Source organism: Antedon mediterranea, chromosome 7 (assembly GCF_964355755.1).
Source record: "Antedon mediterranea chromosome 7, ecAntMedi1.1, whole genome shotgun sequence".
Lineage (NCBI taxonomy): Eukaryota > Metazoa > Echinodermata > Crinoidea > Comatulida > Antedonidae > Antedon > Antedon mediterranea.
The window spans coordinates 19189731-19313807 of NC_092676.1; the positions used below are offsets into that span (position 1 = coordinate 19189731).

At 33.7% G+C, this 124077-nt stretch overlaps 4 protein-coding genes across 4 annotated transcripts; 1 reads left to right on the forward strand and 3 right to left on the reverse strand.

The window, feature by feature from the left end:
• Window positions 1-11790: 11790 nt before the first annotated feature.
• On the reverse strand, window positions 11791-16764 carry LOC140054500 (COMM domain-containing protein 9-like). Its single transcript, XM_072099507.1, has 7 exons — window positions 16694-16764; window positions 15978-16109; window positions 15540-15624; window positions 15050-15104; window positions 14472-14506; window positions 14019-14122; window positions 11791-12661 (listed from the first exon to the last, which is right to left on the reverse strand). The coding sequence occupies exons 1-7, from the start codon at window positions 16733-16735 to the stop codon at window positions 12518-12520; spliced, it is 597 nt and encodes a 198-aa protein (XP_071955608.1). The 5' UTR covers window positions 16736-16764; the 3' UTR covers window positions 11791-12517.
• Window positions 16765-17013: 249 nt separating this feature from the next.
• Window positions 17014-27033, reverse strand: LOC140054142 (prostaglandin reductase-3-like). Its single transcript, XM_072099026.1, has 13 exons — window positions 26972-27033; window positions 26168-26310; window positions 25943-26030; window positions 25622-25720; window positions 24974-25072; window positions 24700-24739; window positions 24268-24296; window positions 23098-23172; window positions 22766-22837; window positions 22208-22269; window positions 21405-21504; window positions 18408-18593; window positions 17014-17760 (listed from the first exon to the last, which is right to left on the reverse strand). The coding sequence occupies exons 2-13, from the start codon at window positions 26299-26301 to the stop codon at window positions 17689-17691; spliced, it is 1056 nt and encodes a 351-aa protein (XP_071955127.1). The 5' UTR covers window positions 26302-26310; window positions 26972-27033; the 3' UTR covers window positions 17014-17688.
• Window positions 27034-36423: 9390 nt separating this feature from the next.
• Window positions 36424-42348, forward strand: LOC140053971 (eukaryotic translation initiation factor 3 subunit M-like). The gene is made up of 9 exons (XM_072098752.1): window positions 36424-36531; window positions 37193-37328; window positions 38128-38263; window positions 38629-38752; window positions 39153-39247; window positions 39552-39735; window positions 40058-40139; window positions 40705-40909; window positions 41253-42348. The coding sequence occupies exons 1-9, from the start codon at window positions 36490-36492 to the stop codon at window positions 41392-41394; spliced, it is 1146 nt and encodes a 381-aa protein (XP_071954853.1). The 5' UTR covers window positions 36424-36489; the 3' UTR covers window positions 41395-42348.
• Window positions 42349-48932: 6584 nt separating this feature from the next.
• Window positions 48933-109270, reverse strand: LOC140054745 (myotubularin-related protein 13-like). The gene is made up of 42 exons (XM_072099823.1): window positions 109139-109270; window positions 108384-108469; window positions 98274-98531; window positions 97630-97743; window positions 92283-92388; window positions 91564-91696; window positions 90963-91071; window positions 90375-90488; window positions 89597-89791; window positions 86515-86643; window positions 85802-85900; window positions 79200-79334; window positions 78551-78733; window positions 77743-77892; window positions 77368-77436; window positions 76603-76758; window positions 75954-76213; window positions 75124-75275; window positions 74377-74646; window positions 73494-73627; window positions 72863-73038; window positions 72288-72517; window positions 70739-70804; window positions 68850-68870; window positions 66607-66805; window positions 66049-66254; window positions 65210-65470; window positions 61384-61406; window positions 59944-60156; window positions 59161-59334; window positions 58513-58617; window positions 57868-58053; window positions 57154-57280; window positions 56090-56161; window positions 53468-53631; window positions 52678-52902; window positions 52084-52263; window positions 51437-51566; window positions 50662-50823; window positions 50238-50359; window positions 49566-49703; window positions 48933-49067 (listed from the first exon to the last, which is right to left on the reverse strand). Exons 1-42 carry the CDS (start codon window positions 109191-109193, stop codon window positions 48972-48974), a joined length of 6183 nt encoding a protein of 2060 aa, XP_071955924.1. The 5' UTR covers window positions 109194-109270; the 3' UTR covers window positions 48933-48971.
• Window positions 109271-124077: the final 14807 nt, after the last annotated feature.

The following is a 124077-nucleotide window of genomic DNA, read 5'->3' on the forward strand; positions in this document are numbered from 1 at the left end:
GAATATTTGAATTTCTCCCCTTGTTTTAGCTACAACAGTTGAATACATTGAATTGTAGGCTATAGCTATCGAATCCAATTCCCACTGTGCCCTTTTCACACTAGAGACTAGCATCAGAGGTGATGGTAAATAGGCCTAATATATATGCCTAGTAGATAGTGACGATTTTTGTCACTTTTGTGGAAAAAAAAACAATTCTCAGCTGGCTCGTCTTGAAATCATGTCCATACATATCCTCCATTCCATGGAATACGTTGAAACTCTGTCCACACTATCAAACTAGTAGTGATGTGCCCAAATATTGTAGTGATATGCTTAAATATGGTAGTGATATGACATCATCATTTCTATAAATGGGTACATCACATTTTTCCCACATAAATGTTTGATAGTGTAGACAGAGCTTAAGAAAACACGACCCTTAACATGCCACTAGCAACTATTTTCTTACAACACCATGTACATTGTACTTTCTGATCAATCTTAAAAAATAGAATAACTTAAAACAAGCGTCATTGGACATGTAGGCCTAGGTCTATTTAAATTCTTAACGTCTATCTATAGTTGAAAGTGCTAAATTTAAACCGCATGTGTGCATATAGTAATGGCTTTTTAGAAATCGTTGATGCTTTAAAATAAATCTTGACATCTTTATTTCTCAATTAGTATGCAACTAATTAATGAGCTATATCCACCTTAAGCGATACGTTGGAATGTTCTCAAGGATATGATAACAGAGGAACACATCAAACACTCGCGCATGTTTGCACAGCGCGCTGCGTTAACTATCCATGACGTCATGGCAATAATAAATTCTATAATAAATTCGTAATTCCACTACTTCCGGTGTTACTTTGTAGTGGTCAGTTGGTCAGTTAATTAAAGCATGGAGTAAATAAGTCAATGACCAGCAATATATATTATTAGAAAGCGTGTGTTAATTACTCAGAAACAACGTGGATGACGTGGACGCACTTTAAGAGAAATAGGAAAGTCGTTTACACATACATACAATTATATGAATTTTTATGAAGTCAGCCCTATGTGCAGGAGGGGAGCGGGGTTGTGAGCTTATAGCTGTTATTATTGTACCTTAAACTATAGTGCTTTCACCTAAATAAATTGACTAGCAAAACTCCGGAGATTACACACACACGCGCGGGAGGCGTGAAGCCACCATACCTCGTGAGTAGGTCTGGTATGTTTAAACTTTTTGTATTGAAGACGGTAATTTGTTTACACACTGACCAAGTGGCTAATCAGGCCTGCACAGAGATGCATTTATATATTTATTTCACTTTTGCTCATGAAAACGTGATTTTATTATTATGAATGAATCGACTGATGTTTTACAAATTGTTATTAAAAGAATATCGGGGACACGTTAATTGTTTGACCAATTTCAATTAATAAGGATTTAGGATTTCTTTCTTAAAGCAACTCAAATTTATAATCAATCACGGGTCATGACTCAGATAAGAATGATCAGTAAAAGTTGAGCGGTGGTGCAGCTTGGTGGTTATCAAGCTTGCCCTCCAATTCCAATGTCCGTGGTTCAATCCTAACATTGGTAATGGAGGTCCAGTTTTCCATCCTGACATAGTTCCAGGATTGTAGCCTAACTCACGACTCTTTCTATTACACTCCCTAAACTTTTTATAAGCATTATAAATAATATATTGTTTGAAGGTTTGCATGGCGAAATCAGGAGTGAGGAGGATCAAAGCATATTAATCAAAACGTCGAGGAAATCAACAGTTCTTTCCAGAACTAATATACGTGGTGTACCGCAAACTTTATGTCAGCATGATAAATAAATCATAACATAGTTAAACCACCCTGACGAGTTACTCACTGTTGGATGTGTATGACAAAAAAAAGATTATTAGCTAGGAAAAGATTACTTTAAAACACATATAATTCAGGTCATTGTGATAGAAAACTAAGTTGGCGCTTACGAACTGTTAAGCATCACTACACGCTTCCCTTGGGCATATTTCTAGATCATCAAAAATTAGTTTCCATGCTTTTAAAAATGACATTGATAATGAGAACTGTGACTTTAGGGAACTGAATATTTCCGTATGTAATATATTACTTACTTATTTAGTCCGACGTACATACCCGAACTTACATGACTAGATTCCTCCATAACTTCCTATCTGCCATTTTGACAGCCAGTTCATCTCTCATGCATACCAGTATCCGTATCTGTACATCAATGATGTGAGAGCTGGCCTTTCTTGTTTTGCAAGCCCATGTTTTGGCTACCACAGCAGAACATCTGAAATAATGTCTTTATTTGCGAAACAATGTTCTGAAAATGTTAATTTACTTCTTATTGTTTCTGTTATTGTTGGAACGGCCAAAGAGCCATATAGTACTTTATTCCTAATGTGTTGTTGCCATTTTATGCACGTAGTAGTTTTGAATGACAACCATCAATTGCTTTCCCAAGAATTTTTGTTCTTTCTTAACATAGCATTTAAGTTATGAAGAGGTTTAGTCGGTAAAACGTTCAGAAACAAAGTATCCTACAATTTTTTTTTTCGATAATAAAATAATATAGTATTAAAAAGTAAAAAATTGCTAATGAAAAGAAGAAAAAAATATAACAAAAGTAAAATAATATGTAAACATGGTACATTTAATAATGTGTAACATAAAAATCACTGGTGGTGGCATCGTGGAGGTCCCGTTTCCACGATGTATGACTCTGACGATACTAAACATTATCCGTTCGCTATCTGTATGCGATTTATGCATAATCATAAATATGACCTATTTATTTTACTGAAAATCAGAATATCAAAAAGTAAGATATTAATTAGATGAATATTGAAATCCTATTTTGAACACTTGTATTGATAACGTCAATGGTAAATTTCCGAACACGTTAAAAAAAGTCAATTAAAACTATATTAGAACACAGCAAATGTAGCCCACACTGCTGCCGAAATTGTTTTTATGGTAGAATATTTTTTTTCTGTTTTATTTGTCACTGTTGTTCTTTATTTAACTATAGACAGAGTTTCGTGAAATGTTCATATTTTCCAGATTTTAACAAATTGTTGTTTGTTTGTTTATGTATCGAATATACGAAGTTTTTTGTTTTGTTTTTTTTTATCTATTGTTTACGATAGATTGATTCTGAAACATATAATGTTCTGTCATGTGACCGTGTGGGGCATTATAACTAATCTAAATGTGTCTCGAGACGGGATTAGGTGAACTATTTCTTTTCTGCGAATGCTGCTTGATTTTGGAGGACTATTATACCTAGCCTTGCCCCAAGTCTGTAGGCCTATTTATTTTCTTTTTTATTTTAGTCCACCAGTCGACTTTCGACTTTAAAAACACAAAGTCCATGAGCGCCACATGGGTGGAGGATACCGGCGCTATATAAGTTTTCATTTATTATTATTATTATTATAATATTTATCTTTTTACTAATATTCAAAGTCAAAACTCCGTATGGAACCCAGACTATATTGTACCATGCAATATTTCGAAATCTTCTAGAAGAAAGTTACCAATAACTATCTTGAAAATATTTTAATTCTATTTTAATTAAATGAACTAAAATTATTTTACATATAGCAATCAATGCCATGGTAATAAATCAGTTTCTGTCTAAATCGACCTACCGCTTTTAAACAATTATTATGAACTTGATTGCACCCACTCTAAAGAAATACATTATTTATTTTAGCCCACTATGATATAATAATGAAATGAAAAAAAGTAAATCGCGGAAATAGCTGGAATTAAATTTCACCTATGTGACATTATGACGTGCCCCAAGTGACAAAATTACTCTCAATACACAGTCGACATAAAAAATGTATTAGTAAGTTACGAAAACACTATAAATAATATTTATTTCATTCACAAATTTTGAAATTGATTTTAAAAAGGTGAAAAGGGTAATAGAGTTTTTAATGTAAATACATTCGTAATGACATTTTTTAAAGCGCTATGTCTGCGTGTCTTTCAATGGGAATTAAATACAGTGTGAATAAACCTTTAGTTTAGTGCCAGTGGAGCATAATTATTATGGAATAAGAAACTATGGATAATTAGTATTGAATGAATGAAAAAATACATATTATGGATATTAGATTCTTAGTTTTGACAACTCGACAACTCTCTTTTTTCCTTTCGTAAAAAGTATACCTTTTATCATTGTATATGCATAAGATTTTTCCTTATAAAATGATGCAATGACCATGTTTATTATATTTAATTATTATTATTATATACAAGACAAGTTTTTCTTCATGTAAAATCCACTATTATTGGTATTTTTTTTAGGTTTTATTTTGGGTTTATTTCTGTGAAACGTACAATATCATTATCATTATGGTTGAGCATTATTGGGCCAAAATAAATTATATTGTATTATTATAGCTAACATAGAGGGAATTTCCCAGACGACTAAATTGGCGGTCAACGTGAGGTAAGCGATATCTAAGTACACGGATACAGTTGCTAGTTTTAATGTAACTAATGTAGAAAGATTTACAGTTTATCTTAGGATGTGTGAAGTTACCGGAAATATGCTAATTCATTTAAATGACCTTTGAACTGTTAAAGGTAAAACCAAAATCTGTACAAAACCTAGGCAAAAATACAGTATTAGTATTAACTCATTTGTGATTATCAAAACATGATTTCCCACAAGACAAGAAACAATTTCCTCTCGATTGTGACACTTATTACACGCACAAACACGTAGTGTACATCTAATCTAATAATTACCTAACAAATGTATTGATATTAAACCAATTCAAATTGTAACTGCGTCAAGTTTCTTTGATTTACTCACCATGGATCGAGGAATGGGTACATAATAGTCGACATTTTAGTTATTTTTTGGCAGAATAGCCCAGTCTAAAGTTTCTCCTAAAGTTTTGGAAACAACTCCAGATGACTATACGTGATTCTCCATCTCTCGCTCTCCTTTTAAAGTTTCGGTTCAAATTCCACATTATACTTTTTTATTCATTCACCTTTTGCTTTATCTCTCACTTGTTTGCAATTAATGCTTGTGGTTTGCGTAATAGATATATTGTCTCCTGAAAATGAATGATTAAAACATTGTTTGTTAAATATTTTAATGTCACATAATAGTTATCCACTGAAAAACTATAATTTAAAGCAAAAATATGTTTTTGGTTGTTGAGTTTAACCATTTATTTTGTCATTTTATAAGTTAGGCCTAAAACATTTTTTTTAACGGAAGTGGAACTTTTTTATAACTAAAAATAACCTTTCCAAAGTCTGATTTTATTAATTTTCATGTTTGTGTGGGACAATACATCTTTAAACCTATGAGAAACGGTGTACTAATGCGCTGACAATTGTTCACAATTATTTGTGTTTGATTTGATGGAGGCGTGAATGTGCACATTTGTTTAAAGTATCGCCCATATATTTTCTGAGTAAGGGTGAGAAATAAATCATGTCATTTGAATCATTTGTTTATGGTTAGTCAGTGCTTCTTTCTTAATTTTTATGTTTCGTTTAATCTGTGATGTTGTCATTGTATGTTCCATAACATCGTCAGTGCGTTATGATGACGTCTTTCTCACTTTGTATACCTTTGCAGAGAGATTTCTTTGAAAATCTAATTAAGTTTACTTTATATACTATAACACATCAAACCTTTTGTGCCTAAAAATGTGCTATTGTATGGCACATGTACAAATCATCTTTTGGGAAGTTACATTACACCCTTCGTTCTATATTTTTTTTTCAACATTCAGAAATTACAATTTTGTTTGTGCGCGCGCCATAGCCGTGTTATTTCAGCCATCTCTAATGAGAGATTTTATTCAAACGGGCCACCAGCCCCAAAATACAAGTATTACCATGAACATTAGATACAATTGGCGTGGTCTATATATCTTTAAAGTAACACCGTACTATTATGCTTTTGTTGAATTAAAGGTTTATTGTCCCCAGGAAAAAGAATGTTTACATTTTTTTTTTAATATGCCTTTTTAATGTCACATAGGCCTAATACTTAATAGTTATCTACTTTGACCAAAAAATTAGATCTAAACAAAATTTGTTTACCTGAAAAAACTGTAATTTAAAGCAAATGGTCAAATTGGTTGCCAGCAAATGGATTTTAGTTTAATTTAACCATTTATTATGTTGTTTTATAAATGATAACATTTTTTTTGTTTCTACGGAAGTAGTAGTATTAAAACTACAAACTTACCTATTCAAAGTCTGATTTAATTAATATTCATTTTTAATGTTTTTGGGGGTACAATACATCTTAAGTAATGACCTTAGGTACGTTTGAGATACGATGTAGATGATTCGATCTCTTTCATTGGTGTATAAACGGCATATTAAAACAATAATTATTAGTACAGTGCGATTTCCGTCGTTGTAGAATGTATCATAGATCCATAATTATTTGTATATTTAATATGAACTTCACATCATACAGAATGAGCATTAATGTATGGCTGCGTTGAGTCTATTCTTTTTCTATACCAATCGAACAACAGGTAGTTGATCAAGAATAACAGATATATTAGTTATTATATTTGGGTTGTTGTCTTCTGTTTCTTTAATATGATTTAATGACATTTATTTTAAAGATGTAGCCCTAATTCCAAATTTCACAGGCAATAACCTCACTGCAAACGTGTATCCGTCAATCACTGTAGTTGTATTATTTCTGCCACTGGATAGGTATTAACCACAGGTTTGATTATTACGTAAATTTTGTGTTGTTATTGTCGTACAACCGTCATTTTGAATTTTGTGACGTCATTAACGGTTCTCATTAGCTGCTATACAAATTCCTTATTTCCAAATTTACATTTCCGACTACGACTCAATAATGAAAAACAAAATTTGAGTATTAAAAAGGCAATTTATATAGTTTGTTTTGTACTCCTACTTGTACTTCCAATTTTAAACCAATACACATATCTGATTGCTGCTCATTTTCTCAAACGATTTTTAGGGATATTTTAAACATCAATTGTAGTTCGTTGATTGACACTTTTTGCACACAACAAAAAGAGAAACAACAGAAGATTTTATTTATTTTAAAAAACAGACTAATAGAATATACAAAACACCTGTTGTTATAAAAGTAAACCTGCTATAAAAACAGTAAGAGTTCAGTATTATAATGTAGAATTCTTTATAATATGAATATTTCATAATTATTTTAAAATCTTTCCTATTCCTTATTACAAACATCGATGAGTCATTATTACGGTCGTCATAATAATACAGTAATAAGTATAACAAATTGTCAGTCATAATATCTAGAGAATATCTAAAACGTATATTTGTATTTTTCTGCATGGAAAAGTTATAATCTGGGCCTCCGTAGATAAATAACAGCCATGATCCAGGCCTCCGTAGTTTAATACAATGGAATTGAATTAAATGGACCGGTTAGATAGTATATGATATTATCAATATCGTTTTAATCATCAATTATTGTCTTCATACTTTTCTCCTCTTCATTTAAAAGGTCTGTTGACCACCTCAGTGATGATCATTAAACGAGTCAGGAAATTAACGATAAATGCATCATCATTTTACACTTCATTATTCCTCCAACTATAGATGTGAAGAAATGAGACGAATGACGTATTTAACTAATACGATATGATAATAGGAAACAAATCAACTTGCCAACCGATGCTGTAAACAGTCAATTACTTATTTTCTTGTCATTTTTCATATCGTGTAATTACTCCTCCTAATATTATGTATTTTAACAGACACTATGTAATGATTGCGCGGATATAGTATGGCCTATCTGTGTGCTAAACATTGAATAGTTTTACTTGTGAAAAGGGAAGTATATTCCTTATTAACTATTTTATTTGTGTATGTTTGGTGTAGGTCTATGTAATTTTAAAGTTTTATAGTAGGGGAGCCCTTTTAGTAATATTAATAAAAATGTTCTTCTGAGGGCCCTACGACACATTAAAAACACAGTAATTTAAAACTCCTTCAACTAACTAAATATTTCCCTTTATAAAATTGACACGTCATTCAAGCTGAGTGCATTTGAACAACTGATTTGTTTGGGTTGTTAGATAAATCATGTCTGATGCCACCAAACTTTCGCGCTAAAATCAAAATTGTGAGGCATTTGATAAATAGGCAAACTTCCTAAAATACCGTGACATATTTCGAGAATTTTGTTTACATATTTTTTTTTGCTCTGCAAATAACAATATATTGACAATATATATTGATGACAGCAAAAAGCCTTATAATTCAAAATCTCGAGCTATCTGTATCTTCAACATTGGCCAATATATTAAATAGCGCGCCCTCTGTGTGTTTCGGTCAGTTTTTTTTTTATAAAGTTTGGTTTTTTTTGTCTTTTTTTTGTATAAATAATTTGGCCCACTAATTAATTAAGGATTTCTCAGATTATGTTTACCTGTTGCATTACTGATGAAGTTAGGAAAAGCTTGTTTACTCGTTTGTGAAAATTGAATTTTAAATGTAATTGTAAAACTGTTTTTCTAAATGTTTTTCGAAAAATTTAATCCAATAACCTTGAATAATCGGATGTTACTTTTTCTTAATTATTATTTTGAAGTTTAAAATGAAAATGTTCACCGTTGGTAAATTATTAATTGTTTTATTGCATAACTATTTTTTTATCTGACTGTCGGACCTCAATACTTAAGAGAGAAATACTATTTGGGGGAATTGGCAATATCAGCACTGTGGTGATGTTACAAGAGTATATAATATAGATTATCTGATAAAACTCATAGAAAGTAGGAGTTGTGGCTTGGTGGTTATTATGCTACCAATCCAAGGGTCCTGGGTTCAAGTCCTATCATATGGAAAGATTTTTTCTAATGACAAATTACTACTACAACTTTACTCCTAAAGACTTGTAATAAGACTTTGTTTATGTAGAGCATCTTGTGTATGTTTACTTGTGAACAGGATTGCCAACTTTAAGAAGGATAGTGAATGAATTCCTTGGCAATTTGCCTAAACATATAAAAGCAAAGGAAGCCTTTTGCCACTTTTCTTCTGACTAATTAGCGACAAGTACGTTTTATTTTCTATACATTTAGGTAGCATTTAAATACTAGACCATACAGACACTTTATTGGTCTCGCATAAAATATACTTGAAATTAATACGTTGTTGGCTCATGTCGGCTTATACAAAAATCAAAAGAACCTGCTAAGCAGTGACAGTACATGTTTTGTTTTATAACAACTAAAAGTTAGATACTAAAGATAACAAGGCCATATACATGGCTGCAGTTGCGTGCGCAAATTTGAGTTATTGTTTACCGACCGACATTAGTGAGCTATAGAGTCGCGTTGTAAAACGATAATAATGATTCCAAGTGGAGATGAAGTGCATGTTTTGTTTATCAAGATTTCTAAGATGTTTATTAAGTATTAATAGGCCTATTATGTATCAAATATTAAAAAAGCAATATTTAAATTTAATTTATGAACAATTAACAAGTAGAATATACAAATTAAAAAAGAATTTATTAACTGTTGATAAAGTTTTGTTTTTTGTTGCCTATGAATTTATAATTCAATTTATATTTGATTTGATTCGATTTTGAAAATATCAATAAACCCATGTTGTGACGCATTTGGTGTTTTTTTGCAAATTAATATTGGAAATTTAATACACAATTATATATAATTATCTACTATTTTAAATTAATTTCTCAAAAGATTTTTCATTAGTGACCGATTAACTAGGGTAATACAATAAATGGTATATGGTTACTGGTTACTATCCAAGCTATAAATATTCAACTGCCTAATAAAATAACGTTGATTAATTCTAAATAATTAAATTTCTAATCCTATGGTGAATTGTTCTAATTGTTTTAAATGGAGTCGATTGGAAATTTTAATTTTCCCTACGGAATTCATAACGCTTCCGTATGTGTGTCAGAAACATCCCTTAAAGGAAATGGACTGTATACGAATACACACATCTATACGTATAGGAACACAGTACTGCGTCTATGATTGATACGTCACGAATGTAAGTAAGTACAGGGAAAGGGGTAGACATTAAGCACATGTATAACACTCTGACCAATTTGTCCATATCCATTTGTATACTCTAAACACTTTATGGATATAACAGCAGCATCATGTAAGTAATATTAAAACATTTCCTCTAAAAACTGTTCAACGATTTATGGATATATCAGCATCATGTTAGTAAAGGAGTAGACACTGAAACATTTGTAACACACTGAATATTATGGATATAACATCAACATGTTAGCAAACGGGTAGAGGCTATTATGTACGACTCTGAGCAATATATAGATATAACATAATGGAACTAAAGCGTCTGTAACACTCTAAACACTGTATTGATATAACAGCATGTCATGGTAGCAAACGGGTAGGCACTAAACGTTTGTAACACCCTAAACACTATATGTATATAACATCATCATGTTAGCAAACGGGTAGAGACTAAACATTTGTACGTCTATGAGCACTATATAACATCATGTAACTAAAAGGGATAGACACTAACACGTCTGTAACACTCTAAACACTGTATTGATATAACAGCATGTCATGTTAGCAAACGGGTAGAGACTAAACATTTGTACGTCTATGAGCACTATATAACATCATGTAACTAAAAGGGATAGACACTAAAACGTCTGTAACACTCTAAACACTGTATGGATATAACAGCATGTCATGTCATGAAACGGGTAGGCACTAAACATTTGTAACACTCTAAACATTGTATGGAAACGGGTAGGCACTAAAACATTTGTAACACTCTAAACACTGTTTGGAAACGGGTAGACACTAACACGTCTGTAACACTCTAAACACTGTATTGATATAACAGCATGTCATGTTAGCAAACGGGTAGAGACTAAACATTTGTACGTCTATGAGCACTATATAACATCATGTAACTAAAAGGGATAGACACTAAAACGTCTGTAACACTCTAAACACTGTATGGATATAACAGCATGTCATGTCATGAAACGGGTAGGCACTAAACATTTGTAACACTCTAAACATTGTATGGAAACGGGTAGGCACTAAAACATTTGTAACACTCTAAACACTGTTTGGAAACGGGTAGGCACTAAAACATTTGTAACACTCGAAACACTGTATGAATATAGAAGCATGTTAGTAAAGGGTTAGACAATAAAACACTTGTAACCCTCTAAACACTGTATGGATATAACAGCATGTCATGTTAGTAAACAGGTAGGCACTAAACATTTGTAACACTCTAAACACTGTATGGTAACGGGTAGGCACTAAAACATTTGTAACACTCTAAACCCTGTATGGTAACGGGTAGGCACTAAAACATTTGTAACACTCGGAACACTGTATGAATATAACAGCCTGTTAATAAAGGGTTAGACAATAAAACGTTTGTAACACTCTAAACACTGTATGGTAACGGGTAGGCACTAAAACATTTGTAACACTCGGAACACTGTATGAATATAACAGCCTGTTAGTAAAGGGTTAGACACTAAAACGTTTGTAACACTCACTGTATGGATATAACAGCATCGTGTTGATAAAATGTTAGACATTCTACATGATGGAAAGCAGGGTAAAAAACATCACCCTGAACACTCAAATGCATCATGTTAGTAAAAAGGAGGATGGGGTTGGTACAGTACACACTGAAAACAGTAACTCTAATCCATGGATATATTACAACCATGTCATGTAGTACGTGAGAAAATCAAACACAGACACATTTTTACTATAGAAATCTACCGTATCTGATTACCTCTTTAATATGTTCCTCATTTATATTACATAGAATTACCGTACTTTCCAAGAATTCTCAATTTTAAAGCCTTATATTCATTTGCATCCATTACAATATTCGATAAAAAAAGAACCTAAAGACCTGTTACTTTTGGTTTTGAAAAGGCTTGTGTGTTGGCTACTGTATAGAAAACTGGTACGCTTTACCAACGACATAGAGCCAAACGATGGATAGAATTACACTTTTATATACAGATCCTTTAGACATTTGTAAGATCGTTCATGTTAAATTTTCTTTCTTAACCCTGTGTAACAATTATCCCAAACGTTATTTAAACACTTTTTTTTAAATTAACTCATGCAGCCTAAAAGTTAATAACTTCTTTAATGTACAATATGTATTTAAAAAATATTTCTGCTTTATAATGAAATTGAGAACAAATCATTTCTTTTTTTTAATTATACCTTCTTTATAAAAAATATACATGTATATTCATAATGTTTAACTTTTAAATTCAATATAGATTTATTAGTATAGTAATGGATCAGTAATGTTTTAGACATGACAAAATCTTTATTATTCTATCACATTATACAGCTTTTATAGTAACTTAATCGTTGCGATATTCTCCCATAATGCATGTCTCATGCGCACAGGAAGACAGCGATTACAAAAGATACGACCAGTCATTAATTACGTATTAAATCACAGGGAAAAAGATAACGTGTGCGATCTATTTCTTAGTAACAACAGAGTCGAGTTGATCCCGGATTTTTCCTAATGCATCCAACATGGTATCCAATGTCTGTTTGTTTAATTCTAAATCCACAGATGAATCGCAACTAAATTCTTTATCATCTTTTGCGTTCTCACGTGTCTGAAATAAATATAAAATTGAGATTTTAAAGAAAAACATTTAAAGAGAAATTACATATTTAATTAAGAGTAACTTCAAGTAAAAAATTGCTATTAAACACAAAATATATTATTATTAATTATTTTGAACTAGTTTTAAAAGATATTATATAACCAAAATGTCATTGAAATTTGAGATGGGCCTATAAACAAATTCATCATCTTTTAACCATGACAATAATATGTTATACTTCAGTGCGGTCACTAATTGTATTTTTATTTAAGGCTGTGTTTCCGCAGCCCAAAATGAACTAATAATTAACCTGTGGAAATAGGGTTTAACCGATGCCACTCAAGAAAAATTCACTAATAATTATCTCATTCAAATCAGATAATTAACAGATAAATGCAATAATTTTTAACCTTTGACCTGAAGGGCAAATTGTTGCAATGTGATTGGGCATCTGGTTGTTTGGTAATGACTGATAATGCGGCACTTTCTTGCTTAAAAAATTAAACGATAATTTTGTTTTGGCTGCGGAAACACGGCCTTAAACAATATACATTTTAAAATCTGGAGTGGTCCTTTAAAGCAATTATGCGATCAGATCTCTAGTTTTTGTTTTCATGCTTAATGGCAAATATTTTAATTGAGATTACCAAGATAACCACTTAATCCAGAATAAAATGTTTTAAGATTTTATAGTGATAACATTTCAGGTATGTTCATTGAAAAACATAATTTGATGTGTCCAACTGAAACAAATGACTTAATCGCTGCGAAACCGCATTTTCACGCTTAATATGAAGCATAAAGCATTTGATGCTACCTAATCCATGTAAACTTTCTCCATCAAAGTTATAAAAACAGTAATTGTAGTTTGATAAATAAATTAATAAAATAATAATTTCATCTGGTTTCAGTTTGGTAACATATTTACAACCATCTGAGAACGAATGGACACCAAGGCTATCAGAAAACCTTATAGTGGCTGTGGTGGAGTACAGTCGATCTCATACAACATATTAACTGATGAAGTTTAGCAGGTATATTTAGAAAAGTTATTTAGAAGATCTTTTTTTTTTCTCCTTTAGCCATCTCTTTCTTTGGAATTGCTATTGCTAACAGTAGCACACCATTATTACCACTAAACAAAAGTCATTAACATTTTTAATTGAATAGAAATAATTTATTAATTTTAAGTAATTTAAAGGATGGTTCATCAATATTTAAATAAGATTATAAGTGTTTTAATGGTTTAAAAACACTATTGTAGAATGGCCCAGGGAGCCCCTGGGGCACCGGTCCAGTTTAAATCTGTTAAATCTGATCAATTTTATTAAACTTTATTTAATAACAACTTTTTAAATGCAAGTACCTGAAGGTTTAGGAGACACGTTGGTACCGACATTCGAGAAATTGAATCGGAACACGTTTTTACATCCACTCTCCAATCAAAATCTACTAGACGTGGTAAGGACACTGAAACAAAAAAGAATTGTAGAAAATTGTAGAGAATTGAATATACTGTATATCCTTTAGTGTAATATAACTTTGGGGGTGGGACTATACCGTGGGAAAACCCTAGTTCAGGAAAAAATCATTTCTTGAAAAAAAACTGATCTGAACTGGCTAGAGAGAGGTCTACATCCAGACCAAAAGTCAATACTGGGACTATACCTGGGGATATGCATGTTTGTGTTTGTGAAACATAAAGTAGGGGTGGGATTAGACCCAAAGTGGGATTATACCTGAGGATATACGGTAATGCATTTTAGTTATTGATAATACAACAAAAAGCCTAATATTGTATTTAAAAGCGTTAGCATACCTTGGTTATTAATAGAACTTTTTCTCCAAGTTGGTCTGGAAAAAAAATGTTAATTTTTTTTTAAACCAATTAAATAATCAATCATTTGCCATTGATATGAATTATAAAATTGTATAACTGTAGATAGAGGGCAGTATATAGTATCATATTTTACAAACACCAAGTTGACAAAGTTCATAGCATTGGTGTCATCATCATATAATTTATAAGTGTACCCCCAAGATAACAAAAAACAATTCACTCTTCCAATCCCTTTCCAGGGGGGCGGATTCAAGGGGCCCATTTGGCCCAGGCCACCTCTAAATTTCACACATTGTAATGCAGAAGTTAGGACATCAAATAAAGTTCAATACTTCATTTCACTACTTTAGCCCATGAGCCCACCTTCCCCCTATATCAAAATCCTGGATCCGCCACTGCCTCCATTAATTTCTTCATTCAAATTCATTACTTCTGTCTCTCTTACATTTCTTAAATTGCAATTAAAATCATCCTTCCCCACCACCCCTATTTTACTGAACATTCCAATTGTGCGATTTTACAGATCATTATCTGAAATAAAACTCCGAAATACTTACAAATATTCAGCTATTATTTTTGACAATAAGTCTTTTAGACTTTTATGAAAATCACCTGAAATATATAAAAATATTTTATCATCATCACCAAACATTTAGATATTAAATTATCTTTTTTAATATCTAGCTTTAAGAACCAGGTAAATCATTTCTATTGACTATACTATACATTTCAATAATATATAATTTCCTTTCATAATTTTTTAGACAATAAGCACAAACTTAGGGATAGTTCAAATTACCCACTAAAATCCCAATCCATTGTGCACAAAAACGGTGCAATACAGTAGGTATAAATCAAAACACATTAATAAATGAGTGGAGGGATAAATAAAATTACCCACTAAAATCCCAATTCCTTGTGCACAAAAACAGTGTAATCAAGTTATAAATCAAAACACATATTTTATTTATGTATAGGAAACCTAATATTATATCTGAAATTCAAGCCTGTAGCTGAGCTTTAAATGTACTGCAAAAATATCTTTACCAGGAAATATTTCTTTAACAGATGTTACACTTGTACAGCCAATATACAGTGCATATTGAATGAGGGTGGCTAAAGACTGTAAAAGCTGTGAAAACAAAAAAATAAATATGCAATTATGTTTTTATTTTGTTGTGTTACATTTGACACACAGGTAAATTTAGTACCGTAAATTTATAGTACCGTGCAGTATTTTATAGTAGGGATGGAGTTAGGTGTTAGATGTGTTGAGTGGGTGGCATGGCAAAGTAAAAGGCGTTGAGTTTGTGTGTAACACCTTTAAAATAATTTTAGACATTGAAAGTTATATACATACTGTACAATGTAATTTACCTAGAACTTTCACAGGCTTATTTATGGCAATGCTAATTTTTGTGTGGTATCATTAGCTTTATAATTACTAAATGAAAGTACTGTAATGTGAACATGATTTTGGCTCACCTGCAAACTATCAGCTTTGTCAACTTCTAGGGTATTGGAAGTGTTCAAAATTACTTTCTCAGGATAACTCGAAGCATTGCGATAGGTAAATGAATTCTGGCACAATTCTATCACAAGCTCTTTTGCGTTAGCCTAGATGCAGTATGAAAAATAGGTTCAAAATAAGTAGTAGTAAACTTAACTAGACTAGTACTAGTAGGGACCCGTTTGTCTACTAGTAGTAGGGCCTACATACTGTACATGACATGATACAGTAAAGAGTTAGCCTACCACCAAAAGCCTAGTTAGCCTGTGTAGGCCTAAAACTAAATAAATATTAGTTATCTAGGCTAGACTATTTACTGTAACTAGCTAGGCTAGTAGACTAGTAGAAGTAGTAGTATATTATTAGATTAAGTAACATGTTCATACACAAATCCAATTTGTTATATTTCACACACACAAGGAGGCCTGGCCTCGGCCTAGCTTTTCCACGCCTGCCTCATCGCACCTAGTAGAGGTAGGCCTAGCCTAGGCCTACAGTACTATCATTACTCAGCAGGTCAGCATAGCTAGCTAGCTAGTAGGCCGGCCCTTTTAGTAGGCTCGCTATATTATACTTATAGCCTAGGCTAGGTAGGAGTCTTAATTTTGGGCCTAGGCTAGACCTAATAAACTCTCACAACATTAAAACATTATTCTAAACTTTTCTAAATTTATTACGAAGCAAATATCACCTTTAAAAGTAAATTTAAAACTTCAAAATCTGTGTCTGCCATTCTGAAAAATATTTTTGTTTTTCTCGTGATGTCATCATATGTCATATGTTTGTTTTGTTCTCCCACGTGTCGAAACGCGTTTTATTGGCAAATTATTAAACGCATTGAACTTTTTCGTTTTATCGTCACGCAATTACTACAAGTTAGAGATTTTCTATTATACCAAGGGGTATAAGAAATTACTCATCAAAACCATGTAACACAAAAATAAAGTACAGTAAATAAAATTTCCTTTTTTATTATTTTTCTTTGTTTATAAAACTGATTTTATCTATTTTTTCTAATTAATACTGTATAATAAAGATTAACATATGAACTGTTCTGTGTAAACTAATTCACCATCAAATTGTCATTGGGAAGAACGGTTACTCAAATTTGAATAGTACACAAAAACAATTACTAATATATAAATATTACCATTAATATATGTTTATATCTACAATACATAAAAATTCTTATTATTTATCTTTGTACCATAATTGTTTTATCGTATACAGCAGCAGTAAAGTTTATGAATGAATTTAGCATACAGACAACTTTCCCCTCCTTTGGGACATCCCTATTAAAGGGATACTTTGTTGAGGACAACAACAGGACACTGAGCTCGCCTTGTCAATATAGGAACTCATAACAGTCCTTTGATCTTATGTCTGGCTGCGACAAATACCAACAGTGCTGTACTATGTACATATTCTCTGTGGCATGTGGTGATGTGGGACTGATCATGTTGCAGCCACAGATAAACCCTTTGATCTCCAGAGAGCTTAGCATCCTGTTAGATTGCCTTGGTTATACTTTACTATCCAGGACTCACAAATACATGATTTTAATGTAATGAAGAGAGCACTGTAAATTAAAATTAATGATATTTTTTATATTTTTCCTTCTATTAATTTATTTTAATTTCAAAAGACATTTGAACTGAGAACATCTTATTAATAGCAGCCTTTCATTTATAGTTTACTAGAGTCATCTGGATTTAACTCGACAACTATCTTTCCTTCGCTCTTCTTCGAATACAAATACTAAAAGATAAAATTTAATCAAATCTTTGATTATAAAGAAAATAACTATGCATCTCATGGTGAGTTTATGAGGGTGACTAACACCTAGGTATCAACAAAATACTAGTATTATAAAAAAAAGGAATGCTAAATGTGTGCACACCAACTACCGGCTTCTTGTTGCAATGGAACCATTAGTTATAACTTTTACCCTGCAGTAGAACTGATAATGAACAGCATGTGATACTAAATTAACCAATCAAATGTCAAGGAGATTTCCCCTAATAAAAGACCACTTTAAACTAAACTTTTAAAACTAATACATTTTTTGTGTAGTACAGCCATGGACGGACAGACAATCCAACTGGATTACATTTACCTTCACCCTTCGGGGAGCAAGATAAACATTCCGACATAAATAGAATAATTTAAAGACCACTTCTAGTGATGGTCTTTAGTTAGAGGGATTCTAATAAAAGACCACAGCTACTAAAGATCACTAATAAGCTCTGTCTATCAAACTTTATGTGACAAAAAAAAGTGATGTGTCCATATACAGACATGATGACATCATATCATTACCATATTTGGGCACATCACACTTTTTTAGACGGCGCTTTAAACCTGGGTCCCAAAAGTGGAGGTAGACCTGTATACAGTAAACTCACCTTGACAGCGTCGACTACAGACTCAACTCCAACAAATTGTCCAGATGGGTTGTTCTTCCCATTATCCACAAATGCTTTTAGTTTGCCGGTTTCTGACATAGAGACCAAGCGTTTAAAGGATTCTGCATATCTATGGGTGTAATGGAACAACAAAAACCCACTCACACTGGCCGATTTTGATAACAGCTAAAAAAATAACAAGAAAAACATTTTCGCAAGTGAGTGGCTGAGCGGTTAAGATAGTGGAAACATAATTACGTAGCCATAACATCGGCAAGGGTTCGAGGCTCACTCGCTCCATGGGTCTGGTGGTAGTACAAGTCTTCTCAGATAAGGACTATAAAACGTAGGCTGGTCCAGTGTACACATCTAGCTCATGTGCACTTAAAGAACCTAGTACATCTTTGAGACAAGTAGGGGGTTACCCCGATGTACTAGTACAAACAGCCACTAACTAATCATAAATAAAATTGTAATGTAAAAGGCAATACATTTATTTTGGTACAAAATATCTATATCATACACTACGTACTAGAAATTAGTTACTTCTCCTTAAACCTCATGATCAAAAGTTGTGCCGTTTGAGATGGGACACCTTTTAATTCCCTTTTAGCCTTTGGGTTTTTTATTTATTATCTTAATGTAATTGTAACTAGTTTTTAGTGGGCCCTCCTATCACACGCCCCCTTGGTTTTTATTTTTTTTCATCTTCTTCATTTCACTTTGTTCCATTTTTTTTCATGAGATGAATAAAGAAATTGATTTGATTTGATTTGAATGTTAAGACGACAATTTTTTAAACCAAATTCACAATCAGATCGTCATGAGTTCACTAGATGCCGATAGTTCCGGTCATTGGAGAGGGGAATGGCAGTATTAATAATCATATTTTATAAATGTATTTTCCTCACTCAAATATAAAAAATGTGTAGTTACATAAGGTTTCAACAGAAGAAGAGAAGTATAGCAGTGTTCATATGTAATCATTCAAATAACATGCTATCATAATATGAACAGATTAAAGATAATAGTGTTATCCGGCAATATACGACCATAATTACCTTTTGAGAGCTTAGCAACATAATTGTTGGGTCAAATAGATAAAGACGACAACAAAACTGTGACATCATTACTAATCACATTTGGTATTATTGATATAATATTATTATGCTCGCAAAAATACATTCCCTCCAAAGTTGTTTATTAGAACTATTGATGTTTGTTATTGTATGTGTTACATAATATCTGTGTTCATAAACCATAGATAAATTCAGGGCAATTTTTTTATATGCTACAGGTAATAATAATATACTAATAATATACCACATTTATATAGCGCCCTTTTCATAAAAAAAAAACATGCTCAAAGGTATGATAAGTCTATGAAAAACCCACCAGATCCAGAATAGGGAAAGATGTGCGCATGTAGCTGTTAAATTAATTTATGTCCTGCACCCACTTGTTTAAAGTGGACGTGTTTCCAGCGGGTTTAAGGGCCAATTTGCCGGCGCTGGACCAAAACTGTGCCAAAACAGGTGTGAAAGACCCTTTACTAAGATAGGGAGCTCTCGTGTGTGAATACAGTACAACCTTAGGTAACCTTGATATGTACGGTTTTATTTATTTTATTATTATGATACAATTGCATTTGAAATTTATGCTATAGCTTAGTCTTTTATTAGCAAGATTATTTAGAAACTCGTAAAACCAAATGAATCAAATTTATAAAATTTAAGAGGGGAATTCCCTTTTAATATAGAAAGAATGTAGTAATTCTTTTGATTGCCTACAATGACACAAGAACAACATAATTATATATTATTAATGTTTCCAGTTTCGGTTAGCCCTAATACAGCCTGTATTAAGGGGACACCAGGACCCAACAAAATTTCTCCTGAGTAAGGGGTTGCCCATAGTGTTAAAGGTATATTGCCCCTTGTTCGTCTCAATGTAAACTGTATACCTTTATTAGGGGTGTAAGCTGCATAGGGGTTGCCCATAGTGTTAAAGGTATATTGCCTATTGTTCGTCTCAATGTAAACTGTATACCTTTAATAGGGATGTACGCTGCATAGGGGTTGCCCATAGTGTTAAAGGTATATTGCCCCTTGTTCGTCTCAATGTAAACTGTATACCTTTAATAGGGGTGTAAGCTGCATAGGGGTTGCCCATAGTGTTAAAACATACTGCCCCTTGTTCGTATCAATGTAAAATGTATACCCTTAATAGGGGTGTACGCTGCATAGGGGTTGCCCATAGTGTTAAAGGTATATTGCCCCTTGTTCGTCTCAATGTAAACTGTACACCTTTATTAGGGGTGTACGCTGCATAGGGGTTGCCCATAGTGTTAAAGGTATATTGCCCCTTGTTCGTATCAATGTAAACTGTATACCTTTAATAGGGGTGTACGCTGCATAGGGGTTGCCCATAGTGTTAAAGGTATATTGCCCCTTGTTCGTCTCAATTTAAACTGTATACCTTTAATAGGGGTGTACGCTGCATAGGGGTTGCCCATAGTGTTAAAGGTATATTGCCCCTTGTTCGTCTCAATTTAAACTGTATACCTTTATTAGGGGTGTACGCTGCATAGGGGTTGCCCATAGTGTTAAAGGTATATTGCCCCTTGTTCGTATCAATGTAAACTGTATACCTTTAATAGGGGTGTACGCTGCATAGGGGTTGCCCATAGTGTTAAAACATATTGCCCCTTGTTCGTATCAATGTAAACTGTATACCTTTATTAGGGGTGTACAGTATGCTGCATAGTGGTGTCCGCTGCATATTGTTAAAACATCTATTGCTTCTTGTTCTACCGCATTTCTTTATAGGATTATTGACTACTAGAGTATGCATTTGGGAAATTCCCTGTCTCTTGGTTATTTTATATCATTTATAAAATGTTATGTTAATAGAAACAGGCCCTTTAAGCACAAAGTTTTACAACTGTTCATTAGATTATAATTTACTAATAAATTCAGATAAATCTGTCACACTAACCCGTTGTGGAAGAGTATTGATCACGCTGGTAACAAAGCCTTTGTCAGATTCATACCCAGAAATGTAACCTATGACGATTAATCGACCTTTGAACCCAAGCCTGAAAAAAAATAAATCACTTATTTATTTATTTATATCTCTTTATGTCTTTAGGCACAGGTGGATAAGAATTACCAATAGTAACTTAATCACTGTTCTATTAGATAGGTGGTAATCCCCCTGATACTAAGGCTATTTTGTGAACCAGTTCACCAGGGTAACTCTACTGTACTATAGTTAAAATAAATTGAAATCTAGTGTCTGCCTCAGACATATTGGCTCATGCCTTTCCTCTGGTCAAGGTGAACACTACACAAGCCCTTGGTCAATGAAAGGACAAATCAAGGTGCTTTAAACAGTCCCGGTTTAGGCTGTGTTCGGACGTAAAATCAGTTACATGTGTAACTTTTCATGTGTAATCAGTGATCATTCGGACGATGAACAATTTACACGTGTAAAACTAACAAAAAATACCCAGCAGGGTCATATTTCATGCATCTCTTTACACTATTAAGGTCAAATTGCTCCTTATCTTGCGGTTAATCAGCTTGCGGTTTAAGGTGTAATTGAAAAATCCATCTTATCAGGTGGATTTTTGAAACAGCAAGTTTATCTCAAAATTTACACCACACACGACCATTACACGTGTAAATTGTTTCCGTCCGAACGGGCTCTTAGTTTCATCCACCATTCAGATGGATGTCGGCCATAAAAAAAACTGCAGTTCACACAGCACCAGTGTGGTAGTCGTATTATGTACTTACGATTTGATACATGTTTCAAATGTTGAGCCTCCAATTGATTCATAAACAACATCTATACCTCCCTGCAGAAAACAATTTACATAATGAAGTCATTATTGTTAAGCTCTGTTTCCATTGACAAAAAAAGTGTGATGTGCCCAAATTTGGTATGTTAAGCTCTGTTTACACTATCAAACTAGTTTTACAAAAAAAGTTTGATGTGCCCAAATATGGTAGCGATATGACATTATCGTGTCCATAAAGTAAAGTTTGATAGTGTAGATTGCTTTGGCTTTACAAATTTCATTGGATGGTGGTCATGTACCTGATCTAGTCATTTAATTTTCTCAAACTCATATTAAAGATTATTTCCTTTCAATATTTTAATATGTATTTCATTTTCATCAATTAAATATTTACAATTTTGTTGACATTTGACAAATGCATTATGATGTCATGAACTACCGTATGCTTGTGAATGAGATTTTTCACCGCAAACTTTAAATGAAAGTTTGATAGTTGTAATAACTTAATACTTGTGAGTGAGAGTAGAATGTACTCTAGTGTTCTTATACATACTGGATATTCCTGCATCAAAATCTCAGCAAGATTCTCTGTAGTGTAGTTGATAGGCCTGTCACATCCAATCGACTACAAAATAAAAAAAAAGATTTGGGATGTGGGATACACAATGTTTAACCACGGAAATCTAACAACAGGATATTGAGCTTGCTTTGCCAAAATAAGAACTTGTAACAGTCCTTTGATCTTATGTCTGGCTGCGACAAATATCAACAGTACTGTACTATGTACATATTCTACAAGGTGAGCAGTGTCTGTCAAGGGGTGTGGTTTTCTGATCGTGTAGCAGCCACAGATAAACCCTTTGATCTCCAGAGGTTTAACTGTACCTTTAAAAAGTCAACTTTTGATTGAGTGGAACATGTTCCAATCACATGACATCCAGCTGCTTTTGCTAACTGAACCTGTTGAAGTAAGAAAAAAAAGATACACATTTAGTTTCAGCATGTCATCGTATGTCGTACAGGAATTTTGGTTTATTTATTGTCCTATACCCATGATGGCAGAATGTTGTGACAGAAAAGATTAAACAGATTATCGGTACTAATTGGATTGTAAATTAATGTGTTTGTACTTCACACATCTTGCTATTAAATCATTAAATAACGTTCAAAGAGAAAAAAAATGAGTTGTGCATAATATTATATATGTATTTTTAATACTCAGTAAATTAAAGTTGCTCCTATTATTCAATACTTGACGTGCCAAATATTCAATACTTGAAGACTCAAAATCAATTTGAATTCATGTCCCAGATTTGTATTAATATCTCATAATAAATAAAAAATATAATCAGTATTTCCGGTTGATTGAAGAGATTAAAGAACTTATTGCTATTAAGGCTTTAATAGATGAAGAGTTAAGCCCTGATTACATTTCTGCTACACAAATAAATGAAACCAATTACAATAATTTAAGTGAGATCATGATTTGGTAGCTGATCTTTAATCATAAGTCACACATATCTGATGTTGTTTATCTAAAAATGTTACTTAAAAAAATCTTCAAAAAGTGTAAAAATCCATGATGCATTCACCCAATACTGTATCTGCGTATTTATCATAATTGGTTGTTTTTTAGGTTTTTTTAAAGCATAATTCAACAAGAATAGAAAACAATCTTTGTTGTTGGTATGATAATACTTATTGCAGGTCAAACAAAGGTATATTTGGATTGGGTGCCCTGAGTTCTTTAGAGTGCATGTGAGCCATATGGGTACATAGGACCTCTGTCTAAATCGTTATCCGAGAAGACTTGTTCTACCAGAACTATATATGGTCAAAGAGAGCCTTCAACCTGTGCCAATATTACTTTGGTTTGTGGCACATCTACCTTCACCGCTTCACTCGACAATCACTACGTCATGGTTTCTTATTGGAAATGGTTGTGTCGGAAAATTGATGGTGAAGATGCTGAAACTATATCAGTATAGAAATGTTTGTGAGAAAGGCCTATTCAATAGTTTAAAAATAAAGAGTGTACGTTTGTAGGGTACTCACAGCAAACTGTCCTGTACCACCAGCAGCAGCTACATAGGGAATAAAAAAAAAGATTTATACACCTTGGTGGAGAGAGTCAAAGGTAAGTATAGTGTCTTGCCTAAGGATATAAGCAATGCAACAAGAGTTGGATTCAAAATCGCGATAATCTAAAGTCCCTTCCTTGAGCTCAATCAATAATATGCAATCAAGCTCTAAAATAATTTATTCAGTCAGCAAATGAAAATAGGGCATATTTCTAATCGAATCCGAATTTTAGTAAAGCAAGATCACTATGCGATTCCAAGAAGGAAATGGTTTCTATGTGCTAAACTATCCAAGTTTTGGCATACAGTAGCAACAGAAATGTCTAGACATTTTCAACTTTATTTTATTTTCTTTCAACTGTACTGTCATAAAAAAAAATTAACAATATGAAGCATATTACTGTACCTGTAACAAGAACAGTTTCACCAGATTTTAATTTACCAAACTGAAAAAAAGAAAATTTTAAAGAATAGGAGAAGGATGTGGAGTGCACTGTTCTTTTGAAAAGTGATAAAATACTAATCTTTCACTCAAGAAAACCTCTATTAAGGGGACAAAGTTTCTCCTGAATATGTGTTTGCCATATTGTTTAAATATTCGTTTCTTGGTGAAGTGTCCCTTAAATAGGGGCATGTCTCAAATGTTGGTTCTGCTGTATCTGCAAAACAATTTCCCTTACCTCTTCTAAGCTGATGTCTGCTGTCCTGCCACTCACAAGGAATGGGACGTACTCAGCTTTAGCAGCTGGAATAGGAGTTGCAATAGAAGCTGGTACTAGCTATCAAATAAATAACAATATCAAAGATATTCAACAAGTCCTCTCATTATATGTTATGACGTAATCACCACTTGATACACTTGGTAAGGCTAGGTTGATGCACTGGGCTAGGTTTTATTAGTCTAAGGCTATTTCATAACCCAACCTACCTGCTTATAATGTTAAAAAATCTGTTGGTGTTTTAAGCACAAAGGAAGATGTAGGTTAGAGCCCAAAATGTTTTTTACTAGCCAAACGCGTTTTTTTATTAGCCCAAAGTGGTTTTTACTAGTGAAAAGTGGTTTTTACTAGTGCAAAGTGGTTTTTACAAACTCAAAGTGTTTTTTATTAGCCCAAAGTGTTTTTTTACTTGCCCAACATATTTTTTTTTACTATAGCCCAAAGTGGTTTTTATTAGCCCAAAATGGTTTTTACCTGTTCAAAGTGGTTTTTAATAGTGCAAAGTCATTTTTTCTCAGCCCAAAGTGTTTTTTTTACTAGCACGTATTTTTTTACTAGCCCAAAGTGGTTTTTACTAACTGTACAAAGCAATGTTTAAGAATACTTTACCACATATTCTGCAAAAGCACCATTCGTCATATAAGCCACTCCTTGTCCATGCTCAAATTTGTCAACATCAGTACCTACACCAACAACTTCACCCACACCCTAATAGTAAAACATATATATTAATCTTAAAACAGCTGTTTATTACAAACTTTTTCTTCACTTCATTTTGTTTATGTTAAAATAAAGTAAGCTTAGGCTGGCTGTGGAAAATGTTAGGCTGGGTAGCTTTAAAGTATAGATCTTAGGCTGGGTGTGGAAGACTCTCAAGGTGGGTGTTTCCATTGATGGGTATGTCTAGTTAAATTGAAAAGTAATAATGACCTCAAATCCTATGTCAAATGGTGGCTTTGCCGTCGGGTCATATCTGCCAGCAGTGAAGTTGATGTCAGATGCATTAATACCTACAAACCTGGAAAAAGAAGAGAAGAGCTCGTCACGTTCTGTAAATAAAAATTCTCATGTAATTTATATCTTTTTGTTCTTAATTACCTAGAAAGTGAAGCAACGGCTTTTCGGGATTGACATTATGAAAATTGCATAGCCTACCTATTTTTTACAAGAAGATCTTTTGGTCCTGGCTTTAACATTGGTACTGTCTGAAAGCTGGTAGCCTCTTTGAAATTTTGCGTCAGTTTTGTGACTATCATCTTTCTGAAGGTTCTTGGTAAAGCAGATGCCATCTTGAATGTCTATTGGAAATAAAATCATATCTAGGGATTAGGTGATGCAGATTCTCTAAGATTTAATTGATGCAACCCTGCCTTCAACCTGCAGTCACAGTGTGTATTTTGAAGGTGAGAGGTGTCCAATCTTTCACGACCAGCAGGGCAGTAGTATGTGACATTTAGACTCAAAAGTTTCAAATCATCATGAAAACGAAAGGATGCTAATGATACCAGGTAGCCTACAATTGTACATTGTAGAAATGTAGGCCTAGCCTAGTTCGGCAATGGAGTACTAGTAGGCCAGGCCTAGTACTACTAGTGGGTGTTTCTACTAGTCTAGACTCTAGTAGTAAGTACTAGGCATAGACTATATAGTAGGCTATCTCTCTCTCTAGACTAGGCTAGATGGAGTATTTAATGGGCCTACTACTAGCGCCAGACCCGTCCCGAGAGCGAGAAACAGCAGCAGCAGAGGAGAGTAGCTAGCTAGTAGGCCTAGCCTAGCCTAGGACCGAGGCTAGGAAGGTAGGCTAGCCTCGCCTCTACTAGTAGGTAGGCTAGTTAGACCTGGCCCGCTACTGATTATCGCCTGGTTGAGGCAGCCTCCTACGGCCTACTACTAGTCTAGCTTAGACCTACAGGCCTAATATTATACATAATTACAAAACTATTTTAAACTTAAAACCTTTTAAAACTTCCCCTTCTTTACTTGCACATTAACTTAAAATAAACCACAAAAAAATAAAGTCAACAAATCATGCACACGTGAGGGGGCGGGTGATAATTTGGTTTTCATCATCAGACCGTGACGGTTAAATGTGATTGGTCAGTTGTTTACCAGGGGCTGATGACGTTGTCTATTGATAAATGACTAAACAAAAAATATTATTTTTAGAATGAATTTCATTTACTTTAATGACTTTGCAATAATATATAAAACTAGACCATGCAGCACAGCATCGTTTGTCATCGATTGAAGATGTCTTGTGTTTCGTGAAAAAGGCATATATTGGCCTTATATTATACCATTCAAAAGAAGACGGAATTAAGTTCATTTGGCCCCTTAAGTTAATTAAAATAATGTTGACGTTCTATATCTACAAATAAGTAGAGACTGCTTCACTTGCCAAAACGACGATTGGAATATACCTCGGAAATCAGAATAGGCGTCGTACTTTATGTCCTTCAATTATAATTTCCTAATATTAATTAAGAAAAATTAACTATAAAATAAAGGTTATAAAAACCGCTTATGTCAGATTATTTTTCAGAAATGTGTTGCAAGGTATCGGTTTACGAACGCAAACTGAACTGACAATGATGATATTGGTTCAATTATGATAATAATTTATTGGAATCTTCACTTTTACAACAGTGTCACTCTTTGATGATAAAGGTGCGTCCAAAAAAACTTACAATTAAACAAAATAAGTGCAAAAAATTATAATATAAATCATTGCCATTGCCGAGAATAAGAATGTTGATTAAATCTAAATTTTAAAAATAGATAAAAAAGATTAGGCCTAAGTTCCAAAACTTCTAGAGTCATACGAGAAAGTGCATAATGGTTTCTTCTTCATTTCTGTTGCACAATTTACAACAACCATTAGCATCAGGCATTTGACCATTTAGATGGGTTTTTTTTTCAATCGCAGCTTAAATGTTAACGATGCTCCTTCAAAGTCAATTTTATCAAGTTAGATATTTAGTTTATTTTTTATACAGTATAATTCAATTTTTACCGTCTTCAACCTAAATGAGAGAGAGCTCTTTCATAATTGGTATTAAAAGTCCAGTGGGTATCAAAGTTACCATTTGGAATATATCAGAAAATATATCACGTGTACCATCACAATTTAATTAACGTAGTATGCAAAAAAAAATGCGGTTATCAATTCTTCTTCTTCTTCGTATTTGAAGCCAACTTCAGATGTGAAGACTCTGCTCCTCCAACTCTGTTTTGCTAGCTCTACTGTATTTGGTTGTGTGGTATTATTCTATGTATTTATTCTTTTACAGAGAGAAACTGACTCTCTGGTCATATTATTTAGGGGGCTCCATAGGGCGGCCTATATCATTCGGATCTTTCACAAAGATCGAACCAAAGGAAGTGTTTCTTAAATGTTGGTGTCTTGACGCAACGCAAAGAACGCAACGAACGCCGGCGGCGGTCGCAAGATTTTGGCAGTGGATCCTAGCGTTGCTCAGTAAGTTTGTTTGTGTAGTGATTATTTAGACCTGTTACGTTAAAGATGTATTGTCCGACTTTTATAGGCAATTTTTCTTTTTTTGAAGTTAGTCACTTCTGTGACACCAAATAAAAAAAACCAAAAAACAAACAAAATAATCATTTTACTTATAAAAAGACAAAGTAAACGATTAATTTTAACCCAAAACTCATTGTCTGACAGACAATTCATTGTTTTTTTAAACTTTAAATTACATTTTTTCAGGTAAATAATTTATTATGTGACATTAAAATGCAGGCCCGTATCCAGGGGGGGTGCGTTGGGTGCAGACGCACCCCCCCCCCCCCCAAGTCCCAAAAGGTCCACTATTTCCTCGGTTGGTATTTTTTCTTGTCTTGTTTAACTGAAGACAATATCATTATATATATACAAAATTTACATTATCAATGGTATACAAACAAAAATATGCTAATATAAAATGAAAAAATACCGGTAATTAAATTACGGAATCTGAACTGACTACAAACTCGATGTAAAACATGCGCAGTCGATCATGTGACGACAACCAATAGCTTAGCGCTTCATGTACGCGGTACGCGGTACAGTGTTTGCTGGAGAAATACAGACAACTTAACCGGCGGTAAAGACGTGTCTGGAATACAGACACTATCGAATACGGCGCCTAAACAAGGCAGGGCCGTAACCAGGTTTGACGGCGGGGTGGATCGTTAAGTTGTTTAGTGGAACCCCAGGCCCGTATCCAGGGGGGGTGCGTTGGGTGCAGACGCACCCCCCCAAGTCCCAAAAGGTCCACTATTTCCTCGGTTGGTATTTTTTCTTGTCTTGTTTAACTAAAGACAATATCATTATATATATACAAAATTTACATTATCAATGGTATACAAACAAAAATATGCTAATATAAAATGAAAAAATACCGGTAATTAAATTACGGAATCTGAACTGACTACAAACTCGATGTAAAACATGCGCAGTCGATCATGTGACGACAAGCAATAGCTTAGCGCTTCATGTACGCGGTACGCGGTAAAGTGTTTGCTGGAGAAATACAGACAACTTAACCGGCGGTAAAGACGTGTCTGGAAATACAGACACTATCGAATACGGCGCCTAAACAAGGGAAGGCCAACTCAGACAGCGTCGTCGGGGAGCCTAGCCCCGTTCGCGTTCACTTCATATAGCTTCAGCGCCTAGAAAACCACGACGTTCTATTGACCGTGAGAGTACGTCAGAGGGCTAATATGCACTTTTATGCATTCATTATTGCCAGCGATCTAACTTACTACTAAACATTAGCTAGGTACGCACTTGTCTGGCGGTATCCCTTTGTACGAATCGTTCAACGTTGGGTCGAGACGCGTGATATCAAGTTTCATCCAGGGACCAAAATGTGTAATGTAGTTATTTTCCAGACGAAGTTTACCGACGGTTACCGAAGGGAACACGTGTACTTTTTGTCGGGGAATATAATATACAGTAAAAAGCGTTCGCGTTCACTTCGTAGCTAGCTTCAGCGCCTAGAAAACCGCGACGTTTCATTGACCGTGAGAGTACGTCAGAGTGATATTATGCACTTTATATGCATTCATTATTGCCAGCGATCTAACTTACTACTAAACAATAGCTAGGTACGCACTTGTCTGGCGGTATCCCTTTGTACGAATCGTTCAACGTTGGGTCGAGACGCGTGATATCAAGTTTCATCCAGGGACCAAAATGTGTAATGTGTTATTTTCCAGGCGAAGTTTACCGACGGTTACGTCGTGTACTGCGTCGACGTACGCTACACTACAGCAAAAACGAATTATTGGTTATCCGCACTTGGCGGATAACCTCTTGTTATTGTCAGGATCTTTTTTTTTTTTTTCGATATTCTTCTTTCTTTCCACGAATTTTGTTCGCAGCGTATCTCTAATTCTAGCCAACATATGATTCTATAACTTTGTTATAAGATTGGCCTGTAGCTGTAGATGTGCAGGACATTTTTTTTTTCGAATTTTGAGTCGCGCAGCGTAAGTTACGCGCGATTTTATGAATTTCAATGATTGATCATAGATTAAAAACTAAAAGTCATTTTGTATTGAAACTCGGTGAAAATTTAAGTCATATCTTGCGCAAACTTTCTATGGATTAAAAATGGCATGTTTCAAATAAAGTTACGCGCGCACGTGCGTTTAAAATTTCAAAATGCGAAAAATTAATTTCTAATCAACTTTCTACGCGTTTCAGGTCATTTTGAACATTTCAAAAATTCCCACACGTGCGCAATTTTTTTACGCGCGCGTGCGCACTTAGCGCAAAAACATCTTTTTTTTGCTTGATTTTTGTTTTTTCAGCCTTTTCTAGTAAATTTACCAATTTTCAATCAATTTCGACTTAAAATCACGTCATACGAGCACGTAGAATTGAACAATTTGCGCGCGTTTTTGATGAAAAAGTTCAAAAATTCGTCAAAATTATACCTTTTTTAAAACAGTCATAGATTCTAAACTCCGTGGTGAACTTTTTTAAAATTTCAGATTCTGGAAGTAGATGAGTTGTAAATATCAAATCATGCATCGATATGGCTAACCGGACATTGTGACGTCATTGTATGGCCACTCGAATATAAAATATAGGATTTTTGTCTCTTTCGCATAGCTCATCACATTTAATAGAGCGCATCGCCACTTATCCGTATTCCATTTCCCCCCATTTTGTTATATTGTCTAGGCCAATCAATTATCTTTCACATAATCTACCATTTTTTAAATTGTGATGACGTCATCATGTGCAAAAGCGTCAATAACTTGGGTCCCTTATTTTCACCTATTCTGCACTGTATGTAGTACGTATACAGAATATAGTGTATACCGTATATATTTTGACGTGACACAAAATAGAGAGCGTACTAACATTATTTCAATGGCATAATCGTTTTTCTGCGCGCAATATTCTAACGTACGACGTGCACGTGGCCTTTGCGCTGCGGATAACCTAACTCGTCCGAAGTGACGAGTTCAAATCTAGTGTTAATTGTTCTTTTGTTCACCAATTTTTTAATTTACAAGTAACCTTCTGTACCGTGGGGCATCTAAAATAAATTTTTCATCCATTACTAAACAAAAAAACATGCCATTTTAGCTTAGCCAACATTATAGCTATAGTTATTACATTTTCACTATCCTGTATGCCATGAATTTCTCACCACTCGGAAGTCCAGATGGTACGCATGCATACACCTGGGAGGAATAAACTTTTTTCCCCGACTGAAAAAGGTCTACGCTTGCGTTTTTTAAGCCTCTAGGCCTGATGTTTCCAAAGTATAAAATGCAATTTTTTGAAGACCTGCAGCTCTAGTTTTAAACATTTTCTTAGCTCAGCCCCAACAATAAAGCTGGTCATATTTCGAAGAACAAGAAGTACATTTTCCGGGACCTAACATCTCTATTTTTCAAACATTTCTTAGCTCAGTCACAACCCATGATAGGGACTTATATATTTTTTTTCATGTTTTGAGGTATAATAAGTCCAATTTCCGGGATCTCCAACTTTATTTTTCTAAATTTTCTTTGAACTTTTATTTTTTAAATTGAAAAATATGGATTGAAACAGTCATCGCGCATCGTTTTTTTTGCACGCAGTATTTTATTTATGCATTATAAAAAATGGAAAAAATGGCTACCCTAAAAATCTGATTAAAAAGACCTCAAATGACGCTAGAACGCGTTGCTTCCGGGGGCTTCGCCCCCTGGACCCCTACCGGGAGCCCTTGGCGGCCCCTGGCCCTCAGCCTAGTGATGCTCGCTTCGCTCGCATATCCCCCTCGTTGGGGAATGTAGCCCCCGCGTCGGGAAGATCCTGGCGCCACCCCTGCTGAGTTGGCCTCATCATGAAAGCGTTAAGTTCTGGTGTCCATCGTTCAACTAGCCCAAGCCACAACAGAGAGTCTTACATCAGTCTTTAGAACGTCAAATAACGCCAATTTTTCCAGGGCCTTCGGCCCCTGACCGGGGGCCCTTGGCGGCCCCCTGGCCCCCAGCCATTGTTGCTCGCTTCGCTCGCACCCCCCCATTATAAATGCTGCATACGGGCCTGAACCCAGGGGCGGATCCAGGATATTGAAATAGGGGTGGCGTAGCTTTGCGAGCGAAGCGAGCAAACATTGGCTGGGGGCCAGGGGGCCGCCAAGGGCCCCCGGTCGGGATCCAGGGGCCTACGGCCCCTGGAAATTTTTGGCGTTCTAGCGCATTGTAAGTCGTTTAAAAACGATTTACAAACATCTCATAATGTCATTTACCAAACACTCTAAAGCTCGCAAATTACGACATGTGGAATATGCAGCTGATACTTACCTAGGGTACCAAAAGCAAGCTAACAACTTGCCTGTACTTTACATCTAAATTTTTACAACGCGACGATGTTTTTCACCGTATATTTATAAACTTGTCCTAGCCTAGGCCGGTATTATTTTTTTACACGCGCGCCAGGTCGATCGCGGTCACTATACTTCGCATGCAGCTAAAGTAAAATGACGTCACGTTAAAGCAGGTCGTCACAGAGTCTCATGCATATTAATGAAGCAAACTTGCTGAGAGTGTTTTCACCACGCAACACATGCGACGCGAGATTTATCGAAACTCCGAGCCATCGACTGACGGTTATGTTTTTGACAATTAAAATAACGGCATATTCAACGACCTGGTTTAAACGATCGTTTAAAAAATAGCGGTCGGCTCGATTACATTTTTTTTTTAGTGATTTGAAAAAAACAAAACACCTCTTTTGTCATATGATGTCATCGCGATGTGTTAATGAGAATCATCGACGGGAAAGCAAATAAAACAACAAGGGTCATGAAATGCTGCAGCATTGTTAATATTTTAATAGTAATACGTTTTAATAAAATTGAGCCCTAACGGGATAATTTTCATAGGCATACAGTCCTAGCCTTTGTTTTTATTGTACTTAATAAATGGGCGCGTAGTATAGTAGCACTGACCATGTGGCTTCATCAACTCTATTGATCGTCTGAGGTACCGCTACTCTACAATACGGGAGTGACAATCACAAAGGATGCCGACCTGCTTAGTGGAACGCGACCAAGCTCGCCACGTGGCTTTTATCAACTTGCTCCTTTTACACTTATTCATATTCATATTCATTTATTATCCAGAAAAAATAATACAAAAACAATACAAAAAGCATATATAACATAGAACAACAACAAGCAGAGAAAAAGCGCAGAACACTATCCTGGCGGATTGTCAAAAAGCAAAAAAATATCGCTATAAAAGACTCTCCTGATAGTGCTGGTGGCAAAATAACATTAACAAGGATAAACATTTAACAACCCGGTAACATAGAATCTATATAAAACAGAATAAAAATTGCAATCATTATAAATAAACATGTCTGTTATATATACCGGAATCTCATCCCACATCCGTGGAAATGAAATAAAAACAGAATAAAAAAAAGCATTAGTACGAGACTTCTCATGTCTGAAAACAAGTTTCTCACTTCTACGTTCAACAGGTTTAGGTAGCAAAGCACCATCAATTAGGAAATCTGTACAGAGGCACTTCACAACAAATTTAACACGGATGAATTTAAGTCTATTATAAATCGTGGGTAATTTTAGAGTCCGTAACCTTCGTTCGTATGACGGCCGCATGTCATAATCCATGTGAAAAAAACGTGGGAAGCATGATCGTGTAAAGCGTCTCTGAACAGATTCAATCTGATTGATGGTGCTTTGCAGAAATGGAAACCAGACAGGTGAAGCGTATTCAATTACAGGCCTAATGATAGACTTAAATAATTTAGGAAAAACGGTCTGATCATTGGTTCTAACACACCTCTTAATAAATCCTACAAGTTTATTGCATTTACCAGTAGTCAGAGAGATGTGTTTATTCCACTTCAAATCTGAAGACAAGGTAACACCAAGATACTTGTATTCTGTTACACTTTCTAGTACTTTATTATCAATTTCATAATGAAAATACTGTTTTACTTTCGATCTAGAGATCGACATAACCTTACATTTACTGTTATTTAGAGACATATAATTATCATTGCCCCATAGGGATATGGCAGTTAGATCGTCTTGAAGCTTCAAACAATCATCTTGATTATTTATTACTCTGAACAACACAGTATCATCTGCATATAATGCAATATTTGAGTTAACTACTGATGGGAGCTCACATGTATACAAATTAAAAAGAATAGGTCCCAACACGGAACCTTGAGGTACCCCCGATAATACATCTTTCCAATCTGAAAGTGAACCTTTGAATAACACTGCTTGGCTACGGTTAATCAGAAAAGATTGTAACCAACTCATGAGCTTACCGGCAAAGCCATATTTTTGTAGCTTATTAATGAGAAGTGAATGACAAACCTTGTCAAAAGCCTTGGACCAATCTAAAAACACAGCATCAACTCTTGGCGGTTTGTTTACATCTAAACATTTAGCCCATTGGTGGTAAATTGTGGCAAGCTGTGTTACACACGATCTTTTGTTACAGAAACCATGTTGTGTGGAAGGCAAAAGGCCAAGGCCATTCTTAGCTCAGTCACAACTCATGATAGGGACTTATATATTTTTTTTCATGTTTTGAAGTATAATAAGTTCAATTTCCGGGACCTCCAACTCTATTTTTCTAAATTTTCTTTGAACTTTTATTTTTTAAATTGAAAAATATGGATTGAAACAGTCATCGCGCATCGTTTTTTTGCACGCAGTATTTTATTTATGCATTATAACAAATGGAAAAAATGGCTACCCTAAATCTGATTAAAAAGACCTCAAATGACGCTAGAACGCGTTGCTTCCGGGGGCTTCGCCCCCCTGGACCCCCACCGGGGGCCCTTGGCGGCCCCTGGCCCTCAGCCTAGTGATGCTCGCTTCGCTCGTCGCATAGCCCCCTCGTCGGGCAATGTAGCCCCCACGTCGGGAAGATCCTGGCGCCACCCCTGCTGAGTTGGCCTCATCATGAAAGCGTTAGTTCTGGTGTCCATCGTTCAACTAGCCCAAGCCACAACAGAGAGTCTTACATCAGTCTTTAGAACGTCAAATAACGCAAATTTTTCCAGGGCCTTCGGCCCCTGGACCCTGACCGGGGGCCCTTGGCGGCCCCCTGGCCCCCAGCCATTGTTGCTCGCTTCGCTCGCACCCCCCCATTATAAATGCTGCATACGGGCCTGAAATGACATATTCAACAAAAAAATTGTAAAAATATATTTCATGGCGACAATATATTTTAGTTGATTATGTATGGCTACTATTTTATCGTTCCGTTCGTCGGATCGGAATGTTTATTGGTTATGTCTAAGGCAATGGATACCCGTGAGGTGTGGCCCTAAATTCCTGTGTCAGAAGTAAGAAGAATTAATTCTAAACATAATTTCTGGGATATCATATTATTAGATAATGAAATGTTTCTGAGAATAGAACATATCCGATCCGTTCGGCGAACAGTTTGCAATCCCATTAATAACGTTGATTTTTTTAATTTTTAGGCCTAGTGAATATTTAGATCATCAATTATTTATTAAATAAAAGTAAACTACTTGTTTGAGGACGGGAAAGTGATCGGTAATTTTGCTATCCATATTAATAAATATTAGGCCTACTCGTGTGAGGACGATTTTTTGCCCTTAATCTGGCTCTATTTGTAAGTACCAGTGACACTGGTACCTTATTTATTAATATTACCATTTAGGCCTATTTTTATTTTAATATTAAATTTTATTTCATTTTACCACCAGAATTTTGTAGTGCCAGTTTTACGACCGCACGCATTGCTTTAAGCCCCTGCCATTCACACCCTAAGCTGTGAAAAAATAATTCGAAAGTACTGTAGTAGTCTTGTATGTCCAGCAGGCAAGTGATCGAATATCCATTTTGGTATGCCGAGTACAACTCGTTTTTCCGCCGCATGGTGTGTTGGGGTCGAATTTTGCGATCAAATAAAGTTAAAGTTGTAGCAGAAAAACCGCTGATATGAGTTTACCAGCTTTTATAAATGTTCCAGTAAATGAACAGGTGGGTTTAACTATAATTTCTGATTATTAATATCTAGGATCTCCAATATCTAAGCAAATACATAGTTCTGATTCCATATGTTGGTCATACATTCTGTGTAGGCTAGGCCACGTAGCAAAAGTAAGTCTTCAAACCTTGCCATACTAGGCCTAGGTGGGAACAGACGATCTTGACCGTGGTCATGGATGGTCGGACCGGCCTAGGCCTAAACATAAAAGTTTGAATGATTTGTGATTGTGTGACAGACACATATGTCGTGTTGCAGTTTGTGTTTGCTCTCATTTTCTTTGTGTTGGTTTTGATTTTTTCTTTTCTCACCGTGTGACCATCCTATGATATATTATATAGTTATAATATTATTTTATAATTGATTGAATTGCCTAGATTCGTACGTAGTAGTGGAGACGTTTTGAGGGCCAGCAAAGGCCTGATCTCCTCAATGCCAGAGCAAAAGATACGGTACTGTATCGCTAGCCATGGCATAAAAATAATAATATTAATACTTTCTTTTTTGACATAATATTAATAATAATCTTAATCTTATATTATAGATTAGCAGCACCACTTTATTGCACAAAATTTGTTTGGATCAAACACATATAGAAACGTTAAGCAATTGTGTCTAATCTTGACTTTTTAATATCTTAAACGTACATTTCAGTTAAGTGAGTTATGTGTGTACGTAAATACAAAAGGTGCTGAGCTTCCAGTAGAAGTGACGCAAGCAAACCAGTCTGATATTCTTGTACGAGTTATCAGTGATATTGATAAAGTATGGAAAGGAACTGATGACAATGGTATGTGGTATCTTAAGCTCTGTCTATTCTATCAAACTTTATGTGACAAAAAAATGTTATTTATGGACATGATGATGTCATACCACTTCCATATTTAAGCATATATCGCTAGCATATATATGCACATCACATTTTTTGTCATATAAAGTTTGATAGTGTAGACAGAGGCTTAAGCTCTGCTGTACACTATCAAACTAGTTTGACAAAAAGGTGTGATGCGCCCAAATATGACAGTGATATGCCCAAATATGGTAGTGATATGCCCAAATATGACAGTGATATGCCCAAATATGATAGTGATATGCCCAAATATGACAGTGATATGCCCAAATATGATAGTGATATGCCCAAATATGACAGTGATATGCCCAAATATGATAGTGATATGCCCAAATATGACAGTGATATGCCCAAATATGATAGTGATATGCCCAAATATGATAGTGATATGCCCAAATATGACAGTGATATGCCCAAATATGACAGTGATATGCCCAAATATGATAGTGATATGCCCAAATATGATAGTGATAATATATGATGATTGTCATTGTGTCAATATATAGGCACATCACATTTCATTATAGACAGAGCTTTAGAGTTGTTCCTTCAGCTCACTATCAAACTAGTTCTTTTATTTTGTGATCCTGTCTTCCTTTTTTGGGAAAGGAGGGCAATCTTTTTTATCAATCTTTTTATTATCCTTTTTTGTTTTTGTAATTTTTACATACTGTAATATGGCAATGAAAATTGAGTTTTTTTTTTTAAATTCACCTTTTTGCTGCTTTTTTCCTCACAGATGTAGAGTATGTGTTTAACAGTGTGTTTTCATTGGTACTTTATGAATCACCTGAGGTGATTAAACGTCTGGTTGAACTGCTTACCGAAAAATTAGTCATTGGTAATGGAGAGAGGGCAGCAATACGACTAAGAATGTAAGAGATTAATAATCCATAATTTATTTTATAAATATTAACAAGATTCACCCCACCCTTAAAACAATCATAAGCACTCCAATGTGGAGCTGTAGCTTGGTGGTTAACATGCCAAAGTCTAGGGTTCAATCCTGACCTAGTGCCAGGGTTGTAACTCACAATTCACCCGCTAAGCCTCAAATGAGACTTAGTTTATAAGCGCAATCAATTATTAAATAGTTTATCGATCCTGTAATTTGTGATGCTATTGGATGCGTATAAAATAAAGTGAAAATTTAACAAATATTTTAAGATAACCTTAACATTAAGTTTGATATTTATGAGCTTGAACTTTAACCTTACTGTTCTGTCTATTTACTTTCTAGTCTTTATAACCTTTTTAATGGTGTTGAACCTGAAAAACGACTGGCGTTTGTAGTCTACTGCGGTATGCTTAAACTTGCTTGCAAGACCAAGAACTGTGACCAGATTCCTACAGATTTAGATATGGTTTGTACAAAGATATACATATAGATATTGCCCCTTGAACAAATAATTTTACAAAATATTTTGTTGAATATGCCATTTTAATTTCACTTTGAGAACTAATTTGGATGTGGTTAAAAATAAAAATAATAATTTAAATACCAAAATAGTCAACAGGAAGGTTTAGGTTAACAATTTATTTTGTACTTTTTATAAGTGAATTCATTAATTTTGAATGTAAATAATTTTATCAAAATGGCTTATTAAAGATTGTATTTATTTGTTTCATGTTCTGGCGACATAATTTGTATATGAGTGCAATAACACTTGACTTTTCAATGTAATAAGAATACTGTTTTAATTTTCTTAATCTAGTTTTGTTTAACTTTTGTGTATATTTTACACTCATCTTTGTATTTGTTAGGTGCGAAAATGGTCTGGATTGTGGAAGCTAACTAAAGATGAGACACATCATGTATTAAAACTGCTGTATGATGCTCTGCAGGAGTGTAAACACAGGTATTTAAAAACTTATATGTGGTTTGAACACATTATGATGGGTTCCCACCGGGATGCAATGCAATAACATCAGCGCAATGCAATTAATTTGACCAATCACGAGGTAATGACAGATATTCAATCACATCATTGAATTGCATCCTAGTGTGAACCAAGCTTTAGCACTAAAAGATATTCTATCACATCATTGTTGCGTTGCATCCTAGTGTGAACCAAGCTTTAGCACTGAAAGATAATCACATTGTTGCTTTGCGTCCTAGTGGGAACCAAGCTTTAGCACTTTAAATATTTTTTCTTTACCCAGTGAGGCATCAAGTAAAGTGATGATTGAATTGCTTGGAACATACACAACAGACAATGCTTCTAAGGCCAGGGATGATGCACACAGGTGTATAGTGAACACTTTAGCCGATCCTAACATTTATCTCATGGATCACTTAATTGCCCTACGACCTGTCAAGTTCTTAGAAGGCGAGCTTATTCACGACGTAGGTCAACATTTGAATATATTGTGGTTTACAGTAGTTTGTTTGATTTATGAATCCTACAAGAATATTGCTGGTGCCGGGATTTTCACATGTAGGTTTTGGTTAAAACCCATATAGCTAGTGGTGTTCAAATGAATCCCCTTTTTCCTAAAGTGCCTTTTTCAAACTAGGGAGTGAAAATGAGGTTAAATAATGATGATTTTTGGCTCTTTTGAGGAAAAAAGAACTCCCCTGTAAAAATTCTGGCTAAACGTTCATTTTGGTTATACCTTGCTGTGTGTGTGTAGCTGTGATAATAAATTACATTCATGTTTTTTTCCAGCTTCTAACTATATTTGTATCTGGGAAGCTCATAGATTACATGGAGTTTCAGAAAGCCAACACAGACTTTGTTAAATCGCTTGGTAGGTTGTTACTTAATTTTAATCAGAGTCTTCTTGACTGTAGTTAGACTGGTGGTATCCTCAGATAAGATTTAATTCATATATTGGGGAAAATTATAAAAAGAGTTTCAGTAAAATAATTAATGGGATCACAAGTTAATATCTGGCATTAAATCACCTTGTTGCTCAATGATATTCAAGTAATCTTACAAATCTCAATAAGAAGCCCATATTCTATTTTTAAAAGGAAGGCCAGCGGGCTTGATTTCGAGATGGGTTTACTTTTGCAGACCAAAGACAGGGCTTCTTTTTAAGATTATTTTATTTTCGAAAAAAAGTCAAGGGAGATTATGGTGGATATATATATATATATACTAATAATAGTCCGTAGTTTTATTTTAGCCCTGATATTCCAATCATGGCAGTGAAACCATTATATTTGCAAGCATGTTACTCTATAATATTATAACACTGTATTAATAAAGTGGCAGTTGTTTTTATTCACTCGTACTTAACGAAGACGTGATAATGTAGGATGATTAACGTCACTAAACGCGATAATCAAATTAGTTTCATTTAAACATAGGTTTGTCACACGAGGAAAACATAGCCAAGATGAGAACATTGACATTGATGAGCATGGCCGTTGACAACAAGGATTTGCCCTTTGACCTTGTGATTAAAGAAATGCAGATGTCGGAAGATGAAGTGGAAGGCTTTATTATTGACGTGGTCAGGACAAAAATGGTACGAGCCAAAATTGACCAATTGCAAAGGAAAGTTGTTGTCAGGTAAGAATAAAAAGAAATCCAATTTGAAATATTAAATACCTTTTTACTTGAATTCATTCCATTATATATATATCTACTATATGTTTTGTAGATAGTTACCTTTTTGTAAATGTGTAATAATGTAAATTACTGTGTCTACGGAACCACTTTGGAAATCAATGCTTTAGCACTGAAAGCATTGATAAAGACTGAATTAATAAAACAAAGAATAATGATAAATGTTTTTATGATTCATATTTTAATAATACAATTTATTTACTGGTAAACCCACTACCCCTCAGACTTTTAGCCTTAGGAAGTACAGTATAAACTCAATATTGAATTTTAATCTTTTTTATTTCAGTTTTTCAACCCATCGGACATTTGGAAAACAACAGTGGATGTTGTTACGAGAACGGCTTGAACAGTGGGAGCGAAACCTCGGACAAGTAACAAAAGGATTGGAATCATTAAACACTGCCATTTCACAACAGACAGCACAGTGAACACTAGGTCACAGTGAACACTAGGTCAACATAGACGTTAAGAACAGTAACTCAAAAAGCGACTGATTGCGTTCATTAGTTATAATATTCATCTATTCTATATCATTAGAATAAAACATGGATTGGTGAAATTAGTTGTGCGAATCCAACGTTTTCACAGAGAAAAAATCATGCTCTGATGCTTGTCTTGCACAAGAACGCATAATAACTAATTTCCTGTGCTCTGATTGGTTGCGAAATTAAGCAGAAATGTATTTGGAAGATGAAAACATAATGCTTTTGATTTCCACGAATAAAATCTCCTAGTGCAAGATTGATATTAAAATCTTTATCTTTAGAACCATTCACGAAAATCAGATTTTAGGAGTCGGTTCACATGTTTTGGTAATCATATTTTGAGATTTTAATTAATTGTGGGGTTCGCTGAAATTGATAAAGTAGCGGAAGAAACGGTACACACTAGGTGCCAGATCCACCAATCGTACTTACGTGAAATATTTTCATTGGATATGGAGTATTTTACTTAAGTCAATAAATATTTACTAATTTCCCTATGCGGTATTCACTGTAAAACAGAACTTTTTTTAGCCACTTGTGGAGGTTTACGGACAGAAAAAGGAGAATTGTACACAAGCAAATTGATACAATCTCAATCAAATGTACCTTTCATTTAATCAAATGAGAAGGTGTTTAATATAATAAATACAAATAATGAATGTTTTGTATACGTTAGATGGTGGAGAATATTTCAGTCAACACATGAAATATTCTCCACCATCCAACTCATAAACATTCATTATTTTTATAACAATTTAGTTTGAATATTGTAATATTTAGTTTCTTTTTTTTTTAATATCATAACAAATGTTGCCCTCTGTACCTTGTAGTACTTTTATCATTAGTTCAATTCTTACCAACTTCATTGCTTATACAATAAAGTTCACAGACGACAGATCGGGCTTTACATGTTTTTGTATTTTTACATTTTACTTTTTTTACTTTAGTGTTTTGACCAAATTTCGAACTTTATATATTGATTTTGTTTATTTCCATATGATAGAGATTTAAATTGAGGTAATATGCGCAGAATCTTTTTTTTTCATGGCCAATATATATTTTTTTTTAATATCTAGGCCTATTGAGGTAACATGAGCATTATCTGATATTTTTTTTGAAAAAGTGCTATGTTTCATAAAATGTATTGAGGTAACAAGCAAAGAACACATTAAACAGGCAAAAATATTGATTTTTATAATATCGTGATATAGTAACCAGTTACGACAAAAAATAAAAGAGTCCAAGTTTTGCCATTATTCGAAAATGCCGAAAAATATTCAAAATATGTTGAGGTAACATGCGCAGAACACATTGTGATTTAAAATGGCCAAAATACTTATAGTACAGGGAATTTTTCGAAAAATGCTATGCTATATGTGTGCGTATATTGCTTTGCATCAACATCAAGGTCGAAAATTGGCAATTTTTTGAAAAAATCCCTATACTGTAGTACAGGGAAATTTTCGAAAAATAGCCAATTTTCGACCCTTTTATTTTTTGACATAAATGGTTACTATTGCATAATAAACATGCGCAGAGATGAATAATGGGTTCTGTGCATGTCTATTGTGCTACAGTAACCAGTTTTGACATAAATGGTTACTATAGCATAATAAACATGCGCAGAGGCGAATAATGGGTTCTGCGCATGTCAATTGTGCTATAGTAACCAGTTTTATCGAAAAATATAAAGGTCGAAAATTTTCCATTTTTTGGAAAAAAATCCCTGTACTATAGTACAGGGAAATTTTCGAAAAATTGCCGATTTTCGACCCTTTTATGTCAATTTTGCTACAGTAACCAGTTTTGACATAAATGGTTACTATAGCATAATAAACATGCGCAGAGGCAACTAGTGGGTTCTGCGCATGTTTATTATGCTATAGTAACCATTTATGTCAAAAGTAACCACTTTTGACATAAATGGTTACTATTGCATAATAAACATGTGCAGAGTCGAATAATGGGTTCTGCGCATGTCAATTGTGCTATCATAACCATAACCATAGTTAAAGTGGTTACTTTTGACATAAATGGTTACTATAGCATAATAAACATGCGCAGAGTCGACTAATGGGTTCTGCGCATGTTAATTGTGCTATAGTAACCAGTTTTATCGAAAAATAAAAAGGTCGAAAATTGGCCATTTTTTGAAAAAATCCCTGTACAGGGAAATTTTCTAAAAATGGCCGATTTTCGACTCTTTTATTTTTTGACATAAATGTACTATTGCATAATAAACATGCGCATTTATGTCAAAAATTATTACTATAGCAAATAAACATGCGCAGAAGCGACTAATAGGTTCTGCGCATGTTAATTGTGCTATAGTAACCAGTTTTATCGAGAAAAAAAAGGTCGAAAATTTGTCATTTTTTTGAAAAATGGCCGATTTTCGACCCTTTTATTTTTTGACATAAATGGTTACTATTGCATAATAAACATCCGCAGAGTCGACTAATGGGTTCTGCGCATGTTAATTGTGCTATAGTAACCAGTTTTATCGAAAAATAGAAAGATTGAAAATCGATTTTCGACCCATTTATTTTTTGACATAAATGGTTACTATTCCATAATAAACATGCGCAGAGACGAATAATGGGTTCTGCGCATGTCAATTCTGCTATAGTAAGCAGTTTTACATAAATGGTTACTATAGCATAATAATCATGCGCAGAGGCAACTAATGGGTTCTGCGCATGTTAATTGTGCTATAGTAACCAGTTTTATCGAAGAATAAAAAGGTCGAAAATTTGCCATTTTTTGAAAAATCCCTGTACTATAGTACAGAGAAATTTTCCAAAATTGTTTTTCATGTTTCTTGTATTTTTACTTTAGTTTTAAGTATTAATTTAAGAGGGAGAATATTCAATAATAATATCATTACGGTTTTCACATAGTCTCTCTCTAAATATTCCAGAAATAAAATTAATACTCTAATGATAACTAAACAAGTTTAAGTGAGTATTGAATAAAATAACTATTGACAATTATTCGTAGGGCAGTACCAAATTATTTTATGTTTAAAACAACAACATTACACAGCTTGCTGTGCAATTAACACCATTGTTGTGCACTTGAATGGGTTTCCTATGATAATAGGTGTTAATAATATGTCATTTGAGTGAGTCTTTCATGGCATTTGTAGTTGAGTTAGTCTTTGGTGACAATAGTAACACACACTTGTAATTGAGTGGTATTTTGATTTTTAAATTTCATATTTCTAGTTAAAATTTTGAATATCTGAATATACCACAAAGGTGTATCATTCCCTAAATAGCCCAAAAAGCTAAAAAAAGTGATTTTTGAAAAATGTGTCAGTTGAGTCGTTCTTTCATGACAGGGCAGTATAGTACAGGGATTGTTTCCAAAAATGCCCAAAATATCGACTTTTTAGAATTCAATTCTTATGCGATTATATTGCTATATGTGCGCATATATTGCTTTGAATCAACTTAAAGAGCCATATTACACAGTTTTGTCGAAAAATAAAAGAGTTTCAATTTGGGCATATTCTGAAAAAATACCCATGCATATTCAATAGAGGGATTTTTTTAACAGGGATTTAAAATACTTAAAAAAACACATTGGTTGTGAATGCATATTATGAACATAATGTATACTCACTGTAAAAAAAAAGATATCAAAAAACCACAAATTTAATTTCCCATGATAAAACAGATGGAATAATTTATTGTAATAATAAAAGATATAATAACATTAGCAGTCTATGCTGTATGAATCCGCAATACATGAATTCAACAAAATATAAAAATGAGAATGACCGATTAACAATATTTTCTCAAACAAAATTTGCATTAATGTTAACTAAAATGATATTATGACTAAATACATAGTGAAGGCATGACGTCCAGTCACAAGCAATTCATTTAAACCCCCTTATAACCACACACACACACAAGAAATTAAATTATTACTAACATATAAATAAAAAAAAAGTGTAAATTTCATAACATTGATTGCACTAACGAATATATACAGAGTCATTGCTTCACATAATGACCGAAATCTGGTTTACGAACTGGAACTTAAAATAATAAGGATTGCAAATAATTTGTTTACATCTGAATCAAAAGTTTAATATCTCCTATTCTTACATAGAAATCGATGAAGTGATATTAAAGTCTATATGCACTACAATGTATAAAAAGGAAGGAACTCTACTTACAATAACTTACAATAACTTTCGACACTTATTTATTATAAAACTTTTATAATTATGAGAAAACAAAACAAAAAGATTTGAACATACTAGATTGTGTTAGGAAAAGCTCAATGCAATAAAACATATATGTAGCCTATACTGTATATATAAACTTAACATAGTACAAGTTTATGTATATATATATATTTATATAGTATACATTGACAGAAACAATACATTTGTATGATAATAATTTTATAAAATGGTATATTACCCTAAATGAAAAACAAAACATGATGTGCACTAGTAGTACTAATTGATAAATGAGCATAATAATTGATATAATTAGTACACTGTGTCATGTGTCAATACATTTGGTGCAAAATGGATACATTAATACATTGTGTACACATATTGTTATATTAGTACATTGTGTGTACCATGCAACTGGTAATAGTGCATTTACTATTTACTATAGTGTAATATAAATATTGATGTAGTACATAGTATGCAGGTATTATTGAAATGATAATAAATAAGTATTTATTGACAGCCATGTAATATTACTTATTGTTAAATTTACACTATGAAAGAACATATCATTTTGTGAGGTTAAATACTCCTAATTGCATAATCTTATACTTATACTTAACAAAATTGTAAATAAAATGAATAAAACAAATTTTAAAGCATACAGATAATATTGCATGCAATATAACAAATACAGTTATTTACTTTAAATAAAATGATTTTTTAAATATAATGTTGATTGAAGATTATTTGTCAGATTATACCAAAAATTAAATGTCATAAAAATGACACAATAAAGTAGTTTTGATACAACTTCTGTGAAATAAAATGTTTTCCTTTTTTGCTTGGTTCTCACGTGGACGAAACGAAAGAACGTAACACGTAACTAACTTGACCAATCACGGCGTGATGGATTGTCCAAACTGTCAATTGTGATTGGTCAACTCACTTATGTTGCACTTTACGTACTTGCATTGCATCCTAGTGGAAACCAAGCTTTAGTGACGTTTCAAAAGTGTCAATTTAAAAAAACCCCATTCTATGAATTTTAGTGCCCTATCTTTCAACATTCATATTACTAAATACATATCTGATGATGAGACTGAAATAAAATAATTGTAAACTTAAAAAACCAATAATATTCAACATTATATTTATTATTTATAATTAAAAAAATACTAATTAGTCATAATTATACAATGGTGGTTATAAAAGCATTAATATCATAATAAAATAATATGGTAAACACACACATACTGGTCTACTCTTAGGATGAAAAAACAAATGTGCCTGTTTTAAAATGTATATGTAGTGCGATGATTTATTCTCATAATTGAATTATAATTTTATACATAATAATTTTTAATGCGATGTTATTACCAAATCTCTTGGGTCATATTTCACCTATTCTGTTCATTTCCTGTATTTCTTAAACATGATGATCGCAAACAAAACCCTAAAGTGCACAAGCATCAGAACAAAGTGTTGGGACAACTTTCAACTGCGTATGTGGCTACCTCAAATAAAAAACTTGCTGTAGTCACAGACCAATGAGAAACATTCGCAAAGTTAATGTTTTGACATGGATCTTAAACCAATAACTTTACTTTATAAAAAATGTGATGTGCACATATATGGACACGATGATGTCATATCACAACCATATTTGGGGACCTCACTCATTTTCATAGAATCTGCAACTACACAGAATTCAGAATTAATAAAATCAAAGAAAAGCGGGTGAAAAAACACATACAACTCTGGTATGGATCTTATATAAACTAAAAATTCAATATTATCATATCATGACACCATTCTCTCATCTTAATATTCTTGTACATCTTTATGTAAAATTTTATATTAATAATTTACAGTTAATTATATCAATCAATACATTATATAATTTTTACTACAACTATTTATTTTATACATGCTGGAATGGAACGATTAAATAAAACAAGATAGCATATTTGCCCATTACTAAATCATTAATATTTTCCTCATTGCCTCTGATTAATTTATCTGGTATAAATTAATGTCTTCTTCAATATTAACAAAGCAATACACATCATAAATATAATTATATAATACAGAGCGATTGATTATAGGTTGAGTGCTGCTGTGGAAATATTATTTTAATTTCCAAAATTTGGTAAACTATTTATGATTTCATATAAAATATTTTACGATTTACTAAAATATATTTCTTGTGTGTACAATTAACAATATTTAACGGTCAATTTTAAAAAATAATTTTAAATTTGCAAATATTTTTGTATGTGGTCTAAAACAAACAACCAAAATGATACAATATTAAAAATTGTTAAAAAATATTTTACCGGTTATATTACCGATTCCAGCCATATATAAAATGTAAAATTTATTAATTTAAGAATATTCCTGCGAACAAATTAGTATTTGTAACATATCGAAACATGAACAATAGACTTTAGTAGACCAATTATATTTCTTATTCAATGTACTTAAATATCTGTTCATACTGTTTGCCATCAGTGTATTGTGAATCATCTTGATTATGCGTGTGTGAACAGCCTTTAAAGTTATACACCAATTATTGTGATATACTACATTTATTCTATTTATTACTTTAAAATGGGAATTACTATATTAAAAGTGAAGAATGTTGTAATTGTGAGTAACACCAGATTCTAAATGATATCAAAACATTATTACTTATAAATACAAGCACACATTATCAATAAGGGAATTTATCCCGCTTAACAACAACAGTGTTCCGTCTCTATGACGATGACCTCGCTATAGTGCAATCAACTATGAATCTACACACTTTTACAACATAGTTCTCTTATAAACAATATACACAATACGTATGCATGTTATTGCTATTCAAATAGATTGCAATCATAGGTTATTCTTTTTCACTTTAATAAATACATGTACCGACGATTGTCTCCACCAAACTAGCAATTCACAATGTGGTAAAGCAACAACCTAAACAAATAATGTTATTAGTGTGATGAACTATGAACTGTAACCTTTGAACCCATTCAAGACTGTGACATAGATGAGAAATTGCCAGCATCATTTATACTTTGTTTAGATTTGACCCTGTTTAGTTGATTACAAGTTGTAACCTTCATATTGATGTTGTCATGTCATCTTATTGACGATGTCATCACACATCATCTTTACAGATGTCATTTTATCATCGTCATTAACATCAATGACATTAGATGACTTCTTCTTGTTATTTGATATTTTAAAGGTCAAACATTTTTTTGTGACATACTGTGTGATGCAATTGTCACCAGATGTCTCTTTGTCCCCAATATGTCCATCTGTTTTAATTTGTGATGCAGTCTTGAATCTTGTTAATCCATTCGTCAGCTTCTTTTTTATTATTGGCAAGAAAATGGTAATATCTTGTACTTGTCTTCATCTGTAATAAAACCAATATAAAGCATGAATTATTATACAGGCCCCCTATAAATATCCATACATACAATGTGCCAGTGTTACCATGCTTACATACCTTAAAACCACAAACTGGCGAATTGGTTACATCGGCCATTTTTGCGACATAAAACATTCACAAATTAAAAAAATACAAGTAATTACTGCAACAATATCGTGTATGCTCGACCTTTGTGTTATAAAGACACTAATACATAAGCTATTGTATACAGTAGTAGGCCTACAGTACTCGCGAAAGTTTAGTGCTGGCGAAAGTTTCTGGTTTTACAGTATGCAAGCATGGTAACAGAGGAATTACATACATATCAATGAATTACATTATAGACAGAATACTTAAATATAATGGATGAATTAGTTCCATATTTATACAGATCACTTCCATATACAAGTAAATTAGTTCATATATGGGTGAACTTGATCCATATATAAGCAGATTACCTCCATATATGGATGTATTACTTACATATATGAAAGAATTGTCATCTAGCTTAGGAACACCTGGCAAGTTGCTGGAGTAATTGTCATGTTTTACAGTTTCTACTTCTTTTAGGTCGATTGTCCCTTTACAAGTTTCCTCGTCTTCTGGGTCATAGTAACGAAGCTATAATGAAACAAGTAGTAAAGCACGTCTATAAACAATTGCCTTATAATTGATTTTGAACAGTTGCTACTTCTTGTGCGTTACATTGTTACATTGTATTTAAAAAATCCTTTTTAAAGTTTTTATGTTTTACTGCATATGTAAAGAATCATTCTATTTGTATGTCAAATATGAACAGTAGAACTTGTAATGGGACACATTTAGGACCAAAAAGCCTCCCCTTAAAGGCCAGACGAGCGGTAATGGTAATAAAAATATAGAATCTAAGTTATCCCTTATGACCACCATTTACACGTAGAGCGGACAGATGGTTTCCGTTAAGAATAGATAGATTCAACATGGGACAAGCTAAGCGGTTTGTCTAAGCGTCTGTGTATATTGGCCTTAATAGAGTGTCCCCTCTGAACAGGTGTTGGCAATAGTGTTGAAACATATATTGCCTCTTGTTCATTTCATGGGAAAGTGTTATCTTTATAAAGGAGGGGGTACTGTTTTCTTTATTGTGAAAAAATGTGATACAAAAATAAGGCATACCTGGTGCTTGTTGGGATCTAACTTGAAGTACCTTTGTTTCCATTGACGTAACCTAGCGCCTCGCTTGTATAAATAACCTTTATGACTAACAATTTCAACAGCTTTAGCAGAAAAATACGTGGCTAGAAAAACAGACAAATAAATGCATTAATCTTGTTAAATTAATGTGAGCAAACTCATGTACAGTATACGCATACGTATCCGTATCAGATATACGAATACGTTATTAAATACGGTATTGATGTCAAGCTACACAGAATGTGTGACTTGGACACAAATTTTACCCATACGTATACGGAGGTTGCCCAAAATTCTGATTATATTACACATAACATAGAGAGAGCTTTGATTTGTGATGACTGATGACCTAGGAAGAACAAAATATAGTAATTTTGACATTAGGAAATAAGTAAAACAAACATACTTTCCGTGTCGTTACTGACTGGTGCGGTGATTTTGTTATCTTCTGTCTGTTTATTACTTTGATTAGTTGGTTCTTTTGATGAACCTCGTCGTAAACATTGCTTTGGTACTGAATTGACACATTTTTCATGACAACTAAAACCACAATCTGCACATATCATCCCTGTAAAAAATTACAAGAAAATGTTATTAGTGTCAAAATTAGGTAATATTCTTACATTTACATTGAAGACACACCATATATTATGTGAGAAAGTTATTGAGAAACATGAATGCCTCATTGTCTAAAGCTCTGTCTACACTATTAAACTTTATGCATGTCAACGACCTACTGGTTCCTTGATAATGATGAATTATATCGATTCACAGTGTTTTGTCTTTTAGAGATCCATACAGTAAAGCACCTGCTATTATTTTTTACCCCAGCTCTGTCTCTTCTCTTCTCTTGAAGTATATTGCTAATTATTTTCAAATCGCTTAATTTATTATTTAATTAATGTATTGTAAAGTTTTCCTTTGTTGCCAAAATTTAACAAATAAAATCTTGAAAAGTATCCAGTTTATAACTGATAAATTATTTAAAATTAATATATATGAACAAAGAAATGCTTATATATGGACATGATGATGTCATATCACTACCATAATTGGGCATATCATTACCATATTTGGGAACATCACACTTTTTTGTCAAACTAGTTTGATAGTGTGAACATAGCTTCAGACAGCTTTTTATAAGTGTACATAGGGAGGGTTTTAAGTGAATGAGTTCTTACCGGATCCCTGAGTCATGTAGTTCCAGATCACCTGGTGGCAAGCATCACAATTGGTGGGTTCCTGGAAGTCATGTGACTCAAATCGGTGGTGGGATGCAAAACCGCGAGGAGACTCTCCTCCACTCTTACCCTTTGAATAAAAAAACAAATATAGTTTAAATGACACTAGTTGTTAAGCTCTATGCTTGTATCTATAGGCAAGACACTTATGTTTACTTATGTTTGCCTCTCTCAACCCAGGTGTAGGGTACCCAGTTTGGTCAAGATACAACTTTGCGCTGATTACTAGGCTGCATCATAGGAGTATGTTTCCACATGTTTGATCTAAAAAATGACGGGAGTAATAATATGAAGCATTTAAAGCATTGTGCTATAAAGCACTATAAGAACAAATATTATCTACACTATCAAACTTTATTTGTCACAGACCAATGAGAAACATTCGCAACGTTGATGTTTTGACATGGATCTTAAACCAATAACTTTACTTTATAAAAAATGTGATGTGCCCATATATGGACACGATAACATATCACTACCATATTTGGGCACATCACACTATTTTTATTAAACTAGTTTGATAGTATAGACATAGCTGTAGGGCATTTCCGAATGAAAAAAAATCAAAATTGGAATGAAGTATTTACCCTGATTAAGATGTCCATGGTTATCCGCTTGTGGATTGACGTTCCATGGGCTTTGGCTTCCTCTGTCACGGGTGATACTAACTTTCCTTTTGATTGCATCGACTCATTAAAACTCTCAATAATTGTCTTCCAGGACGATGGTTTATCGATGCTAAGGTCTGTTTCCAACTGAATTATTTCCTGAAATGGAAAAAACATATTCTGAGCGTAAGACTAAACGACAAATAAGTATTAAGATTAAAGGTAACTTGATTCAACTATATATTCCGTATCTTTATTCAATCATATAAGCATATCCATAAAAAAATACATTTCAGCATAAAACGGTGAATTGTAGTATTTGTATAAAAATAATTAATATTATAGATAAATTAATACACAGATGGTAATGAAGCATACAGTAGCTAACATCTACGCATTTTTATACAGCCATTTGTGTTGTGATAGTTTCCATCTCTTTCACAAAATGTGTATGGTTGTGCAAAATATCTACACATGTTTATAAACCCATTGGTGCATTGTTATAGCTTCCATTCCTTTTACAATCCCCAGATGATTAACATGGGAATCGTACATCTAAAAAGTACAACTTACATTCAACAGCCATCGTTGCATATCTGGATCAGCCTGGGCAACGTTTTGATAGCATGCATTAACAACGCATCTATCTGCAGGCGACAATGGCGCCTCGTTGTCTTCATTTCTTGCGGCATCAAATAACTCACAATCAAATGCAGGTCCGCAGCTAAGGTGCTCCATTAGGTAATAATCCCAGATCTTCAAACTGGATATGTTGGCATATGGTCTTAGAACTCTTGTCTGAAATAATGAAATAGAACAATTTAAACATTTACAATTCTTTTAAATTAAATTCACAATTCAACACATATTTACACATATATGTATATTGGTCTATTTTTTTTCCTCTTTTGTCATTCGTTTTCTTATTTTTTATCGTTCCTGTTGAGGTTCTCATGCATGTCAGCCTCGGATGTTATGAGTCAACCTCATTAAACAAAGTTTAATAAAAAAAAAATTAAGAATTAATTCCTCAAGTTATCAACAAAATCACTTTATGACTCATAGATAACAATAATGGTAAATTTGAATGTTTATTTCATTTGTTTATTCGACCAGCAAACAATAATAAACCATATAACACATAAAAATGAAAGTGAGGGCAGCATAAGCAAAGTACATTGCTGTATCTCAAATGAGCCAGCATTTGTTCTTTGTATTTGTATTTGTTATGTTTTTGTATTATATGTTATTGGTGAATTCCTTTTGCTATTGGTTTGGGTTTTAAAATAAAAATAAAATCAAATTTGTATTAGATATAAAAAAAAAAATTACAATTACAATGTTCTAATAAAAAATAACATACTTGTGCCTCTTCTGAGTAGAAAACGTTGTAGAAGATGGTAGACTTGTTATTTAGTTTATCAACATACTCCCAGAATGACCTTACACTAGGAGTTGTTCCGTTATCATTATCTCCCATCTCATCTATCCTGCTCATCCGTGGCCTGTCATCACTAATTACTTGATCTAAATATTTAAAACAGTTTAGTTATAGTTCATGTTCATCTCATTGGGAAATATGGTCACCTTTATGATCTACATTTTAGTGAAACGTGTGGTTTACAAAAGTGATTTAACTGGTTACAACACAGTGATAAATGACAGGGGTTAAAAATGGAGAAGAACATCAGAGCAAGGTATTCTAACAACAGGATGCTGAGCTTCTGAGATCAAATAGTTTATCTGTGGCTGCGACACAGTTCCATGCCCCTTAACAGAAACCTTATCTTGTTCACTGTGGATAATATGTACATATAGTACAGTACTGTTGGTATTTTTGACAGCCAGACATAAGATCAAAGGACTGTTACAAAGTCCTATCTTGGCAAGGCGAGCTCAGTCCCCTGTTGTTAGATTGCCTTGATCAAAGTAACCAACACTTATTCGGAAATATGTCTTAGGTTCAATTAAGAACACAAAGCTTAAAACTGGTAATTTCAGAAAAACAAGAACTATTGTCAAATAATATCTCAAACCTGTGCTGATATTATGGCTACAATGTGTACACATTTTAAATTTTGTTTTACTAGAAAACAAATAACAGTATATATGAAAAAAATCAAGATCAAATAAGTTAAAACTGCCTCAATATAGATTTATTTTAACGACATGTTTCGGGCATAGCCCATCATCAGGTGAAAAGAATTGTAACAAAGGATAACATATATAAGTCACAAAATTACATAATAAAACAAATCAGCCAATCAAAGATGTTAACAAACAAAAGGCATAGTTATAAAGGCACGCCTCCAAAAGCTATGGAGGCGTGCCTTTATAACTATGCCTCCCGCTTGCTAACATCTTTGACTGGCCGATTTGTTCTATTATGCAATTTTGTGACTTATACATGCCATCCTTTGTTACAACTCCCCTCACCTGATGATGGGCCATGCCCAAAACATGTCGTTAAAATAAATCCATATTGAGGCAGTCCTAACTTATTCGATCTTGATTCCCCTCTACATCCTGCCTATGCAGCTCTTTGACTTATATATATATATATATATATATAAATCAAAGAGCCGCACAGGCAGGATATAGAAAAAAATCAAGATCAAATAAGTTAAAACTGCCTCAATATAGATTCATTTCAACGACATGCTTCGGGCACAGCCCATCATCAGGTGAAAAGAATTGTAACAAAGGACAACATATATAAGTCACAAAACCACATAATAAAACAAATCAGCCAATCAAAGATGTTAACAAACAAAAGGCACAGTTATAAAGGCACGCCTCCAAAAGCTATGGTGTACAAAGCAGGAATGGTTGCTTATAAAGCAGGAAATTTAAAACAAAGTTAAACTGCCTCAATATAGATTTATTTTAACGACATGTTTTATACTGTTATTTGTTTTCTAGTAAAACAAAATTTAAAATGTGTACACATGCCCGAAACATGTCGTTAAAATAAATCTATATTGAGGCAGTTTTAACTTATTTGATCTTGATTTTTTTCTATATCCTGCCTATGCAGCTCTTTGATTTATATATATAACAGTATATATGTATATATATAAATAGTATTTTTCTATTATTTGTGTTGTTTTTATTTAGCACAACAAAAATCAACAAAATTAAATCACAAAAACAAAAGACAAACATGCCGTTAGTATAACAAGCAACAGTACTTACATAATTCTGTTAATTCCAATGTTCACCGAAGTAAAAGATGAAGAGAAGAAAAAAGGAAAATGATGAACGTTACACAAATGAAAGCTAGTAATAAATATATATTATATTAAAAATATGGAATACAGTGTGAAAGCAATGTGCCAGTGATTACGTGAAAGATAAGTGTTCTTCGTATAACAATTAGTTGGTACATCAGGACATTTGTTTTCAAATGATAAATAAATAAAACAATTATTATTTATTTGCAAGTATATTTTTTCTTCAATTTTTTCAATTTCTTCAATGTCATGGCAGTTGATTGGATAAAACCTAATGTACAATGCAACATAGCTCAAGCAACCTCTGAGGTATTACATTTTTTTAATTTATTTACTATTTATCTATCTTATCTTGAATGTCCAAAAGGAAGAGGTATACTAACCATGTATTTAATGAGAAATTGTTTTTATATTTATATATCTTAAAAAACAGAACGTTACATAAATACTGGTTCTTTCAGGTACCCCATTATTTATTTTCACAAAATCAAAATGTAAAAAAAAAAAAACTTTTTGTTGTAGTTAATCAATCTGCTAAAATATCGAAATGAAAATAAAGCTTTAGAAACGGTGAGATGCAGAATATAGCATAGCAAAACAGTGCCAAGCTTATATCATTCAAAACAAATGTAAATGTGTATTTAAATATTAACCAAATAAGAAATGATGAGTGTATGGAATATACAAAACATGCTTGCCAAAAAAGCATGCTATTTTTTTTGCAAGCAAATTTCATGCGAGTGTTAACAAACCTGTATTATCATAATCGGTAACTTGGATGGACACGCCACAATCTCTACTACTATCGTCCACAATCAAACTCTCTAACAACCCCAAAGAGAAGGACGACCAATATATTATTTATTCTTAAGCTCTGTCTACACTATCAAGCTTTATGTGACAAAAAAAATGTGATGTGCCCATATATGGACATGATGATGTCATATCACTACCATGTTTGGGGATATCATTACCATATTTGGGCACATCACTTTTTTGTCAAACTAGTTTAGTTCAGGTTTTTGTTTTTAAATACATGCATATGGTTATTATATAGCAAAGGGTATAGAAAATAAATAAAGTAAATATACAGCAGAACCACCCTATTAAGGGGACACCTTTTGGACCAATCCAAGTAGGGGTGTAATCCAAATAGAGGTTCCTCCCAAATATGAGTTGGGTGTAGTGTTAAAACATATATTCCATCTAATTTCTTTCATTGGAAAGTGTCCCCTTAGAAGGGGTATACCCTGAATAGGAGGGTTCCAAATGAGGGATATAAGGTTTAAGCTTAAATAACCCCCTTCAACCGATTCCTCCACCTATACTTTTGAAAACACCCCAGCCCGCCTAAGTAATTCTATAACACACGCATGCAATATAAGTGGAATAATTCAAAATAGTTTGGATGAAACAAATGCTATAGGATAGAATATAATACTAATAAACACTACTTAGAAAAACTTGTTTGTATGCAATGGTTTTATAGCATGCACATAGTAATTTTAAATATTTCTCCGCCTGTTAATTAAAGCAGCATTTTATTTTATTTATTTTTCCACACTAACGGAAATAGTTTACTAATATTGTATTAATATCTATATATGGTAGTGAAAATAGGAAAAGGCAAAACCTGCAGCTATAATAGTGTAAAGATACCCAAGTGTGAATACAGCTTTAGGTGGATACTCTAGGAAATTTACATTTTTTAAATTAAGTAAAGTAACATCAAGTATTTTATTCAAGTATGAAAATAACAATAAAAGTACAAAATTTGACTTATTTTTATTAGATAAAACAATGGAGTTAGACTTACCGACTTCAAACCGTTCGTACTCGGAATCTAACATGAACGTCTTAAAGCGATTTGATACGTGGTGGTAGGCTAGCATTTGTAAGAAGTGCTGGTTGAATTCAAAGGACAGGGGAAACTGACGATGCACCTATAAGACAAAAAGTCGGTTGTAAGATTTTAAATTGAGCTAGTAAAAAAGTGGTTATTTTTTTCAAAAGAGGACATTATTTTATATTAGTGATAACTAATAAATTACGTTAATGTTCACGACAGTTGAACCGTAATTATGTAGCCATAACATCGGCAAGGGTTCGAGGCTCACTAGCTCCATGGTTTTGGTGGTTGAACGATTCTCGGATAAGGACTATAAACGGGTCCAGTGTACACATCTAACTCATGTGCACTTTAAAGAACCTAGTACATCTTTCGAGACGCGTAGGGGTTAACCCGGTGTACTAGTACACACACAGTCACTAAGTCACTCACAGCCACTGATCATAACTGGGTACTTTGGGAGACCAATCTTTGACTGAAGAGGTTACCAATTATAAATAAATAAAATACCCACATACAAAAATTAGAAAAATAAAAACGTGTGAAAGCGTATTTGTTACATTTGCTTAATTATTATAGCTTATTCAATTTGTATTCTTGGCAGAAAAAATGCTATAATTTACATATAAACATATAGAATATTTAAATATACAAAGATCTGAGCCTGTGAATCTGGTTTACCTGATAAACACAGTCAAGAAACTGTAGGAAAACTGGTGCGAATCCACTAGTTTGATGCTGTAACGTGTGGTTTCCACGATGCGTGAAACGATGACCAAACGCAAGCCATTCCTTCTCAATGAGTACTTTAAAGCCCTCAAAGGTACGGTAGTAAGGATCCATTAGCAACTCTGCTAAAGACACCACCTGTAGAAAGAAATTCAAAATTGGAATTTAAAAGTGGCTAGTCTATCAATTACACATGCACAGTAACAACTTGGGAAATCTTTGAACAAAAAACAGGTGAGTTTTTCTCATGCGATTTCCCACAAAATTGTCTTCACAATATGCAAACCTGGTTACAAATTGTTACAAGTTGTTACTTTTTGCAGATGTGAAAAGCGTATTATATAGTTGCATTGAACTGAAAGTAATGTAATAATGATTTAAATAAATATCGCCTTTTTAAAGAGGTTAACTTTTTACTGTAATGTCTCTTCTATACAAAGATTATCTCTCTATCCATGGATTATCTCTTTTCAATAAGTGATCTTACATGATCAGATTTCTTCTTTCACGGTTCTCTTTACGTAACTACAATAATAATTTGAGAATGGTACCTGGAAAAAACATTTTTCCAAATTTTCGAGCACCATCTAAACTAACCTGTGTTGTGAAATCACATCCATCTTCAAAACTGACCATGACAGAGGAACCTTGAAAATCAATTAGGTCTACCACAGCGCCTGCAAGTTGCATTAATGTTTGAATCTGAACAAAAGAAAATTGAAGACATGTCCCAGGATGTTGATAGAAATAACATATAAATCAACGAAGATTGAGATTTCTGGGTACACTATCAAACTAGTGTAATGTGCCCAAATATGGTGGTGATATGCCTAAATATGGTAGTGATATGACATCATGATGTCCCTATATTGGCACATCAAATTTTTTTGTCACATAAAGTTTGATAGTGTAGACAGTGCTTAAATGGAGATTTCTGGGTATATTCTTTAGTCAGGAAGACTAAAAATAAAATTGCCTATTTTATAGACAGAAATTCCACAAATTAAATTCAAAGGAAGCAAGAAAAACACTTCCCACCAAAAAAACTTAGAAAGAATATGAATATAATATGAAAAACTGGAGGAGCCTGGTCAATGAATTAGGCAGAGCAGGCAGCAGATGTAGCAGAGAATTCTTGGCAAAACAACATTAAATCTGTCATTTAAACAGATCATCTACATTAACATAAAACCTTGAAATAAAGCCCATGGGCTTTCTTTTGAGGTTTTACCGTACATTACGCACCTGTGGCAACCACTCTGAATCTTCGACAAGTTTAAGGAAAGCCATCTCAGGTTCATTGGATGTAGCACTTGGAACACAAGCCTTCATTAACTTCTTATAGCTAGCTTTCATCTGACGTACTTCAGTGAACTCATATGGAATGAACTCACACTTAATTCCTTCAATCTTAAATGTCTGTAATAATTAGTAATAGATGATTATTAAATAATTAGTAATAGATGATTAATAATTACATCATTGTGGTTTTCTTTCCAAAATATTATGATTTTGAGAAAGTTTCTGGTCTTTTTTGTTGACTACAATAGAATCCATATTTCATAGTGTCGGCTTTAAAGGTATATAAGTTAGTTTGAAATGTGCCAAGTAAAATGTTTGTGTGTCTTTATAGTTACTACACTAACATCTGCCAAAGATTAATTGATGGTTTTCTTGACTTTAATAATGACAAAAAAAAACTATTTGCAATATAAAATGGAAAAAAATGTTTTCTCTCGTGTTTATATAATGGACATTTTAAAATAAAATGAAAGACATCGTCTATTCCGCTAAACTACACATTCAAACAACAAGTTTCACAGGAAAGTTTCACCTCAATACGGTGTCTCAAAAAAGGTGTTCTTTTCTATCAAAATATTTTACTTACTTTACTTATGCTTTAGATTTTTCTTACATAACTCTATTTACTGTCTCAAAGATAAATTTGGTGACTGGACTTGTTTTATACCAGACGTACTAATCTATTTTAATTTTGAAACAACTTTGATGAGAGCTTGAGGTACTTACCCTCATCTGTGACTTCTCTCCAAACACATACATAGAAGCTTTCCGTGATTCTTGTGACTTGCTCTGGTCTGCATCTGGAATTCCACCATTGCGGTTCACTGAACGGTGTCCAAGAGTAAGAGATTTAAAAGAGGCTCTTGAGGGCAGTACCAGAGTGTTTGAACGACCGCTTGACCTTAAATTTCCTGAGCAACCAACGAGAGCAAAGCAGAGCTTGAGATTGTGGTGGAAGTATCAGAACCGTTTGATACTTGGACACCAAAGTTGAATTTTAATAAAGCTTTCTTTTTTTGTGATTTTGATTGATTGTGGTGAGTTATATGTTTACCAAGGCAGTGATGATAGTGATGTGATCCTAATAATTTGATTTAAGAAAAAATTCTTTCTTCTATTTTGACTAAAAGAAACATCAAGGTACTTTGTTGCTTATGACTTTCTTCATATATTATATATTCATATATTGTTTTGACAGTACACCGTCTTAAAGTACAGTTGACTAGAACAACTTTCATCTCTACTAAGTGTGCCAAATAGCTACCACCAAACAGTGCTCATTTGTCTGTCCACAAGATGGACCAGCACATCAGGGTTATTCCCCACTCTTTTGAAAAAAGAACTGGGTTTAGAAGAGCACATTATTCCTTATCCAAGAAGACTTGTTCTATCTACTAGAACTATGGTCGTCGAGGTCAGTTTTATGGATAAGGCCTGTTCTAATTTTACATGTACTGAATAAAGGCATTTAATTTGTATGGGTTCTATGGAAATTGGTGTTATATCAAAGCTTAAGCACCTATTCATGACTACATTTGTTCTTTCTAAACAGATTGGTGTGTGGTATAGTTACATACATGTAATAATTAGTTTTTTTTAAATTTAAATTCATTTTTAAATATTATTTTAGTTTCAAAGTGACTCCTAGCTCAAACATATCCGAGGAAGAATGAGCGTATAATTTATCATTTAAAACAAGTAAAAACCATTATCTAGACTTTGAAATACATTTTAGATGGAGAATATATCCCAACAAATTTGCCTTAAAATCATCTTAAATCATCAATATTATAATTTGAATGATTTTAAATGTTGTATATGACCACAAATTTTGGGAAACATATGTGATTATACTTGGATTGTATTAAGTAAGTATTTACCAAAGTCCTGTTTCTGAATTTAGCTTAGGTTAGTCTTTATGTGTTTGTTGTCATAATTGGTCATATTAAACAAATCTCAGTTGTATTATGTGGAAGTGAATATTTGTAATAACACACTGCCCTGTTATGATTTTAAAATGTTGAGAGCTGTAAAAGCAAAAGATGTAAACATTGCAAATACTCTTAAAAAATCAGAATGTTCAAAGCTTCTGATCTATTGAAATAAAGCATGAATATGTGGCATAAAAATTTTAACACTCATTATTTGAACAAAAGCATGAAAAACCAGAGTGAGAGACATTTTATCCACTAAAATTTTTAACTAACTATTTGTGCTTGTTATAAATCCATAATAGGTTATTATTATTCTATAAAGCTATCGTCACCATTATGTGCAGCACCTGGAATACTATTATGCTAATTAGTATCCAACACCTGTTTTTGTGTGTTAAATGATAATTACCCACATATTTATATCTATGCTACCATTTTAACCCTTTTACAACATAAATTGATTATATCCCTTAAGTCTTCACATAAAACAAATAGTTATACAAAATAAAATAGTACTGTTTGTAAAGTGTAAAACATTTATGAGGACATTCCACACTGTAACATCAGACTACAGACAGTCACATCTGCATATAAACTAAACTATAAACTAAATTGGTATGATGGCACTCAAAACAAACACTTTCCAAAAAACACCAGATTCCACAAAAAGTAAACTGTTAGTGTAAATGTACAGAATGTATTGTGCACATTTGAGAGGGATAAAAAACGGTAATATTACAATCTGTCTTGAGTTGATGTGCAATTTGACTGTGCTTAAATTTTTACTACATACACTTGTACAAGATCTCCATTCAATCAACATAAATGCTAAGTAAACTGGGTTCTGTGTAATCAATATAAACTGGCTGAGCAATACAATAAACACAATGTCACCGGACAAGACATGGCACAGCAACACACGATTTTATAATTTGTAAAGCTCTGTCTACACTATCAACTAGTGATATGCCCAAATATGGTAGTGATATGACAAAATATGGTAGTGGTGCAACATCATCATCCATATATGGTAATATCATGTAAAGTTAATAGTGTAGATAGAGCTTAAGGGCAATGCTCTACAAATCCTTAAAATGCACAACACTGAATGTACATAATTTCTATGTAATATTACTACACACAATGCTAAAAACACAGTCACACTCTATATTTCACTATTAATTAGTATACTAGGGAAAAGCACTGCTATGTTTTATACTTACTATACTATTCCTATATAGTTACATAGATATTATTTCACACCACTTCAGAAGGAGGGCAGGGATCACACTAATTGGGGGGGGGGGGGGGGAAGATACATTTATTTATTTATTATTTATACTATTATGACTGGTACTGTCATGACAAATACTGTAAGTATGGGTATGTCTTCAAAAGGATCTTTCAATTGTGTATTCATTGTACTGTATTAATACAGGAATGAATTGTTCTCATTAAAGAAATCTTTTCTACAGCAAGCAACGAATATGCCAGAATATGCTTTATAGTTATAAGATATTTACTGTCGTATTTAGATATTTTTAAGCAAGTATTTTTTAAAGACATTTCTGTCTACTTTCTATCCTACAAAGCATGTTTTGTCTTGTTTTGCTTACAACACAACTGTATCAAAATCAAAATTCAAAATAATTTTACAGTTATGTAAAATTTATGATGTTCAAATAATAAAAAGATGTTAATTAAGATTGTAATTTTTAATAGAAGCTGTTATAAATAATTGAAAGAAGTGTCATATATTAATAATGTATTGAAAGTGTGTTAGTTAGTAATGAGTAGTTATTGTTAATTAGCCATTAAGATATGGTGTCTACTACAATCTATAAAGCAAAGAAGCTCCGGTGCTTGCTCAGTATAAAGGTAAGTAGTGGTCCAAACAAACGGCAACTCAAAATATATATAGAGTGTATAAACAAATAGATATAAAAAAAAATCATAATATAGAGTTTATAGTCAGTAAGTAAATAGCACTTTGGAGATTATTGGTACATAGCTACCTATGGAACAGTGATGGGTAAAAGAATTCAGGTACAGATGTGAGGATAGGCAGTGATGGCAGAGTGCCACAAAGAGGAGAGGTGATGCCACAGGGGTGGTGCCACAGGGGTGGTGCCACAGGGGTGGTGCCACAGGGGTGGTGCCACAGGGGTGGTGTAAGAGTAATTTTGACACTAATCTTTATGTGTACAGATAGAGATTATTTTATACTGTTATAGGTATGAAACTTTTGAAAAATAGAAGTTTTATAATTTTTTTAGTAGCAATACCATTATCTGTATTCTTCTTGCAGGTAAATCATTAAAGCTTTTCCCCACTAGGACGCAATGCAAGGACGTAGACGGAACGCAAGCATGTTGACCTATCACAAGCGTTTGTTCGAATAATCCATTGCTTGTGATTGGTCAAATCACTTACGTTGCATTATGTACTTGCGTCTCTAGTGGGAACCAAGCTTTAATGTTAAAAAATGTGTTTAAAGGTTGTCTACCTCTGGTTTACTAGACCACCTGTTAACTGCAGTATATTTGTTTATGTATACAGTACCAACACACATTCATATATATTATATATATTTGTACCAATAGTCTCCAAAGCTACAACTACTTACTGACGTACATTGTAATAAACTAACTGCATAGTTCATTATATTTTACATATAGTGAAGGAAACAAATAATATTGAAAACAAAAACAATAATAGATTGTAATTTTGGTCGATATATCACGTGCCAAAGAATGCACATGCAAACATAAATACATAAATAAAGCTGTAACTGTTTGCATTTCATTCATTGCTTTATAATATTAATTTAATAAAATAAATAATAATTTATAATAATAGATCGAAACATAAATAATTAAAAACAAATTAATTAATTTCTTTAATTTGATTGGTTGCTAGTTTATGTCAAATACAAATAGAAATTACTAAATCAAAACAAATAATTAACAATTAATATAAATTAAATAGAAACAATTTTTTAAACCATATTAAAAAGAATCCAGTTAATCTACATCAAAAACCAGTTACTAAATAAAATGAATTGAACTACAGTACACACTACACTATATGGATGCTTTGCTATACTATATGTACACTATATGACAAACATCTTATATCTTGTACTGGAAGCTTTAACAAATAAATTAAATATTAAAATAATAGGGATGGTTTTTATGTCTCTATGAAAAAAGTGTTTCCCAGTTTGTCACTATAAGATCTTTGTTATAGTCAATTGAGGAAGAGATATATTGTACCAACAAAATCTGAAATTGATTTATATAGAAATATATACATTTTCCTCAATTGAAAAAAAAACTAAATTTAAAACAACTAATTTTAATACTAATGACAATTATTTGTATTCATAAAAAACATGCTATATGAATTTCAAATATTATTATCTTTATGATTATCTAATTTATATTTCAGTATTATTACTAATAATATATAGCTATCAGAAATTCATATTTAAATTTATCAAATTAAATTTGCTTTCATGTTGTAATGTCTTCACATGGTTTCAATGGTTTTAGCAGAAATCATGTTATGAGTGGACAAAAGCAAATGATAATATGATGATGGAAGTGGAAGTACTATAGATACTATGAAGTTCCATAATGTTCTGTCTACACTATCAAACTTTATGTGACAAAAATGTGATGTGCACAAATATGGTAGTGATATGACATCATCATGTCCATATATGGGCAAATCACTTTTTTTGTGTCACATAAAGTTTGATAGTGTGGACAGAGCTTAGAGGACATTAATAATAGTTCTTTCTTATATCGCAAATAAGCAAGCTCTCAGTGTGCTGTACATAACTTGAATGTAGAACACAAATTTAAAAATTTATAAAATGTTCAATGTTATACATAATTTTTTTAAATTTTTAATTGCTTTTGCATTTGACATATATAAACCAATCATTTTGTTTGTGTATCAATTAATCTGGTAACTTCTCATATCTGGTACTACCACCAATAAGTGAAAGAGCATGGACAGAATAGCTAAATATATAATGATTTATCCCTTACCTTGAATTGGTTTTGGAGGACCACCACTGGAGCGGAGGAAGCCACGTTGCAGAAGTGTTGACCCACTCGACGTGACTTTTTTAGAACCGAGTCTCGGACTTGCTTCTGGGAACTCCAACGAGGTCGTTGCAACTATGTTGTTGAGGCTCACGAGGGAGTCACTAATGTCTTGGCTTGAGAATGGTGTGTTTAGGACAACTGCTGTAAAATACTTTTCTTGTTCCATGCTTTTACTTACACCGCCACTATCTGGAACAGTGACTATCATACAAGACATACAATTATACTTTAGTGATAGCTTACATTGAAGCTTTTAAAAAAAAATAGAAAAAACTCTCCCAAGTTCAGCAAGTGAGAGAAGATTTGGAAATGTCACAGATACAGACTGTACCTGTAATTGTCATAGATGTTTACTTTAAATAGCCAGTATGGTTTTACAATACTTTTTTTTGTCTCCTAAAAAGTAGGACGGCAACATCTAGGAATTTTTTTTTTAAGTTGGTAAACCAGTCATGCTCATGAGGGCATGTGTTGGATGTTGGATTACTGATCGTGAGATCAAACCTAACTCGTGACGCATTGTTTTGTTTCTTTAGGCAAGACACTTTACTTATGTTTGCCTCTCAACCCAGTAATGCCAACACACAACTTTACGCCGATTACTAACTGCATTTATGGGAGTATGTTTCCATACGCGTTTGATCCAAAAAATTACCGGAGTAATAATGTGTTCGCGCTTAGAAGCATTGTGCAATAAGTGCTATATAAGAAATATTATTATTATTTTATTGTTTCCATTAAGGAGCATAAATGAGTAATATGCATGGCAGACAACTAACCATTACTTGACTGCGTTACTTGCGTTGATGACTTGATGATTCCCATCACCCCCTTCCCATGAAAACCCCCAGAACGTAAAAGCAGGGCCTTTGACTTTGGATGCTTCCAGACAATGGCAGGGAACCTGTTGTTCCGATGGCATCTAGAAAGCCTTCGTATACTGTCATCGGTGCATGCAACTGGAACAACAACAAGACCAGGATAGCTGCAAGAAAACCATAGAACGTATGGTAAAATCATGGTAAAGGTGGCGGTACAGGTGGCGGTACAACCTATTTCTTGACCTGTATACAACTTATACAATTTGCTCAAGAGAAACATCAGTTTTAACAATTGAACAATATTCACTTTTTCTTCCACAACACTTTCTCAAACACAGAAACCAATGGAGAGAAGTTAGACATAAAATACATACTGAAAAGTAATTATTTTAACAGGAACAACCAAGTGATTTGAAAAGAGAGAAAATAGGATGAAAAATAAAAGATAACAAATAAAAACAACAAAATGTTTTTGGATCAAAAGTTAGCAAACAACAATGAAGGGAACAGGCTTACCTTCTTGCTACCTCATAGCGTATATTAACATCTGTTAACCTAAATCCATTCCCACCCCGGCCAAACTTGGGTCTTTGAAGCGATTCCAATGTGCCTAGACCTAATCGCTTGTAATCTTTTACATATAACTTATCAACTAGTCTGTCTGGTGACAATGTGTCGGAGGGTTTCAATGTACCTATGTCAGCTTCATCGATCACTACAATGTAAAATAAAAAATTGCATTATTAAATTTGAATATTATTATTTGTAATACTACTTTCACATCCCCTGGAGCAAAACTCCATCGTTTAAACACACCATGTGAAACGAGTATACAAATAAATATGCCCCTTAATATTACAAAATATAACATTAAAGGCCAGTTTACACAGACAAGCAGTAACAGTAATAAAAAATAGAATCTATGTTATTCCTTATGGCTATTTACATAAAATACAGAGCGGAAGGGCCGGTTTTCGCTCAGGATAGATTCTATGTGGGACAAGCAACACAGTTTACCACTTACCATTACCGCTCGTCTGTGTAAATTGGCCTTAATGTTGCAATGGAATAGGAATAATCATATGTAAATTCAATACAGCTACAGTATTTAAAAATATGAAGTACTGTATATAAACACACACAATTAAGAAACACTAATAAATAGGATAACACATTAAAAAATATAACACTAATAAATCTATAAATAATTTGAAAAAACATAAACCATGCATACATAAAAATGTATAGTTAAAGGACCATGAATATCATATTCAGAAATATATTTTTCTTATTTATTAACAAATCTAGCAACAGTATATATAGTAGCTAAATGTATAGTGTTCAGCAAAGTTTTTAAAAAATACTATATCAAAATAGTGAAATATTAAAAACAAAACAAAACACTGCAAAATATGTAACATTCAGAAGCAATGATATACAAAGTAAATATTTTTACATTTAAAACGAAATGTCAGATGACAAGGTCCTTTCCATAAGATAAAAAAAACTAAATAAGTTTCTGATTTTCACTTAAGCAATTCATATCTTGACTTAAGCCAAAAGATGAATGACTGCCTACACAGTATGTCTTCATTAATCATATGCGTGAAATTGCGCTCTACCACTTTCTACCAATTCAAAATCTCGCTTATTGCAACATATATATAGTTGAAGGATTGTGTAAAAGTATGCAGCATGAATATTTATAAAAATTGTAAAAAATAAGATCCCTTTGCACACTTCAAACAAAGAATAAAATACAGCAGAACCCTTATTTAGGGGTGAAGACCTTTGAGAACTAAGGGCCTGTTTCTGCTGCAACTGCTCAAAATACGGTATAAAAATACGGTATAAAATACGGTATTTTTTATACCGTATTTTTTAGTACCCCGTTTCTGCTAACAATACTTCTTGGGTGGTCGTGTTAAATTTCATCTTTTTACCCAAATTGCCATTCATTTATTTGATCGATAATTAAAAGTCGCAATAAAGGAAGTTTTACGTCTCACTTTGAGCTTACTTGCTTTGGAGACAAGTCTATTCCATACTCCTGCTTTATTTTTTTAGAAATGTCTTTATAAATGTGGTTGTTCCTTTTAACACGAATGTTGACCTTTTGCCATGTAAAAAAAAAAATACGGAATTTTTTATTGGCAGCAGAAACGGGTACAAAAAATACGGTATAAATTTGTAAATACCGTATTTTATCCACAAATTTTGTGGGGAAAATACGGTATACAAAATACGGTATATTTTTTATGAGCGCAGTTTCTGCTGCCAAAAATATACCGTATATATACGGTATTCAAAAAATACCGTATAATATACGGTATTTAGTTGGCAGCAGAAACAGGGCCTAAGACAAATTGTCCCTTTAATATAATAAGTTCCCTGAATAGGGATCACCTGTACTGATAAACCTGATAGATTCATAGGAAAGTATCCCTTTGATAGGAGTGTCCCCTGAATAGGTGTTCCCAAAGGAAGGGTTCTACTGTAAATATCAAGAAAGAAGATGTATGTTTCTAAAAATTATATAAATATACCCACACTTCAGAAAAGAAATAAAATTTAAAAACATTTCATGCATTAGGAGCAAAAAATGCAAACAATAAACTTTCCCAAAGACAATTCTGAAAACAGAACTGAAAGAAAAGATACAGGTCATTTACAAATGAAGTTCTACCAAGCGCTTTTTTTTTGCTTTAAAAAAAAAAAAAAACACACAAAAGTTTTAACCCCAAATGTAATATTCATACCTCCAAGAACTGGTGAGAATTCTGTTTAAAATGCAGAAAAGAAAACACAATAATTTATTGTTAATAAATGTAAGATTGTTTTTCTTAATATCTAAAAAACCATTCACAGATTTTATTCAAAATGAATACAGAAAATGTAGTTTTTACAACTAATTTATATGCTATTTAACTTCACACCATGACATGTTATCACTTATCTTTACTTCAATAAAAACAACCTTAAAAAATATTTTTACAAAAAAATGATACTATCCCTAGTAAATAAACCTAATTGAAAGTATTAACATAGTGTATAGTTTTTACATAGAAGGTAAAAGCAAGACTCTTACAGTACAAAATACCACAAAACAAAATACAAATACTATACAACACATCCCTTAATTTGCAGAATAAAGAAACTATAGGCTATAAACACATGTTTGTAACCAGATTAAAGGGCCTTTCACACCTGCTCCGGCACGGTTCCGGTCCGGCGACAGCAAATCCAATCGAACGTCAATGTTTCGTTTTTACGCGGCTACGCGCATATCGATTGGTGCTTGACCGCGTGGAGCGTCGTGAAAACGAAACATTGGCGTTCGATTCGCAGGACCGGAACCGTGCCCGAACAGGTGTGAAAGGCCCTTTAACCATGGAATACATACTGTAATGCATTGCAGAATCGACAAGTCAAGGCTATACCTAGCTTTTCCCCCATCGTACCTAACTTTGAACTTAGAGTTTTGTAGGTATGTACGTCTTAAGGCCAATTCACACAGACGAGTGGCAAACGTTAAGTGGTAATAATAAGCAGAAAACAAACAATCTATGTTATTTCTTATGACCATTTACATGAAACGTGGAGCGGACGGCATTTGAGCAGAAAATCTCTCGGGATAGATACAGATTCTACATATTGGACAAGCTATGCAGTTTTTGCTTACTGTTAGGCCTACCGCTCGTCTGTGTAAATTGACCTTTAGATCTATTAAAAATCTATAAGCCATTGCCTGTGTATTGCAATTAGCTCCTATTTTTATAGGAATTGTTCTACCTTGATGTCGGAACGCAAGACTTATCTTATATGAATATGTAACCATAGTATGAGTTGGTAAATCTTATCTACTATTATTCTACCAGCAAAACAATTTTATTTAGGTACAGCTTACAACTATGACCAGTATTATGATGAATGGCATTGATTTGTTTTGGAGCCAAGGAATACTACTGTATTTGCTATTCTATCTAACTAAATGATTTTGGTGGTTTTTTAAAGATAAAAATGATCAATCAACAAAGAACAACTAAAAAGATAACAAGCAACCTGTGACCATGAATTTCTTATCAACTAATTATTGGTCACATTTTCACTGTCAAGTCAATTTTTAGAACTTTCTATCTGAACAATAAATGATCTTATAACAATTATTTTCTATTTAAACTGTCAAGTACTGTTATATATAATATATATATACAGTATTTGAATCCAAAGGCAAATTACTGAAAAAATGACAATGCTGTGGGTATCAGTGGCTGGATCTCAATGGAGATACAAAATAAAAGCAAAAAGTTAAATCAAAACGAGAAGTAAAACAGCTAGAAAAGGTATTTATACGGTATTTATATATTATTTGTTGATTTGTTCTGGTTGCTATTGCTGGTTCCATTATGACAATTTATTTTTATCTTCAAAATGGATTATCTATATTGTTTTGGAATTATCAATGTTTGTTTTTTTTATTTAATGAAATAAACACATGCATGTCAATTTATTATTGTTAAATACTGTTAGAGTTAGTGTGACGATTATTAAGATGGTACTGAACAAAACTGAAAAAAATGCATGCAAACAAAAAAGGCAAACAAACAAAACATTGATGGGATGATTATAAATGAAATGAAGGATTAACCTGTTGATGTATCCGAGGGAGACCTGTATAAACTTGCTCGTAACGATGCGCTGGCTATATCAATATCTGATGAGGAAAAGCATCGCAATACATCAACCATAATGGTAAACAGCATTTACCATAAAGTACCATCTGGTTAATTCATTAAATACCACATGGTACTTGCATACCAATAACCAATGCAGTGTAATGCATATATTCATGGCAAACATAACACAGATAGTGGGAACCCTGGTACATGATTACCACTCCTACCATAAGTTCACAGAACTGGTACAGTAGTATGTGGTGATGGGCCCTCAGAACCATTCTCCAGGTTCTTGACAACCATTGGTAATGCTATTTATCATTATGCCTACCATGGGTACAGAGCACAGTACATTGTTAAATGAAAAATGTATCTTGGTATTTATGAGCTCTGTGAACCCTGGTATATGATTACCACTCCTACCATAACTTCACAGCACTGGTACAGTGATATGTGGTGATGGTATAGTACCAATGGACCCACAGAACCATTATCCTGGTTCTTGGCAACCATTGGTAAAGCTATTTATCATTACGCCTACCATGAGTAAAGAGCACTGCACACTGTTAATAATGAAAAAATGTAATAGCATATAAAACAGCTGCATGCTGCCTCAGTACGATCCTCATGCACGAGACATGCTTTATAAATGTTATTTAACCAAAATTATACAGTTTGCATTGCAATTTCTGAAATGACTGAAAAAATGGTTGACGCATTAGGTATTAATTTATATATGAACATTAGCATAAGAAAATTAATTATGATTAAAAAGCATGAGAAGTTTTAAAATAAAACAAATCTGTTTCATCCTTAAAATTTGTTATGATTTGACTCGAGATCATAAGAATGTTATAAACTCATGGTCCTGGAATTTTTATCATACTATTTTAAAATGAAAAGATTGAACTGAACTGTTAAAAATAATTGATATTTTATTACAAATTTATGCAGTTGAAATAGCTCATTTTTAAGAATAAATTATTTAGTTGGTCATTTATGAATAATAAACCTGTCCTTGTCCAAACAATATTACTCAATTACTATGTATAAATATATTTACATTAAAATATGATTACTATAAGGTTATTTAAAATCCTGTATTCTTTTTGAATGTGGGAAATGAACTGTTAGGCCAACTATCCTTGTCTACATTATCAAACTTTATTTGACAAAAAAATGTGACATGCCCATATATGAACATGATGATGTCATATCAGTACCCTATTTGGAAATATCACTACCATATTTGGGCACATCACACTTTTTTTTTGTCAAACTAGTTTGATAGTGTAGACAGAGCTTTAGAATATAAACTAGCCACGACATGTAGTAGAGTGACCAGTTCAATTCCACACTACCAGTTCCATTTCAAGCTGCCTTATTCTTCCTAGTATTTTTCAACCAGGTACTCATATAGTAGACTGGGTATTTCTGTATTATAGTCAAGTGTCCGAACCATTTGCTTAACTCCTTGAAAATGTAAAGAACTAAAAAAAAAAATAAACAAGAACAACTTACTGTTTAAGTCATCATCATCAAACATGACACTATTGGGTCTACTACCACTATCAGTAGACAGACTTTCCATACTGTTTGATGCAGTCAACTTGTTGCTTTGCCTCCTGGGTACCAAAGGTTCTACCGGTAATATGTACTTCTGACGGCGGTGCTGTTGTGTACTGGCTGGCTGCGTTCTGCCTAGCGTCAAACCTTTGTTAACTCTTTGAAGCGTTTGTTTGGCAAAATTTCTGAAAGAAAAATTCATGAGGAAATATTATTAATTTAAACCAAGTATTATTAATTATTTCATCTTCATGTTCCACCAAATATATGCTTTGGTAAGTTCTTAAAACTGGGAATTTACACATATGAAATGAGATGCTTCTGGCCAGCCACAAAATTCAGATTAAAATCTGGTGATTAAGGATGAAGATTTTATGGAATTCCTCCACCAGTACTGATGAGATGCATATAATGCATTTCACCTTGAATTATAGCAATCAAAATATGTAGTGAAGCCACATCTGTAGCTAAAGAGGGAGTGAGATGAAGTCAGATCTGGGCTAGAAACAGATGAATATCCATTTACTTACTTGAGGGTTGCATTTTTATTAGTTTGTTTTTGCGTCTGATTGATCTGTAATAACTCTGTTCCTTGGAATGCAAAAGTTTCATAGATAGTTTGCGGAAATCGCATCTTGCCAATAGTCCTCCTAAGCTGCTCAACCTTCTCACTTCCAACCTCTTCATCAAACGCAAACTTGATAAGCTGCAAGAAAGTTTTTAAAAATCGATGTAACACATTTGTTTTTTATAAATAATTATTTTTATATAAATATATATATTTGTATTATTGTTGAGTTTATTGGCTACTAGAAGAAATATCTGGCTCTGAGTGGGTATCTCCCCTGCCCTACTTCAATAGTTTAATATCTTTCCAGTAATATCCTAGTCATCTGATACTCCATTACTCCCCTAAATCAAACAGCAAATCAATTAAGATTGCCTATCCACAATTTTTGGGGTTTTTAACAGATTTCTTGTATAGGGCTAATAGCAATTTAGAAATCATGCAAGCCAGACAGAGCATGGGAAGGAAACTCTACAGTATATAGTTATATCAAAAGCTACATATCCTAAACATGGTAGAATTCTTTTCTAACAAACTATTCTTTGTTGACTTTGTCTAGGCATATACAAATTGTTGATGATAAGATGATTTACCTGAAATGTATTTGAGCGTAATTGAATTCCTTCTGGTAGGTAGTGATCTAAGTGAACCAAGTTACCAACAGAGATCTTCTTCTCTTTAAATAATGATGCTAGCGGAAAACTGCGTATCACTGCAAGCTCACAAGCTAATAATATAAAAAAAGAGTGATAAAAAAATTAAAAACGATTGATGAAAAAACTATTAAAAACTGAAATCGCTAGTCTCTTATGTGCAAACAGGCAGAAGATACCAACTGTGGAACTCCTCCAATGGGACACCACTTTTAAGGGTTTAATAAGGTCCTACTGTATTACATTACTCTCTCAGCTTGAAGCAGACAATTATAATGATCCAATCAAGGTAATCTAACAACAGGACACTGAGCTCGCCTTGCCAAGATAAGAACTCCTAACAACATAGGAACTCCTTGTCTGGCTGCGACAAATACCAACAGTACTATATATGTACACATTCTCTGCGGTGCGCGTTGTCTGTTAAGGGGCGTGAAACGAATCTCAGCATCCTGTTAGATAGCCTTAGTTCAATAGAGTTTGATGTCTTTCAAAAATGAAGAATGAACTAGAGACTAAATGATTGTCTACTGCTGATTGTGGGTAATAAGCATACTATGTTAGTGCCTGTAAAACATTGATCTGTGGGAAGCAGGGAAGCTTGGTGTTTGCTTGTTATTACAAGCGGTCATAGGTTAAAATCTTAGCATCATCACAGTAACATAATTTTTCCCATGGCCAACAAGAGTACCACTGTTTCCAAGGTATATTTCTCATTTTGTACTGAGTAACACAGATGAGTGTAAACAAAATAAAGGTCTTCTACAAAAAGCAACTTTTGCATTGTTGGCATTGAGAAAGAAAATTAAGCCAGTAAACAAACCTTGGATGTCAACCGGATTGCCTTTAAAAATTATCCTGTAATTTGTAACAAACAAAGCGCCCTCTGCTGGTAGAAGTGCTGGTCCGCCGACATGTCCTCCTATACCTTCTTCTCGGCCATCCGCTAACAAGTAGCCGCGGTACCCAGAATAAGTGATCTTTTCACCCGTAAGCAGCACTGGTTTTAGAATCTTCGGTTTTTTGATCGGTGGTAATCGTTTACTTTCTCTATATACAGCCTCTAGCATTTCTATGTGCATTGCCACAATACCTAACAAATTCAAATATTTATTATTAGTTTTTATCATGAAACAACAACATTTTAGTAAATATCATTTCATTCATTTTACTTTTTTTGGATTCACGTCCAGTTACAAAATCAATTGCAGCACAGAAAAAAACAAGTATAATATAAAAACAAATAAAAAGAAACCGGTATCAGATCATCTCATGATCTCCATCATTTTGTAATAATAATAATAATTTTGTAATGAAGCCTGCATAATTTAAATGATGATACCATAATACATTCTATCTATCTAGTATTTTTGCTAGAAGACATTCTCTGTAACAATGAAAAGACAGATTTCCTTAGATACTCTCCAAAAGATGGGCAACATTATAAATAAATATGTCATTAGCACTGCAGTGTCTAGGGAACCTCAACAATAATCGAAGAGCATTCTTCTAACATACCCGTATATCTTTGTCATTAAATTAGCTTTTAAAATGTATCAATGACACTTACCTGGTATCATTGAATGAAGTTTCTTAAGCGGCTCACTTGTCACCCCTGTTTCTGTACAAACTTTGTCAACAAACTTTGACACAAATTTAATTACTGTGGTGTCTGATGACTCATAATTTCCATCGCCTTCAAAGCTGTCACTCCCACCAGCACTGTTGATAAAAAGAAATCGTAACACATAAATTTGCTAGGAATTATAATAAGAACACATAGAAAAAAATGTCAATCTATTCGATTCAAACAATATTAATAGTAAGGCAATATGAGATATCATAAATTGCACCTATTGTAACATGGTTCATGTATGTTACAAGAGGAATGAACACTCTGTCTTAAATTAGAACGACAAATGTAGAGATCTTCAAAGCTTTCAATATATTCCTGATTGTCAATATCTGGATGTTTAGTGATGTAGTGTGAAATGAGTATAAACTCCACTCAGTGGTGTGTAGTTTCCGTGTGTAAGGGGATTAAGGAACACAATACAGTAGAATCCATTCTTTGTGACACAACTGGGAAACCCCTAATAAGGGACACGTTAGAAAAGGGAAATATATGTCTTGAGACTATTTCTAGCACCTATTCAGGGCAGACCTCTTTTAAACGAAGGGAAAAATGTTTTTATACTACGACCAACCCCTTTTCTAGGAACTCTTTATTGTTTCCTGAAGGTGTCTTTGTACTAGGGGTTCTACTGTGCTATGTATTTACATATGAGAATATGCTTTAAACGCCTTGGGTTTAATTATTCCAAAACTGTTAAGAATCAAAGGACAAAATAAGCATCACAATATAAACAATATTTATGAAATGCAGCAAGCTAAACTTACCTGCTTGTTAAATTGCTACTACCGCAACTCTCGCCTTCCATACTTATAGAATTCACCAGCCTCTTCCTTGTGTCCAGTGGCACCCTCATACATACCATGTGGTTAGCAAAGTGGATAGCTTGGCTATACACAATGCCCTCTTCATTTGACATCAGTGTCTTTTTGACGTCGTCACTGATGTCAGGCCAAATCTTGAGACGTTCGGCAGACACTTCTAAAGGAGACGCTCGACTTATGATCTCATTTGAGTTCAATCCATTCTGTAAGGTTAACAGTTAAATAAAAATGTATTTCTTTAATAATTCAAACTACACACATACAATGTTATAATCAATAATTAAAATAAAAGTGTATAGCATGATTTAAATGTAGATCTCGGGACCAGCAGTAAAGATAATAAGTATCCATCAATTACGGCCATGTGTCTTCAGAAGAAGACGGCTAAAAGTACAGTAACAACATTACTTCTTATTCTCTTGAACTGTTAACATGTGTAAAGTTTCAGAAAAATACAAATGTTGTTTTTGGTTTTATTAGTAAATAGGAGGCAGTGTTCAAACACAGGGAAAACAAACGTGTATCCGATAAAAACCTTCATAATTAACATCATAAATTCATTTGTCTTATTCAATAATACATGTACACTTACATTTGTCTTGTTATCTGTAGATGCTGATAGGTAGAGTTCTGTAACACCCTTCTCTACTTCAGCATAAAATGCATTCTCCCAGAAGCTAATGGTTGCCCACACTGGGTGATCTTGCACACAACTGTAAGCAAACTGTATTATACCTGTACATAATTTCTGAAAAAGAGACAAAATAAGATATTTAACCTTTATTGCAAAAAATAAATCATCATATAATGTAAAATAGCCTGAAGGTTAAACAACAACATTTACATAATTAAATTACACAAACCAATAGTGGTGTTGGTAGTCTATGAGTGATAGCTTACAGTACCTGGATGAACCGACATAGGCCTTTTCCCCTTCAAGGGGAGAACATAACCGAAAATTCATGAACTACCCTCCAAGACAGTGGTATCGCCCATGCACCATACCCTCAGGTGGGCGGCAACGCCCATGCATACCTCACCATTTCTTCTTTTTGGTTATGTTCTCCCCTTGAAGGGGAAAAGGTCTATGTCGGTTCATCCAGGTAAGCTAGTCACGTAATAGACTATTAAAATGCATTATAAATTTTTTATTATAAAAGGCTTATGTTGTATATCATTATTATTAAAATTCAATATATATTAATAAAATCTTATGTGGTATAGTGACGTCACTCAGGCAAGCTGTCTCTACAGAATGGCAGTCAAGAAACAATACGGATCCGCAGACATTGAAAAGAGTGCAAATGAGTTGTATTCCTACTGTTAGAAAACTGAACTAATCAATATACCCACTCACCCTGCAGAATGCTACTGATAATGGCAACATCCGCCTAGCTAATGTAAATTCTTCTGTTGATGAGTCCTCCTGAAAAGGTAATATAAAAATTTCATAAATTACTCTATAAAATAACATGTTTAATGTTTTCCTGATGACCTAAAAACTATGCAGACGCTATCTCAAGACGACCCACCTCGTGGGGATTCAACTGACGATCACTATCTGAGTTGGCCTCCAAAATCGACACTTTAGGTGTTTGCACTATTGGGTGGACAGTTGATTTTTAATTAATTTAGGTACTTCCTACGTAGCCTGCTAGCTTATGACTGTGGTTATAACTATAAAACTGTCCATGTGTGAATTACTATTATTAGACACCTTAAACTAATTTACCTGCAAAGAACAATTAATAAGCTTGACAACCATATCAAACTGCTGCATTTCTAACATTGCACGGTTTTCTTGCACATGAAGTGCCAACTCCTTCGCTAAAACTTCTCGAACTATCCTGCTTTTTAATGACCTTAGTACGGTGGGAAACATCTGTTGAGAAAGCAAAAAATATATAGAAACACTGGTGAGAAAGTTGGATAGTATTGTGATTGTTACCAGAGTATGAAGTAATACAAAAAGCAGAAAAACCGGTGAAGAAAAGATAGAATTTGGATAAAAAACCAAATATGGAATGATGCCGGTGAAGAAAGCTGGACATTGGACTGAATTACTGAAGACAAAACGACAACATGGAATAAGTGACAGTAACCACGTGTAAAATGGGCGAAGTAGAGAGAATAAGTGACAACCCGTAACCTATTGTAAGAGGGAGCACAGGTTCAAGGCACTCACTAGTGTTTACATCTGGCTCTGCACTAAAGAACCCCAGTGTACCCCGGTGTCCTGGTCTATTTCAGCCCCCGTCATTGTGGACAGACAAATGAGCTCAGTGGCAGCACTCGACATGAAGGAACCCTTAGGGGACAAAGAAGGTAGTTGAATGAGTGCAATTCAGCCAAGAAGACTGCAAATCACAGGTTATCTCCTCAAACACCCTCCCCCACCCCCCTTGCGAACCCCACCCATTATTATAGAAGGTATAACAGCATGAAAGCAAGTGACAGTCAGTAACCACTTGTAAGATTTCCCTGGAGAGATGGTGCAGTACTAAAGAATGATCCTAGTGAGGTACTTGCTATCTCCTTACCATTCTTGCATCATATAGCTTGTTTTCAAAGATATGTGATATACATGTTCGTAGTACTTCCAATCGACGAGCTGAGTTATTGACAACATTTTTCTGCTCTTCCCAGTCTTTTGGCAATGGGCCATTGGGAACTACTTGAGTCTTTGGCTTTTTAATACTCTTCTGCAACTTTGGATTATTTTTCTGAAACAGGAAATACAAGATATTAATACAAAATAATGATCTTTTGCCAAGTAGTCATTAGGAAAATATATGAGTGACTGGTTGGTAAATGCAATTATGGAGTTTGTACATTTTGAAAGGATCTGATATCATTTGGAAGTACAATATAAAACCTGGTTTTAGAGGGTTAGGGTTAAGACCCTAAATTATAAGGGCTATATAACATTAAAATCATAATACAATGTATTTTATTGAAATTTCATACACATTCAACACAAGTGATTCACCAATTACAGGATGAATAAATGGAACCATGCTTATAAAAAAAAGTCTCATGGTTTAGGGAATGGACTAAAAACAGGCGTGTGTTACAACCATGGTACTAGGTCAGGATTGAACCCTTGCACTAGGTTAGGATTAAACCTAGAATATTGGGTTTAAGAGGCAAGGATATTAACCACCCATATATTGGTTTGCTTTTACTTACAGCCATTTCCACACCACCTTCTATAATATCTTGAACATCTTCTCTGTTTAGTCGTGGGAATGGTTGGTAGTCAAGTAAAACCTTGTCACTTGGTTGAGGTATCTTTTCCAAATACGGTTCTGGGCTTGGATTCTCCTGTTATTAAAAAATAATTATTTAGTTCTTTCTATGCTCAAATATGCATTCAGAGAATTTTCCGAAGCATATAGGAAAATAGTTTTGTGTCACTTAGCAGACAGGTATAATTGTAATTCCTGATAGAGGGTGTTTCATTTGCCAAGTCATGCATAACATATCGCTGGAGGGGCTTTATAAGCGGCGGCACATGTGGTTTAATCCTCTCCTTTGTTTTAATTAAGACTAAACCTACGTCCTGCGTCAAAACTCAATTTTCAAATTCCATTTCATCGTTGTCATTATATATTTGGAGAGTAATTTTTCGTATCACATCCTAACTATTCGTGATTTCTTCAGAATTCAACTGTATTTTACGCATTCTCCCTCGTTTCTGTAAGTAACTGTTTTAATTTATAAAGGTATCATGCCAATTACGGTATGCCTTTTCGGGCACTCCTTTATTCGGAGGCTACGTGACTATGCCAACACGCCGTTCAACAATGCGGCTAATATGAGACTATCGAAACACAACTTTGTTATTGCCTACAGATGTAGAGGGGGTCTTAAACTTCATCAATACCCATCTTTATTATATGCTTGGCCTGTGTCGCCTGATGTTGTAATTATACAACTTGGAGAAAACGACCTAGCTGACCGAGATAATCGCTACATAGTCACACGCTTATGCACTTTTGTTGACTTCCTGCTATGCGGAACAGGTTGTAAACTCGTGATGATTTGTCAACTCCTTAAACGATCGCCGAACGTAGTGGGTGGTCGCTTTAACGACAGGATCATTGAACTCAACCGAACTTTAGAAAGGCGGTTTGCCAATAGGCATGATGTTATACTATGGAAGCACAGAGGATTATGGGGCGATTTGTCTCATCTACATGTAGACGGTGTCCATCTCGGTCCATCAGGCATGTACAAGTATATGAGGAGTGTAAGAGGAGCGATGATGCACGCAGAAAAAATTCTTAAAAGGCCAGTATTTAAATAAATGTTTCTATCATCAGTAAATATAAAAAAAAAAAAAAAAAAAAAAATTATTGATGATATTTTTTTATAAGAATATGCAATAATACTGCTACTACTATTATATATTATATATATATATATATATACAGTATATAGATATAGTATTTTATATTATATAACACCTATATAAATTCCTGTCATTTGATTGGACGAATGTGGGTCACATGGCGTGCAATAGTACGCACTATTCAACGATCGTTAAATAGTACTTTTTGAAACATTTTTGTTTGTTATTTAGATGTTATATAAAACAAATAATGAATGTTTTGTATTCGTGTAATGGTACAAATAATGGCACGAGGTGAATGATGAAAGGTTATATCAACTCGGCTTTACCTCGTTGATATAACCTTTCATCATTCACCTCGTGCCATTATTTGTACCATTGCACTCATAAACATTCATTATTTGTATACTATACAGTATAATTATCATTCTTCTACTATTACTTAGTAGTCTACTACCTATGATTACGGTACCTAACCACCAACCCATTACATGGTTTTCCTGGGTAATTTCCAGCTATTTTAGCTGTGCCTCCAGGCTTTTTTATCTTATGGTCGGCCATTTTATCTTCGGTTGGTGTTATACTATGCCATATCGATTGGCAGTTTTTTACTCTCCGCCGAATGTATTTTTATTTATAATAACGTAGCCACCAACTATCGGTCCTGGGTAACTTCCAGCAGTTTTATGCTGTGCCTCCAGGCCAAGTGGTGGGGCCGACCATACTATGCTTATATAGCTTTTTATACCATGTTAATTATATTTCTTTTTGGTTGGTTGGCTCACCCACGTTTGGATGTTTACCTGGGTAATTACCAGCTATGCTGTGCCGCCAGGTTACTTGCAAATCGATGGGTGAATCATACATGTTACCACGGGATATAAACCCGCAACTACTTTATATAGATATATTTTTTTTTTGTTCTTTAATTACTATTATCTAGGTAAAATGCCGAAATCAAAGTCCACCCGCCGGTCAGCGGCACCAAAACCAACCACAACGGAACAACCAACAGCTAATATCGACTATGAAAAATTGGCAGAGGCCGTAGCAAAACAGATGAAGAAACCGACCGATGCGCCTCCTGCTACTAATTCATCAGAGGGAGATGGACCATCGGCGATGGAAGAAGCGGTTACCCCTTTAATCAGCGACCTTCTCCAAGGTGAGCCGTCAACTGGGTTTCAATTGACAATGATGGACACTATTGCCTTGGGGTCGGACATTCCGCTTCCCACCAAAACAAAAATTTGGAACGATCAATATATCGAAATAAGGTCTCTGCTCCCCAACCAACGCGACCCGCATATGTCGGTGACTATAGCAGGAAACCAAGTGCGAGTCGAGAGCGACCAAAAACGGAAACCGCTCACGGTTTTAGAATGGCAACAGGCGTTCCACATCTATGCAGCCATTTTCTTGGAAAAATTCCCAAAGGAATGTTTTAACATTTTAAAATATGCGAACAACATTTTGGAGTTGTCAATTACTGCACAGAACAATGCATGGCGAGCATACGATGAACAATTCAGAAGAGCCCGTCAAGGACGCTCCTTGAAGTGGGAGGTACTGCACACCGAACTGATGCTAAAGCTAGTAACATATCAATCGGTCCCGATGACCACTTCAGGGGTGAGAACGGGATTCAATCAGCCCTTTCGTGGGGTTCCCAAAGGCTACTGCTTTGCCTTCCATACAGGAAAAACCTGCACAGCACATCCCTGTACTTTCAAACACAACTGTCCCTTGTGCGACCTCCCTCATCCCAAGATCCGCTGCAGGAAACAGCGTCCCTCTGGATTCGGACATATCACGGCCAGAAATCAAACAGCCAAGCAAGGCAACATTACCAACACCAGTAAAAGTTAAAATGCTGGCCTCGTACTTAACCGGTTATTCACCACGCCTCTTTACAAATTTAATTTCGGGATTTTCAGTCGGGTTCAGACTTTGTTGCAACACTCTCCCTCCGCCGGGAATCGCACGCAACCATCCTAGCGCCATTAACCATCCGGAGCAAATCACAACTTTTATTAAGATTGGTATCCAACGCAAAAGGCTAGCAGGCCCGTTTGTCTCCCCACCTTTTTCAGATTTTGTCGCATCACCGTTGGGCGTCATTCCAAAGGCGGAGGCGGGAAAATTCCGTATTATACAAGACCTGTCATACCAGCGGGGTGTCTCTGTAAACTCCGGTATCCCTTCCGAAGCCTCTGCCGTGTCATACGATACAATAGATTCGGTAATAATGCTTGTTCTCCGCAATGGAATAGGATGCCTTATGGCCAAGGCAGATATCGAAGATGCTTTTCGCATTGTCCCGATCCATCCGGACGACTATCATCTGTTAGGTTTCAGTTGGGAGGGTCTACTTTACTTTGACAAGTGTCTACCAATGGGGGCTAGCAGATCCTGCCAAATATTTGAGTCATTTAGTCGGGCAATAATATGGATCATGGGGAACAAATTTCAGGTTCATGAGTCTTCGCACATTTTAGACGATTTCTGGTTCGTAGGCTCGGCGCATTCGAAAACCTGTCGCGAAGCATTAGCCAGTTTCATATTCCTTTGTCGCAGAATTGGAGTACCCATAAAAGATTCTAAGACAGTCGCTCCAACGACGAATATCATCATTTACGGCATTGAAGTTGATTCAATCAACATGATATGTCGCTTGCCGGATGCAAAAGTAACGAAAATAAAATCAATTCTAGATAAATTTGTAACAAGGAAAAAAGTTACTTTAAGGGAACTACAATCGTTAATAGGGCTCTTGAGTTATGCTTGTTCAGTTGTCCTACCGGGTCGAACTTTTTTGCGAAGACTCATCAACCTCCTCTCCCTTGCAAAACACCCAAACCATTTCATTAGGCTTAGTTTAGAAGCGAAACAGGATCTGTACATGTGGCTTACCTTTATTAAACATTTCAATGGCAAAGCCCTCATTCTTCCGGAAAAATGGATCACCTCGGATACGATCCGATTATTTACCGACGCGGCGGGTTCAATCGGATGCGGTGCTATCTTAGGAAGTGATTGGTTTGCGTTTCCTTGGCCGTGTTCATTTTTAGGCAGGTCCATAGCTGTACTTGAATTGTTTCCCATTGTGATTGCGTTGGAAACGTGGGCACCCAGGCTCGCGAATAAGAGGATCCTATTTCGGTCCGACAACCAAGCAGTTTGCGAAATACTTAACAAAAAAACCGCGAAAGACGCTACTCTCCTGCGGCTTCTGCGACGCTTGGTGCTTTGTTGCCTAAATCACAACATTCTGTTCAAAGCAAAACACATTCCAGGCAAGGAAAATGTGTTGGCTGACCTACTGTCTAGGCTCAAAATCAACAAAGCATTGTCATTGGATAAGTCTCTTAGCGCTCATCCTACAGAAGTACAGCATGAGCTGCTTCACATTTAAATGGTCTGGGATCATTATGCAGTACGAAAAGTTCAGCTTGGGCTGCTTCTAAGTACTTGGTCACGAACGATGAAGTCCAGCTTGGGCTGCTTCTAAATTACTTTGCACAAAACATGAAGTCCAGCCGGAAGCTGCTTCAATAACTTACTTACGTTAAACAAGATTAATTTGTATAGTTTATTTTACAGGCTTCTCCATAGACCCACAGCAAGGAGCAGCCAATAGGTACAATTTGTAATTTCCTGTCTCATTTATTTGACAAAGGTCTGGCACCGGGAACAATTTCCTCGCATATGTCTGCAATCTCGTTCGTACACAAGTTAGTAGGCCTACCGGATCCTAGCGGGTTTTTCCTCGTTCAAAAAATTATCCGCGGAATTCATTCTAGGGCGGCAAAAGTGGACTCTCGGCTTCCCATAACAAAAGGGATCTTGATTAGGCTACTCGATGCATTGCAGTTTATAGAACCATTACTACCCCATCGTTTGTTACTTGAAGCATTATTTCTTACAGCGTTTCAGGGGTTTTTTCGACTCGGAGAATTGGCATCTAAAGCCAAAGATTCGAACGTAGTACAGCGCAACGATTTAACTCTGAACGAAACTGGGGCCTTAATCATAATACGACACCACAAAACCGGAGTTGGAAAACCCCCCGTTTCGGTATCATTTGCACCATGGGTTAGAGAAAAGTACTGCCCAGTAGCCGCACTAACAAACTACCTCGCACATTGCCAACAGTCCACAGGTCCCTTGTTTCAGCACCTTGATGGCAAGGCGGTTACACAACAATTTGTGTCGTGCCGGCTGAGAGCGGCAGTGTCGTTTATTGGGTTGAATCCGAGCCATTACAAGGGCCACAGTTTTCGTATTGGGGCAGCAACACATGCTGCGTCATTAGGCATGTCAGATAGCCTCATTCAACAATTTGGGAGATGGAAATCTTCTGTTTTCAAGAAATACATTCGTATTTCATCGTTCAGTTCATAAGGGTCAGGTCCGTGGTTTTTGTTTGGTCTGGGTGGGAACCCATCCAAGGCTGGGTTTTTGGCGCTGACACCCAGACTCATGTCTTATATACAGCCAATTTCATATTTGTATTTTAATCAGACTCAAGTAGATTTATAGATGTATATATTTGATGCTTAAGTCAAATTTGTTAACCTAATATTAAGTACTGTTTAGTAAGTAGAGTTTAATACTTTGATTTATACTTTGTTTAAATATTCTGATAACTGATATCCGTTATGCAGTATTTGATTTATGTTTCAGATGACATAACGTATAGGGCGTGACCCATTTTATATTATGTAATATAATTAAGTTTTATACTAGAAGTGATATGTCATCTATGTTTTACCAATATACACGTTTTAATATTCGTCATTTGAATAAATGACATTTCCATCCAATGATGGTTTATCTGTGTTTGTTTGTTGTCCTGTCCGGTCGCTAGCGTAACACAAATACTAATTATTGGAAGATGGTGGATTGAAATTATTATATTTTTTCATTTTATGAATATTGGAGGAAATCCATTCATAGTTTTAAGAACTGAATACTTGACATTTGGAATAGCCTATTTAAAAGTAAAAGTTAATGCAATCCAACCAAATCAAAATTGTTATTTTAGGATATCTTTTATGGTTGTTATTGTGAAAGATGCTGTTGTTTTATTTATGTTTTGTGTATAGATGTACTATCTGAAGTAAATGAAATGAATTAATTCCTTTTTGTAATCATATGGTGAACTGCAATCACTACTTGATTAGTATGTTATTTAGCACCAATACAATCAGATTTGAATGTACCAAGAAGAGCCCCAATGGTCTAGTCATTGGCATATCAGAGATGTTCCCATCTTTACCATTTCATATATTCTACCTTCATGCAGGGCATTTAACATGTTTTCTTTTATTTTTTTCTTTAAAACCTGTCTACATCTAGAGTCATGTGGTTGTTCTGAAATTCTTGTTCAATGATTCTGTAATTAAAACTTACTTTTAGTAGATATTTTACTTACATTCGTGAAGAGCTGCATAGCAATTTCCCTAATATTCTTCAGTACTATTTCTTGGTTTCCTAATTCTTTGATTAGCATATTTTGATAATTTGCAACAAGCTAAAAAAAATATAAAGAGATGATTTTATATTAGATATTTTTAAATCTTTACAATGCCTTTGTCTAATTAAAACTATATCAATTTCATGTCATTTGATTAAGTGCTGCAATTGAAAAGGTGCTGCAGTTGAATAAGTGTAGTGGTTGAATAAGTCAGTTTAAACTAGGTTAGAATATTTGGTTTTTTTAAATAAATATTAATTCAAATTTCAACTCAAAATATAACTAGAATTTGTTTTTAATACTGTCTGCTTTTCTAATCTATGTTGTAATTCACCATGATTTTATTTGTCAACAACTCAAATATCATGTATATCTCAGTTGTAAACGTGAAAATGAAGTCTATTGTATCTTATCTTATTTTCCAGTTTTTTGTCGACTTTTGGTAGGGTTTTGTTTTTTAATTATATAATGTGCTGCCCTCTATGTTGCTTTAAAATGCAATAGACTCTGCAGACTCGCACTCAATTTAGTTGCACAAACAGATTTACTAATTAATCAAAATTGAAATTAGGTTTAGGTAAGGTTAGGTAACTAAGTAGGTAATTAGACAAAAAACGTCCTATCATCAACATGCTAACATAATGTGTGAATGACCTGTTTTGACAACATACCTTATCAAAGATGTCACAGATCCTGTATGGCGGACCTCTTTCACTGACAAAAGTCAGGAATGACATGCTACTATAAAGCTTGTATAAAAATTCATCGCCTAATAATCCACGCTGCATTAGATACAGTCCCTGTGGAAAGAAGATTTATGTTTAGTTAACATTCCTGGAGCTTATCCTCCAGTTTCAGTAACAAAAAGTTATGTAAAGCCTGGTTTCCATTAAAATCGCTACAGAGTTTCCATTAAAATCGCTACACGCGCAGATGTCGCCGACGCAATCGGGAAGACTCCCCGATTCATCGCAGTCAAATTGGCAAAATTCAACCATGTTCAACTTTGCCGATTGTGTCAGCAATTAATCGTATACGCGTACCAAAGAATATTTAGCGCTCGCGTACTAGATCCCCGATAAATTCTAGCGTTTCCATAGAATCGCTACGCTCTGTCGTGTAGCGATTTTATGGAAACCAGGCTTTAGAAAAACATAACAACAGCAAGTAACTAGCCAATTGGAGGATGGATAAACTTTATTGTACTTATAGTAGGTATCCCAATGAAAAAATTCAGATTAATTTTTTTACATTTTCTTTCAGTTAACCATAAAGAACTTAATGTAATTAGCATTTTGCAATTTAAATGATTGAAATCCGATTACCCGTTCTAAAGTTATGGTTATTTAAAGTAGTAAAAAAATATACGATTTTTTGCCTAAAAATGGTGTTTTTTGCAGTTGAAATTGGAAGCATTTTTAAAAGGTTATAACTTTTACAATAATTAGTTAAAAGTTTTGAATTTTGTTACACCTATAGATATCGCAGAGTTGTACAACTCTATTTTTTTTGGAGCCTCAACGAAACCTATTTTTTAAATTATTGGTCCGCAAAGTGGTAGGAAAGCATTTAACGCCCATTTTTGCTGGAATTCCCTAAAAAATGAAAAAACTGCAATTTTTCAATGATCTGTAACTTTTGAACTACTGTACTAATTCATTTAATTTTTTTTGTACTTGTTAGAATGTAGTGTATATTTCATTAATAAATATATTTTAGATGTGTATATGAAAAAAAAAATTTTTTTTAATGGTGAAATTTAAAATTATAAAAAAAAAAAATGAAAAAGTATGTTAAAAACGGTGTATACTGTTTCCTTTCTTTTACACTAATTTTCGGTAAGTATAATTATTAGAATATTTTAATATACTTTATATTTATAATTTCAATCATAAATACTATTATATATAACTTTTGAATACGTAAAACAAGATTTTAGGCCCATATGATTATGACACCAAATCTAAGCCGGGCTGCTAAGTAAGATATGCAAACGCACAATATGGGTCAAAATAAACTCATTTAAAATAATCAATGTTAATTAAAACAATTAATTGTTTACCTGAATAGTATATATAACATTATAAAAATTGTTTTCTTTTCGTATTATTACGTTATTAAATTGAAATACGGAGCTAAAGTTTAGGCCAAGTCACGGCTTACTCGCGATCAGTAGTCGCTCCCGTTAAAGTATTTCGGTCGCAGTTAATGACTTTCGGCCGCCGTATACAGAGTCAAATGTAACGTTCGTAAATTAGCTTAATAAATTTCCTCGGTACATTTTAACCTAACGCATTTGCATTGTATACTTGCATAATAAATCTTCCGCACATTACATCAATTTTAAGTTGTTAAATTAATGTGTAAAACCAGATATTCTACGACGGAAAAGGACATGTCAATCTCCGACATCGCTGCTGTCACACATCTCGCGTCGAGCCGGTCGAACTCGAGCGAGGAAAACTAAACAACGTGTTCAAAATATGGAACGTACCATTCGCTGATAGGGTGCATTAATGTATTTAACGGAAAACGCCACAACAAACACGCGCGTATTTTAGAGTACAATATTTTACTCACTACAATATTCACCGGATTATAATGGTTGGATCTTTAAAATTTTGAACGGGATTTACGCCTCATGCACCATTTTAAAATGTAGTTCGCACAATTACCATGCACAATACGTTTGTAAACTATGTTTTATCGATTTCAATGTAGATTTAGCTATAATTTAATACCAAAATCCATAATATTTTTCCATAAACGGTGAATCAAAATTGGATTTTTGTCACAAAAATTGACTTTTCGTTACGAAAAACCTATTTATAGAAGACGATTTTCGTATCAAATTAAAGCTTATTTAAAGCCTGATAACATACAACAAAAATTAATCCGCTAGCTCCAATGGTAATCGAGCGATCGTGTTTTGAAAACTGATGGGGATTTTCCGATGAGGTTTTCAACGCGCGGAAATCGGCTCGACGGGATTTTAGAACCGTTTTAAAATCGCATTTTCTCGGCAACTAATTCATTAATTTTAATTATAAACACACTTATACATAGATTAAAACAAGTACTTTCAAACAATATAAATTTTGTAAGTATTAATTAAGATTGAATACGATTTATTTAACATCAAAGTCATACTACTTTTTCGAATTTCGTCAATATTTCAAAAGTGATACCCCTCTGTGCGCTTTCATTGGGATACCTACTTATAGTCTAGCATTTAAGGTAAGGACTGAACGTGGGATTGGAAGCCAAGCTATTGTTTGTTAGTTTGTTTTTTATTGTTTGTCTGCACCCACATAACATTTACAATGAAGGAAGAAAATTACACTAGTAAAAAAGTGTGCAGAAGGAGGCCAAAATAAGTTTGAAGACAAATTTTAAGTCATGCTCACCAGATCAAAAAAATAAATAAATAAAATATTGAAGGTTTAGTAGCCCAGTTTACAAGAACAACTAATAATATTAGGAAAGAGTAGCTGGAGATTTAATTGCCATAAGCCGCAACCAGAAACTTATTTAGGTTATATTTGAAAGAAGGAAGATCGGAAAGAATAAAAGAATAACTTCTATAATTTCTGGCAATAAAAAATTGATTTTCTTCTCAAATGGAATGTGTGCTTTTCGGATAAATTATTAGTTTAAATGTAATTTCTTTATTTTGTACATTTAGTTGCAATCAACAAATTGAATAAATGAAAAACAAATCTAGGACACAAATCTAAAATCTCTTTACATTACCTTATTGAATGATATAACCGGTTTCGGGTGGATCCTAATAATTGTAAGACATAAGCGATAAGCTAACATCATCTCCACTTGTAAGCGCAAGAAGATTGCCCGGATTTCTTTGTCCAATACCTCAGGCTTAGAGCAGCCTTTCGCATTAGCTGGAGGGAATGCACAGTCTGCCAATTGTAGATCTGGACTCAGTACCTAAGAAAAATGTTTATAGAATTTATGTATTTAGGCTCGGGTCAAATTTTTACATTTTTTTTGTAGCATTATACTACTGTATTATATACTACTACAGTCAATTCTCCCAAAACCGGACACCTTTGGGCTGGCCTAATATGTCTGGTTTTCCGGAAAGTCTAGAATTCGAATTGTGTAGTTAATGGTACAAATGAATTTGGGATCTTGTGGATCTCGGAAAAAGTCTGGTTTTGGGAGAGTTTCTGGTTTCAGAGAGAGTCTGGTAATGGAGAATTGACTGTATTACATTTAATAAGTATGAGAAACAACATTTTTTGTTTCTTACCTATTTTATGACAATACAATAAATAAGAGTACTCTATTACTATTATTAACAGTTTTTCCTTTTAAGCTCTGTCTCCAGTTTATAAAAAAGTGTTATATGCTTAAATATGGTAGTGATATGTCATCATGTCCATATATGGGCACATCACATTTTTTTGTCACATAAAGTTTGATAGTGTAGACAGAGCTTTAGTTGATTTTCTTCTATTCAATAGTGGAAAAAGACCAAGTCAAACAGTTATATTAATATGATTCCTACCAGTGTTAACTCTCTTTGCAGTTTTTCTATCATGTAGTCTGGAGGAGAGAAACAAGTAACACAGTCTGGTACAATGACTGTGCCACCATCTAAATCCACTGCAGTCACATCCACCTGTAGGTAAATTACATAAATATTAATTTATTAGATATAATTAAAGTATTATATAAATAAACTTTATTTATTCACGAGACTTTACAGTACAACTTTTTCAATCAACACTGATTGTTTTTACACAAGTTTGTGATATAATAATATAGGGGCATATACTGTAAGGGAGTGTGGAGCAATGTGTTGGACTACTGATCTTGAGATTGTCACATCGCTTGTATCCTTATGCAAGGCACTTTACTTTCATTTGCCTCTCTCCACCTAGGTGTACAAATGGGTACCTGGTAAGGTCATAATGACAATTGCGTTGATTACTAGCTGCATTATAATAGTATGTTTCCAGACGTGTTTGATCTAAAAAATGGCAAGGGGTATTTCAATTTAAAGTGCTTAGAAGCTGTGTGAATTAAGCGCTATATAACTTAAGAATGAGTATTAATATTATTGCAGCTGTAACAGAAATTATATAATACTTACAAGCTCTTCGATTTCTTGTTTCATTGATGAGTGGATACCCATAATAAACGGAGTTGGTGTGTTTAATACTTCTTTAAGCGGTTCAGGTAATAATGGAATATATACATAACTGGAAAACAATCAAATACTTAAATTTCATTTCAAACTAAAACAGCGTTTTGTCAATCTTTGTGAGGACAATTAAAGTCCCATATAAATTATAAGCACTCTTTTAGTAAACAAATACTGCAGCATTATTTCAACTGCAGAACTTATTTAACTGCAGTACTGATTCAACCACTACACTTATTCAACTACATCACTTATTCAACAGTATACTTATTTAACTGCCGTACTTAATTAACTTCAGTACTGATTCAACCACTACCCTTATTCAACTGCAGTACTTATTCAACAGCAGTACTTAATTAACTTCAGTACTGATTCAACCACTACACTTATTGAACTGCAGCACTTACTCAACTGCAGTACTTATTCAACTGCAGTACTTATTCAACTGTAGTACTTATTCAACTGTAGTACTGATTCAAACACCACACTTTTTTTTCAACCACTACACTTATTTAACTGCAGTACTTATATGTAGAATGTAAATGCTTACCAGTATTTAAATGGGTATAATAGAGAGTGGATAGCTGAACAGGCATCTGTCAAGCGGGTATAACTACTGGAGTGGAATAGGACCTTGTTGTCTGTCAATACTAAGCTAAACAATGTTATCACATTCTGGATTCCTGTAAATATAAACAATTAAAAAGAAAATTGGCTAGATTACAAAAAAAAGGAAATAATAACTTTCATTTATACTTATTAGGTCAAACTTTTGCTTTTAAATACATTTTAACAGTTTACAAATGATTCCAATGGTGCTGAGATATTCAAAGTTAAAGATAAATTTTATCAATTTTTTTGTTAACGTTATTTTTTATATTATCCAAAAAAATAATCATCACTAATAAAATATTGATTTTTTTAAACTATCTAAAGCTATTTAAAAACGTGTCATAATTATAAATGTTAATTTAGATTCATTAACTAAGCGCATACTTATTTTTGACATGGTATTTCTTGATGTATGAAATCTATTTTTGATTCACTCAAGGAATTTATTTCATGTACATTTTGGGCAAGTACTGAATACATCATAAAAATGTCTGTGATATTTTTTTTTAATAGTTTATCCATTTTTAGATCTAAAATTCAATTGTAAAAGTTGTTTATTGTATTCTTTGCTTTGTTTTATCTCAAACTGGAAGTTTTTATCTTTGTTGGTTGTGAATTGAATAAAATAAAAATAAAATAAATTTCCACATGACGTACCAAGTTGTTGAAAGAGGAGAGCGACAGTTGAACGTGTGACAGGAACCATATCACTAAGTGGAGGCTGTATCGCTTGTCTATCACTTGCTCCAATTGAAAAACGAACCTGAAAAAACAATGAAATATTTGCAATTTAAGGTTACCATATCATCTGTCATACTTGATAGATGTACAAGAACCTGTGAACAATCTGTGTTTACAGAAATTTATCAGAATGGAAAGTTCATGCTAAAATAACCAAATGTGTTGGAAAAAAAAAGCGTTAAACTAGTGGAATGTTAATGCAAGTCTTGTTTCATACAATGCCAAAAGAAGAGCACATGCAATTATAGGATGGGAAACTCATGCTTCTATATATAAATTTACGTAAGGGCAAAATTCGGTAAATCGCGCCTTACTTCTAGAATTTTCACTCGATGGTATATAAAGTTGGTTCGTACTTTCGGTACTGATTTTAACCACTTGATGTAACCCTGTTTACTAATTAAATTAAGTTAGATAATTAGTTATTGACGATTAAAACGAATTTAGGTTCAACGATTTGCCCCAAATAGGGGTGTTTTCCGATCGTGGTATACACTGTCTAATGGATGTCCATCTTGAAAAATACCCGCCACAAAAATGCGAGGAGGCTTCGCATTTTCCTATCTCCTCCTACGATAATTGTTTTTAATAGCTGAAAACCGGTTGAACAGCTAGAGTACACCATCATAATGTTGAAGACAGGCCGATTTTCTTTAAAAAATACTATTTTGATAGATTTAATATACGATTTTACAAATGTATTGATTTGCGATGAATGGAACATCCCAATCTCTCAGTCTGCCAGAGTTTGGTTTAACACAAGTACTGTAGGTAAATTTATGAGCCCTTGGTTTAACACATAGGGTAGGTAAATAAATATATGGGCCCTTTGAGAATAAACTTGCAATAATTTGACAATACTGTAAATAACTATTTTTGGAACTCATTTGAATCGAAAATTTCTTACTGTGAATTTTCGTCCTGTTAGATAATAATAAACTGTTAGATATATAAACACATTATTATATACAAATACACTTTATACTGACAGTTCCTTCTCAACGTTTGTATTAATTAATAATTACCAAAAATATAAACGTCGTAGTGGTGTATCGTGACATGTACTTTAATATTTCAATCGATTATGACTGACAGTTTTAACAAAGTATTACATCGCAAATGTTTTACTGTATTTAGAGGTATATTATGTATAGGCTTATAAAACATGAACAAAATATTTCGTTACTGAGTGGATAAAGAATATATTTAAAAATTGTTCCTCTTTGTACCTATCCGCTTTCCCATCCCTCAACCCTAATGTTACATACAAAACACAAATTTGGTTTCTTTAAATGAGTCCAAATCAAAAATTTGGACTCATTTTGTGAAAAGTTTCTCCTTCGGAAGTAATTCCCAGGGTGCTAATTTTAGTTGACTACATAAATCATCGTGTCTATTTATTCGTTTCTGTAAACGACAATGTATTATAGTCCTGCGGTACGTACATTTGAAATCGCCAGTTTTGTTACGCTGAAATTACTGTAGGCCTATATTCGAGAACCATCTGTGGGCACGACCTAGATGGTACGCGAGCGAAGCGAGCGTACCATCTAGTTCTATTAAAGCAAGTCTCATTTGACGTTTAGGTAGTGCCCCTGAAGGCCCTGTATGGTACCTGTGGCAGTGTGGACTACTGATCGCGAGATCTTGGGTTTGAATCCAACACTCATCCCATTGCTTGGCAAGACCCTTTACTTGCGTTTGCCTATCTCCACCCAGGTGTACAAATGGGTACCTGGTAAGGACGTCAGGACACAACTTTGAGCTGATTACTAGCTGCACTATGGGAATATGTTTCTGTATGTGTTTGACCGTCCTAACAATGACCAAGGTATTAACATGTATGGTGCTTAAGGTTTCATTAGACGCTAAAATCCATTATAATTATTTGATGTTGAGATGATTTGAACCAAGGAACCATAAATTGGTAAGCAAACATGTAAACCACCAAGCCATAGTAACACCTTCATTCCTATTTATAATGCATAGTACTGTATACAGAATATCAGGCTTGAGTTAAGGTTTACATATTGTTATCAATCACATGCAATAAAACATTTGTTTAAATGTACATTCCACAACATGGATTTCTTTTATCTTAAAATATAAATAAATTTTCAAATAAAATGTTAACTTATCTTTATTATAAAAACAATTGTTTAAATATAAATTCCACAAGCACTAAATTACTTTTAGTACCAAATGTTGGTAAAAAAAATAAGTGCACAGTTAGATCTATTAACCAGTTCAAATAGAGTAGAACAAGTCTTGAAAAAACTAAAATCTTTGTATACTGTAGTTATTTTATACCTCTATTATATTCTATCAATAATAAAGCATTAAATATGTTTTCTATGTTTGGATTTGACTACAGTGTCAGTTTGACAACTGCAGGGCATCCATAAACATTGTTTAAAATGTCAGTTTAGAGTCACCACATGTCCTCTCATTGAAAGCTAGGCTCTACATTCTATTAAAAATAGACATTTAATGTCACCTGCCTAATTAGAATTCATGTCAACACAGGTATACAGCAATACAAGTGTTTGTATTTATATAGAGACTATTGACTTAATCTAATGGGGTTTTACATGAAAAGAAGGAATTTTAGATTTTTTTTTTAATAAGATCAAGTTTTAAATTTTGTTGCCGTTTTGTGTGTGAAATCACTTCTACCTTTAAACGTTGAAAATACAGTAACAGGATATAGCATCCTTAACCTTTATATCAAGCTGTATATTTATTTCAAATTTTAAAAACTGGATAGTAAGAGAGAACGACTATGTGTGTATGATGCTTATGCACTTGTCAATTGTACAGTATGACCAACTATATGAACCCTGAGAGAGGTGCGTCATTTATAAATAATCATTGATGCAGAGGTGCGTCATGAAAAAAACCACACGGTACGTCACATCAATGTCCGTCACTTTACCACCCACCATATCATCATTAACAACATGGTCACAATGCGTCAAAATGGGTGCGTCATGGTCACCTAAAGGTTAGTCAATTTGTTGACGCAGGGGTGCGTCATGGTTTTCATAAGGTATGACACACATCGGATAAATGATGCACCTCTCCCGGGGGTCATATAGTGGGTCATACGATTAAAAAGTGCCTTATTGATGTGTGACTGTTATTTAGTGTAACTGCTTTAACCCAACATGGGAAGCGTTAAACCCTTAAGTAAACAAAACTTTTCAAATACAGTAGATTGTCCTAAGCAAATGCTATCTATTCAGACAAGGAAGGAAGTGGTATTTTAAAGCATACTAAAATTTCAATTCATATTCTGTAGTTTCCATTTAAAAGTAAGCATCTCATATTGTAAAGGTTAAAGTGGAAAGAGAAATTGGCGATGGTTTTGTTTATGGAAGGACAGAATCGTGGGCATAGGCGTAGATGCCTAGATGCTTCAATGTACAGATGGAGTAATCATTATTTAACCATGAAAAGGGCAGTCAAAACCTTATTTATATAGGTTATAGGAACTTCTTCCTCAGTTGTCTGCCTTCTTCATGTACACTCGACGTTGTTTTTTGTTCATATTTTTTGTCATTTTGTGTATTTTGGAGAAAATAAATGTATTATAATTAATTATAGACTAGACATTTAAATTAAGAGCATAACATTCCAGTCAATTCTTGTACGGTATTACTGTACATCAGCTAGTAAACATTAAACATCATCCAGGTTTGCATCTGTTGACAACAGGCCCATACTTTAGATAGCATTATCATCTAACTCAACTATTACCTAACCCTACAGAATCCCATGTGGGATGAAGATTGCTGTTAGAAGACCCGATACTGCAGGATGTTTCACATCTTTTTTAAAGGTATCATCATTTTATGCGAAGAACCTAGTGGTTAAAGTAAATAATTATGAACATGTTTATGCTCTGTCTACACCATCAAACTTTATGGGGAAAAAAATGTGATGTGCCCATAAATATATCACTACCATATTTTTGTCAAAACTATATTTGGGCATACACACACTTTTTTGTCAAACTACTGCAGTTTGAGTGTAGACAGAGCTTAAGAGAAATATGAATAAACCTGGTTTAACACTTGATAAATTCATAAGATAGAATCAACCAATCAGAATTAAATTGAATACTTCTATACTAAGTCATTGCACACAACCTTATTGGCCCAGCTTTCATCCACGGCACCCCATAAATAGCTCATGTTTTCTACGGTGAATGTTAAACTTATGATGATGACAGATTGCGAAATTAAGTCATGATATTTTATGAATGCGTCTAATTTTGCATATAAACAAGGGTTTTTTGATATTAAACAATTTACGACACAAACAGGTTTTGGTCATAAAAATTAATGGACTGTAGAAAGCATTAAAAATGCTATCAATGAGGTACAATAGGTAAATTGCTATTTGTACTACACAATTGAGAATGAAGCATGAGTTTCAATAATTATAAAACATAGCGATTTTCCAGGAAAAAAACATTGATTGCCAATATTGTTAAAGATGTTTTAGGAAAACAAACACTTTCTTTGAATAATTACTTGTGATTACGTAAAAATCGACTTGGTTTGTCAATGCGAGCTACAGTTTCCGATTGAAAACATAGATGGGATGGTACATTAGAAAACAAATATTAAGTGTGTGATGTACAGTATGTCATTGTCAGAGCTAGAACTGTGACATGTAAGGCTCTAGGTTGCAGTGTACACCTAAGGTAACCTTTTGGGTCATGGCCATTCATCAAAATTTGACGATGACAATAGGCTATTGTAAATTACTGGATAGTAACGACGACACCCATGAATAGTTGTTAATAATATGCCAACCGATTATTATATTATCATTAGTCGATGAGTTAACAAATAGTTATCTGCTTAACTAAATTTAGCACCATGACAAGAACCCAAACCTAGATTAGGAAAGAATTGCTGGTCTATTTGACTAAAAACAGTCTTTCTATTTCAAAACTGTTGTCTTCCTTCTTCTTTACAATATCAACAGTATATTTTTTTCTTTACTAAAATTCCACAATCATAGGATTTGCTTTAAGCGTGGTTCCCACTAGCGACGCAACACAAGGACGTAACATAACGCAAGTGAATTGACCAATCACACGCGATGGCTTATTCGCCTGTGATTGCTAACTGTCTATAACACGTTGCGTTTACGTCCTTGCATTACGTTCTAGTGGGAACCAAGCTTTAGAATAAAGTTGTAAGCTTTTCGTCATAAGGCTTAATTAATATGGTATTCACTTTAAATTTACCTGAGATCCTCCAGGAGCAGGAATAACAATGTGTCCTAAGATGTTTCCAACAAGCAGCTCTAATTTAACGTCCATTCGCTCAATGAACGATGTGTAAATCAACCCTAAACAATTCTGAAATAGAACAGAATATAGAAACAATTACTGTTTGTATTAATTAGCATGGTAGGCCTTAAACAATTACTGTTATGTAGGCCTAAAAAAGCTCTAATTCTGTCACTAAAAAACTAATCTAGGAGGAGAAAGTGAAGTTATCATAAACCTCAGATACTGTAGGGTGGAGATGGACGTTGTCAAATTTAAATAGAAATAAAAATATTACAAGCTATGTTTGTAGCATGCGTTTTTCTCAATTTGCGGATTAACCTGACATTTGTGGCTGGATCTCTATCAGTGGAGAACTATAAAGTATTTAAACAGCCAGAAAGAAATTGCAGATCATTTATATAACAAGTATTTGGAGAAAAGTAACAATATACAACAGACATCTACACAGAGGTATAAGAGAGTTTTAAACGATCACTATTAGTCTTCCGTTGGTTGTAACTTAGATATGATTTGGATCAGCTTAAATCTGTTCTGTGCATGCATTTAACAATAATACATGTGAACACTATTACCATAGTACTATAATGTACACTCACCTTGAATGTATCGAGGTATGCTAATCTAGATACTAGTAACAAGCTCTTAGGAGCATACATGACTGTATTATGCACCAACGAACATTCTTGTTCATCACTCTCAACATCATCAGGCTTCATCGGTGTCATTTTTACCGGTTCGCAGAATGTCAGTATCGCGCAGTAATGGCGACCTGCCGTCACATCTGTCAGCACAGAGATGTGGAACGTCGGGAGGAATGGTTCTCTCCTCAATTTCCATCCTCCTGGTTGGCAAAACTGTAAAATAGAAGAATGAGAGCTAAGTTTAAGGTACATGTCCTTCTTATAAACTTAAGATTTATTTCACCAAATTTGAAGGCTCTTTTATAATAATAATGGTTACAAATATTTGAGCTGGGTATAGATAGTTGAGCGCTGTATAGATAGTTGAGCGCTGTATAGATAGTTGAGCTGGGCAGAAATGTTCTATCATTGATCAATCTCGATTGATTTTACCCACCTTATGTTAGGCCTTCAAACCACATAGTAGTAGTAGTAGTAGTAGTAGTACAGGTAGTAGTAGCCTTAGTCACGTATGCCAGGCAACCACTTGAACTAAATCTAATATTGATTATCTCATGTACCGTACAATGTAAATATGTCCTTTTTTTTGTTTTACTAAATAATATTAATCAGCATATCAAATCAACACCTACTATGTAATTAATAAGTAAAGTGTTTATACCTTTAAAAATAAAAGTAAAATTGGGGAAAACCCTAAAGATTTTTTTAGAAGTTGACAGTTATAAACAAATTATCAAATAATAAAAGCTATATAGTCTAATTTTATACTTTTTTTACTTTTCGGTTATGTTCTCCCCTTCAAGGGGAAAAGGTCTATGTCAGTTCATCCAGGTAAGCTAGTCACGTAAGACTTATACCTTCATAAAAAAATAAAATAAAAATAAAAATAAATAAAAATACCAGGGAATAGTAAAATTACAATATTACTAAATAAATAAATGTTAACTTTTGGGAGACACCAGCAGAAAGCTGAACATCAGACGAGAGATGGCGCAATTCACCGAACTATGACGAATGACAGAACGTCATGTCAACGTCATTTGCGTGACCAAGGCTACTGATAAAGTAGCTGAAACGTAGCAAGTAAGTACTTGTCAACTGGTTTAACTAAAAAGTTAACATTTATTTATTATTTTAATATCCATTTGAAACCAGATGAAATTTTTTGAGAATCTACAATATTACTAAATTCCCTTCTTCAACTTACCAGGGACTTGTTAACTCCCTGCTTATACAGTACATAGCATAAACTGCTCTCACTAATGTGAATATGTATTTAAACTAATTAGACTAATAACCACATTACTATATTTAAGGTGGAATCATGGAGGTATACAATTAGTTATTCATTTTATACCTCCATTGGTGGAATAATTATGAAGATTAAATCGTAAGCTTTGAAATAGGTAGACAGTGAACATGTATTATCAGAAAAGCGGCAGTTATGAAATAGGGAGTGTTTAACCTTGATTCTTTTTTTTTTATTGTATAGTGTATTGTATTCAAATAAACTACTGTAAATGTAATGAACCATAACAATCTTATTATCTCTTGGCAAACAGCACATCATTTGTCAATTGTGATTATAATACTGTACATGGTAATGTAATGATAGTTTAAAATCACACTACAGTATACAGTACCTGTACAAACAGTACAATCATTAATATTTAAAAAATATCATTATTGTCCCACTGAAATAAAATTTGTCTAAATCAATGGCTACCAGATGTCTCTGTGAGACGGTTGTTTGGACCAGTACCAGTAGTAGTAAATGGTTTTTTTTTAATATAATGCTATATAGATAATAATAATAATGCTATCAAATAAGATTAATAGAAAAAAAATTACCTGAAAAACTGTAACTCAAAAGCAACAAACTGTAGTCAAATTGTCTCGAATTCAATGGTTTTTTTAACCATTTATTTTGTTTTTTCATAAATGACTGAAAACATTACCTTTTTTATTTTATTTTTTTCTACAGAAGTAATTAACTATATTGAAACTGCAAAATGGCCTATACAAAGTCTGTTATTATTAAAAAATAATCTTCATTTTTCATGTTTTTGGAGGACAATACATCTTTAACAAACAACAGTACATTCATTTTAAGTTTTATTTCAGTTTTTTCATTTCATTATTTAAAATGCAAACTGAAAAATAGCCAATTCATTTATTAGGTACAGTACAGGACAGAAAGTCAATTATTTTTCCATCATATAATATAATTGCTATCTTAATCATTAGTGCCATCCAAATGAAGACTTAATTTTATACAAGTAGATTAGCATTTTGATCTTGAATTTTGAATAATTTTGAGGGTGAACGCTTAATTGTGTATATTAGCAAATTGTATCTCAACATTGCATGGTTCAGGTGAACTATTTATAATCGATATAATCAGGGAGTTGTAAAATAACTCCCTGATAATATAATATACAGTATCAGTGAGTTAAGATAGAAAATGACAGTGGACAAATTTATAGAAAAAAGAAATTAACTTATTGCTTAAAACATTAACATTGCATGAGGCCAATTGTAAACGTGCTATACATTAACCATGGTTCAGTATTTTACTTGTTTGCTTTATCTGCCAATCCTATAATCTTGTCTCAAACTCAAACTTTATTTGAACAACGCTTTTGGATCAGCTGCACACATTTATTAAAACGGTGCGTTCTAACATTAATAATACAGTCAGCAAGTAAATTTAAATTAATTTAAAAAGTATTATTACATTACAGTCAATACATAACTCAAAGTAGAGAATTTTTCAAGACTATAAAGCATTGAAACTATATTAAAAAGTATACAAATGTTCTATGTCATATACTGTAAAATGTCCATTTCACAAGTGGACATAAGTTCATGTGAACAAGGATAATATTAATAAGTATTAATACTTAATACTACTGTAGCAACTTAGGGCCCGTTTCTGCTGCCAACCCAAAATATACCGTATAAATATACCGTATAAATATACCGTATATATACCGTATATGAAATTCGTGCACCGTTTCCGCTGCACATACTTCGTGGGTGGGTTGTAAAAAAGTTGGCTTTCATTACCCTAAATGCATTTCGTGAGACGGAAGTATGGATTGACCTCGTGTAGTGAGGTTTTTTACCTACCGATACATGCTGACAAAAACAAAACAATGATGGTTTCTCAAAACGTCGTAGCATTGCTTTCTATTTTAAATCTAATGAGCAGAAGTGGCAACGAATTTACACCGCACATACAAGCACAATCTAGAAATGTCACTATAAATAAACTCTGTTATTCAAATTGAGTTTATATTATGCTATATTATCCTATATTGCCGTTTTAATTTCCATTTTCTATTATACAGTATTTTACCATGATTTTACATCACGTTGTTGTCGTGTAAGAACATTTGATTTATTGTAATTCAAATCTCGGTATCTCTTCTGTTGCCATGCAGTCTCCCCCCAACTTTCGCTTCCCCCCACAATTGAATTGCAAAAATAGTGATTTGTTCGGTCCACAGTGACATTTTGATCTGTTGCTTGCTTTTACACGTGTTTTTCAACTTTCAATGCAGCAGAAAAGCCAAAACAAACGCGTCGCGCTCTGTTAGTTTTTGACCTCGTGTCATGAGTCGGGTCACATTTACGGTATATTTTGAGTGCAGCAGAAACGGGGAACGAAATATACGGTATATTTTGGAATATACCGTATAATATCCACAAACGATGGGGATATTTATGCAGTATATATACCGCAAATATATACGGTATATTTTTTATGAGACCCATTTCTGCTGCCAAAAAATATACCGTATATAAAATATACCGTATATATACGGTATATTTTTGGCAGCAGAAACGAGGCCTTAGTAAGTATAGTAGTTTGAACTGAATGAATAAAGATTCATTTTTACCAGCAGTAGTTAAGAATTAATCTTTCAACAGTACTGTGTATAAGCATGCAGAATATGTACAGTATGTTCATAGTACTACTGTGTATGATTATGAGTGAAATTTATAGCAACTAAACCATTTTAACTTCAACATTGGTTTATGTGGTGATGGACATTAAAGGGGAGCTCCGGGTATAAAGTTTCAATAAAATATAAACCCTTGCAGCAGCACTGATCTTTCATCTACAGTAAAGCAGAACGAGTATCATAAAATTCCCATTTCAAAAAGTTGTGCTACCTGATTTTCATGTTATTTTATACCTCTAGTAAAAAATATAAATGTTGAATTTTGAAATTGTTTCATTTGCCTATCTGGATATTGAAGTGTTTCTTCAAAATACCATTTTGGAAAATTTAAAGCTTTACATATGTCAAATTAGCAATTGAAGGCACCTATTGAAAATTCATTGAGGTAGATTTTGCTACTGCACACATGACATCACAGCAATTTATAGCGATGGCTGTATAGCAAGTGTGGGGCGAAATCTCGCAATTGTTCTCGTGAAGTTTTCCTTTAATCCGGGGATAGACTGTAGCCTACTAAAATCTGAGGGTGAGTCATTTTATTTATTTATTTTCTATTTTTGGGTGGGCACCTTGTTAATAGTTACCGGGTTATCAATGCGTGAAGCAAAAAAGGGCATGATTGTAAAAACAGCTAGGGTAGGCCTTCTACTAGACAATCAACTTTTATTTCAATACATGTTTTGTGGTATTCAAAAAAATAATTACTACAGTACATCATTAGTTTTAATTGTCATACCTTTTCTAAAGTTGTTTTAATTCTTATGCTTTTATACATGTATGTACTACATATAATGAGAAATCATTTATTGGATATATGGTGCATTTTAAATGCTTTGTTATTATTATTATTATTAGTAGTATTAGTATTATTTATTACTGTAATTATTTTTCTAACTGCAAATATGATGACCTTGACAGATCCAGTTATTTGTGACAGGATAATCTACACTGCACTGACACGAAAAGTCATGCATGAAAAGGCATTTTACGTTCAGTAAAAGAGAGGATTCCTATGAAGAGTACAAAGTGAACTTTATATGAAACCAAGATAATCGGCTGCTATTGTTCAATACAATAGGGATTGTCAACTACCATTGAACTATACCAGTCAATGACTAAACAAGTTTAACAATTGTGGTTAGTGTATTTTACAGCCCACTTGGTTTTATCAAATTATAAACTACATAAAAATACATTTGAAGTGTCAATATATTAAAGTTGGAGTACTGAACATACAGTAGAATTAATTTCAAACGTTTTGGTTTTATAAATTAGAGTTTTCAAAATTTTATATTTTCAAAATTACACAAACCAGTAGTGGTGTTAGTAGTCTATGAGTGCTAGCTTACCTGTATAAACCGACAATAGCCCGTGCTCTCCAGAGGGAGAGGGCTTAGATACGAAAGTGAAAAGTTCCTAGAACACCCCTGTATTATAATGGACCCATCCGCAACCACGCCCTCATGTGGGAACGTACCAACGTACACAAGGCTAACACTTAGCGTATCTTTTCTAACACGAAGAAAATGATGACGGTGGTACGTTCCCACATGAGGGCGTGGTTGCGGACGGGTCCATTATAATACAGGGGTGTTCTAGGAACTTTTCACTTTCGTATCTAAGCCCTCCCTCTGGAGAGCACGGGCTATTGTCGGTTTATACAGGTAAGCTAGGCACGATATAGACACAATGTTATTAAATAGTTTAAATTTAAAGTTTTTGTTAAACTGTAACAATTAATCAATATAAATGAGTGGAAAAATGACTAGTTATTTACAGAATACATTTATAGTTTACTATTAAAAATCCTAGCATTACATCATTAATAAGTACCAAATTCAGATTTGGTATGTTTATTTTAAATTTACTATTATAGTAAAGAATATACCTTATAATAATAAATAGGAGAAATCATAATTTGTTATTAATAAATACAGTAGTAATTAATAGGTTGATATTGTTAAACTTCGGCCCAGAGCATATGTTTATTTATGAATAAATTCCTGAAGACAGAAGTATAGTGCCAAGTCTGGGTAAAAAAAGTAATAATATAAACAAACCTAGCATAAACTGTAAAATCTATACAAAAACATTATTGTAATGTCATTTCGATTGTACTGTCCTGCAATAGCTGGCCTTGAAGTACAGACAAGGTACTGGTAGTTAATTTGCCTCAATTTATTATAAAAATAATGATAACAACTGTAGGTTAACATTTAATACTAATAAAATATAGGTTATAATATTTTGGAATTTTAAATGATGTTTAGAAATATAAGTTCAAATTATCAATGAAACTAAAACTATAATTACTGTAGTATCTCTATTCACTTTGTAAAATACATAATTACCTACAATTAAATATGTATTTTTATAGAACACAATCATTCTTTCGCAATTTGTACAGGTTGAAATGAGTAGTATGGTAGTTAAAATTAATTTTCAGTTCAGCTGGTTGATATTCAAAATGCACTGTAACTAATATGTAGTATAGTGGCCTATAAATCATGTTTCCTACTACTGTACTCAATAAACAACAATTAATGATGAGATGAATATCTGTCTATAGATATGTACAGTATTGTTTTGCAATATGTACAGTACAGTCAGATTTACTACAAAAAAAGGAGCCATATAATTGTTTAAAACATAATTAATGACATTATAGATTATGGTTGTAATGCACCATCTAGGTATACAATATGATTGCCCAGTGTCTTGCTTCAAAGTAATCTACTGTACTATAGACTAGTAGTACATATAACTAAGTCTAAATAGACAACGTTCTGAATGCAATTTTGATCCATCTAGGTATAATGGCAATATTGCCCAGTGTCTTTGCTTCAAAGTTAAATCTACTTCACTACTTTTCTAACGTTCAAAATGAAATTTTGATCACTATCAAAACACTTTCAATATCGAATCTCAATTCTAATGAGTATCACTCACTGTTTGCCAACTCTATTATTCAAAGTTTCTAAATAAAATTATTTAATATCTTCCCAATTCAAGGTTTTTAAAATATTAATTAATATTATTAATAATTTACCCAGAAACTTGATTACCTACTGTACCTACCAAAGTTAGAATAAATTGTCCATAAAACCAACTTAATGGATAAATAACTAATAGTAATACTGTATACCTTAACATACCTGTATGAAAGTAAAACAATTACTTTACAGAGATTATTTTCAGATGGGTCAGAATGATTAAATAAAATAAATAAATACTTATAATTTATTTGACATTTATGATTTAGTATTATTAAGGTGTAATTAGGACTTTACAAAATGTCTCCTGCTCACCATTCCATTTCCATCAAGGAAACATGTAATAATATTGACTGTAGTCTGGTTGTAAATTTTCAGTCATTATCATTTGAAAATGGCCTAAGCTTAATGTAGCATCAGTTTCAATGACACATTTGAAAAATTAATATTATGCTATGAATCAAACATGCACTTTACTCATATCACATGTCTATTGCAACTTAAGTGATTTGACCAATCGCAAATGATGGATTTTTCGAACTATTGCTTGTCATTGGTCAACTTGTTGCATTTCTAGTGGGAACCAAGATGAAGCGAAGATGGAGGATACACATTTTTCAGTTGAGTAAGGTTCTACTACTATGATGCAATTTGAAAAATAATAATAAATAAATAGAAACCCAAAAAAGGGTATTGGATTTTGGCATGTTTTCCGTTGCATATAAAAGCAATGTTTTGACATAAGAAAGGCTTGTATTGTGGTCAATTGAAAGAAGTCTTTTATTATAAACAGTGGTTTATAAAATTGGTTTGAACAACAGTACTTATATTCTGTTCCATCAGGATGCACACTGTTGATGCATGTTGGAATTAATATTAATTCCTCTATGGTTGACGCAACATTAAGACAGTATTGAGGCGGTTTCCTGTGTTTAGGCTTTGACAGGAAACTCTATCCTTGACAATTGTTTGTTTGTGGATGGTGCCTACAGTTCTCAGTTCCTTCCTTTATCAATCACCTACTACTAATTACTAGATACACACAGGAAGTGATGTAAAATTAAATACATACTTATTTTAAATACCATATTTAATTGAATAAATGCCAAAATTAAATGAAATTCCTCCCTCGAGCATCCTCTCCTCTCCTCCCCATTATTTGGAATAAACATCCCCTCCTCCCATAGAACATCATTTGGAATAAATTCCCCCTAGAGGCGTTTATTAATATTATCCTAGAATAAACGCCCAGCCACATGCATACTGGAACACAATATTGTATTACAACACATTTATATTTGTAGTACAATTCATTGATTGGCATGATCAACAATTTACCAAGCATTTTGAAACAATTTTTACTGTATTTTATTGCTACTTGATATCAATTGTGAATTTGTATTTTTTCATATATATATATATTAATTAGGGGGTATATAAAATACCTGAACACTACAGGTAAACACCCTGGGACATTTATTTTGATAAACACAGTGTTTTTTTTATTCAACCTGTTTAATTTTAACCTTAAATACATTACTGTACTGTACACTGTAGTAGGGATTTCCATTTGCTACAAAAAGTGCAGGGTACCTCTACACTGTACTATAGATAGGTGAAAACAAAATGTGGGTAGGAACCTCAGAGACTAGTTTTATTAAAATGTTTCATGGGTGGATGTTGTTCTGAGTGGAATAAAATAAAACCATAGCCAACTAGTACTGTACATACTTTATGAGTTAAAATTTGTAGAATCAATGTTGAATGAAAATCAAGCATGGTGAGATATTAAATTACTGTGTAGCGTGTGTACCTTGTACCCAACACTACAGTTACATGAAGAGAGTAGTACATTCAGCAATCAGTTTAATTGTGACTTTGTTTATCCTATTACCTTTACCCTTTACAAAAAGAGCAATTATTATCCTCTTTGATCTTTACATACTAAAAATAAGCAATCCTCATACAACCGGTGTTTAATGTATGTCCTGTGTCATGTCAATTAATATTATGTGATTTGAATATTAACAAAACTGAGTAAATGGTATGTTAAGGAGGATTTGATGAACACGGGTGTGAAATGTACAGTAGTATATTTAATGACAATCTACTGAAGCATAGAGAGATTGGAAATGTGGATTTTAGTCGAGAAATTTGAAATAAGATTTGATTATTATTACTAATATTTAAATTATATTATAATGAACACTGTGACAGACTATTAACAATTTAATTGGGGAATCCGATGATGTATGGTGTGAGTACTACTGTATTGTACAGCTCACTGTACATTTTAAATGATTGTGGGAACCTGTACTAAAGCTGCACAATGTGTAAAAACATATACTGTAATAAATATATAGGCCATTAAACTAAATACCCACGACCTACTGGTATGTGTGTGGCTTATTAATTTCGCATTTAGTAATATCTTTATTAGATGATTTATTTGCATGTGGTTGCAAGGCAATTTTGACAACTATGGTTCAAGGACAAGGAGTCTACTATATTTTGCTTCCTGTGATCAGCAGTGCAAATACTATGGGCAACTTTTATTTACAGTAGTAAAACTGGGCTAGGTCAGACGTAAATTGCATACAATTTTTTCATTTGAAGTAGTTTTATATCAAACTGTTTAAAGGTTTTATGTTGTGTACTGTATTTTTCTTCTTTTTTTTTTAGTTTTTGAGAAGAATTTGGTACTGTAGCTTTTACTGCTCTCAGTAACTGTTGATCAAATCACAATTGAATGTGCTCTTTTTTTTTCATTTTAATTATTAAATAGTAGTGGTCCCTATACACACTAGGAGATGTTTTAACAGATATGACATGTTTCAAACTCATCACAAAATATTTTGTGCATTTGAGCAACTATAGTATGGATGTAATTATGTATCAACTACCAAAATTAAACAGTAAATGTGAGTTTGAAAAATGAATTTGTTTTGATTTTGTTAATATCAGGAGATTGGATGAAAATTCTGGGGGCTTCTGGAGAATTCTGCAGTAATACAACAGTGTGAGGCACAATTAGTGATACTGGGAGGAGTTGAAATTGCTACTATAGTATCAGCAATGTGACACTCAGCTAGGTTACTTACCAATTCTAATCCTTGGTGAAATGGAACTTCTTTCCAATCTTGTTCTGGAAATCGTTGTAGTATCTTGCCATTACAAAAACCACCCTCTGTGAATAAAATAACAAGAATACCTCATTGTGATTTGACAGTAAATAGATCTTTAAACACTAAAAAAAATTCTCTACCCTAGTATTAGGAAAAAAAAAGATGACCAGATTATAAATATTACCTCCAGAAGGTCGTGACAAAAAAAACCTCAAAGCAATTTGAAAAAGTCATTAAGCAAAGAAACAAATTCGCAAACCCCAGGTCCATAAACACATCATCACTAGCTTCCTACATTCAAGGCTCGAGCCTACTGTATTACTGTACTATCCAGCCTAGACAGCTAGTGCCAGTGGTCAAGAAAGTCTAGCTAGGGCCTACATAAAAAAGAATTAAAAAACGCAAAATACACCACACACACACGTCATTCACATCATCACAACATAAACAGTATCAATTAGTCCTAACAAGACAAGAGTTAGTTAGGAATTTGGAAGACAGATTGCCGATAAACCTAGAGACTAATCTACAAATGGAAAATATTATGGATGTAGGCTAGGCCTCACTCTACGGCCACTTTACTTGCATTGGGCTTGGCCTGCCTCGGCAGGATGCAGCCTAGCTAAGCCTAGTTTTAGACCGCACCAGAGGCTAGCCTATTTTCCTGAACGGGAAGACGGGAATCCCAGGGCGAAACACGCCCAGTATTTAAATATTTGAACCTTACTTACGTTCTTTTTCGTGATCATATCCAACAACAACAAAATAGTCTGCTAAACGAGACATTTTTAAGCAGTTTTTATTATCATCGTCCCATCGCAAAAGTCAGTTCTTATTACGCCTTGCAAAACATATCCGCCATGATTGATGATTCGATAAAAACGTAGTGAGCATGCGCAAACAAAAATGAACTTTTATATAATAATTTATCGCAGAGTACTGGCCGATCGTAACGTGAATATTAATTGACATGACAGAAACAATGTTAAAAACAACAATTAATATTATGGTAAACCATGGAATAAAATATTACATTTATAATGCATTTTGTATGTTCGTTAGTTTTTCGTGTGGCCCTCCATTTGTGTAATTGGAAGTTGAACTAGATTTGAACTCGTCACTACGGACGAGTTAGGTTATCCGCAGCAAAAAAGCCACGTGCACGTCGTACGTTAGAATATTGCGCGCAGAAAAACGATTATGCCATTGAAAAAATGTTAGTGCGCTCTCTATTTTGTGTCACGTCAAAGAGTGTATATGGTATGCACTATATACTGTATACGTAATACATACAGTGCAGAATAGGTGAAAATAAGTGACCAAAGTTATTGACGTTTTTGGACATGATGACGTCATCACAATTACTAAAATGGTGAATCATGCGAAAGATAATTGGTTGACCTAGACAATATAAAGAAATGGAGGGCAATGGAATACGGATAAGTGGAGATGCGCTCTATTAAATGTGACGAGCTATGACGAAAGAGACAAAAATCCTATATTTCATATTCGAGTGTCCAAATGATGACGTCACAATGTCCGGTTAGCCATATCGATGCATGATTCGATATCTACAACACATTAACTTCCAGAATGTATAATTTAAAAAAAGTTCTCCTCGTAGTTTACAATCTATGACTGTTTTAAAAAAGGCATAATTTTGACGAATTTTTGAACTTTTTCTTCAAAAACGCGTGCAAATTGTTCAATTCTACGTGCTCGTATGACGTGATTTTAAGTCGAAATTGATTGAAAATTGGTAAATTTACTAGAAAAGGCTGAAAAAACAAAAATCAAGTAAAAAAAAGATGTTTTTGCGCTACGTGCGCACGCGCGCGTAAAAAATATGCGCACGCGTGGGAATTTTTGAAATGCTCAAAATGACCTGAAACGCGTAGAAAGTTGATTAGAAATGGATTTTTCGCAATTTGAAATTTTAAACGCGCGTGCGCGCGTAACTTTATGTCAAACATGCCATTTTTAATCCATAGAAAGTTTGCCCTTGATATTACTTAAATGTTCACCAAGTGTCATTACAAAATTACTTTTGCTTTTTAGTGTATGTTAAATACGCGAAATTCATAAAATCGCGCGTAGCTTACGCTGCGCGACTCTAAAGTAAAAAAACGAGCTGTCCTGCACTTCTACAGATAGAGGTAAATCTTCTGACAAAGTTATACGATGTAATGTTGATCAGAATTTGAGATACACGTGACACAAAATTTTGGGAAAGAAAGAAGAATAACATAGAACTAGATTTGAACTCGTCACTACGGACGAGTTAGGTTATCCGCAGCGCAAAAGCCACGTGCACGTCATACGTTAGAATAGTGCGCGCAAAAAAATAAAACGATTATGGCATTGAAAAATGTTAGTGCGCTCTCTATGTTGCGTCGCGTCTAAGTATATACGGTATAACACTATATACTGTATACGTACTACATACAGTGCAGAATAGGTGAAAATAAGTGACCAAAGTTATTGACGCATTTGAACATGATGACGTCATCACAATTTTTAAAATGGTGGATCATGCGAAAGGTAATTGATTGATCTAGACAATATAAAAAAATTGAGTGAAATGGAATAAGGATAAGTAGAGATGCGCTCTATTAAATTGACGAGCTATGACGAAAGAGAAAAAAATCCTATATTTTATATTCGGGTGGCCATACGATGACGTCACAATGTCTGGTTAGCCATATCAATGCATGATTCGAGAAAAACAACTCATCTACTTCCAGAATCTGAAATTTTAAATATTTTCACCTCGGAGTTTAGAATCTATGACTTTTTAAAAAAAGGCATAATTTTCAAAAATTTTTGAACTTTTTCATCAAAAACGCGCGCAAATTGTTCAATTCTACGTGCTCGTATGACGTGATTTTAAGTCGAAATTGATTGAAAATTGGTAAATGTACTAGAAAAGGCTGAAAAAACAAAAATCAAGCAAAAAAAAGACGTTTTTGCACTACGTGCGCACGCGCGCGTAAAAAATATGCGCACGCGTGGGAATTTTTGAAATGCTCAAAATGACCTGAAACGCGTAGAAAGTTGATTAGAAATGAATTTTTCGCAATTTGAAATTTTAAACGCGCGTGCGCGCGTAACTTTATGTCAAACATGCCATTTTTAATCCATAGAAAGTTTTCCCTTGATATGACTTAAATGTTCACCAAGTGTCATTACAAAATGACTTTTGCTTTTTAGTCTATGTTAAATACGCGAAATTCATAAAATCGCGCGTAGCTTACGCTGCGCGACTCTAAAGTAAAAAAACGAGCTGTCCTGCACTTCTACACATAGAGGTAAATCTTCTGACAAAGTTATACGATGTAATGTTGATCAGAATTTGAGATACACGTGACACAAAATTTTGGGAAAGAAAGAAGAATAACATAGAAAAAAAAAAAAAAGATCCTGACAATAACAAGAGGTTATCCGCCAAGAGCGGATAACCAACTAGATTTGAACTCGTCACTACGGACGAGTTAGGTTATCCGCAGTCCTAAAGCCACGTGCACGTCATACGTTGGAATATTGCGCGCAGAAAAACGATTATGCCATTGAAAAAAATGTTAGTGAGCCCTCTATTTTGTGTCACGTCTAAGTATATACGGTATACGCTATATACTGTATACGTACTACATACAGTTCAGAATAGGTGAAAATAAGTGACCAAAGTTATTGACGCTTTTGCAAATGATGACATCATAACAATCTTAAAAATTGTTAACCATGCGAAAGATAATTGATTGACCTAGACAATATAACAAAATGGGGGGAAATGGAATGCGGATAAGTAGAGATGCGCTCTATTAAATGTGATGAGCTATGCGAAAGAGACAAAAATCCTATATTTTATATTCAAGTGGCCATACGATGACATCACAATGTCCGGTTAGCCATATTGATGCATGATTTGATATCTGCAACTCATCTGCTACCAGAATATGTAATTATAAAAAAGTTCACCACGTAGTTTAGAATCTATGATTGTTTAAAAAAAGGCATAATTTTGACAAATTTTTGAACTTTTTCATCAAAAATGCGCGTAAATTGTTTAATTCTACGTGCTCGTATGACGTGATTTTAAGTCGAAATTGTTTGAAAGTTGGTAAATTTACTAAAAAAGACAGGAAAAACAAAAATCAAGCAAAAAAATTATGTTTTTGCGCTACGTGCGCACGCGCGCGTAAAAAAATTGCGCACGCGTGGGAATTTTTCAAATGCTCAAAATGACATAAAACGCGTAGAAAGTTGATTAGAAATTGATTTTTCGCATTTTGAAATTTTAAACGCGCGTGCACGCGTAACTTTTTGTAAAACATGCCATTTTTAATCCATAGAAAGTTTGCGCTTGATATGACTTAAATTTTCACCAAGTTTCATTACAAAATGACTTTTGATTTCTAAGCTATGATCAATCATTGAAATTCATAAAATCGCGCGTAACTTACGCTGCGCGACTCTAAAGTTAAAAAACGAAACGTCCTGCACATCTACAGCTAGAGGTCAACCTTATGACAAAGTTACACAATCTTATATTGGCCAGAATTAGAGATACGCTGCGAACAAAATTCCGGGAAAGAAAGAAGAATAAGATAGAACTAGATTTGAACTCGTCACTACGGACGAGTTAGGTTATCCGCAGCGCAAAAGCCACGTGCACGTCATACATTAGAATATTGCGCGCAAAAAAACGATAAAAATGTTAGTGCGCTCTCGATTTTGCGTCACGTCTAAGTATATACGGTATAACACTATATACTGTATACGTACTACATACAGTGCAGAATAGGTGAAAATAAGTGACCAAAGTTATTGACGCATTTGAACATGATGACGTCATCACAATTTTAAAAATGGTGAATCATGGGAAAGATAATTGATTGACCTAGACAATAATAAAAAAAATGATGGAATTGGAACACGGATAAAGGAGATGCGCTCTATTAAATGTGACGAGCTATGACGAAAGAGAAAAAAATCCTATATTTCATATTCGAGTGACCAAACGATGACGTCACAATGTCCGGTTAGCCATATCGATACATGATTCTACATCTACAACTCATCAACTTTCAGAATGTCTAATTTAAAAAAAGTTCACCTCGTAGTTTACAATCTATGACTGTTTTAAAAAAGACATAATTTTGACGAATTTTTGAACTTTTTCTTCAAAAACGCGCGCAAATTGTTCAATTCTACGTGCTCGTATGACGTGATTTTAAGTCGAAATTGATTGAAAATTGGTAAATTTACTAGAAAAGGCTGTAAAAACAAAAATCAAGCAAAAAAAAGATGTTTTTGCGCTACGTGCGCACGCGCGCGTAAAAAAATGCGCACGCGTGGGAATTTTTGAAATTCTCAAAATGACCGGAAACGCGTAGAAAGTTGATTAGAAATTGATTTTACGCATTTTGAAATTTTAAACGCGCGTGCGAGCGTAACTTTCTGTAAAACATGCCATTTTTAATCCATACAAAGTTTTCAGTTGATATGACTTAAATTTTCACTAAGTTTCAAAACAAAATGAGTTCTAGTTTTTAATCTATGATCAATCATTGAAATTCATAAAATCGCACGTAACTTACGCTGCGCGACTCTAAAGTCAAAAAACGAAACGTCCTGCACATCTACAGCTACGGATCAATCTTATGACAAAGTTACACAATCTTATGTTCTCCAAAATTAGAGATACGCTGCGAACAAAATTCCGGGAAAGAAAGAAGAATAAGATAGAAAAAAAAAAAACTAGATTTGAACTCGTCACTACGGACGAGTTAGGTTATCCGCAGCGCAAAAGCCACGTGCACGTCGTACGTTAGAATATTGCGGGCAAAAAAACGATTATGGCATTGAAAAAATGTTAGTGCGCTCTCTATTTTGTGTCAAGTCAAAGTGTATACGGTATACACTATATACTGTATACGTACTACGTACAGTGCAGAATAGGTGAAAATAAGTGACCAAAGTTATTGACGCTTTTGGACATGATGACGTCATCACAATTTTTAAAATGGTGAATCATGCGAAAGATAATTGATTGACCTAGACAATATAAAAAAATGGAGGGCAATGGAATACGGATAAGTGGAGATGCGCTCTATTAAATGTGATGAGCTATACGAAAGAGAAAAAAATCCTATATTTTATATTCCAGTGGCCATACGATGACGTCACAATGTCCTGTTAGCCATATTGATACATGATTCGATATCTACAACTCATCTACTACCAGAATATGTAATAATAAAAAAGTTTACCACGTAGTTTAGAATCTATGACTGTTTAAAAAAAGGCATAATTTTGACAAATTTTTGGACTTTTTCATCAAAATTGCGCGCAAATTGTTTAATTCTACGTGCTCGTATGACGAGATTTTAAGGCAAAATTGATTGAAAATTGGTAAATTTATTATAAAAGACAGAAAAAACAAAAATCAAGCAAAAAAAAGATGTTTTTGCTCTACGTGCGCACGCGCGCGTAAGAAAATTGCGCACGCGTGGGAATTTTTGAAATGCTCAAAATGACATGAAACGCGTAGAAAGTTGATTAGATATTGATTTTTCGCATTTTGAAATTTTAAATACGCGTGCGCGCGTAAATTTTTATGAAACATGCCATTTTTAATCCATAGAAAGTTTGCGCATTATATGACTTAAATGTTCACCAAGTTTCAATACAAAACGACTTTTAGTTTTTATTCTATGATCAATCATTGAAATTCACAAAATCGCGCGTAACTTACGCTGCGCGACTCGAAATTTGAAAAAAAAAGTTTCTTACACATCTACAGCTACAGGGCAATCTTTTGACAAAGTTATACAATCATATGTTGGCCAGAATTAGAGATACGCTGCGCACAAAAAATGGGGGAGAAGGGTGGAAGGAAACAAATAAATACTAGACTTGAACTCGTCACTTCGGACGAGTTAGGTTATCCGCAGCGCAAAGGCCACGTGCACGTCATACGTTAGAATATTGCGCGCAGAAAAACGATTATGCCATTGAAAAAATGTTAGTGCGCTCTCTATTTTGTGTCACGTCAAAGTATATACGGTATACGCTATATTCTGTATACGTACTACATACAGTGCAGAATAGGTGAAAATAAGGGACCCAAGTTATTGACGCTTTTGGACATAATGACGTCATCACAATTTAAAAAATTCTAGATCATGCGAAAGATAATTGATTGGCCTAGACAATATAACAAAATGGGAGGAAATGGAATACGGATAAGTGGAGATGCGCTCTATTAAATGTGATGAGCTATGCGAAAGAGACAAAAATCCTATATTTTATATTCGAGTGGCCATACGATGACGTCACAATGTCCGCTTAGCCATATGGATGCATGATTTGATATCTACAACTCATCTACTTCCAGAATCTGAAATTTTAAAAATGTTCACCACGGAGTTTAGAATATATGACTTTTTAAAGAAAGGCATAATTTTCACGAATTTTTGAACTTTTTCATCAAAAACACGCGCAAATTTTTCAATTCTACGTGCTCATATGACGTGATTTTAAATCGAAATTGATTGAAAATTGGTAAATTTACTAGAAAAGGGTGGAAAAACAAAAATCAAGCAAAAAAAAGATGTTTTTGCGCTACGTGCGCACGCGCGCGTAAAAAAATTGCGCACGCACGGGAATTTTTGAAATGCTCAAAATGACCTGAAACGCGTAGAAAGTTGATTAGAAATAAATTTTACGCATTTTGAAATTTTAAACGCGCGTGCGCGCGTAATTTTCTGTAAAACATGCCATTTTTAATCCATACAAAGTTTGCAGTAGATATGACTTAAATTTTCACTAAGTTTCAAAACAAAATGACTTCTAGTTTTTAATCTATGATCAATCATTGAAATTCATAAAATCACACGTAACTTACGCTGCGCGACTCTAAAATCAAAAAACGAAACGTCCTGCACATCTACAGCTACGTGTCAATCTTATGACAAAGTTACACAATCTTATGTTCACCAGAATTAGAGATACGCTGCGAACAAAATTCCGGGAAAGAAAGAAGAATAAGATAGAAAAAAAAAAAAAAAGATCCTGACAATAACAAGGGGTTATCCGCCAAGTGCGGATAACCAAAAAGATCCTGACAATAACAAGGGGTTATCCGCCAAGTGCGGATAACCAACTAGATTTGAACTCGTCACTTCGGACGAGTTAGGTTATCCGCAGCGCAAAAGCCACGTGCACGTCATACGTTAGAATATTGCGCGCAGAAAAACGATTACGCCATTGAAAAAATGTTAGTGCGTTCTCTACTTTGCGTCACGTCTAAGTGTATACGGTATACACTATATACTGTATACGTACTACATACAGTGCAGAATAGGTGAAAAGAAGTTACCAAAGTTATTGACGCTTTTGAACATGATGACGTAATAACAATTAAAAAAATTATAAATCATGCGAAAGATAATTGATTGACCTAGACAAAATAAAAAATTTGAGGGAAATGGAATACGCATAAGTGGAGATGCGCTCTATTAAATGTGACTAGCTATGACGAAAGAGACAAAAATCCTATATTTCATATTCGAGTGGCCATATGATGACGTCACAATGTCCGGTTAGCCATATTCATGCATGATTTGATATCTACAATTCATTTACTTCCAGAATCTGAAATTTTAAAAAAGTTCACCACGGAGTTTAGAATCTATGACAGTTTAAAAAAAGGCATAATTTTGACAAATTTTTGAACTTTTTCATCAAAAATGCGCGCAAATTGTTTAATTCTACGTGCTCGTATGACGTGATTTTAAGTCGAAATTGATTTAAAATTGATAAATTTACTAGAAAAGGCTGAAAAAACAAAAATCAAGCAAAAAAAAGATGTTTTTGCGCTAGGTGCGCACGCGCGCGTAAAAAAATTGCGCACGCCTGCGAATTTTTGAAATGCTCAAAATGACATGAAACGCATAGAAAGTTGATTAGAAATTAATTTTTTGCATTTTTAAATTTTAAACGCGCGTGCGCGCGTAACCTTTTGTGAAACATGCCATTTTTAATCCATAGAAAGTTTGCGCATAATATGACTTAAATTTTCACCAACTTTCAATACAAAATGACTTTCAGTTTTTATTCTATGATGAATCATTGAAATTCATAAAATCGCGCGTAACTTACGCTGCGCGACACGAAATTTGAAAAAAAAAGTTTCTTGCACATCTACAGCTACAGGGCAATCTTTAGACAAAGTTATACAATCATATGTTGCCCAGAATTAGAGATACGCTGCGAACAAAAATCGTGGAAAGAAAGAAGAAAATAGAAGAAAAAGAAAAAAAAGATCCTGACAATAACAAGGGGTTATCCGCCAAGTGCGGATAACCAAAAAAAACTAGATTTGAACTCGTCACTACGGACGAGTTAGGTTATCCGCAGCGCAAAAGCCACGTGCACGTCATACGTTAGAATAGTGCGCGCAAAAAAATAAAACGATTATGGCATGCATTGAAAAATGTTAGTGCGCTCTCTATGTTGCGTCGCGTCTAAGTATATACGGTATAACACTATATACTGTATACGTACTACATACAGTGCAGAATAGGTGAAAATAAGTGACCAAAGTTATTGACGCATTTGAACATGATGACGTCATCACAATTTTTAAAATGGTGGATCATGCGAAAGGTAATTGATTGATCTAGACAATATAAAAAAATTGAGTGAAATGGAATAAGGATAAGTAGAGATGCGCTCTATTAAATTGACGAGCTATGACGAAAGAGAAAAAAATCCTATATTTTATATTCGGGTGGCCATACGATGACGTCACAATGTCTGGTTAGCCATATCAATGCATGATTCGAGAAAAACAACTCATCTACTTCCAGAATCGGAAATTTTAAATATTTTCACCTCTGAGTTTAGAATCTATGACTTTTTAAAAAAAGGCATAATTTTCACAAATTTTTGAACTTTTTCATCAAAAACGCGCGCAAATTGTTCAATTCTACGTGCTCGTATGACGTGATTTTAAGTCGAAATTCATTGAAAATTGGTAAATGTACTAGAAAAGGCTGAAAAAACAAAAATCAAGCAAAAAAAAGATGTTTTTGCGCTACGTGCGCACGCGCGCCTAAAAAATATGCGCACGCGTGGGAATTTTTGAAAAGCTCAAAATGACCTGAAACGCGTAGAAAGTTGATTAGAAATGAATTTTTCGCAACTTGAAATTTTAAACGCGCGTGCGCGCGTAACTTTATGTCCAACATGCCATTTTTAATCCATAGAAAGTTTGCCCTTGATATGACTTAAATGTTCACCAAGTGTCATTACAAAATGACTTTTGCTTTTTAGTCTATGTTAAATACGCGAAATTCATAAAATCGCGCGTAGCTTACGCTGCGCGACTCGAAATTCAAAAAAAAAAGTTTGTTGCACATCTACAGCTACAGAGCAATCTTTTGACAAAGTTATACAATCATATGTTGGCCAAAATTAGAGATACGCTGCGAACAAAAATCGTGGAAAGAAAGAAGAACATAGAAAAAAAAAAAGAAAAAAAAAAAGATCCTGACAATAACAAGGGGTTATCCGCCAAGTGCGGATAACCAAAAAGAAAAAACTAGATTTGAACTCGTCACTACGGACGAGTTAGGTTATCCGCAGTCCTATAGCCACGTGCACGTCATACGTTGGAATATTGCGCGCAGAAAAACGATTAAGTAATTGAAACAATTTCAGCGTGCTCTTTATTTTTCGTCACGTCTGAGTATATACGGTATACACTATATACTGTATACGTACTACATACAGTGCAGAATAGGTGAAAATAAGTGACCAAAGTTATTGACGCTTTTGAACATGATGACGTCATCACAATTTTTAAAATGGTGAATCGTGCGAAAGATAATTGATAGACCTAGACAACATAAAAAAAATGGGGGGAAATGGAATACAAATAAGTGGAGATGCGCTATATTAAATGTGACGAGCTACGAGGAAAGAGACAAAAATCCTATATTTTATATTCGAGTGGCCATATGATGACGTCACAATGTCCGGTTAGCCATATTGATGCATGATTTGATATCTGCAACTCATCTACTACCAGAATATGTAATTATAAAAAAGTTCACCACGTAGTTTAGAATTTATGACTGTTTAAAAAAAGGCATAATTTTGACTAATTTTTGAACTTTTTCATCAAAAATGCGCGTAAATTGTTTAATTCTACGTGCTCGTATGACGTGATTTTAAGTCGAAATTGTTTGAAAGTTGGTAAATTTTCTAAAAAAGATAGGAAAAACAAAAATCAAGCAAAAAAATGATGTTTTTGCGCTACGTGCGCACGTGCGCGTAAAAAAATTGCGCACGCGTGGGAATTTTTGAAATGCTCAAAATGACATGAAACGCGTAGAAAGTTGATTAGATATTGATTTTTCGCATTTTGAAATTTTAAACGCGCGTGCGCGCGTAACATTTTGTAAAACATGCCATTTTTAATCCATAGAAAGTTTGCGCATTATATGACTTAAATGTTCACCAAGTTTCAATACAAAATGAATTTTAGTTTTTAATCTATGATCAATCATTGAAATTCATAAAATCGCGCGTAACTTACGCTGCGCGACTCGAAATTCATAAAAAAAAGTTTCTTGCACATCTACAGCTACAGGGCAATCTTATGACAAAGTTATACAATCATTTGTTAGCCAGAATTAGAGATATGCTTGCAACAAAATTCGTGGAAAGAAAGAAGAAAAAAGAAAAAAAAGAAAAAAAATAAAAAAAAAAAGATCCTGACAATAACAAGGGGTTATCCGCCAAGTGCGGATAACCAAAAAGATCCTGACAATAACAAGAGGTTATCCGCCAAGTGCGGATAACCAACTAGATTTGAACTCGTCACTTCGGACGAGTTAGGTTATCCGCAGCGCAAAGGCCACGTGCACGTCATACGTTAGAATATTGCACGCAGAAAAACGATTATGCCATTGAAATAATGTTAGTGCGCTCTCTATTTTGCGTCACGTCAAAGTATATACGGTATACGCTATATTCTGTATACGTACTACATACAGTGCAGAATAGGTGAAAATAAGGGACCCAAGTTATTGACGCTTTTGCACATGATGACGTCATCACAATTTAAAAAATGGTAGATTATGTGAAAGATAATTGATTGGCCTAGACAATATAACAAAATGGGGGGAAATGGAATACGGATAAGTGGCGATGCGCTCTATTAAATGTGATGAGCTATGCGAAAGAGACAAAAATCCTATATTTTATATTCGAGTGGCCATACGATGACGTCACAATGTCCGGTTAGCCATATCGATGCATGATTTGATATTTACAACTTATCTACTTCCAGAATCTGATATTTTAAAAATTTTCACCTAGGAGTTTAGAATCTATGACTTTTTAAAAAAAGGCATAATTTTCACGAATTTTTGAACTTTTTCATCAAAAACGCGCTCAAATTGTTCAATTCTACGTGCTCGTATGACGTGATTTTAAGTTGAAATTGTTTGAAAGTTGGTAAAATTACTAGAAAAGGCTAAAAAAACAAAAATCAAGCCAAAAAAACATGTTTTTGCCTTATTTGCGCACGCGCGCGTAAAAAAATTGCGCACGCTTGGGAATTTTTGAAATGCTCAAAATGACATGAAACGCGTAGAAAGTTGATTAGAAATGAATTTTGCGCATTTTGAAATTTTGAACGCGCGTGCGCGCGTAACTTTATGTAAAACATGCCATTTTTAATCCATACAAAGTTTGCGCATGATATAACTTAAATTTTCACCAAGTTTCAATAGAAAATGACTTTTTGTTTTTAATCTATGATCAATCATTGAAATTCATAAAATTGCGCGTAACTTACGCTGCGCGACTCAAAATTCATAAAAAAAAGTTTCTTGCACATCTACAGCTACAGGGCAATCTTTTGACAAAGTTATACAATCATATGTTGGCCAGAGCTAGAGATACGCTGCGAACAAAATTCGTGGAAAGAAAGAAGAACATAGAAAAAAAAAAAAAAAAAAAAGAAAAAAAAAAAGATCCTGACAATAACAAGAGGTTATCCGCCAAGTGCGGATAACCAAAAAGATCCTGACAATAACAAGGGGTTATCCGCCAAGTGCGGATAACCAACTAGATTTGAACTCGTCACTACGGACGAGTTAGGTTATCCGCAGTGCAAAAGCCACGTGCACGTCATACGTTAGAATAGTGCGCGCAAAAAAATAAAACGATTATGGCATTGAAAAATGTTAGTGCGCTCTCTATGTTGCGTCGCGTCTAAGTATATACGGTATAACACTATATACTGTATACGTACCGTACTACATACAGTGCAGAATAGGTGAAAATAAGTGACCACAGTTATTGACGCATTTGAACATGATGACGTCATCACAATTTTTAAAGTGGTGGATCATGCGAAAGGTAATTGATTGATCTAGACAATATAAAAAAATTGAGTGAAATGGAATAAGGATAAGTAGAGATGCGCTCTATTAAATTGACGAGCTATGACGAAAGAGAAAAAAATCCTATATTTTATATTCGGGTGGCCATACGATGACGTCACAATGTCTGGTTAGCCATATCAATGCATGATTCGAGAAAAACAACTCATCTACTTCCAGAATCTGAAATTTTAAATATTTTCACCTCGGAGTTTAGAATCTATGACTTTTTAAAAAAAGGCATAATTTTCACAAATTTTTTAACTTTTTCATCAAAAACGCGCGCAAATTGTTCAATTCTACGTGCTCGTATGACGTGATTTTAAGTCGAAATTGATTGAAAATTGGTAAATGTACTAGAAAAAACTGAAAAAACAAAAATCAAGCAAAAAAAAGATGTTTTTGCGCTACGTGCGCACGCGCGCGTAAAAAATATGCGCACGCGTGGGAATTTTTGAAATGCTCAAAATGACCTGAAACGCGTAGAAAGTTGATTAGAAATGAATTTTTCGCAATTTGAAATTTTAAACGCGCGTGCGCGCGTAACTTTATGTCAAACATGCCATTTTTAATCCATAGAAAGTTTGCCCTTGATATGACTTAAATGTTCACCAAGTGTCATTACAAAATGACTTTTGCTTTTTAGTCTATGTTAAATACGCGAAATTCATAAAATCGCGCGTAGCTTACGCTGCGCGACTCTAAAGTAAAAAAACGAGCTGTCCTGCACTTCTACACATAGAGGTAAATCTTCTGACAAAGTTATACGATGTAATGTTGATCAGAATTTGAGATACACGTGACACAAAATTTTGGGAAAGAAAGAAGAATAACATAGAAAAAAAAAAAAAAAAAAAAAAAAAAAAAGATCCTGACAATAACAAGAGGTTATCCGCCAAGTGCGGATAACCAAAAAAAAAAAAAAAAACTAGACATGAAACTCGTCACTTTGACGAGTTAGTTATCCGCACGACAAACGCCACGTGCACGTCATACGTTGGAATATTGCACAGAGATAAAAATTATGGCATTATGACCTGAACTGAAGAATATCATACGTTTTTAGTGCTGAATTCAGTCTATTTTGTGTCATATAGTATATACATGCAAACAGTATAATCTGTATACATTATTACATACAGTGTAGAATAGGTGAAATTACGGAACCCCCAATTTATTCAAATTTTTAACATGGTTAAGGTATCAAAATGAAACACTAAGATAGAAATTTCGGGAGGAAATTATCTCAGTAACAACATATTAACGTGTAAAAGAAATTCGAATACGTGAAATATTGATGCGCGTTCTTTTAAATGTAATGAATGATGACGCAAAATATGAAAATACGACATTTTTTATTTAACTGGCCATATGATGACGTCACAACATGCGATTGGCAAAATGTTGACAGGATTTCGTATCTACAATCCAATAGCTTCCAGAAAATGTTTAATCGTGATTATCACATTTTATTCTTACGAGCTACAACAGATAAAAATTTACTGTAAAGATGAAATTAATGACCCACGTAATTAAAATTTTTAGGCATGATGACCTCATAAAAATTTAAATATTTTTAACTTGTGCGAAAGATAGTTGATTTACCTAGACAATATCAAAATCGGCGTGAAAATGGAAAACTGATAAGTGGCGATGCGTTCTACTAAATGTGATGAGCTATGACGAAAGATACAAAAATCCTAAATTTTATATTCACGTGGCCATACGATGACGTCACAATGTCCGGTTAGCCATAAAAATACATGATCCGATATCTACAACTCATCAACTTCCAGAATTTGTCATCCACAAAAAGTTGATCGTGTAGTTTAGAAATTATGACTATTTAAAAAAAGGCATAATTTTGACAAATTTTTGAACTTTTTCATCAATAACGCGCGCAAATTGTCCAATTCGACGTGCTCGTATGACGTAACTTTAAGTCGAAATTGTTTAAAAGTTGGTAAAATTACTAGAAAAGGCTGGACAAATATAAATCACGCGAAAAAAATATGTTTTTAATGCTACGTGCGCACCACACACGTAAAAATTTGCGCACGCGTGGGAATTTTTGACATGCTTAAAATGACATGAAACTCGTAGAAAATTGAATAGAAATTAATTTTGCGCATTTTAAAATTTTAAATGCGCGTGCACGCGTAACTTTGTTTAAAACACGCAATTTTTTTTAACAGGAAGTTAGCGCATGA

Excerpts from the sequence above, each read along its gene's own strand:
- LOC140053971 (XM_072098752.1), top strand. The coding sequence starts at position 36,490 with ATGAGTTTACCAGCTTTTATAAATGTTCCAGTAAATGAACAG. Across the intron at positions 36,532-37,192 it reads ATGTTCCAGTAAATGAACAG|TTAAGTGAGTTATGTGTGTA; the intron begins GTGGGTTTAACT and ends CGTACATTTCAG. Across the intron at positions 40,910-41,252 it reads CAAAGGAAAGTTGTTGTCAG|TTTTTCAACCCATCGGACAT; the intron begins GTAAGAATAAAA and ends TTTTTATTTCAG.
- LOC140054745 (XM_072099823.1), bottom strand. The coding sequence starts at position 109,193 with ATGTCTCGTTTAGCAGACTATTTTGTTGTTGTTGGATATGATCACGAA. Across the intron at positions 108,470-109,138 it reads ATATGATCACGAAAAAGAAC|AGGGTGGTTTTTGTAATGGC; the intron begins GTAAGTAAGGTT and ends TTTTATTCACAG. Across the intron at positions 60,157-61,383 it reads ATAAAATGTCTCTCACTCTG|CTCTGCTTTGCTCTCGTTGG; the intron begins GTTTTTCATGCT and ends CACAATCTCAAG.
- LOC140054142 (XM_072099026.1), bottom strand. The coding sequence starts at position 26,301 with ATGGCATCTGCTTTACCAAGAACCTTCAGAAAGATGATAGTCACAAAA. Across the intron at positions 25,721-25,942 it reads CATTTGACATAGGATTTGAG|GGTGTGGGTGAAGTTGTTGG; the intron begins GTCATTATTACT and ends TTTTACTATTAG. Across the intron at positions 25,073-25,621 it reads GTGCTTTTGCAGAATATGTG|CTAGTACCAGCTTCTATTGC; the intron begins GTAAAGTATTCT and ends TTTATTTGATAG.
- LOC140054500 (XM_072099507.1), bottom strand. The coding sequence starts at position 16,735 with ATGGCAGACACAGATTTTGAAGTTTTAAATTTACTTTTAAAG. Across the intron at positions 15,625-15,977 it reads ACAAAGCTGATAGTTTGCAG|CTTTTACAGTCTTTAGCCAC; the intron begins GTGAGCCAAAAT and ends TTGTTTTCACAG. Across the intron at positions 15,105-15,539 it reads TGTTAAAGAAATATTTCCTG|GTGATTTTCATAAAAGTCTA; the intron begins GTAAAGATATTT and ends TATATATTTCAG.